Raw genomic sequence first — 129,597 nt, 5'->3', positions numbered from 1 at the left:
AGAGAGAAAGCAAGGGTTACTTGAAGTTAGAGAAGTCAATATTCATACCGCTGGGGTGTAAGCTGCCAAGCGAAATATGAGGTGCTGTTCCTCCAATTTGCGCTGGGCCTCACTCTGACAATAGAGGAGGCCCAGGACAGAAAGGTCAGTGTGGGAATTGGAGGGGGAGTTAAAGTGTTTAGCAACTGGGTGATCAGGTAGGTTTAGGCTGACTGAGCGGAAGTGTTCAGCAAAACGATCACCGAGCCTGCGCTTGGGCTCACCGATATACAGGAGTCCACACCTAGAAAAGCAGATACAGTGGATGAGGTTGGAGGAGGTGCAAGTGAACCTCTGCCTCACCTGAAAAGACTGTCAGGATCCTTGGACGGAGTCGAGGAAGGAGGTATAGGAACAGGTGTTACATCTCTTGCTGTTGCAGGGTTAAACCAGTGTTATCCAGGGTTATCTTTGGTTTAAACCAGCATCTGCAGTTCCTTCCTACACATAAGAAAGTAGCCTGCCTTGCCATTCAATATGATTACGGCTGATCTGCTTTCGGATTCACTTCTCAATTCCCTCATCTATCAAAACATAACCTTCTTTCCCAACGATCTAGCGTTCATTCACAAAATGCTGGAGTAACTCAGCAGGTCAGGCAGCATCTCGGAGAGAAGGAATGGTGACATTTCGGGTCGAGACCCTTCTTCAGACTGAAGAAGGGTCTCGTCCCGAAACGTCACCCATTCCTTCTCTCCCGAGATGCTGCCTGACCTGCTGAGTTACTCCAGCATTTTGTGAATAAATCGATTTGTACCAGCATCTGCAGTTATTTTCTTATACATATGATCTAGCGTTCATAGTCCTCTGGGTTAGAAAATCCCAGTGTAGAAGGGTCCCAATCTGAAACGTCAGCCATCCATTTCTTCCAGAGATGTTGCCTGACCCGCTGAGTTACTCCAGCAATTTGTGTTTGTTTCACAAAAATTATTATTTGAAATATTTATCGGAGGGAACTATAATCCACAATCAAAACTAGTTTTGGAAGGCCAAATAATTAGGTTGGACAGTTGAGCTAGGCACTACTGCTTAGTTAGACACTCCTATTTTGTTAGGCAGTACTGCACTGTCAATTTTAAAAACAATGACACTTAATGAGAGTGAGCAGGGGATGGGAAGAAGGGTCTCGATCCGAAACGTCACCTATTCCTTTTTTCCCCAGAGGTGTTGTCTGACCCGCTGAGTTACTCCGGCATTTTGCGTCTATGATAGGAATTTCAATGTCTTTTGTATCACAAAGTTTTCAGGTACCTGGTTTTCATTATTTTGCTGATTTACCAAACTTACTTTCAGTGAGAAGGCTGCAGAATATCTCATGGAGGAGCCCGGCGTTTCTGGCAGCAATTTCTGAATTTCCCCAGTTAGCTTAACGTGCATTCACAAGAGTTGCTGACAGCTTTGCTGCCATTATAATCATAATGTCTCAGCCACTTAGTTTCAAGGGGCTACCTTCAACTAGCAGTCTCCAGAATAGTACAGAAGTTATCCCGCCACCCTGTTTTCCTCAAACCAAAATGTTCTCATTCAACCAAAAGAATATGTTCAGGATACCAGTCTAATTTACTAGATTCGGGTTAGTTTGTTGTCATACACTGGAGTGGGAAGAAGGGTCTTGATCACATGAAGCTCACAGAGTAAACGACATTCACACAGCAATGTAGGAAAATAACCAGTTGCTGGTACAAATCGAAGGTATCACAAAATGCTGGAGTAACTCAGCAGGTCAGGGTGATACCTTCCACACAGTAATGATAATTACAACAAGTGTAAAACAGCAGAATGGTGCAAGATTGTAGTGTAATCTCAAGTAGTATTAAATACTGCTCAGTAGTATTAATACTACTCAAAGTAGTATTAAATTACAATGTGTAGGAAGAAACTGCGGATGCTGGTTTAAACCGAAGGTAGACACAAAATGCTGGAGTAACTCAGCAGGACATGCAGCATCTCTGGAAAGAATGGGTGACGTTTCGGGTCGAGACCCTTCTTCAGACCGAGCATAACTCCCAAATAACCGAATGAGGGAGAGAAAAGAGGAAGAGTACATAGCAGCACCTCGGGGAAGGTGGTGTGAAAGAGGCGATGGGTTCAGGTGTCTGATAAGAGTAAAGAAGCGGTGCTCCTAAAATCCAGCCTTTCAAGCACTGTCAGAATCTCTCACGTCTCAGTGAGATCTCCTCTCATTCATCCAAACTCCAGAGCCAAACTCAGTGAAGACAGGTGTCAAATAAAGCTGCGTCATTGCTCCAACATGTTTCTCAGTCTTTCTTATTGCATTTCATCTCCAACAAACTTTTTGCAGGAGGAGAGCCAATTTCCAGAAGTAATAGGAAACCATTCAAGCTGCAGCGACCACACTCAAGAATTATTGGCACCTGAATCTCAGTAATCAAGTTGCAGAATGCAGACAACGCTTGCAGTTACAGGTACTCACACAGGCCAAGTTCTTAGCCACTGTTTGTTCATTTCCAGCAGTATAGGAGGACAGCCCTTATATTCAGTGTCTGCTGGATGAAGGTGCTCTATGAACCTGTCTCTGCTGTACCTCATTGATCTCCAACAATAAAGGTCCACGTTGATACCCTGGAAATGATGAACCATTCCCATATCGCGGGAGCCATCTGTCTGCAAAGACCAACATTAAGAATGTAATGTCAGAGGCTGGACAAACTTGGATTGTTTTCTCAGGAGCGGCAGAGTCTGAGGAGACCGTCTGTTTTCAAATACTCAGGCTACATTGGCATTTCCAATTCCCCAACGGCAGTAACTATTTCACAATGTATAGAATTTTGAAGGACAAACACAATGCATCTGGTATTTCCAGGCAACTGCTTGTAGTAATCTAGGATGCAGATTATCAAAATCTGGGGATTTCCTATTTTTTAATCCCATAATTTTTTCCTGCATTGTTTAGTTTTACAAATATCAAGGTCCTTTAATTCCACCTCGGTATTAGTGCAGTTTACTTTCGTTTAGAGATACAGCGCAGAAACAGGCCCTTTGGCCCACTAAGTCAGAGCTGGCCAGTGCTCCCCACATATTAACATTATCCTATCCACACTACGGACAGTTTTTACATTTACCAAGCCAATCAACCTACAAACCTGTGCGTCTTTGGAGTAGGGGGGGAAAAACCCGAAGATCTTGGAGAAAACCCATGCGGTCACAGGGAGAACGTAGAAACTCCGTACAGACAACACCCGTAGTCGGGATTGAACCCGGGTCAAGTCAAGTCAAGTTTATTTGTCACATACACATACACGACGTGCAGTGAAATGAAAGTGGCAATGCCTGCGGATTGTGCACAAAAAAGAATTAGTTATAGCATATAAATAAAGTTAATAAGTTACTATAGTGTAGACAAAAATTTAGTCTCTGGAGTTATAAAAGTTGACAGTCCTGATGGCCTGTGGGAAGAAACTCCGTCTCATCCTCTCCATTTTCACAGCGTGACAGCGGAGGCGTTTGCCTGATCGTAGCATCTGGAACAGTCCGTTACTGGGGTGGCAGGGGTCCCTCATGATCTTGCTTGCTCTGGATCTGCACCACCTGATGTATAGGTCCTGCAGGGGGACGAGTGTAGTTCCCATGGTGCGTTCTGCCGAACGCACTACTCTCTGCAGGGCCATCCTGTCCTGGGCAGAGCTGTTCCCAAACCAGACTGTAATGTTGCCGGACAGGATGCTCTCTACAGCCCCAGAGTAAAAGCAATGAAGGATCCTCAGAGACACTCTGAATTTCCTCAGCTGTCTAAGGTGGTAACGGCGCTGCTTTGCCTTACCCACCAGTGCGGCAATCTGCAGTGCTGCAAATGCTGTAAGGCAGCAACTCTACCGCTGCGCCAGTCTTCATTTGCTAGCCTTTCTGTGAAATCATAATTAAAGAACCATATTATTTGTTTAATTACTCTGCTATCTTCTCACTCCTATTATTAACTCTCCCAACGCTGCGTGTCCGAGACCTACATTTGTCTTCACTAAAATTTTTCTTTATCTCCAACTGAATGAGGTTTACAGTCTGTTATTATGTCCTTTGCAAGTTTATTCTCATGGTCCAGTTTGCTAAGACATACATCCATATGGATATTTTCCATATGGATTATTCCTGTCATTCCTCCTCCTTCCAAAGTGTGGTTTACATGCAGTAAAAATGCAGATTACTATTGCATAATCTCTCCTAGACAATCTCCTCCAGTGTTTCTTTGAATTATTTTTAAATAATAGGAATACCTCGATTTAAAGACGATGAATTTTTAGGTTTCAACCCAGTAGAACTCGGCTGCCGCCTCTTTTTTTTTGTGTGTGTGTTTGAGAATTGGCGTCAGTGTCCCTTTAAGTACGAGTTTACAAAGGAAGTTTATTTATGAAACAGAATGTTCAAGACAAATTGGTGGAGATCACTGTGAACGTGCTGGAGTCAGCAGTTAGGCCTGACGGCTCTATGTGGGTGGTCTGCCAGGCCAACCACCCAGATCTTCCTGTGCACAGTGAATGACCCTGTCATATTAATCTCCATATCCTTACGACTTGTCTATTTGGTGCAGTTCCTGCCCTAGCCCGCCCCCCCGCCCCCACCCTCTCCCAAAACATACAGACATACGGACAAGACCCACAAACACACGCACCTCCCAACACAGTTCCTTTAATTTTCAATTGTGTCGCTTTTGGCTTCACTGACCACCAGGATAACACAGAAAACACACTTTGTTCATTCTTTCACATTTCTCTGGGCAGATTCCAGCGGAGTCACATCAAAACAAATACATCAAAACATGAAGGGAAATTAAAGGGAAACGGTAGTTCTTTAAGTCACTCACGATCCCAACGCTTATTAAATTGAATAAATTGATGCACAAAGCTTTTCAGTGATCGTTTTTACAAAAATATTTCTCGACAATTAAGTTGCTGGTTTAAGGCAGATTGAGAAAAGGCGTTTACGTGGAACTCCTTATCACAGTGATGCCAAGGCATGGATTTTCCTTTGTGGAGGAGTCTGCGTTGGGATTTCTGTTGCTGCTATAACTTTGGCCTATTATTCAGGGCTGATATTATTCCAATATTTAAGGTGGGTTCCTAGTATTGGAGTCCCATTCAGATTTCATTGGCCAGATCAATTTTAGAAAAGGTGGTAATACGTCTTCTTTAATACTTAACTTTGCGCTGGTGCCTGGATTCTGAAACACACAGTATTTGAGAGCCAAGTGATCCCAACACTATTTGTAGGAAGGAACTGCAGATGCTAGTTTACACTGAAGAGAGACACATGGAGTTACAGCAGGTCAAACAGCTCTCAGCTCTCCAGAGATGCTGCCTGCCTTGCTGAGTTACTCCAGCATTTTGTGTCTATCTTTGGTGCTCCCAACACTACTTTAACCGTTGCCATGGGGCTGCAGAGAGATACCACAAAACAGCTCTCAGGTTCTGCACTAACTCAGAATCATAGAGCCATACAGCACAAAATTAGGCCCTTCAGCCCAACCTATCCATGCCGACTAAGTTTCTGAACCGAGCTAGTCCTACTTTCCTACACCTGGCCTATATCCCTCCAAACATTTCCATACACCTGTCAAAGGGTCTTTTAAATATGTCTTTCATAATTGTACCTGCCTTCGCCAGTTCTTCTGGCAGCACGTTCTATATACCCACCACCCTCACTTTGAAAAAGTTACAATTTAGGTGGTTTTAAAATATTCTCCCTCTCACTTTAAACCTATGCCGCCTAGTTTTGACACTACTACCCTAAAGAAAAAACTGTGGCTGTTTTACTTTATCTATTCCCCGCATGATTATATACCTCTGTAAGGTCACCACTCAACCTCCTGCGTTCCACAGAAAAACATACCCTGCCTCACCTTTGGCTCAAATACAATAGACCTAATAATATCATAGTAAACCTTTTTTGCACCATTTCTAGTTAATACCTGTAGCACAGTGACCAGAGTTGTACACAGTACTCCAAATGTGGCCTCTCCAAAGCTGTAACATAATATCCAATTCCTGTACTCAGGACCCTGGCCAATCAATGCAAGCGTGCCAAACACCTTCTTCACCATCTTTGCATTTATCTGAATTAAATTCCATCTACCATTCCTCAGGCAATTGGCACGGTTGATCAAGATCTTCTTGCAATTATAGAAAACCTCTTTCACTGTCAACAATACCGCTGATTTTGGTGTTATCTGCAAACTTACTAACCACTTCACCTGCATTCGCATCCAATTGGTTAATATAAATAACAAACCATACTGGACCCAGCACTGATACCTGTAATCCTCTACCATCTACTTCCATTTCTTACATTCAAGCCAATTTAGTTTCCAATTGACTAACCTTCCAGACTATCGTACCATGCAGTACCAAGTCAAAGGCCTTGCTAAAGCCTATTTAGACCACGTCTACCATACTGCCCTCATCAATTTTCTTGTTCATCTCTTCAAAACAGTCAATCAAATTGGCAAGACACGATCTCACATGTGGCCATGCTAACTATCCCTAATCAGTCATCTTTCCACATGCCCGTAGAGATAATCGGTACATTGTAACAATAGTAGCATAGACTTCCCCTTTCAGTTCTCTTCTATGCTAATCATTTTACATTCAATTTTAATTTCATTTCTCAATTCAACCTATTTTGGCATCTCCTGAAAATGGACAATTTTTTCCCTCCAAATTCTTTCACATTTATTTATTTAAACTAAAACTAGGAAGAGTTCTAGATCAAACCCAAAAATAGGGAGATTCCTACTGTCTATCATAAGATTTCGGGTAAAGATAACTTGTCTGCATCTCTAGGGAACCTTGGCCTTTTTGGCTGCAATTACAAATACACATAACTGGCCAGACTTAGTTAGCGCAGCCAATGTGAAATAATTCTCATGGCTTAGTTTGCTTTGTATCATGCTTTTGTTGAGAAATTAAGCATAGTCAGGATTTTGCATCTGGCATCTTATCTACTTGTGATAAGAAAGTCGACATTTTGATGGCTTGATCATGAAGCAGGAAGCGTTTGATGATCCAAAAGGAAGAAATACAAACAACTTCAAAAATTGAAAATCCAAAACAAATAAAAGAGCACTCTGAAAACTTCTAACACATCAATTGGCAAATACAAACACTATAAATCATCACAGATTTTACATATTATCTTGCAATTTTACTCACCCATCAATTTTGCCAAAAGCGTGCCCAGTTCCATGATTTGGCAGCTATCTCTAAACTAAAATGGGATAAAGACAATTAAAATGCTTGAAGAGAAGAAATCCTCAATAAAGGTTAATGCAACTCTATTAATTATTTCAGTCTGCTACACAACCTATGTGTATCTGCCTGTGAAGTCTTTAAAGGTCACCTCAACCAAGAATCCATCTTTGACATAGCATCATTGACAGAATCCCACAACACACTATCAACTATAACCTTGGTGGTACTCCAGTCCAGCAAGAAATAGGAAAGCCTCCCAACAGATGGAAACCAAGACCTCTGGAGCAGAAGTACAAAAACATGGTGAAGTATTTCTGGCACCAATTCATGACCTCATCTCCCCTCTTTGGAGAAGTGAAGAACATGCTGCCAACCTCACAATTTTAATCATCTGCAAGGAAGGAGAAATTCACTTGGAGTATGTACAGAGGAGGCTCCCTATAGTCTGCCACATGGAAAGTCCTTGGAAGCATCATCCTCAACTGCCCACTCCAGGGATTGAAGATCTCCCTTCAGAATCAATGGACAATTCACCTGTCAAGAGATGCAATGGTCTTGAGCTTCAGTGCATTGGAAATTGAAGAACAATGTACGACGCTGCACAAACCACCGGATCTGTTGTTACTTGTCTACACAAATAGCTTTCTACTCCCTTGTCGAAGACAATGAAGAATCCATCTCAAAGTTGGCCGTTTTCAAAACCTGTTAGCATTCTATACTGCAATGACATGCAAGCCATGATCCTGATCAACGTGTTCAAGGCCGATCCAATCCAAATGACTCTTGAGATTAAGGAGGGCTGTGTCATTGCATCAACCCTCATCCCAGTGTAATACTGCTTCCTTATATCCATCCGTGTCCCCGTTGAGTGGAGCTACTCTAGGGGATGAATGGTGGAGGCAAGAGGGGAAAATATATAAAAGGCACACGAGGTGCACCTTTTTCCAAACAGTGCATATAGGGGACAAACTACCAGAGGTCCCTAAGCAATTGGGCCCTCGATTTCCTCAATGGCAGACCACAATCAGTACAAATTGGCAACAATATTTCCCCCATAGTAATTATCAGCACAGGAGCACAACAGGGCCACGTACTCAGTTCCCTGCTCCACTCACTCTATACCCATGACTATTTATTCACAAACTGCTGGAGTAACTCAGCAGGTCAGGCAGCATCTCAGGAGAGAAGGAATGGGTGACGTTTCGGGTCGAGACCCTTCTTCCGACTGATGTTAGGGGGGCAGGACAAGGGAAGGATATAGGTGGAGACAGGAAGACAGTGGGAGATCTGGGAAGGGGGAGGGGAAGAGAGGGACAGAGGAACTATCTAAAGTTGGAGAAGTCAATGTTTATACCGCTGGGCTGCAAGCTGCCCAGGCGAAATGAGGTGCTGTTCCTCCAATTTCCGGTGGGACTCACTATGGCACTGGAGGAGGTGCCATAGTGACTTCTCCAACTTTAGATAGTTCCTCTGTCCCTCTTCCTCTCCCCCTTCCTAGATCTCCCACTGTCTTCCTGTCTCCACCTATATCCTTCCTTTGTCCCGCCCCCCTGACATCAGTCTGAAGAAGGGTCTCGACCCGAAACGTCGCCCATTCCTTCTCTCCTGAGATGCTGCCTGACCTGCTGAATTACTCCAGCAGGAGTAATTATGTGAATAAATACCTTCGATTTGTACCAGCATCTGCAGTTATTTTCTTACTATACCCATGACTATGTAGCTACACAGTTATGCAATCTATAAATGATGTCACAATATAGAAGGGAGATTGAAAATCTTATTGAATGGTCGAACGACAATCATTCTCTCAACATTGACAAGAACAAAGAGCTGATTGTTAACTTTAGAAGGGGAAAGTCGAAGGGAAGAAAAACATGTCTTCATCGATGGGTTGGCGGTGGAGAAAGTCAGCCAGTTCCTTGGTGTGCACATCTCTGAAGATCTGTTTGTGCTCAGCACTTTGATGCAATCATAAAGAAAGCACATCACTGCTTCTACTTCCTTAGAAGAACGAGGAGATTCTATATGTTGACAAATACTCTTGAACTTCTACAGGTGTACAATAGAGAGCATGTTGACTGGTTGCATCACAAATTTGTCAACTCGAATGCCCAGGCAGGAAGATTACAAAAAGTGGTGGACAATGCCCAGACAATCATGGGCACTGCCCTTCCCACTATAATAGAGATCTGTAGAAGGCACTGCTTTAAACAGTCAGCATAAAAACCCTACACCACCCTGGCCCGCTCTCATTTCACTCCTAGCATCAGGAAGAAGTCTGAAAACCGTGACCACCAGGTTCAAGAATAGCTTCTTCCCAACAACCATCAGGATCTTGAATATCACACATTGCTACCTATGAACTATTTTTGGTTGCTCTAAGGGCAATGAGCTTTTTTGCACTGGTGTTGTGGCTAATAATATCTTCAATTTTTATTATATTTTATTTACGTATATTATATGTTGCACTGCTGCAAATAAGAATTTCATTGTTCCACTGTCAGTACATATGAAAATTAAACACTCTTGACACTTGAGAAAATAGTAGAGGTGGGTACATTTAAAAGATGCTTGGACAGGTACATGGAGAGGAAAGATTTAGAGGGACGAGCACTGACAAGCGGGACTAGCTCGGGTGGGCAACGTGGTTAGCATGGACGAGTTGGACTGTTTCCGTGCTGTACAACTCTATGACTCTCAGCACCAAAATCTCAAGCCCTGCAACAAATTCAGTTACTACTGAGTGGCAGCATCCCATTCATCCGGTTATGCTTTGAGACATGATCGAAGGTTGGCATTGATAAAGTACCATCAATGCTGCATCAGCATAACTTTCCAAATCCAATGATTGTATAAGTGAACTAATGTCAGTACCAAGTCAACATCCCCACCTTCAAGGCTCTGATCACATTCAATCATCTCCAGCATGTAGGTTATCATCTGACTCCTGAAACAAGCACATCTCATGGAGCTCTGTTGTAGCAAAGGAAGATGTAGAAAATGCTTCAAGGAGTTCTCAAAGCAGCCATGAAAAAAATGTCCCTTTCCAATTCATTAGTATCTTTGTCCCTTGGTTACTCAATATTTATCCTGTGCTTTTTATTTAATGAAAACAAAATTATATGCGAACAATTTTCTTCAGTACATCTTATTGCATCTTAGTTAATCTATGCAACAACAAAGAGGAATAATGATGAGGCAATAAGGTGTTAAGCCTATAGGAAACTGAAGCAGTACCATGGAATTTACTCAAGTACATATTCCCAATAATACAAGGAATGCAGGAGGTGACAAAAAACCCACGCACAATCCCAAGAGCAAACGTTTGAATGCTACTTTTAAGTCTGCTTTTATTCACATTGGTTAAACTGAATATGTAACCGTTATCAAATCCTCAATGCTGTAAGATGTGTCAGGTACATGTTTCCCAGCTTTGTATCCTCAGGATCATGGATCCACCAATCGTCATTGTTAATTATATATCATGTTATTCAATACGCAAATCAAAATCAACGTTAAAGTTAAAGTGAAAATATTACAGTGGCACATTAGCTGAAGTTCTTCCAAATTCAAACTGCAAGGTGGATGTTTCTATTTCTCTAGTTAATAACACCAATAAAATTATGGGAGAGTTTGCTGCTGCCAATGGGTACTAAAGAATAAAATATTAATTCATTAACCATTGCATTTCCGACGATGCAGAAAATTCATCCTCAATTTTCAATGGTACGTATGTTGGTTTATGTTTGCAATCCCTTATGGATTACCTACAATATCAAAACTCATACACGCACTTATAATAGACACCTGGTTAAACTGCCATTCTAACATTGAAGCTTTTCTTTCAAACAGCATCCTCATAAATCTAAGACTGAAGACGGGTCTCAACCCGTAACGTCACCCATTCCTTCTCTCCAGAGATGCTGCATGTCCCACTAGTTACTCCAGCATTTTGTGTCTATCTTCAGTTTAAACCAACATCTGCAGTTCCTTCCTGCACAATGTTCCAACACTTATTGTGTACTTTATCCGACACTTTATAAATGCACTATTACATTTATTAGTACATAATCTGAATCCTTTGATTAGATAATTATTGGTCACTCATGCGTGCAAAATACAAAACCATGAGATTCTTTCAGCCTTGAGGAATATAATGGTAATCAAGCTTTGTAAAGTTTTGATATACACATTCTCAGTAAATTATATTGGTGTGTGACCTAGTGTCTTCAACTCCTGTAACTGAATTCTACCCTCACCAGACCAACATAAATGTTTTTGCAATGATTCTGTAAATATGTTAAAAATAAAAGCAAACACAAAGATGTTAACAGATCTTTCTTTTATTGGGTTAAATACGGACATTTTGAGGCAACCCTATGGGTTCCTTGAAGAACCTGCACTGCTGGCTTTTGGAATGAGCAATAGGTTGGGATCTTGGAGGCTTCTTTAAGAGGAAGATGTTTACTGCAACACCAGCCTATTTAAATAAATATCACATCTGAATCCATATGGCTGTCTGCACGAGATTAAACAAATTATAACATGGATAAATATACGCCAGATATAGAAACTCCATCACAGAATCATCACTCACTTTCACACCTGAAATGTTAAAAAAATACTTGACAGAGTTAACAGTTAGGTCTCTGTGTTGGACTGTCCAAGCTCATATGGTGGCTTTTTCTAATGTTCAAAGTTTAATGCTACTCAGTAAACATGGCCCACTGACTCTTGATTGGGAATTAAGAAATTGGAAAATATATAGCAGTAGAGAAATATAACTTTGGCATTGGGAAGAGAAAGTCCCTGTACAACTGCTGTACAAAATATATCCCTCTTTGTTCAGTACAGACCAACAAAGTTTGTAGAGATTGTGGAGACGTCTAAAGCTCAAATGCCCCTAAATTTAGCAATTCCGTTCAGTTGAGTACTCTGAAAAGTCTCTCAATTTGCTTCCTAACGATTTTTATAGAGTCAACATTTTTGTTGTTGTTCATGGCAGCATTTTCTAGTTAAAGTTAGATTACTAATTTCCCCTTCAACTTTTATCAATGCCAAATGGCATTTTGAAATTGTCACCCAATAGATCAGATAATACAAAGGTTGATTTTCTTCTTCTCAGTATTTGGTTTGCTTCTGTCCAGTGCCTTCTTGGGTTAGACCAGCTGAAAACCTTGTCTCATAATTTGCCATCAAATTACATTATATATGACCGGTCACTTCATTTCTAATGATGTTCCTTCAGGACCAATTTATATTCATCAGAAATATATGAATCAAAAAACACAATTATTACTTAAGTCTGAGAACCTCCTACGTGCCAACCATCTTAGTAAAAATTTAAATAAGTGAAGTCTCAAATATTTTTTTACTCTAAGTGTGCTGAGTTGTTATGTGAAGTTATATGACTTTTTAACTCTGGTCACCTAGAATATAAATTAACATTTTGAACAGTAATTAGCTTGCGTAGGAGCAGAGCCAATTCAAACCCAATGCTCATTCCTTTGTAAGATTTAACTTGTCTTCCAACAGTCCATGTCCAATGTCCAGATGAACAGCAAATTGAAGGGGTCCAGAATACCAGCAGTATCATATCTCCATCAAGCGATCATTGCCCACAATTATTGCATTCACATGTTTGGCTGCAAGAACAGAAAAACAAAGTATGAAATGAAAAGTTAAAGAAGTATATTTGCAGTGCTTACAATAAAACTACTACAAAATTAAATATACTTGAAATTTCACCTTTGCAGTTACAAGTTGAAAACATGGAATGAAAGAATGTGCTTTTAATTCCAAGTCTTTCCAAAGTAAGCAATGCGTTTACTAAGCATGATTTACATCAAATCATACTACGTTGCTGAAAGCTGGCAAATGCAATAAACTGTTAAGTGAAGATTAATTACTAATGGGTGATGAACGTTGCACATCATGGATCAGAAGACTGAAGGTCGCCTTTAAAGGCTGCACACCTTTCCTTTTCGAGATGTGACATTTGATCGGGGACTTCCTTTGGGAAAGATTTGTTATAATTCTACTTCAGAAATGTGCTTTCAGCCATTTGGATTTTGATTCTATCCTCAGCACCATTTTCTTGATAGTCATTTGCACAGTATCACTGTTATTGATTATTCAACTCATTTCATGTCAAATCCACAAGTTACTATATTTCTATATATTTACAAAGGTACCATTCAAAGTAAAATAATTGGTCGATAAAACAATGATTTTCTTACGTTAGGTTTTAAGCTCGATGAAAGAAGTTCCAGACACAACAATTAGGTACAGAATTAACACTCATATGGATAAGTGTGGATTGATCTGAAAAAGCCAGCATGAATTTGTTAAAGCTAAAATGTGTTTAACCGGCTTGAGTTTCCTTTTTAATGTAGTAACTGTAAGATTAGGTGTCTTTTAACGAAGATAGCGCTGCCATATTTTTCATGTGGTCTTTCAATAACTAGCTTCATTCCAGGGATCTTAGGTCGATGCTGTTGCTGGCCTCTGTGGGTCTCTTGTAGACATAAGACATCACAGTCATTCTCGTTGCAGAGCTTTCCAATCAGTTGTTGTTTTGCAGATGAAAGCCCCTCGGCATTGATGGACATCATTGTCATTGTCCGTCCTGAAAAGGATGCAAGCTTCCGGCGACAATCAGTGGGAACCATCACTTGTTAAGACTTGGCAGGCTGGTTGGTGGTTGTAGCTTTGCAGGAGTTGGTACAATACTGTAGATACAGCGGTGCCTACGACACTGTGAACCACCGGCTGCTCCTCAACAAGCTCCATGACATGACAGAGGACTTCCACTTGAACAAACTGATTCAACTGTTATTGGAAAACAGACGCTTCTATGTTGAGCTAAATGGTAAACGCAGCAGATGGAGAAAACAAAAGAATGGCCTGCCTCAGGTTAGCCTGTTGCACCTTCGTAATCGCGAAGCTGGGAGGAAGCTGCCCTTAACATGGAATGGTGTCCCTTTGAGACACTGTGACTACCCTGTTTATCTTGGGGTCACTCTGGACCGAACCCTTTCCTTCAAGCCACACATTGAAAAGGTGAAGGGCAAAGTGAAGACGAGGAACAGGCTCCTACGCAAGCTGGCGGCAAACTCGTCGTGGGGTACCAATGCATCCACACTGTGGTCAACTGCTCTTGCATTGTGCTACTCTGCTGCAGAGTATGCTTGTCATGTTTGGGAGAGATCATCTCATGCAAAGAAAGTTGATGCCGCTCTTAATGACAACTGCAGATGCATCACTGGCTGCCTAAAGTCAACGGTTGTGGATAGCTTGCATGCCTTGGCCGGTATTGCTCTACCAGGAATCTGCAGATCAGTTGCCGGTAGAACTGAACGTAGTAGGCAAGTTGGGGACACCCGCCATCCCTGTCACTCCCATCACCCAGCCCCAAACCGCCTGAAGTCGAGGAAGAGCTTCCTTCACACAGTCCAGCCACTGTCACAGTCTCCTCAAGCAACCAGACTATCCTTGTGGGAAAAGAAACGCAGTGAAAACCACCATCACGAAAAACTACCAATCCCAACCAAGGAACAGCTACCACCTGGTCACAGGTGTGACTGGAAGATCTAGAAGTCCCTCAATAGGCTTCGTACAGGGATGGGCCGATGCAAGATCAATAGGAAGAAATGGGGATATGCAGATGCGGCAGACACAGAATGTGAATGTGAATCATCTGTACAATCCATGCCACACCTACTACAATGCCCACTTCTTGGTGAACAATGCTGCCTGGAAGATCTAGCCATGGCAAACGAGAAGGCTGTCCACTGTGCAAAAGCCTGGCCGAACATTTGAAACATAGATGATGGACATGAAAGAAGAAAGTAACTGTAAGGAGCAATTAAGAGAATGCAGTTGACTTAGTTTATATGGACTTTGATAAGCTGACACATAATTAAGCTCATCAATAAGATGCATGTTTATGGAATAAAAGGGGCCATGGCTGCATGGAGAGAAATCTGACTAAAATAACAGGAAACTGTAGTAGTGTAAGGTGCTTATCAAACTGGAGGGTAGCATACGGCAAAATGTCCACAGTACTAGGGCCATTATATTTATTATGTATCACTGACTCGGATTTAGATACAACAGGCATAACTTCCAAACTTGGAAGAATATCCTAAGTATCAAGGAAATACAGGTAGATTGGATGGTTAGAGATTGTTGGAAGGTGAAATTTAACGCTGTAAATTGTTACATTTTGGTAGGAAGTATGAGGATAGGCAATAGAGGGAAGATTCTAGCAGCTATCTCCCCTCTACTCCATCAGTTTGAAGAATGGTCCTGACCAGAAACATCATCTGCCCATTGCCCTCCACAGATGCTGCCTGGCTTGCTGAGTTATCCTTTGCTGTTAGCTCAATATTTCAGCATCTGCAGTCTCTTGTTCTCCTCTTACCATCTCGTTTGCACTCTCCTTACTTCCCTCACTGGTTTCCACAGAGTGGTGACTAGAATTGGGTACCATATTTCAGCTGTAGCCTAACTGATGTTTCTATGGGGATCTTATAGAGACATATAAAATTATGAAAGGACTGGACAAGCAAGATGCAGATAAAATGTTCCCAATGTTGGGGGAGTCCAGAACCAGGGGCCACAGTAAAAGAATAAAGGGGAGGCCATTTAAAACTAAGGTGAGAAAAAACTTTTTCACTCAGAGAGTTGTGAATTTGTATAATTCTCTATCGCAGAAGGCTGTGGAGGCCAATTCACTGGATGAATTTAAAAGAAAGTTAGATAGAGCTCTAGGGGCTAGTAGAATCAAGGGAAGAAGGCAGGCACAGGTTACTGATTGTGGATGATCAGCCATGATCACAATGAATGGCGGTGCGGGCTCGAAGGGCCAAATGGCCTCCTGCTGCACCTATTTTCTATGTTTCTATGTAATAAGGTTCAGCTTAATCTGCCTGCTTTACACAATAATGCCTCTATTTAAGAAACCCAGGAACCTTAAACTGCTCTCTCAATGCTTCCTGACACTTTGAAAGCCATAAATTTATAGAATGTGTGACTCTCTTCTAGCACACCCTTCAGAACCGTGCCATTTAATGTACAGTGCACCTTTTCCCCAAAATACATACCTCACCACCTCTGCATTAAATTCTGTGTTCTTTGTCTGCCTGTTCAATCAGTCTATGTCCTCTTGCAGTCTGGTTCTATCCTCACTGCTTAGCACACCTCCAACTTTTGAGTTATCTCCAAATTTGCAAACTTAATTCTGCAGACTCGAGCCTTTAATACAACTCAATATCCTAATCAATACTTTATATCAATTACAATATTTTAATTCATTGGTTATTCTACTAAAACATAGACAAGAAAATGAAATTAAGGGACAAAGCAGTAAAAAGGCTCATGTCCAGTCATGGGAAACCATGGTCCTGAACTTGAATCCTGTTTCAGGATTTCACTATACATCAATCTTCATAAACTGTTAAAATAGATAACAAAAATACTTCATTTGTCATTTTCAAAAAGAAATTATTTAAAAATCCAGTGAACTTACTGAGCTGTTGAAAGATAGGTTAAATCACCTCTACTTGCTAGTAATTAGTCATTCCAACTTAAAAACGATAATAAACACTTCCAGTCAAGAAACTCTGTCACCCTCTAGCAACATCTTACAAAAGATGTTCCCTGATTGATTATGCGTGAGGCAATGTACATAAATTATGTCTTAAAGTGCAAATTAGTCGTTAGTTATTGGAGGAACTATACGTGAAATCCACGAGTAATTCCAACCCAGTTCAATCCCTTAGTAACTTTAGTTAAGAATAGTTATGGGTTAACTGGAGGAGGAAGTGTTAATGTTCTAATTGTTTATGGTGTGCAGTGGCTTAATCGTTAAAGAATTTAAAATTTCACCTACATATTGACACCTTCGGCTTTAAAATATTTGGCAGAATTTAGCGCGTGGGACTGAATATTTTTGTTGGCCTGCAGAGATCTGTTCTTCCTGAACGTACAAGCACTTGAACAATAAACGGTCTTTGCAAGGGGAAGAAAAATTGCACATGTATATATATATATATATTTTAAAAGTGATAAAATTACTTCCCTCAAGAAATTCTATTTATGCAGACTTACTTTCCCACTGCCCAATGTATCGTAAATCATTAATAAAAAGAAAGAATACATTGCCTTACAAGAAAATCCCCGTGTAAAAGTCACTAAGTCAGCCTGAAATCCTGTTGTTTGAATCAGCAGAGGATAAAGGCCTTGGAGCTTTTTGCCAGAGAGGACACTGTTCCTGACAGATGTTAAGCTCATCTCATGATGGATCATGCTGGCTCAGGACAATGACCCTTTTGTACGAGATTCAAATGTCAGGACAACAGAGAGCTTACTGTAAAGCCAACTTCCCTTTATTTGGGGAGGAGAGGAAGCAAAATCTGCTTGTTAGCTCAAGGATAGATTGCTGCTGACTGTGATAACTTTTAGTGTAAAAGGTTAGTTCCTAGGCCAGGACCACCAGGAAGCATTGCCTTGGGGACCAAGGGCTATGGGTTATCTTACAAGATTAAACATATTGATTGTTGATAAAGGAATAAAATTAAAATGTTAATTTATCCATGCATGTTTTTCAAGTGGAAAAATAGAATCAGTAATACCATACAATATTGCGTTTAGCAAGAAGATTTATTAAGGATGAAATACAGTATTATTCTGTTATATACTTCTAGTTTTGAAAAGAAAAACCTTTCATTAGTCTACTAGATATCCTCAGTGTTTACTTTGTTCTAAGGAAGGAAAGCAATCTGTTCCTGGCTTTTCAAATACTGTTGCTGTGCAATCTTCTACCCAAGTTAGTTGGATTCACATTCCAAAGTCATATAAGCTCTTGAAAGAATATCAGATTTTATAGAACTTTAAAAAAATGTTCGAACTCTCATTGTCATGATTTAGATTTTAGATTTAGATTTAGAGATATAGCGCGGAAACAGGCCCTTCGGCCCACCGAGTCTGCGCCGCCCAGCGATCCCCGCACATTAACACTATCCTACTACACACACTAGGGACAATTTTTACATTTACCCAGTCAATTAACCTACATACCTGTACGTCTTTGGAGTGTGGGAGGAAACCGAAGATCTCGGAGAAAACCCACGCAGGTCACAGGGAGAACGTACAAACTCCGTACAGACGGCGCCCGTAGTCAGGATTGAACCCGAGTCTCCGGCGCTGCATTCGCTGTAAGGCAGCAACTCTACCGCTGCGCCACTGTGCCGCATAGTGTCTTGCAGCATTGAAATAAGCCCTTCAGCCCAACTTGCCCACGCCGACCAATATGCCCTATCTACACTAGTCCTATCTGCTTTGCGAGTGCTTGGCCCACGACCCTCTAAACCTACCTTATTCACCACAAAACTTTGAGACTTTAAACGTGATGATTTTATAATGGTCAAGAATGAGAGAGAGAAAGAGACACTTTTTTATTTCCACCCATTGCAACCTGGTATCTCTTCTCTCCGATTTCTCTCCTTTTCCTAAAGTTGAGAATAAAGATCAATGCAAGATGGAGCACAGCCAAATCAATTACATTTAATATTTGAACACAGTTGGCAAAGTCATTCAAAAATGTATATACTCAGTTCACACTAAGTTAGTTGCTACTTTTCAAAATAACCACGGAATCAGTTTCTCTGATGCTGATTTTGAGATGGATGCTGTTCAGATTAAGGAAAATAACCCAGCAATTCATTTTTACCAATATTGACCCCACGAAGCAGCACAGTGACACTGCTGGCAGAGTTACTGCCTCACAGCGTCAGAGATGGTGGGATTTACCAACCAAAGGGATTTACCAGAAACGTTGCCTCAAAAATTCAGCCAGTATAAACAGAGACCCACACCACCCTGGCCACACGCTCATTTCACCCCTGCCATCGAGAAGAAGATACAGGAGCCTGAAAACTGTAATGCCCAAGTTCAGGAACAGCTTCTTCCCCACAGCCATTCGGCTACTAAACACTACAACCTCAAATAAGCTCTGAACTACATCGACTATTATTGCGCTATTATTTTTTTTGTGTGTACGTATGTGTATTTGTGAGTATCTGTATATACACACACACACACTGAACTTTATTTTTTTGTTTCTGTCTCCTTTATTATAATTGTTTACAGTGTACATTGTTTACATATTCTTTGTGCTGCTGCAAGTAAGAATTTCATTGTTCTATCTGGGAGATATGACAATAAAACACTCGACTCTTGAGACCCGGGTTCACACCTAACCTCAGGGGATGCCTCTTTGGAGTTTGCACATTCACCCCGTGGTCGCGTGGGTTTCCTCTGGGTGCTCCGGTTTCCCCCCACATAGAGTCATAGAATGATACAGTGTGGAAACAGGCCTTTTGGCACAACTTGCCCACACCAGCCAACATGTCCCACCTGCCTACGTTTGGTCCACATCCCTCCAAACCTGTCCTATCCATATACCTGTTTAACTGCTTCTTAAACATTGGGATAGTCCCAGCCTCAACTACCTCCTCTGGCAGCTTGTTCCATACACCCACCATCTTTTGTGTGAAAAAGTTACCCCTCAGAATCCTATTAAATCTTTTCCCCTTCACCTTAAACCTATATCCTCTGGTCCTTGATTCACCTACTCTGGGCAAGAGACTCTGTGCATCTACCCAATCTATTCCTCACAATTTTATACACCTCTATAAGATCCCCCCATCATTCTCCTGTGTGCAAGGGAATAAAGTCCCAGCCTCCTCAACCTCTCCCTTTAGTTCAGACCCTCTAGTCCTGGCAACATCCTTGTAAATCGGAAGTAAGGAAGGCAAATTAATGCTAGCATTTATTTGATACAGGACTGGAATACAAAAACAGAGATGTAGTGCTGAGGCTCTATAAGGCGCCGGCCGGTCAGGCCACATATGGAGTACTGTGAACAGATCTGGGCCCCATATCTGAGGAAGGATGTGCTGGCTCTGGAGAGGAGGTTTACCAGAATGATTCCAGGAATGAGTGGGTTAACATATGATAAGCGTTTGAGAGCACGGCCTCTACTCACTGGAGTTTAGAAGGTTGAGGTGGGAACTTTGAACTTGCATTGAAACTTACAGAATAATGAAAGGCATAGATAGAGTGGATGAGGAAAGGACATTTCCACTGGTGGGAGAGTCTAGGACCACAGGTCATAGCCTCAGAATTAAAGGACGCTCTTTTAAAAAAGGTGAGGAGGAACTTCTTTAGTTAGGTAATCTGTGGAACTCATTGCCACAGAGGGCTATGGATGCCGTCAGTGGATATTTTTAAGGTAGAGATAGACAAGTTCTTGATTAGAACGGGTGTCAAGGGTTATGGGGAGAAGGCAGGAAAATGGGATTAGATGGCAGAGATCAGCCATGATTGGATGGCGGAGTAGACTCGATGGGCCGATGGCCTAATTCCACTCCTTTAACTTGTGAAATCTTTTCTCTACCCTTTCCAGCTGACAACATCTTTCCCATAACTAAACACATACTCTAAATGGGGTCTCATCAATGTTTTATACAACTGCAACATGATCTTCCAACATCTATACTCAATACTCTGACTGATGAAGGACAATGTACCAAAAGCCTTTTTGACCACCTTATCTACCTGCAACTCGACCTTCAAGGAACCACACACCTGCACCCCTAGATAACCTCTGCTCTGCAACACTCCCCAGAGCGCTACCATTCACTGTGTAGGTCCTGTCCATGTTAGACTTCCCAAAATGCAACACCTCACATTTCTCTGTACTAAATTCCAAGCCTACCTGGCCAATCGATCAAGATCCTGCTGCAAACATCTCAAAGACGTATGGGTTTGCAGGTTAATTGACCTCCATAAAATTGCCCCTACTGTGTGGGGAGCAGATGAGAGAATAGAATAATATAGATTTAGTGTGAACGGGCGAGCGATGGTCGGGATGGATTCGGTGAGCCGAAGGGCTTGTGGCCATGCTGTATCTCTACGCTAAATTCATCTATGGCTCATTACTTGTTCTAACCTGGGGAAAGGACACTGTAAAAGATAGCTTCCATGTTGAAAAAATCATTGATTGGCTGCAAACGGGCGGCACAGTGGTGCAGCAGTAGAGTTGCTGCCTTAGCGCCAGAGACCTGGGCTCCATCCTGACTACGGCTGTTGTCAGTATGGTGTTTGTACCTTCTCCCTGTGATCATGTGGGTTTTCTCCGGGTGCTCCAGTTTCCTCCCACATTCCAAAGGCGCACAGGTTTGTCGGTTAATTGGCTTCTGTAAATTGTAGATTGTCCCTAGTGTGTAGGATAGTGCCAGTGTAAGGGGTGGTCAGCACGGACTCGGTGGGTCGAAGGGTCTGTTTCCGAACTGTATCTCTAAAGTCTATTTCTAATGTCTAAAGGCTGACCAGTATTCATTTTGGCTCGTGTAGAGGCACTCGCACTTCTGAATCAGAAGGTTGTTGGTTCAAGAACCTCACCATAGATATAAAGATGAAAAGGTTGCCATTGCAGCACAATACCATATATGACACAGAGAGCAATAAATGCTGTTTTTGCTCAAAGCGAATCAGCCTGCCCCTAATCCTTTCTTCAAAAAACATCCACTGTAATATACAAATGCGTACGGGTTGCCTCAAACTTCAACTCTACATATACTATGAACAATAGCAGATCTTGAGAAATTTTGTTCAAGAAATTGGGAGAAGCAGTTAGCAGTGGTATTTGAATGATTAAAACACGAAAGGCAGGTGTTTGGCTTAGAAATGAATGTACGCTTATTATTGCAATTGCCATTCGATTGAAAGTCATAGCAACTTCCAAGACAGCATTATCCGTATATCATTCATACTGCATGGCTTTAATGCTCTTGTAAGGGCTAATTAAGTATTTCAGCACAGTGGCACAGCTTGTAGAGCTGCTGCCTCACAGCTCCAGTGACCCAGGTTTGATACTGACCTCTGGTGATGTCTTGGCGCAGTTTTCTTCTTGTGGGTTTTCTCTGTCTAATAGGAATGTGGGGAGTTTACAGGGGAAAAATATAAGGACTGGGCTTCCTCTGAGGTGGCAAGACTCAGTGAGCTGAAACGACCAGCTTGCCTCTAATAAGGAAATATATAAATACAAGCAAAGAGACAACTCGGACAGCTAATGTCGAGTAATTTTGTGCAACCTTTCAGGGTAATGGAATGGGCAGATCAGCAGAGTTCATGGGCTATCAACTGATGCATGATGTTTCTGTCTGTAAAGCTAGTTGATCCATCTTGCGCTACTTCTTTCACCCCAGTCAACCTCCTGTTGTCCTAACTCCTCCAACTGCAGTCCTTCCTGTAATTATTAATCTGGCTGGAGTTGCAGAAAACGTGGAAAGAATAAAATAATGGATTCCTGCAGAAATTGTGCAAAATGGTACTTGACAGTGTAGTCTTGTTGTCCAAAGGACCTGTTGCGTGTGTGTGTGTGTGTGTGTGCGCACGTGCTTGCATGCGTGTCTATGTGGTGGCACATATAGCACATTACAAGGATGCAGGAGAAATTTCTGCAGCTAACTGTAATCATTCCTGAAGCCTATTCTGATCCTTATGATCCTTATTAAGAGCCAAATAATGTGGTCCAAAGGAGATTCGAATAGCTCAAATGGACATTAAAGGGAATGATCTTCTTCTAGAATGATTTTCTATGTTTCTATCTATACTCCTTGAAAACTGATTTTCATCTCTAGGAAACAATTCCTCTAAGCTTTAACTTATAAGTAGAAAATGCTGGAAACAGTCAGCAGGCCAGTGTGCATCATGTGAAGAGAAACTATTGGTTTCAGGCCGAATACTCTTAATCACAACTGCAAAGTAGACAAAAGAAGCTTGTTACGTTGCAGGAGGGGAAGGGGAGGGAATGCTTCTGAGAGTAAAAGCAGGGTGACCTTGAGCATAAGGTGAACACAAGGTTACCTGGTCAAATAACCTTCAACCTGAAACATTAACCCAGTTTCTCTCCCCACAGATGCTGATTGAGCTGCTGATTATTTCCAACATTTTCTGTTTCTATTTTAGATTCCTAGCATCTGCAGTTTTATTGATTTTCACCTCCAAGGATTTACTCAGGTGGTTAGAACACAGCAGGCCCTGCTGCAGGTGCAGCATGCAGTGAAGAAAGCGAATGGTATGTTGGCATTCATAGCAAGAGGATTTGAGTTTAGGAGCAGGGAGGTTCTGCTGCAGTTGTACAGGGCCTTGGTGAGACCGCACCTGGAGTATTGTGTGCAGTTTTGGTCTCCTAACCTGAGGAAAGACGTTCTTGCCTTAGAGGGAGTACAGAGAAGGTTCACCAGATTGATCCCTGGGATGGCAGGACTTACATATGAGGAAAGACTAGATAGACTGGGCTTGTACTCGCTGGAATTTAGAAGACTGAGGGGGGATCTTATAGAAACATATAAAATTCTTAAGGGGTTGGAGAGGCTAGATGCGGGAAGATTGTTCCCGATGTTGGGGGAGTCCAGAACCAGGGGTCACAGCTTAAGGATAAGGGGGAAGTCTTTTAGGACCGAGATGAGAAAACATTTCTTCACACAGAGAGTGGTGAGTCTGTGGAATTCTCTGCCACAGAAGGTAGTTGAGGCCAGTTCATTGGCTATATTTAAGAGGGAGTTAGATGTGGCCCTTTTTGCTAGAGGGATCAGGGGGTATGGAGAGAAGGCAGGTACAGGCTACTGAGCTGAATGATCAGCCATGATCATATTGAATGGCGGTGCAGGCTCGAAGGGCCGAATGGCCTACTCCTGCACCTATTTTCTATGTCTATGTTTCTATGTTTCACCCACGATGTCTGTGCTGAGCATGAAGCAAATGTAATCTGCACATCTGCCTGCATGTGGTCTATATCCCTCCATTCCCCCATCTGTTGATGTGTCTGGCTAAAAGCATATTAAACAATGCTATCCACCACTTCCCCTGGCAGCACATTCCAGCCACCCACCCACCACTCTTTGTTTAGTTTAGTTAAGAGATACAGCGCTGATACGGGCTCTTCAGCCCACCGAGTCCGCATCGACCAGCTATCACGCATTCACTCGTGCTACCCTACACACTAGGGTCAATTTACAGATGCCAATTAACCTACAAACGTGTATGTCTTTGGAACCGCTGTGTAAAAAAATAGCTTGCCACTTTCCCCCTCTCATCTTAAACCTATGCTGTCATGTATTTGACATTTCCACCCTGGGGAAAAAGACTACCTATCTACCCTGTCAATACTTCTCATGATTTTATACATTTCTCTCAAGTCGCCTCTCAGCCTCCGGCGTTCCAGAGGAGATAATCCAAGTGTGCACAATTTCTCCTTGCACTCTAATCCAGGAACATTTTGTTCAACCTCTTCTGCACCCTCTCCAATGCCTCCACATCTTTCCCATAATGCGGTAACTGGAACTACACACGATACTCCAAATGTGGCTTCACCGGAGTTATATATAGCTGCAACATAACGTCCTGGTATTTATACTCCACACGCTGATGGATGAAGGTAAGCATGCCGTGCAACTTCTTTACCATGCCATTACTTGTATTGCCACTTTCAGGGAGCTATGGACTTGCACCCCAAAATCCCTCTCTACACCAGTGCTCATGATGTACTTTAATTTTTAGAATCAGAGTGCCATGAGGGATCTTATCAAAAGCTTTACTGCCCAACCCGCATCAATCATCTTTGTCTCTTCCTTAAAATGCTCCATCAAGTTTGTAATACATGATCTTCGCCCTCCGTGCAATGCTGACTTTCCCTGACAAGTCTATACTTGAAGAAGGCTCCTGACCCAAAATGTCAGATGTCCATTGCTTTCCTGAAAATTGCTGACTGACCCAAAGTTCCTCCAGCAGTTTATTTTCTTGGTTCATGATTGCAGCATCTGCAGTCTCGTGTCTCCAAGTCTCTGCTTTTTCTGGTGCAAGTAGATCCTGTCCCTAAGATTCGTCTCCAGTAATTTGCCTACCACTGATGTAATGCTCACCATCCTATAAGTTTTGGGTTGTCTCCAGTGGCTTCCTTAAACAGAGGAACTATGTTGACTATTTTCCAGTCCTCTGGGACTTCACCCGTAGCTAACCACAATACAAAGATCTCTGGCCCTGCAGGACCCAGCAATTCCCTCTCTTGCCTCGCTCAATAATCTGATTGAGTGTCAACGGGAATTCCCATTAAAAATGCTACGGCCCCAAAATATTAATCTGCATGCATTTTTGTCATCAAAACCGTAACTAATAACACAAAATACTAATCAGTTTTATTATCCTTTCTACTATTTCTAGCTTGTGATCTCCAATTGGGAAACTACTAAGAGAACAGCAAGACCCCAAAGACTTTCCTTCAGACCTAGAAGTGTGCAAAAGCAACATGTAACTTGGAGTTTCTGTCCTCTCACCTTGTCTTGCTCTGAAATCCAACTATAGCACAAAGCCTGCCTATTGTTATTTTTAGATTTCCACCCGATTACATTAAAGCTTTAGATGTTTGGGCCCTAATGTGCAAGCTACATGAAAATATTCTGTTTAAATAGTGGACAATTTCTTGAGATAATAATGCTCCCATTTTAATAGGAAATATGCTGTCCTGAAGAGAAATTAATAAATTAATATTTCGGCTTCTGAATGATGTATGCCACTCACAGTCAATACCAGACTGCAGAACCAATGATCATGGTAATTTTACAGCCACATTTTCAGTTCCAGTCATGACAGTCGTTTATTTTTCTACAGACTACAAGGTTTCTTTTCTCTTTCAATCCCTCCCCAAAAAGCAAAGAGTATGCTACTCAAAGCGTGAAAATATTCTGTGGTTTTGTTGGAGTTTCAGTTATGCTGGGCCATAACATACCGAGAGAAGGGAAACGATTAATATGGCGTCAGTGTACGAGGTTGGTCAAGGTTTTCTGGTTAGGTTAGTTTCGGGGGTCTGTACAAATTCCATAGAACTTGTACATGTCGGCAAATTGATCTAGGATTACTCATCTTTCTCAGTATCTTAGACTGAAAACCACAGTCAGCCAAATTGATCTGGGGAATGATCTGGGGCTTGACAATTCTTTTCTCCGGTGACCCCTCAGCCAGCAAGTGTGTCATTTGCATCGGCTTCAAATCATTCTCTAACATTTTAATAAGGTTTTCACAAACAATTCTTTGAACACACACCTTAATGACCAGGGAATTTCACCTGCTAAAATTTCTGGTTCGTTTCCCAGAGTAGAGACATTCTCTTTCTCTTTGGAGTACTATGCAGAGAAACCACGAACAAGACGCACACGAAAAAGAAAAGTTTGTCTTCCAGGACCGCTAAGAAAAAGTGCTAGTGCTCATTCTGCCAGCTGTCAAATATATGTACTGTAAAACAAATGTTTAATTGTTGCGTGAAAAGTTAAATTTCCCGAAAGCCTTTGGTTATACTGCAATGTTTAACTCAAAAATTATGTTTGTAACAATCCAGCTCTAAATATTGATCCTGAATTATAATTATTTGTATAATAATTGCAACATTTTTCAATTAAAGGAAACAGTGTTTGTGCCATTTGCACCAATAATATACTTCATATAAATATATAGTAAAAGAGTCAATATTTTTGTTGTACTATTAAACAATGAATTGCGTGTATATATATTTGGCAATTGGTAGAATGACAAATCCCATTTTCTGCCAACTAAATCTGGGATAGAATGCATCATTAAAACATGTATTTTTGGTATTTAATTGACATGAAAGAAACAAATTGGCAAGTATCTGAGTTCAATAAAGACAGTGCGTGGACACTGCAGACAGGTTCCATGCTTGTAAGCAAGATGAGCAAGTCAAGCCTCACCACATTAATATTAGTTTAAAACCTGATTAAAAGGCAGCCCAGACAGCTGCTAGGTAACAAGTGTTCATATATGTCGAATCTATTTGTATAGATGACAAATCTGAGCAAGGCCATTTGAAATTAAAAATATTGCAAATGCCAACACTGCATATTTCATAGGGGGTCCATTCTACATGGTATTTTAATTTCCAGATTAACACTCAAATTATTAATTAATAAAAACAAACTCAAATTATGGATGAATTAAATCAGTCTGAAGAAGGGTTTCGACCCGAAACGTTCAGTCTGAAGAAGGGTCTCGTCCCAAAACGTCACCCATCCCTTCTCTCCTCAGATGCTGCCTGACCCGCTGGGTTACTCCAGCATTTTGTCTACCTTAAATTATGGATTACAGTAACTTGATCGCAACAGTTAATGACTGCTTTAACTCAAGAACAAAACAATACCACAAAAACCTAAATGGAAGTAGAACGTAGAATTTTAAGGAAACACGCGCAAAAGAGAGGTCTGTGTGCCATAATGAGTTATAATGGTATAACGCTACGATAGTTACATAATGAGTTATAATGCGACTACAAATGAAGATTATGAAACCACAACTGTGCAATCCTTGCAGCTAGTTCATTGGAGCATTGGGGGAGCTAGGAAATGCATCATCGGGTTGTTGCTTTGTTCAGGGAATGGCAGAGTGGTGAAAAATAATTTAAATACATCAACAATGGGTTTTCAGTTAATGCTTCATCAATGTAATTCTATACATTTTCTACTCAGAAGTAATTAGTGAATATTAATAAAATTTCTTACACTTAGCTTCAACACGCTGTCCACTTCCCAAGAGACAATCCTTGAGATCGGCCCCTTTCTCAATGACTGCTTTACTGCAAATAACACTGCCTTGTATGCAGCACCTGGAAAATATAACACATTGCCATCAATTTTCACTTTTGTACATTTGCATACAATTGCAATCCAATATACTGTGTTTTCCATATTAAACCATTTGGAAAAGTGCTGACCAAGGCACAATAAGAGAAACAGATGCTTTAAACTGGCAGAAAGAATCCTGCCATTTTCATGCACCCTCAGTTTGGATTGTGTCCTTGTTAGGAGTTGTTAGGCATGGGATATCTTTCAGGAGTTAGGGAATGGGGTAGCAGCACGTTAATACAAATGAGATACAGTCTTCAATCTACAAGGATAGCTGCATGAATATACAGCATTGTCTGCAGAGAGCCATCTCTCAGTGCAGAGGTAAAAGGCTGGTTTGGGTGTCTGGATTTCCAACAAAGGTGTTTCAATATGCAGAGGTTCTGCTGTCAGTTGAGATGTGCTTCCATTATAAATATGCTATTTCTACAGCCATTATGTCTAATCACAGAACATTGCAGTAAACAGGATTTGCGAGTTTTGAAACTGCATTTAATCACTTGCTGTTATCATTGTCAAAAACAAATATAAAACCTCAGCATGCATTTAAGTTCAGAAAGAGTTTAAGTCCAGAGGTTCTTCACGGAATAGATTCTCCAGAATGCCTGCTTGTTGTGTTGAATAAAGATATTTTACATCCAGCAGCTTCAGTCAGTCCCTATCCAAAATGAATCATTATTTTTCTCTTTCATAATGGTTTAAGTTTCTATTTCAGCTATCATATTTTCATTGAACATTTACTCAAAATTGAAGAATCCAGCCAGAAATACACATACTTTGTACTTTCATTACAGATTCTGTCCGATTTGCTGAGTACTGGCTGTATTTTTTGATTATTGTATCTATCACGAATGACTCATTTAAAAAAAGTATAATAATATATTGTCATTATTCTATTGAATTAATTTCCTTCCATTGACTAATCTATAAACTGTCATATATGTGTCATAGTCTATGAATAAAATGCACATATGGCACTAAATGAGCTTAATAAAATCCTTAACAAACCTTAATTTAAAGTAATTGCTTCCATACCAAGTATTTTATCGTGTATATATAGATATAAAATGTAGAGTTGGGTACATCTTTAAACTATTTAAAGTAGGGAGTGCCACCATTTCCCCATTACGTTCGTCTAAAATCGTAATGCTCCTTTATGAAGCAACCATGCTACCACAATCCAAAAAGGGTGAGTCTTTCATAATGAGATTAAGGTTGGCTTTTGTGAAATTAGGCACGAGTTAAAATGGGTGCCAGCACACCAACCTTGCTCTCAACATCAGTAAGACCAACAGGTATGTGAGTGAGGTAAAAAAGAGGAAAAGAGCCTAGCGCATACACGAGGCGTACAACGGGGGTCAAAAAACGGGATTTTGGGGGGGAAATTTACACCCAAAATTATCGGTTTCAAGCCTCTTTTAGTGGATTTCAAAGTAAAAACAGACATTAGAAAATAATGTGAATATGTCACTGTATACTAACAATTTTTTGAAGTAAATTCAAACATTAATTGATAATCAGCCCAAAAAGGTGGTAATTAGCTTTTCTGCTGTGTTTTATATTTTAACCCTGTCTTAATTAATTTAGTTACATAATCTTGCACTTAAATTTAACATTTACTCATTACAGTTCCACCACTGATTTTCTGGTACTCTTGGTTCCAGAGCTTTGCTGGTTTATCCAGCTGGCCAAGGAAGTCGGCTATGGGGATAGATGTGCTGGCTCCAGCTGGGCTGGAGTTCCAAAGCCCCAGCCGCAGGTTGCAAATTCAACCCACCGGTTGGCCGTGGAAGTCCCGATGAGGTTGAGATTGGCTGCCTTGTCCAGCCTAGGTGCCACATCTTCAAACAAGATCCAGAAGAAATGTGCGAGTGGCTCAAGGCGGCATTTAACTAAAAGCAGATCCAGGAGCACTGATAAAAGCAATGTCTATGAGGATAAAGGGAAGTCATTTGATATAATTCACCATCAGCCTTAATTTCTTATTTGGCAGCTACTCTTAAACCGCCTCCCAAACCTAATACCTCCACTACATTAGACACACGGAAACACCTGCACTTCCAGCTCCCTTCTAAAACGCACATGTCTCCGATATGGAAATTTATTGCTTGTACATCTTTGTTGAAGGATCTAAATTCTGGAACTTCCTATCCCACTGCTCAGTGTAGTATGTTTACCAGAAGAACTGCAGTAGTTCAAGGTTGCAACTTACCACCAACCTCTCTACAAATATGGTTGGGTAATAAATATTAGCCATAGACCATAAGACATAGGAGCAGAATTAGGCCATTCGATCCATTGAGTCTGCTCCACCATTTATCATGGTTGATCTATTTTTCCTTCTCAAACCCATTCTCCTGTCATCTCCCTGGAACCTTTGATGCCTTGGCAGTTGAACCCAGATTTTTTTTTTTTAAAGTGAATAATTTAAAAAATCAATGAACATCTGAATGTCAAGTTAAGACAGTGCAGATTACCGAGATTTACGACAGGATCTTGGCCAGCTGGGTATGTGGGCCAAGGAATGGCAAATGTAGTTTAATTCAAATAAGTACGAGGTGTAGCTTTTTGGGAAGTCAAACCAAGGTAAGACTCTCACAGAGGGCCACGAGGAGTGTTGTAGAACAGAGTTCCAGTGCAGTTCTCTGAAAATGGTGCCACGGGTGGACAGGGTGGTGAAGGCTGCTTTTGGCAAGTTGGCCTTCATTGTATAAGGGCAGTGAGCCTAGCAGTTAGGACGTTGTGTTGCAGGTGTAACAAGACATTTGCGAGGCTGCACTTGGAATCTTGTGTTCCATTTTGGTTATACAGCTGTAGGAAAAATGCCATTAAACTGGAAGAGTGCAGAAAAGATTTACGAGGATGATGCAGAATTCGAGTTAAAGAGAGTGGTTGGACAGGCTAGGACTTTTCTCCTTTGAGCGTAGGAGACCGAGGGGTAATGTTACATAGGTGCATAAATTCATGACGGGCATAGGTAGTGAATGGACAGTTTTTTTCCTTGGGGCATCAAGAATTAGAGGGCATTGGTTTAAGGTGAGAGGTGAAACATATAATGGGAACCAGAGGGGCAGCCTCTTCGCATGAATGATATTACATGTTGGGAACTAGCTGCCAGAGGAAATGATAGAGGTAGCTACAATTACAACATTTAAAGGACATTTGGAGAGGTACATTGAACAGAAAGGTTTAGAGGGTGTGGGTCAAACAGTGTCAAAAGGTGCTAGCGTAGATAGGCATCTTGGTTGCCATGGACAGGATGGACCAAAGGGTCTGTTTCCATGCTGTATGCTTCTGTGAATCAAATAGAATTTATTGGCATATGCACAAGTACGGTGAGGTTCAGGTACAATGAAAATCTTGCTTACAGCAGCATCACAGGCACATAGACCCAGACAAACACACCACCACACAAATTATACATAAATCATATATAAATTACACATAAATGCTTCTCGAATGTAATGAACAATGAATATGGAGATCAGAAACCTTTAGTTCCTGTATGAAAACCAGTATTCCAAAACTGGACGTACTTCCAATTGTCACAAGATAATGTGACACGGTTAAATTCATTGTTGCATCTAATGTGCCTGCGAAGATGCAGCAAGAAAGAATTTAATTGTTCCAATTCATATCCGGAGCATATGACAAATAAACACTCGGAGTCTTGAATTAATCAAGCATGGCACATCCATTATTTAAAAAACCCAGAGCAAAAGCAACAACGTATTATCACCCAACAGTGTGATAATATACAGCATATTAGTGATGAAGATACTGCTGACAATGATGTTGAGGAGCATTAACCAGTGACCCATTTACAATTGTGCCTTCTGGATTCCACCAAATACTCTCACCTCCAGAATGCTTTAAAATATTGGTTTAGGTGATCTTATAGAGGAGTATAAAATCATGAGAGGCATAGATTGGGAGGACGCACAGTGTCTCTTGCCCAGAGTCAGGGAATCGAGAACCAGAGGGCATAGGTTTAAGGAGCAGGGGGAATCTAAGGGTTAACTTTTTCACAGAATGCGTGGTGGGTTTATGGAACGAGTTGCCACAGGTGGAAGTTGAGGCAGGGACTATTGCAACATTTAAGAAGCATTTAGACAGGTGCATGCATAGGACAAGTTTAGAGGGATGTGGGCCAAACGCAGGCAAGTGGGACTAGTGTTTATGGGACATGTTGGTCAGTGTGGGCAAGTTGGGCCGAAAGGCCTGTTTCCACACTGTATGACTCTAGGTATGGATATAAAAACCCATATTCGAAAGGTGGAATGGAAGCAATTGTCCTCGCCATCAAGACATTGTTTAATCGTTTAAGACTGTATTGTCCTCACAAAACTGATGATTGGGTAGTAAAGGGTAGTATAAGAAAATAACTGCAGATGCTGGTACAAATCGAAGGTATTTATTCACAAAATGCTGGAGTAACTCAGCAGGTCAGGCAGCATCTCAGGAGAGAAGGAATGGGTGATGTTTCGGGTCGAGACCCTTCTTCAGACTGAAGAAGGGTCTCGACCCGAAACGTCACCCATTCCTTCTATCCTGAGATGCTGCCTGAGCTGCTGAGTTACTCCAGCATTTTGTGAATAAATACCTTCGGGTAGTAAAGGGTTATTGCTTCAGTGATTACCATAAATAAATGTTATTGTGGTTTATAGGACACTAAATAGTTCAGCCCGTGGACACAACACAGCAGTTGACAGAACAATAAGCAAAGTAGGAGGTTTTTCTCAGCACATCATGCATACCCTAGCTGTTTGAAAGAGCTTTCCAAGAGAGAAGAAGCTGTGGTTGTTTTCCTAGGAACAAAGGCGAGAGGTGACTTAATCGAGGCACACAGGACAATGGCTAGTTTTGATAGGATTGAGGAAAGCTGTTCCCATTACCAGATTGCTCTAAGGCAAATATTTAAAATTTTGCACAAAGGACCCATGGAGAATGGGGATTTTAAAAAAAACCAGGGGATAGGTAGATCTGGACGCCGATGATTGATTCAATTTCCACCACCATTATAACTTGGGTTTTTAAGAGAGAAACTGATTAGACACGAAGGGTTTATAGTATTAGAATGGAGGAATGAATGGGCTGGGATTGGTTACCTTGGTGCCAACAGAGGATTTGGGGGTTTTATCTTGTGTTGTAATATTTTTATAATTCCATAATTAGTCACGCTTTCCCATTAACCATCTAAATGGTACATTTCCAATCCTGCATGGTTTAATTTTCTTTGTCTCTACTGTATTATTTCGCATTTTCCATAAATTTCACCTACCATCTATTAGTCAGGGAAGGGGAACCTCTTCCTGACTTTATCACTTTGTCATTTAAGCATGAAGTCATAAACAATCCAAGACAGCTGGCAGGTAAGTTTTAGGTTTGCTCATTAAAGCTGGCAAGAGTTTTTTTAAATTTAGTGGTTAGCTGAACACAAAGATGAGGAGTATAATGATAGTTTGTTTATACAGTAATTACCCCTTGTGCAGAATGGTTAGGTGCAATATGATCATATTCAACATTAAAGGATTTTTAAAAAATCCTGTAGATACGAGAAATGTGAAATAAAAACAGAACATTCTAGAAAAACTCAGCAAGTCAGACAGCATCAGGAGGATCAATGCTTTGGATCCAAGACACTGTTTTTCCAGCATTTTCTGATTTTATTCTGTTTACACCATGCTGTCAGGATAAAGATGGGAAAGGCAGCCAGATAACTTATTGTGGTCTCTTTAAGCGGAAGGCTGTCCAACAAGAAGAGAGGACAGTTAATCTGCTGGATGGAAGGAATTGGGTATGTAGGGCGATGGAACACATCTTACCGCACAAGGCAAGGTTGTCTGGAGTAGGGAGCACTGGATGATGAGATATTAGGTCTCTGGAGACATATGTCGGGTATGGGCAGCTGGGAACAACAATATCCCTTGAGGAAAAGAGGGATTATAAAGGTATCCAAGAGGAAAATCAGGAGGGCAAAAATAGAGGACATGAGAAAGCCTTAGCAGATAAGCTAAAGGAGAGTTGAGAGAAATCCTTCAAGGATGTTAAGGGCAAAAGAACAATGAGGGAGAGTATAGGACCCCATATAGATCAATAAGGTCATCTATGTATGGAGCCACAGGAGAAAGGCGAGGTCCAAAACAAATATTTCTTGTTTGTCTTCACTGTGGAGAAAGACACAAATGCTACGGGACTTGGGAATGTAAAGAGCAGCTGCATGAAAAAAGTCCACACTACAGAAGCTGGAAGTCTTAAAATGCATTAAGATAAATAAATCCCTGTGGCTCAATCAAGTGTGTCCTAAGACATAGTGGGACGCTAAGGAACGAATTGTGTGACCCTGGCAGAGATATTTGCAGCATGAACAACAGCAGGTGAACTACTGAAAGTCTAGAGCTGGGAAATGTTATGCCTCTATTTATGAATGGCTGCAAGGGTAAACCTGGGAATTACTGGCTGGTGAGCCATACATGATTATTGAAGGGGTACAGCAGGCAGTGAAGAAAGCTAATGGCATGCTGGCCTTTATGACAAGAGGAGTTGAGTATAGGAGCAAAGAGGTCCTTCTGCAGTAGTACAGGGCACTAGTGAGACCACACCTGGAGTATTGTGTGCAGTTTTGGTCTCCAAATTTGAGGAAGGACATTCTTGCTATTGAGGGAGTGCAGCGTAGGTTCACGAGGTTAATTCCCGGAATGGCGGGATTGTCGTATGTTAAAAGACTGGAGCGACTAGGCTTGTATACACTGGAATTTAGAAGGATGAGAAGGGATCTTATTGAAACATATAAGATTATTAAGGGATTGGACACGCTAGAGGCAGGAAACATGTTCCCAATGTTGGGGGTGTCCAGAACCAGGGGCCACAGTTTAAGAATATTAAGTAGGCCATTTAGAACAGAGATAGGGAAAAGCTTTTTCACTCAGATAGTTGTAAATCTGTGGAATTCTCTGCCTCAGAAGGCAGTGGGGGCCGATTTTCTGGATGCTTTCAAGAGTTAGATAGAGCTCTTAATGATAGCGGAGTCAGGGGGTATGGGGAGAGGGCAGGAACGGGGTACTGATTGTGAATGATGGCCGTGATCACATTGAATGGCGGTGCTGGCTAGAAGGGCCGAATGGCCTACTCCTGCACCTATTGTCTATTAGGTCCCCACATGATAAACTTGCATTTGAAAGGACATGAACTAATTAGGGATAGTCAGTATGGCTTTATGCATGGAAATTATGTCTCACAAATTTGATTGTGTTTTTTTTAAAGAGATGACCAAGAGTTTAATGCAGATAAATGAGAGTTGTTGCACTTTAGGACAGGGCAGGACCCTCACAGTAAATGGCAGGGCTCTGGGGAGCGGGAATTACAGTCTTTTATTTTTATGATGTTATTAAAAGTTCCTATTTTCTCCGATCCTGCAGCGAAACATTGGCCCTCACTGGCATAAAACTCCATAGATTTGTGTCCTCCGAAAACTCGTTCAAGTAGCTCTAATATGAATTGAACCGTAGAGCATTAAAGTGATAATTCAGCAATGGGGCTGTTCCATCAGGAATTCATACTATTCTTGGTTAATGTCCTGCAGAAAACTCCAATGAGGATTGAACAGATAGGAATCACAAAAAAGAATCATGTTGTGTTTATTAGGAGTATCGAACACAACTAAAGTGCCACAGATGCAACAAAACTAATGTTGACCTGGAATTGAACCAAGGGCTTTTAACATCCTCATAATTTAGATGCCCACTTGATTCTTGAGGAAGCTGTATTTTGAAGTTTACTTTTAAAACCCTATCTGGAATGGTCTAACATTTCAGATTTAATTTAATCAGATTAAATTTATTTGACTTGGCCCAAATCACCTGTTTTTAAATAGTGTAGTCACTGGATTTTTCTTTTATTTAAACAGATTGTTTTAAAAAGCGACATATATTTAAAATATTCAAGATGTTTGTTCTTAAAACTTGAAAAATTGTTATTTTTTTCTTTGCTCTTCAACAAGAACCTAGAAGATAAATAATGAGTAGATGATAAGCCTTCAGTGTGAAGGAGCGGGGCATGTGTAATGTGATGGTCTGTAATGTAATGTCAGTGTTCTGCTAGAATTGTTTGTTTACATGGAAGGCAAGGGAGCATATACTAGTAGTAATTAAGAGTTTTTTGCCTATTTAACTCACTTGGTGGTCCACTATTCAGAGGTCAATCATTTGTGATCTCATATCAGAAGCTGGCACCTAAATGGCTGAGTCTTCCAATGAGCAATACTGCCAAAACAAACTCTTAAACTGTTGCTGCTGCGGCAATGAGTTGATCAGTCTGTCCGTGACAGAGATGGGATAAATAATGACAGCGTCTGTATACACAGATATTCTTACTCATCATTTTATGAGTGAGCTGTTTACAGGATGCTAGCTGGAAGTTTAATGCTGTTTTAAAACAACGTAAACCAAGTTTAGTGTTTATTTCAGGAAATTTGTAATCAATTACTAGCGAGGTTTCTAAATGATAGAGCAATGCTCAATTTTCCAATCTGAAGAAAATCTAAAATTTTGGTAAGAAACGCTCTTAACCTGTGAATTTGCCATTTAGTGCCATTATTTGTTTGCTACTATTGTTTCTTAATGTTAATTTCAATGATTTCCTTTTCTGACTCTTTCCCTGGGATGTCTTCACTTTAAGGACACAAAGTGCTGGAGTAACTCAGTGGTGGTGCATCTCTGGTGAACATGGATGGAATGCTTTTCAGGTTGGGACCCTTCTTCAGATTCAGGTAGAAGAGAGCAGAGGCAGGACAAAGAATGGCAGGTGAACACAGGCAAGGGACGTATTTTATAGGCAGATGGTTGGAACAAAGGCCAGAAATAAATGCAGGAAGTACGAGACGGATGAATTGAAGAGTCGCAAATTGTGATGTGAGGTGAAGGAATGCATGAGGGTGAGGAGAGGAAAAGCTGCAAGTCCAGCTGGGGCACAGGGGTGTGCGGTGGAGAAGGCGGGGTGGGGGAGAATGGGAAGGGGGAGAAGCGTAAATGTTAGAAGTTACCTAAAATTGGAGAATTCAATGTTCATACCGTTGAGCTGTATAACTTCCTTAGTCGTCTGAGGAAATAGAGGTGCTGGCATGCTTCCTTGGCAGTAGCTTCAATGTGGTTAGTCCAGGACAAATTGTTGGTGATGTCTACGCCTAGAAACTTGGAAGTTCTCGATCATGGGGGATGTTATGTCACCTATCTTCACTGAATGTGGTTTATGGTCGGGAAGTTAAGGATCCAATGGCAGAGACCTTTAGGTTCAGGAGTTCTGAAGATAATTTTAGTTGGGATTATGCTGTTGAAAGTGGAGCTATCGTCAACAATTAGTTCCTAGGGGAGGAAAGCGATGTTGCCAGCGATACTGCCCGAATACTTTGCAGCCCGTTATAGCAAGCATGCCATGCCATAATCGACGGGTTTCCATGTGGTTATCCCGGGACTCTAGCCTGCTCTGGAATTCACTCTTGGCATCCTCGATGGCTTTGTAAAGGTCATATACGGCTCAGGATAGTTGGAATTGAACGCCACAGACTTGGACTTCACCTGGGAATGAACCACACAGTTCATGCATGTTGGATGAACATTCCTATTGTCTTCTTTGCCACTAATTCTTCTACACACTTACTGTTGAAATTGGTGATGGCAGCGGCCTACTCTTTTAAATTGGCCGCAGTTTACTTTAGTTTAGAGGTACGGCATGGAAACAGGCCCTTTGGTCCACTGAGTCCGCACCGACCAGTGAACCCTGCTCACTAACTATCCTATACACACACCAGGGACAATCTACAATTTTTTTACCAAGCCAATTAGCTCCCGGAGAAAAGCAATGGGGGAATGTACAACTTTCGTGCAGACCACACCCATGCTCAGGATCAAACCCGGGCCACTGGCGCCAGCGTGCCATACTTGCACCATACTTGCCTCAGTCCACTGCATGATGTTCCTGTAGTTTTATAATGCAGATTCAACAAATTTTTTGCACCTCATTTTTAGATTAAAATGTTCCTGGCCATGCCTTGATACATGATTCATCAAACCAGGGTTTATTACCTTGTTTGATCTTAATGGTCAAGTAAAAGATGAAGTTAGACAGAATGGTTCTGATGGTTCACAGAATTTCATGGACGCATTGATTTATTCTGAGTCTATCCTTTTCAGAGCAACTGCAGTGCCACAAGATACTGCCACTGACAGCATTGACCTTTTATGAACTTTTATGAACTTTCACTCGAGTAGTGAAAATACTTTCAGAAAAATAAAAATTATTGAAATGAAAATTAAATCTACATCTCTTAAGTTAACAAAAGTACATAATTTTTTTAAAAACTGCATGTTAATTACAACCATACAAAATGTAATTTTTCTTTTATATGAAAATAATCTGAATTGATTACAGACCTGAGCATTTTTTTTTAAAACATGCTAGTTCAAAGCTACAGCATACCTCCATGATCAAACACAGCCACCACGAAGATTACTAAGAATATCGTTAAGCAGACATCTAGGACTCTGAAAGTTGCGCATTGTTTATTGATCTTCCTTCTAAACAGTAATTATGACTGTGGGTGGGCTGGGGCAAAAGATGTAATTATGATACTGAACTTCAGGAAACTTATTTGTGTAGTTTTGGCACTCACAGTGCAAAGTACTGTTTGGATAACAAATACTAATAACATCAATGTCTGAACAACGTACATTAGCTTAGAAAACAATTTTAAAAAGTGAAACATTTCCTCTAAATTATTGAGTGATACGTCCGGATAAAAATCAGGATAGATACCACAAATAAGAAGTGTTTTTTTATTGATATAGGCAAACTGTTAATTTCCTCACAACATTCAATCCAATTGAATTTGGGATTCCTCTCTTTAAGTGCATTCTTGGGAGATGTGGGAGAAGCTGATTTCATTGCCCACCCCAGATTTTACTGATATGGTGTTGAGAGTTTACATCTTGAATCACTGTAGTCAGACAAGTAAAAATGCTAGACAATAGTGTTAGACAATAGACAATAGGTGCAGGAGTAGGCCATATGGCCCTTCGATCCAGCACCACCATTCAATGTGATCATGGCTGATCATTCTCAATCAGTACCCTGTTCCTGCCTTCTCCCCATACCCCCTGACTCCGCTATCCATAAAAGCTCTATCTAGCTCTCTCTTGAAAGCATTCAGATAATTAGCATCCACTGCCTTCTGAGGCAGAGAATTCCACAGATTTACAACTCTCTGATTGAAAAAGTTTTTCCTCATCTCTGTTCTAAATGGACTACCCCTTATTCTTAAACTGTGGCCCCTGATTCTGGACTCCCCCAACATTGGGAATATGTTTCCTGCCTCTAACGTGTCCAACCCCTTAATAATCTTATATGTTTCAATAAGATCCCCTCTCATCCTTCTAAATTCCAGTGTATACAAGCCTAGTCGCTCCAGTCTTTCAACATATGACAGCCCCGCCATTCCGGGAATTAACCTAGTAAACCTACTCCGCACGCCCTCAAAAGCAAGAATATCCTTCCTCAAATTTGGAGACCAAAACTGCACACAGTACTCCAGGTGCAGTCTCACTAGGGCTCTGTACAACTGCAGAAGGACCTCTTTGCTCCTATACTCAACTCCTCTTGTTATGAAGGCCAACATTCCATTGACTTTCTTCACTGCCTGCTGTACGTGCATGCTTCCTTTCAGTGACTGATGCACTAGGACACCCAGATCTCGTTGTACATCCCCTTTTCCGAACTTGACACCATTCAAATAATAATCTGTTTTCCTGTTCTTACCATCAAAGTGGATAACCTCACACTTATCCACATTAAATTGCATCTGCCATGCATCCGCCCACTCACACAACCTGTCCAAGTCACCCTGCAACGTCATAGCATCTTCCTCACAGTTCACACTGCCACCCAGCTTTGTATCATCTGCAAATTTGCTAATGTTAATACTACGAGTTCCAGAATTTTGGATAACAAAGGTATGGCAATATACATTCATGTCAGGATGGCAGGTAATTTGGAGGGGATTTTATTAATTGATTAAAAGATACAGCATAGAAACCAACACTTTGGTCCACCCAATTCATGGCGACCAACGATCATCTAGTTCTACATTATTCTACTTTTTCATCCACTCCCTTCGCACTTAAGGGTAATTTATAGAGGCCAATTAACCTACAAACCTCACACACTCTCACCCACACACGTGGGCGGGCGCACATACACACAATATTCACAAAACTAGCAAATAATTGCCTAGCCACATAGGTACACTGTAGGGAAATTGAGAACAGAATAAGAAAGCCAGAATATGATATGGCAGAAAATTATTACATCCATCTCTTCAGATGTATAGATTTTTTATATTTTATTTTCATCTGCAAAGGGACATTCACTTGCTCAATTTTACTGAAAATAATTTTGGATAATGCTATTTTGGAACTTCTCAATCTTTTTTTACACTTTAAATCTCTTTCCCAGACACACATAACCTTCCATAATGAGTTTAATCAAAACGGGTCACACTTCTTTTCAAAGTAAAAGATGCAATTTGGTTTGCAACAGTACAAGTAAGGGCCATTAATATAAAGAAATGGGAGATGGAAAAGCAAGCGCTATGTCAGAAGCTGATTTTTTTCCAGCCCCACTAGTATTGCGCTGGGCAAGTATACAGGATCTTCATTGCTGGTGGCCACATTACAACAGAAGCTTTTTACATGAGCAAGATCCGTTGTTTATCCGTTAGATGGCCAGAGCAACTGAAACAGAATGAATGTTTGAATAATTTCAAGCAATATTTTGAGAAGCACTGTGTTCCTGATAACAGGCTTAAACCACAACATTTTTGAAAGCAACATTTCAACATATTAGTCACTCACCCCTCTTCAATTGTAACATTGTCCATGATCACTGAATTGGCGATTTTAACTTTCTCTTTGATTGTGCATGAGGCGCCAATGATTGACCGCTTGATAGAGGACTTCTCTGCTACTTCAGTCAAACTGCCAATCATGCAGTCAGCTCCAACCTTTGTGGAGGAAATATATATAATGTTAAAGTGAAAATGCATGGCAGGGTTGCTACATAATACCAGGTTTTATAAAATAAATATTTAAGCATTTAGAGTCATAGAGCCGTACAGTAAGGAAATAGACTCAGGCCCAACTTGCCCATGCCGACCAAGGTGCTCCAATTGGGGGGTGGCTAGGGGGGGGATGGAGTGGGTTAGTAGGGGGAGGAGGGGTGGATAAGGGGTGATTGAGTGGGGGGTTGAGGGTGCTACAATACAAGAGAGGCTTTGGGTCCAGGCCTCACTCAATCATACCCTCTCCCCTTCCCTGTCCCCCCTCTACGAGGAATGGGCCCAACGGGTCCACTTGGTCTAGTATATTATTAAAACTCTGTCCGTGTGTATGTGTGTTTGTGCACACCATAATTTGCTGCTTCACACAGCCAAAACAGTACACCATAGCACCACAATGTTTGCACCACGTTACTCACCATTATCCTGGGCATAATGTCTAACAACTCTCATTCAAATTGAAGCTACATTTTTAAAGCTACAGACATTTTAAAGTTTAAAAATTCACTTTCTAACCCATTTCCTAAAACTCCCCAGCGTAGGACGTCACAATGCTCCACGTTCGACTTCATTTGCTCCTCACTCGCCAAAACAAGATGGCCGCCGTTAGCTCCGCCGCCCGCCCGCGCTCAGCTGTCCCTCTCTCCTCTCCGCTCGCCTCTCCCCTCGCCCGGCCCTGGCAGAGACTCGCACGTCGGCAGTCAGCGTTGAACGCACAGGCACTGGTAAGTGCCTTTCGCAGTCAACGGCTCCAAGGAGGGGGAGTAGGCATGGCGGCCGAGTGGGTGGAGGGGAGGGTAGGGGGGGAGTGGGGGTAGGGGGGAGGAGGGGGAGAGTGGGGGGGGAGAGGAGAGTGGGGAGCAGGGGAGAGTGGGGGTGGGGGGAGGGGGTCAGGGAGAGTGGGGGTGGGGGGAGTGGGGGAAGGTGGAAGAGGGGGAGGGTGGAGGAGGGGGCAGTTGGGAACAGTGGGGGTGGGGGGATGGGGGACAGGAGAGAGTGGGGGTGGGGAGGAGGGGAGATGGGGAGAGTGGGGGTGGGGGGGGAGGGAGGTAGGGGTCAGGAGAGGGAAATAGGGGTGGGAGGGAGGGAATGGGGGTGGGGAGGGGGGAATGGGGGTGGGGCAGGGGAGGGGCAAGTGGGGGTGCGTAGGGGAGATGGAGTGGGTCAGTGGAGGGAGGAGGGGGGCGGATAAGGGGGATTGAGTGGGGGGGGGGGGGGTTGAGGGTGCCACACCAATACAGGAGAGGCTTTGAGTCCAGGGCTCACTCAGTGACGATACCCTCTCCCCTCCCCTGTCCCCCTTCTACGTTGGAATGGGCCCAACGGGTCCACTTGGTCTAGTATCTCTCTAAACCTTTCCTATCCGCGTCCCTGTCCAAATGTTTTTTAAACGTTGTTATACTTTCTGCCTCAACTACCTCCTCTGACAGCTCATTCCATACACCCACCACCCACTGTGTGGAAAAAGTTGTCCCTCAGATGAAAATTTTCCCCTCTCATCTTAAACGCATGTCCTCCAGTTCTTGATTCCCCTACTTTGGGTAAAAGACTCTGAACATCTTACCCAATCCGTTCCCCTCATGATTTTATACACCTCTATAGGATCACCTCTCATCCAAGGAATGCAGACCTAACCTGCCCAACCTCTTCCTAGAGCTCGGGCCTTCAAGTCCTGACAAGATCCCCATGCCTTTTCTGCACATTTTCCAGCTTAACAATATCTCTTCTGCAGCAAAACTGAAAGCAATACTCCAACTGTGGCTTCATCAGAGCTTGTACAGCAGCAACTTAACTTCTCGACCCAAAACGTCACCTATTCCTTTTCTCCAGCGATGCTGTCTGACCCGCTGTTAGTCTAGCTTTTTGTGTCTATCTTCGGTTTAAAGCAGCATCTGCAGTTCCTTCCTGCACATCCCACCTTCTATACTCATTATCCTGACTGATGACAATCAATGTGCCGAAAACATTCTTGACCACCCTATCTACCTCTGACGCCACTTTCAAGGAACTATGTATCTGCACTCCTAGATCCCTCTGCTCTACAACACTTCTCAGAGCCCTGCCAATTACTGGGAAAGTCCCGTCCTGGTATTCTTCCTAAAATGCAACACCTCACATTTCCGAATCATGCCTTATACATTCTCAGCCAAATCATTGATATAAACCACAAAGAGCAATGGGCCTAACATCGATCCCTGAGGCATACCACTAGTCACAGGCTTCCAATCTACAAAACAACCCTCCAACATCATTCTCTGTTTCCTTCTATGACGCCTATTTTCTATCTAGTTGTCTAGTTCTCCCTGGATCCCATGCGATCTAACCTTCCAGAGCAGCCTACCATGCCGAACCTTATCAAATGCAACTGATTACTTATCTGGCCTTGTTTGCAGCTGAAGTTTTAAAACTTATTCACATGCGGCTTACGAGCAAATAGGCCAACTCAAGCCTATTTGTAATTGACATTGAAAATTAAGACCTGAATATGAAAGGTGCCAAGTAAAATTATACAAAATGTACAGAAGCTAAAAGCAGGGAGGAAAACTTCCCAAATTGGCAATAGTTAAAGTCGGTTTAAATGTGTCTGTGCATAAGTGTGAGAGAAAGAGCAAGAGAGAGGGAGAGAAAGAGAGAGGGACAGCATACAAGATTTGTTTCTAAACATTTGGACAATGAAGTTAACAAAACCGTTTCTGCTCAATTGCAAATATATAGATGAGTATGTACGCCCCCTCCGTTAAACAAATTCAAAATACTAATATTAACAATATTAACTATTAGATGAATGTTCTTCTTGACAAGTAACATATGAAATATCGTAAAATACTACTGCACAATAATATTTATGTTTCTTTCAAGTTCTTTCAAATGTTGAAAATACTATGAAATATTTAATTGAAATAATTTAAAGGAACAAATGGAGTAGTTGCCTTACAATGAAAGAGGAGGTCTACCCGTAATTATAACCCACTGTACTCTGTGTATCCCCTGCTGCTTCACTCTGTGTGTGGGCTGATGGGTTACTTACTTCAGTCAATGTTTGTTTTGTCCAGCTGAGCAATGCTTCTGGTGTTAAAGATACACAAAGCCCACCCAGGGTTTTGAAAAGCAGCCCACCCTCTCCATCTTATGTGGGATTGATGTAACGAGAACAGGAAGTTCCTGTTATAAGTCTAGCTCCAAGTATTTTCCACACTTCAACATAATCATGCAAACAAATAAAATTTAAAAAAAAGTCACTGATGGAAAATGATTAGACGGGAAATGCTTCATAGATTAGTCATAGAGTGAAGCAGCACAGAAATAAGACATCTGGCCTACCATGTCCATATCAAGAATCCATCCATGCTAATCCCATATACTAGCACTTGGACGTAGCTGTTTATGCCTTTGTGATTCAAACGCACGTCTTAATAATTACTAAATGTATTGTGAATTTTCTGCCCAGACCACCTCCCCAGGCAATGCCTGGATTCCAACCACCCTCTGGGCAAAAACATTCTTCCTCAGACCTCTTCTGAACCTCCTACAACTTTGCCCTCTGGTTGAAGTAACGTCTGCTCGGTGGAGTTTGTTACTATTGACCCTATCTATGTCCTTCAATCCTGTGTGCTTAGGTTAGATCCCCACTTAGCCTCCTAAGGTCCAAGGAAAACAACTCTGGCCTATTCAATCACTCCTCTTTACTGAAACTCTCCACCCCAGGTAACACCCTGTAACCCTGCTTTGCACCCTCTCCAGTGCAACCAAATCCTTCTATTGTGATGGCCAGAACAGTACACAGTACTCCAGCTGTGGCTTAACCAATGTCTTATAAAGTTGTACCTAACATCCCTGCACTCCTATCATTTGTACCAGCTATTGGAAAGTAAGTATCCCATATACTTTCTTAATCACATTATCTATCTGTTTCTTGGGCTTGTACACTGAGGTCACTCTATTTCTCTATTTGCCCTTGTGCTCTGCCATTTATTGTGCATATATACTAGAATTTAATCCTGGTAATATGAGGTGATGCATTTTAGTTCTCTTAAAATGCATCACCTTTCACTTCTCAGGATCAAATACCATTTGCCATTGCTCTCCACATGTTAACAACTTATCAACATTGTCATGTTAGAGAGGAAAACAAAACAAGACACAAAGTGTTGGAGTAACTCAGAGGGTCAGACAACCTCACTGCGGAACATGGATAGGTGACGTTTCAGGTCCCAACCGAAACGTCACCTATCCATGTTCCCCAGAGCTGCTGCCTGACCCGCAGTTACTCCAGCACTTTGTGTCTTGTTTTGTAAACCAGCATCTGCAGTTCCATGTTTCTACAAAATAAAATAAGAATGGTTTTAGAAAATCTTCAATCCTCTATCCTTAGTTTCCTGCTTTTGCATTACTACTAACTGAATAGAATGCATTCTTGCTATTTTGACATAAATTTTGGTAGAAACTATCTTCATGATTTTCCATTCATGAATTTTAATTGTTGGAAAATAATGGAAAGCATTAATTCTCATTTTTGAGGTCCTTAGCTGAATGGCTCTTTGTACATTTGCTTTGCTTTTTCAGATTAGATAATAATTGTGTTAAACGCAAAGAATTATGCTTCTAAGGAGCAACCTAGAGATAGCATTTTTTTCTGTCTACAATATCATGAATCAAACAGAGGCAAGTATAGGCTTGCTACAGTCAGAGCCCTGCTAATCAATGGATTTTGAATGAGTTGGGTCTGTGTTTAGTTAAAAGTCTCAAGATTTTCTGCCACATGCATTCGGCTTCTCACTACTCACCATATCCGTATCAGTAATTTGTGCCCTAGGGTGGATTAGTGATTCTTCTTGGGATAAAGTAGATAAGAACTTAGGAGCCTGGAAGATAAAAAAAAAAACAAGAGCAGACTATTCACCACAGTGTCTGGAAGGGGATAAAATAAATGAAGTGCATACATCATGTTTTCGGAGAATGATATGGAAAGATTCCCCCCCCCCCTCCCCAAATGATATAGATACTAAACTCTATACAATAACAAACTGAAAAAACCTATTTCAATAAAGAGTGGATTCAATGTGTTAATGACTAAATAGACTGTGGGTTGTAATGCCAGTGCAGAAAATTATTAGCCATGATACCAAAGATAATTAATTTTTATCATGAACTGTTTTTCATATTGCCTCCTCATATTGCCTCATTTGAGTATTTGCAGCACATTTTTTTTTAAATTACAGATTTCCTGCGGTTGCAGTTTTTTTTATTTCTCTGATACCAAACAGAAGCCCTCTGCTTTTTTGAAAGAGAGCAACATATTTTTTATATCCATGAAATGTAGATTATAAAATCAAGAGAACATACGGAAGGTCCAGCAATCATTGTGGGCAAATTTAATCAACATGTGGATTTGACAATGCAAATTGGAATGGTAGCCATGGGGATGAGTTCACAGAGTACATTTGGGATGGTTTTTGAGAGCAAAACATTTAAGTGATAACCAGGTTAGCCATCTTTGTTAGATCTGGTATTGTGCAATAAGACAGGACCAATAATAATCTCATAGTGTTGAATTCCCAGGAAAGAATGATCATGGAATGTTAAAACTTTAAATTCAATGGTTCAATGGTCCTTTATTGTCACGTGTACTGAGGTACAGTGAAATTTGATTTACCATAGTCATACTATACCAAAAAAAAGCAACAAGATACATAACTACATAAAGATTAAACATAGACTTAATTCATTTAGAGTGTGAGAAACCCACCCCCAAACAAACTGGAAAAACACAGCAGGGCAGACAGCATCTGTGAAAAGAGAAACAGGGTTAATGTTTCAGGTTAAAAGTCGTCGACTTGAATTATTAACTCTGTTTATCTTTCCAGAGATGTTGCCTGGCCTATTGAATGTTTCCAGTATTTTTCATATTTATTTCAGATTTCCAGCATCTGTAGCTCTTTGATTTTCTCTGAGGATCTGAAACTAGTGTCCTAAACTGGATCAAAAAGGCAATAACAATGAGATGAGGCTAATGTAGTCTGGCCAAATTGATTAAAGGATAGGTCAGCAGTGGCAGTCATTTAAAGAAATATTTCATAAATCTCAGAAATGGTGGATTCCAGTGAGAAAAGGAAGCACTATGAGTAGGGTGTACCATGTGGGGATAACTAACTATCTTATGGATAGTATCAAATCTAGGAGAAATATATAGTATTTTGTGAAGATGAGAGGTAGGCCAGAGGAATGAACTTTCCAAATGATCACTGTGGGGATAACTAACTATGTGTGGATAATAGACAATAGGTGCAGGAGGAGGCCATTCGGCCCTTCGAGCCAGCACCGCCATTCAATGGCTGATCATTCTCAATCAGTACCCCGTTCCTGCCTTCTCCCCATACCCCATGACTCCACTACCCTTAAGAGCTCTATCCAGCTCTCTCTTGAATGCATTCAGAGAATTGGCCTCCACTGCCTTCTGAGGCAGAGAATTCCACAGATTCACAACTCTCTGACTGAAAAAGTTTTTCCTCATCTCAGTTCTAAATGGCCTACCCCTTATTCTTAAACTGTGGCCCCTTGTTCTGGACTCCCCCAACATTGGGAACATGTTTCCTGCCTCTAACGTGTCCAACCCCTTAATAATCTTATACGTTTCGATAAGATCTCCTCTCATCCTTCTAAATTCCAGTGTATACAAGCCTAGTCGCTCCAGTCTTTCAACATATGATAGTCCCGCCATTCCGGGAATTAACCTAGTAAACCTACGCTGCACGCCCTCTTATGGATAGTATCAAATATAGGGGAAAATACACTATTTTGTGAAGATGAGAGGTAGGCCAGAGGAATGAACTTTCCAAATGATCACTAATCCATTCGCTCAGAACCTTTCCCAACAACTTTGCTACATAATGATCTCTATAAACTGAGTCAGTTGCTGGGGTTAAATGAGGGCTAATCATCTACCTTCTGCAAACCATGAATTTATACACTTATGTTACTTTGTTTGGCAGTGTCAAGGGATAAATTAGTGGATATGTGGTTTAAAACATAAAATCGATGAACTTTGTTTGCTAATATGGTAAATCTTCAAAGTAAATCTAGTTTGCTCATTGTCATATTTGGTCATGCTCAAATTCTTGTTCAAACTCAACGTTTATGCTAATTTTTTGGCAACCCGAAAAACCATCAGCAAAAAGTACTGATTAAAAAAAGGATCTTAATCTAAACGAACTTTCAACAAATCCATTCTTATCTTCACGATGACAACCCATTTCTAAAAATTGACTCCTGCCTCTGTTTGCAGTTCCCAACATAAGAAACATAGGAAAAAGTAGAAACTTTGTTAAGCACGGCACACTTCTTACCTGTCGGTTGGCTTCAATATAAGAAGGTAGAGTGTTTACACGGTAACACATCCCCTCTTTCATAATATGTACGTAACAGCGAAGTTTGGTTCCATGATATGGTTCACTCATATCTCCATGATGATCGTTCCAAAAAGATTTTTCTCTGGCTAAATTCAGAAGATCATCCTCTTTGGCATAACTGAATATATCTTCAATAAACAAAGAAAACAAATCTGTGAGCACAATAGGTACCAAGCAGAATTACTGCAGTTAAGTAAACAGAGAATCAAATAGCATGCACAGTACAAAACGTAAAAGCAGGCTAAAATAAACATAAAATGCTGGAAAATCTCTGCAAGTCAGACATTATCTGTGGAAAGAGAAACATTTCACACCTGGGACTCTTCACCACAATTGAGAAAGAGAAAAACAGATAACGTTCACAAGTTATAAGAGTGGATTTAGGCCATTCGGCCCATCGAGTCTACTCCGCCATTCAATCATGGCTAATCTCTGCCTCCTAATCCCATTTTCCTGCCTTCTCCCCATAACCCTTGACACCCATTCTAATCAAGAATTCGTCTCTGCCTTATAAATATCAATTGACTTGGCGTCCACAGTCCTCTGTGGCAATGAAATCCATGGATTAACTACCCTCTGACGAAAGAAGTTCCTCCTCACTTTTTTAAAAGAGCACCCTTTATTCTGAGGCTTTGACCTCTGGTCCTAGACTCTCCCACCAGTCGAAACATCCTTTCCACATCCACTATCTATGCCTTTCATTATTCTGTAAGTTTCAATGAGGTCCCCCCTCAACCTTCTAAACTCCAGCGAGTACAAGCCCAGTGCTGTCAAACGCTCATCATATATGCTAACCCACTCAATCCTAGAATCATTCTTGTAAACCTCCTCTGGACCCTCTCCAGAGCCAGCACATCCTTTCTCAGATATGGGGCCCAAATTTGCTCACAGTAGTCCAAATGTGGCCTGACCAGCGCCCTGTAGAGCCCCAGCATTACATCTTAGTTTTTGTATTAGTACAGGCGACAGGTAAGATGAGGAAGGGTTGCGGTTACAACAAAGGGAAAGTCTCTGAAAGAGTGAAATTATGTAGTGATTAAGATCACAGATTAGCAATACATAACATACACAAAAGAGTTTAGCTCATTCTTAATGGCCACATTATTTCACTCAGAGAAATCCCCTTTGTATCACGTTCTATAAAAAAATGTCAAATACCTCACCATTTTCCAATACAGCCCTTCTTCTGTTTTCTGATCTGTTTTTTTTAAACAATTATTCTTAAAATGACTCTTTTCCCCTACAGATGTGTAGGTTCCAAGATTATTTATGGCATCCACAAACTTTTCCCTGGTAGAGGAAAGTGTCCTCTCAGGGGCGAGTGGTGTGTTTGGGATGTTGTGTGCTCCTTTCGCGGTTTATACTTTACCTAGTCATACAGCATGGAAATATGCCCTTCCGCCCAACTTGCCCATGCCAACTAAGATGTCCCATCTACACTAGTCCCACAAATGAAGAGACTGTGCCTTCCTCAATGTGTACGAAGGAACTGCAGATGCTGGTTTAAACCAAAGATAAACACAAAATGCTGGAGTAACTCAGCGGGACAGGCAGCATCTCTGGAGAGATGCTCCATTGTCAGAGAGTGAGGCCCAGTGCTAATTGGAGGAACAGCTCTTCATATTTCACTTGAGCAGCTTACACCAGCTTACAGTATGAACATTGACTTCTCTAACTTTAAGTAACCCTTGCTTTCCCTCTCTCTCTCCATCCTTCCCCCTTCCCAATTCTCCCACCAGTCTTACTGTCTCAGACTACATTTTATGTTTGCGTTGTTGTTACTTTCTCCCAGCTAACAATGATCTATTCTACATTTTCCTTGAGCTTCATTCCCTTTGTCCTGTTTTCACACCTTACATTTCCTTATCTATGTATCTCACTCTCCCCTGACATCAGTCTGAAGGGCCTCGACATGAAACGTCATCCATTCCTTCTCTCCAGAGATGCTACCTGTCCCGCTGAGTTACTCCAGCATTTTGTGCACTCCTGAATGCTGTTTCTCTATTTTGAACAGGCTAGAAATTTCCATGAATATATGATATTATATGTATATTACCTTCAATAATATGCTTTATTCGCCATTAATGTTTAGTTTGTACTTGTGTTTTTATTTAAAAAGAGGATTACTTTTTTGAACCACATGTAATCTCTGAAGGGTTTTCTCACAATGCATTAACGATCGTTAAAATGAATAAAACCCTGCAGTGTTATTTATTATTTATCTTATTTGCGATGAACAAAAGCTAAAATAAATGATACAACATGATTCTATTTCACATTTTGATGCACGCAAGGAATGCAGTCCTGTACTGTTACATAGAAACACTTACACAACCTACCTATAGGTTTGGGGGTTTGCATCTGATCTTCACTTATATCATCTTTAGAAAGTTGAGCAGAATTGGGAGAAGTGAACTGTTTTCGGACTAGATATGGAATCAATTCGCCTCGGATTGACGTGAAAGATCTTTGAAGAGAAAACATTTGTATTACAAATAAATAAAAAATGTCTTCAGTTAGTGTGTTTCCTCACGGTACTGAAATTACATGCAAGGAATTAAAATGTAGTCCGCTCCATGTAGAAGTCCTTGCGAGAACATGCCCTCTTTGGGCAGACTCATGTAAAGCAAAAGGATAATGGAAGAGGCAGTCCAAGCCATTCTCTCATATCTGGCAGTGGTATTCTGTCTGAAATTAAGTCACCGGTATCCTCCTAGCGGTTAATAAATGGTTTTGGTTGGGTTTATTATTGTCACATGCACTGGTGTACAGTGAAAAACTTTGTTTGCATGCCATCAATAAAATCAGATAATACCATACATAAATACAATCAAGTTAAACTCAAGGTAGAGCAAAGAGGAAGATACAGAGCACAGAATATAGTTCTCAGCATTGTAGCGCACCAGTTCCAAAGAGAAAGTCCAATGTCCGCAATGCGTTAGAGGTGAATCGAACAGTATCCTAGCTTATGGAAGGACCATTCAGAAGCCTGATAACAGAGAAGAAGAAGCTGTTCCTGAGCCTGGTGGTGCGCACTTTCAAGCTTCTGTATCTTCTGCCTAGCATGAGCGGGGAGAAGGAGGAATGACCAGGTAGGACGTCTTTGATAATATTGGCTGCTTTTCTGAGGTAGCGTAGTGTAGATGGAGTCGATCGTGGGGTGTCTGTTCTGTATGATAGACTGGGCCACATCCACAACTCTGCAATTTCTTGCGGTCTTGAGCGGAGTTGTTCCCAAACCAAATAGTGATGCAGCCCAACAATGTGCTTTCTATGGGCATCTGTACAAGCTTATAGGTGTCATTGGAGACTTGCTAATTTTCCTGTCTTCTAAGGAAGTCGAGGCATTGGCTGTCATTTCAATGTGGTTGGTTCACAACAGATCTTGTAGTATTAATGCCAAGGAACTTGAAGCTCTCAACCATTTCCACTTTGGCACCATTGGTGCTGATTGGGCACTGTACTCCACCACACTTCCTGAAGTCGATAACTAGCTCCTTTGTCTTGCTGACATAGAGGAGTGGTCATTGCCCTGATACCATGTTACTAAGTTCTATCTCCTTCCTGCTCTCCGTCTCATCATTATTTGTGATCCATCCCACTACAGTGGCATAATTTACAAATTTATAGATGGAGTCTGGGCCAAATTTGGCCGCACAGTTGTGAGTATATAGGGAGTATAATACTGTACATATACATAATACAGTATGTAATGTTACCGAGAACGCAATTTTGTGGAGGAGGTGTTGTCACTTATCCTCACTGATTGTGGTCTGCGAGTCAGAAAGTCGAGGATCCAGTGGCAGAGGGGGGTGCCGATTCTTAGGTCCATGGGTTTGGAGAGGAGTTTGGTCGGGATTATGGTGCAGAAGGTAGATTTATAGTGTATAAATAAGAGTCTAACATAGGAGTCTTTGTTATCTAGGTGTTCCAGATCATTTTAGGGCCAGGGAAATGGTGAGGTGAGATGAACATAACCCTGTCCTCGCCAATGGAGTTGATGTAGAAATAAGAGATTAAGAGTTCCTTGCCATCCATATTAACATAACTTGATCCCCTAACACGGTTGCGGTAATCAGAAAGTGCATCAGTGTATTTAGTTTCTGAGTAGTCTGAGAAGATTCAGAATGTCATCGGGGATTCAATTAAACTTCTACAGATATGTTATAGAAAGTATTCTGACGGGATGCACCTCAGCCTGGAATTGCAACAGCTCTGCTGTTGACCGCATGAACCGCGGAGTGGTGAACACGGCCCAATGCATCACAGGCTGGTCATTTTCATCCTGTTCATCTTCATGGTACTGTGCATGAGGAAGGCTGAAAATATCTTCAAGGAAGTCTGCCACCTTGACTATACCTTTTTCTCTCTTCCACCTCCTGGAAGATTCAGAAGCTTGAAAGCCAGGACATCTAGACTCAAGAACAGTTCTTCCCCACCAATATCAGACTCCTGAACCAATCACCTTTCACACCCCCTTCCCAGAGGCATTGCCACATGCTCTTACTCTTAACTCGACTTCATTCGGTTACCTGTTATTGCACCGTAGTATTTTTTTGAACGACTTCAGATTACATTACAATCTTGCACCATTCTGCGGTTTTGCATTTATTGTTGTATTTATCATTACATCCATTATTGTCATGTATACTTTGCATTCTATGGGTTTCATGCAAACAAGGAATTTCACTGCACCCAAGAGTATATGACAATAAACTAATCAGATTCTGAAGGAGTAGACTAAATTGTTTGTTCATATCCTGGAGACAAACTCACAAGAGAGTCCTGCAAACATAATCAATCATTGTTCAAGATGCAAACTTGGATACAAGTAATGCACATTAGTAGAAGAAACAGTAACAATGTGACATTGGTAGAAAATAAGGAATACAGTCAAGGAAAACCATTTGCAAAAATTATGTTACAGCTTTCGAGAAAATTCAAAATATACGCCAATCTTTCCCAAGATTGGAGGGCATAAAATCCTAGAGGTAACTCAAACATGGGAAATAGAAACTTAAACTGCAGGACCTATTTTAGGAGAAAACAAGGAAAATTGCCCCGTTTGTGACTAAAAGTTGAAGACTACAACTACTCATTTATTTTTTCCAATCAGTAGATGTAGAAGCACCAGTATGTAAACAAACTTCACGGCACAACCTATCGTATTTAAATTAATTCATAGGTCTGGTATTCATCAATCCATGTGGGGAAAGTACAAACACATTTTTGTGCAATAAAAAGGAACTGCAGATGCTGGTTTGTACCAAAAGTAGAAACAAAATGCTGGAATAACTCAACGGGTCAGGCAGCATCTTTGGAGAAAATGGACAGGTGGTATTTCAGGCCGGGACCCTTTTTCAACCTGATTGGCAGTACTGGGTCATATACACTCCAGTTTGTGCAAAGGCACATGTGCTCCTTCCTGGGAGTTCCTGCTAGATTTATTTTACGATAAGGTTCCAGACTAAACTTCTTGGTTTTCCTTGAGTGACTCTATCAGAACTGTCACTTGTGTTCATCGGCTTGCCCCTTAAGCCCGGAAGAGCCTGGCAAAATCAGATACTGTTCCAGGTGGTCCAAATACAGCTGCCTAAAAGATGCATTTCAAGAAATAATAAATTTGAAAGAGGGGTTGGAGTTTAGACCGTGAATACCAACTGGCCATCTGCATACCGTATGTTTGGTCTTATTAAAGAGATATTTCATTCTGACTGCTTTTATTGTTAGTAAAATCTTAAAATTTATATAAATATTTGAATAGTTAAGTTTATTTCTGTACAATTTTACATTAACAGCAAAAAGAAAGCTTGGATAGATACCCTACTGCATAGTTTCAAAGAGACAGAAACCCTTCTGTAGGCATGAGTAAACTTGTTTCAGAAAATCATATACATGTAAAAAAAAATGACACAATATTCTCTTGTATTCTTTCTCAAAACTTTACAGTTCTGGTGGTAATGTTATTCCCTTTTCATTATGTTTATTTGGGAAAGGTTACTGGGAGTCAAATTTTCATCTTACAAACAGTTTGAGACTGGCAAAATCTTAATTCCATAATCTAGATAAGACACAAAGGTACAATCCAGAAGAGTAACTCAAAGAATTTATGGGGAAGGAAGAGATTGAAGAATCTAGGAGCAGGTAAAGTATCTAGATCATTCAAGAAAAGATAGATCCATTGACCAAAGCAGGTTTTCTCTGTTCTTAAGACTTCCTAAAGTGACTAGCTCATTATAAACAACATACAAGATCTTAGGGCAAGAGTATCACATCACATAATACACAGCCCTGATGCAAATGGAAAGCTCACAGCAACCCTTTCATTTCAAGCTGTACGGAAGTAGCAAATCTAAGATTCAACATCAATCGTGCTTTTCTTCGGTTGTAGGAATGCTTCCATGCAGACAGCAGGAAATCATTTTCAACAATCAACACTCTGCACACATCTGGAATTTTAGAGTATACGGATACCCTAGCATGGAAACAGGCACTTCAGCCCACCGAGTGCGCATTGACCATCGATCACCAATGCACAGTAGTCCTGTGCTATCCCACTATCTCATCCACTCCCTACACACGAGGGGCAAGCTTTACAGAGGCCAATTAAACCTACAAACACGCACGACTTTGGGATGTAGGGGGAAACCGGAACACCCAGAAGAAACACATGTGGTCACAGGGAGAACTTGCAAACTACACACTGACAGCACCCGAGTTCAGGATCAAATCCAGGACTCTGGCTGAGGCAGTGTTTCTACCAGCCGCGCCACTGTGCTGTCTAAATCTGAAGTTACAAACGGAGAATGCAACATTCACTCAGTCTTTGTGGAAAGCGAAAGAGTTCACATACAAGGATGTTGACCCCATATTAGACCTTTCCGACAAAAGAGTCTTCAAAACAAATTGTGACCTGTTCCTCATTCCACAGATGTTGCCTGACCTTTCGTTTTCTCTCTCGTTTTCTTGCAAACTCCAAAAATGTGAGTGTCGCAATGTGAAATGGACATACCTCAAATCTGAAATGTGCATAGATTATTCCATCAAATGCTGAATATTTCACTTAATGTAACTGAGTTTCAAAGAGGATTGTAAAAATTTCCAACACAGTGCAGAGAAAAGTGCCAGATAATGCCAACCCCAGCCAGCAACTCATGGACACGGCCTGCACGGGCCCTGTTAAACACAATTTAGTTTGTCACGTTTGGTAGCAAGTAGCGGGAACCATCACTCCCTCTCCTTTCTGTCAAAAGGCAGTTTCAAAGTTTCCAAATGCTGAGCAGAGACTTTTGGAAAAAGTTGGAAAAAATTAAAAATTAAAGCAGTAAGTATATATTCAAAAAAACATGAACACAGTGTTAATTAAGACAAATAAACTGTTAAGTAAATAAAAAGAATAAAGAAATATAGCTGATCTTGCTTTTGAAATCAATTATGGAAACACCATTCAAATAAATGGAGCTGCATTCATGAGAGGAATAGATCAGGTAAACAGAGTCTCTTGCCCAGAGTAGGTGAATCGAGGACCAGAGGACATATAATGAAAAGGGGAAAAGGTTTCATCGGAATCTGAGGGGTAACTTTTTCACACAAAGGGCGTATGGAACAAGCTGTCAGAGGATGTTGTTGAGGCAGGGACTATCCCGACATTTAAGAAAGGTACACAGGTACATGGATAGGGCAGGTTTAGAGGGATATGGACGAAATGCGGGCAGGTGAGACTAATGTAGCTGGGGCATGTTGGCCGGTGTGGGCAAGTTGGGCTGAAGGGCCTGTTTCCACACTGTATCAGTCTATGACTATGATTCAATGACACTAAATATTTAACACAAAGTGGAGGGGCCAGACACTAAATCATTTCAGCCCCCAAGCTCAACAACTTGCAGAATGCCTCAGACTTGCCAGGAGTCATAAATTCATTGGGGGTGGAACATTCTCCAAGACAGACGTAAAGCCCACCGTTTGACCTGTTTTTACAAAATGTTAAATGGTCAGCTCGACAAAGATTACCACATCTACACCAAACCCAAACCTATCAGGAGTAGACGAGGGCATTCGATTCCATTTGAGATACCAGCTATCAAGACAGATGTGTATAGCAATTCATTCTTCCCTCACACAATTAAAACATGGAATAGTCTTCACTCTACTATAGTTACTCAACCAGACGCAACTAAATTTAAGGTAGCTCTTCTTCTCCAAGAAGCCCTTCTTGCTTAATTCCATACTCCGCCACCTCCAGTTTAAATTCCATTTGGAATATTTTGGAGGGCCAAGAACCAAGGAGTCCAGGGATGGAAGGATGGATCAGCTGCATCTGATTTCCAGCAAATTCCCGATTTATGCAGAGCAGTACACAAGCAAGCAAGGCTGCAAAAAAACTAGCAATTGCATTACAGCAATATGCTCTCGGCGCACTACATTTAAACAGTGGCTGCACTTCAGCAGTACTTTACAGTTAGTTTAGTTTTTTGTCACGTGTACCGACGTACAATGAAAAGCTTTTGTTGCATGCTATCCAGTCAGCAGAAAGACAATACATGATAACAATCGAGCCATTTAAGTGTGTGTATATACATAAGGGAATAACGTTTGCAGGGTAAAGTTGGCAAAGTCTGATCAAGGATAGTCCAAGGGTCACCAGTTCAGCACTACTCTCCGTAGTAGTTCAGCACTACTCTCTGGTTGTGGTTGAGCTGTGAAACATTTTAGAATTGACCGAGATAATGTACGGCAACATCAAAACGCTTTCCCTTTCCTTAAATCCAAGAGACTTTTGCCATCTGCATCAATATTGATCTGTCCCAGCCAATCAAACAAAGGTTTTCAAATGGGTTTCATATGCTGTAAAGTGGGAATGGGACATCTTTCATTTTTTCTACCCGAGATTCTCCTTGGATCAGCATTACTGATTGCTCTCTGCAAGTGCACATCTCGTACACCACTTTCAACAACTTTTATTACAACAATAAGTTATACAATATAATGGCAAAGTCATCATCTATTCCGATTTCGATATGCACTACGCTTGGCAGAACTAAAACAATTACCAAGAGTACCGATCATAAACTAATAGATATGACAGATGTACAGAATCATCTGATTAACATTTCATTAGCGAAATTTTACTATACAACTTTAATCTAAAAATAAAGGCATAATAATGCTTCCAGTCAGAGAAGAGGCCTCAGAATGAGTTCACACTCAGATCTATGGATAATCAACATTATGACCTTGCTTAATTAAAACATTTCTCATTTTCAGCAGTGACCAAGAGCAATCTTCATTCATAGCCGAAGATGCTGGTCAAAGACAGGCACTATAACTGGACTTCCAGAGGCCTTTAGCCAATTAAAATTAATTTGCCTTAATAAATAAAACAGATACCAATATATGTTGGCTGTTAATTTTGAAAATCTGTTACATCTACTGAGATAGACTGTCAGGTGGTTGGTGTAAGTTGGGCAACATTTCGGAATTCAGCAAACCCTCAGTACTCTTCAGAATCATCACCTTTAATTTAACATTTTTGTCTGCAAACGTCAAACTGAAGATGATGTAGCTGTTATTGAACTACACCAATTAATTTTAGAGTCAATATTTTAAAAAGTCAAACCAGTTGATGACACCATTAATGTAATGTAGACACAAAATGCTGGAGTAACTCAGCGGGTCAGGCAGCATCTCAGGAGAGAAGGCGTGGGTGACGTTTCGGGTCGAGACCCTTCTTCAGTCTGAAGAAGGGTCTCGACCCGAAACATCGCCCATTCCTTCTCCCCTGAGATGCTGCCTGACCCGCTGAGTTACTCCAGCATTTTGTGTCTACCTTCAATTTGAACCAGCATCTGCAGTTATTTTCCTACACCATTAATGTAATGCTACGTTGAAAATATTCTCGATCTGTCAATTAACGCGATGTCTTAGAAATGCTGAACATGAACATTTCCTCTGCAGAATAAAAGCCCATGCAAGGGATTCAAAGTTTGGGCAATAGTTTTAAACTGCAACACTCACCAGCAAGATCAGAGTTTCCTGTTATGAGTGCCGTTGAACACTAGGGAAATTTATAACTATTTATACGCAAGAGCTATTCATGAAATAATGGCATGATAATTTCTTACTTGTTTTCCCAAAGGAAATCCACAATCCATTTTTTCATGCAATACAGATGGGCATCCACGAGTGAAGTTTTTATGTGCATCCTAGGATATCTGGAAAAAAACAGCCCAAAAATTAAACATTTGATCCTGCTGCTTAATATTACCGAATCCTATATTCGTCCTCACTAACAGAAACCATTTAAACAGAGGCTGCAATATGTAAAATTGCAGTAGTAGTTTCATATAATGCTACAATAAATGATAATGAATGTTCTTTATTAAAACATACATTTAATCATCATGCAATATGGAAGTACCACCTAGTCATAGGATATAGAATTATGCTTCACCATCGATGGTTTCTTACCCGAACACCTAGTTTAATGAAGCTACATTATGATATAAAGTGCTTAGAAGACTGCAAATGTTCAGATACACTCAGTGTTTTTGTTGTTCTCTCCCTGTCAATAACATTTCCAAACTTTGTTTCATTTCACTCTCAAATTTGGAAATTTTACCCAGCACACCCACATCCAAGTTTTTAATATAATTTAAAAAACCCTACAAACCCAGCAAGTGGCAACAGTGGGTGATAGGGGTGTGATGAAACTTGCCATCATAGGTCAAGAGTTGGGACGTGATGTTACAGTTTAATAAAACACTAATACTTTGACTATTCTGTACAGTCTTATCTTCGTTGCGAATCGGGTCATTGCGCTCAAGAGAGTGCAGAGCAGATCTTGACCGAATTAGAGGACTCTAGTCATGGGGAAAGATTGGATAGGGATTGTGTTTTCCCTGGAATGAATAATGCTGAGGGGATGACCTGATACAAGTATATTAGATAATGTGAGATATACAGAGTGGGTAGATAGTCAAAATCTTTTCCCCGGGGCAGGAATAGCAAAAACAAGGGAGCATAGATTTTGGATGAGAGGAAGGAGTTTAGAAAGAGTTCCGATTCGGTTTTTGTTAAAAACACTCAGAGAGTGGTTGATGTCTGGAACGGGCTGCCAGAAGAGGTTCCAATTACTACATGTAACAGGCATTTAATTAGGCAAGGCATAAAAGGATATGGTCTCACCCAGGCAAATGGGATTAATGTACATGGGAAAAAATGTTAGCATTGACGTGGTGGTTTGATGTTACGTTATATTAACTTAACTCTGGGGACCAGAAATCCAAAAGTAAATCTGAAATGCATATGAATGCTATTGAAGGGACAAAGGATTAGTTTCCCCAGGCTGTTGAAAGAACTCCAATCTTTAAGCACATTGTTTAACGCAGTGCTTATTTTTGTTCTATTAAACATTTTCACCTGATATTTTATTCTATTCAGCAAGGTCCCACATTCTGGCAGTGATATTATTTACTTTGGATTTGTAAAGTGCAAAACTGAAATTGGATGTTTATAGAGTGATACAGGATAGAAACAGGCCCTTTGGGCCAACTCATCCATGCCATGTGCTTGTATTCCTATGTTCCTCTGTTCTACAATACCCCTCAGAGCCCTAACGTCCACTCCGAAGGCCCTGCCCTTGTTTTACTTCCCAAAATGCAATACCTCACAATTTATCAGAATTGAACTCCATTTGCCACTCCTTGGCCCACATACCCAGCCAATGACGACCCTGCTGTAATTCTTGATAACTTTCTTCACTGCCTATGATGCCACCTACTTTAATGTCATCTGCAAACTTACTAACCTTGCCTGGTATATTCTCATCCAGATTGTCGATATAAATGACATGTTGATAATTGTTGATATAAATGACAAACAATGGGCCCAGCACCAGCACTATTTGTCATGGGCCTCCTGTCTGAAAAGCAATCTTCCTTTATCACCTTCTGCATCCCACTGTCAAAACAATCATGTATTTAATTAACTGGCCCATCCTGAATCCTATGTGAACTAACCTTCCAGAGCAGCCTACCATGTGCAACCTTATCAAAGGCTTTGCTTAAACCCTCATAGATTGTCTATCAACTCTATGTTTATCTTGACTTATTGGTCACTTTTTCATATTTATGTCGTGATTTATTTAGCCAGAAGGTGGTGAATTTGGTGGAATTCATTGCTACAGACAGCTGTGGAAGCCAAGTCATTAGGTATTTTTAAAGCGGAGATTGGTAAAGGTGTCAAAGGTTTCAGGGAGAATGCAGGAGAATGGGGTTGAGAGGGAAAGATAGATCAGCGGAGTGAGGGGGTATGGGGAGAAGGCAGGAACGGGGTACTGATTGATAGTGATCAGCCATGATCGCATTGAATGGCGGTGCTGGCTCGAAGGGCTGAATGGCCTACTCCTGCACCTATTGTCTATTGTCTATTGTCTATCAGCTATGATGAAATGGCAGAGTAGATTCGATGGGCCAAAGGGCCTAATTCTGCTCCTATGACTTGTGAACTTATTTCCCATCCAAACTGCCCTGGTCTTTCTTTACAGCCTTTCTTAAATAACAACACAACAGTAGCAATGCTTCAATCTTCTGGAACCCCACCCATGGCCAACGGTAATGCATATTTCTCCAGCAGGGCTCCCGTAATTTCTTCTCTAGCTTCCCAGAGATTTATCTACCTTCATCTGTTTTAAGATGTCCAGCACCTCCTCTATTGTACTGCTGTCTACCTCCAAGACATTCCCATTAACTTTTCCTAAGTTCCCTGGTCTTAATGTCTTTTTCCACAGTAAAAACAGGAGAAATATTCATTGAGGATCTCACCTATCTCATGCGATTCTACTTGTGTCTTTAGCCTAACCTATTTGATGCCCTCTTTTTTCCCTCCTGACTTTCTTCATTTATTCTTTATTTACATTCCCTTATTTAAACCTTTACATCAAAATGACTTTAAATGACTTTAATGATTAAAGTTTAGTAGTGGTTAATGGTGTTGTGCTTTGGAGACAATTGATTGACTCTGCATAATTCCCACATGGAAAGCTCTTAGACCTCTACCAAGTTGTCTGGGCAGGGGGAAATGAGCAGAAGTAATCAATTACCTAGCATGAAAAGTAACATAAAACCCCCCAGCTGTCAATGTTGGCAGGTCTGGAAGCACGTTTTTGCTTGTAATTTTATTGAGGAATTTGTGTTTTACAGGTGCAAAGTGAAGGTGATGCATGGAAGCTACGAAAATAGCTGAAAAATTAAAATAACCAAACGTAATCTGAGACTGACCATCAACCAAGACATTCAAGGGACTTTAACTCTTAACTTTAGTTTGAAAGTATTCTTTGTTCCAAACTTTTCCAAAAAAACAATAATTTACTTTTGTTCTTTTCTGAGTGTTTGTCTGAAAGAAGAACACATATTTCCAACAATGGATATGCGACCACAACTCTTAAAACTCAAGTTACGGGTTGAAGCCCTCAAGTGACATGTGGAAAAACATTTTACTTACTGGAGGAGCAAACTCTACATTCCTTTAAAGATTGCATCACTTTATACGTACTCTGATGAATAACATGTGGACAATCAGGCATGTGATATCCATGTTTCTCACAAACACTGATAAACCATTTCTGCAAAACACATGTCCTTTGATCAAGGTAGACTTTGTGACCACTGTTTCTATTGTTCTGTGGGGTGCAGAGAAACCCGACTTCGTTGGGCAACGGTTTGCATTTTTAAATAATTAAGACATACCCAAAAACAAAAGATTAGATATTGTCAAATTTAATTTTCTTTCTCATTTCTTGGTGCTTTGGAGACAATTGATTGACTCTGCATAATTCCCACATGGAAAGCTCTTAGACCTCTACCATGATATGTTTACAGTGTTATGAAGCGTTTATAGGACACAATCCATAGCTGAGCTTCAATTAAGAAAGAGCTCTGTGAGATAAACAAAGTTGCTGCCTTATTATGAAATAATTCGTTTTGAAGGTGATCGTACTATTAAATCGAAATTATGCACACAATTAAGAAAGGCAATAAGCCAGAATTAATTGGAGTCGGCAAACAAATGCACCATCCATTTAATTTCCATTAGTTTTGCCACAGCAAGGTGCAGTAAAATGGGTGAATGGGAAAAGATCAGCATTAACTGTGCAAGAATGTGTATACTTTCTTGACCAATCACACTGAAGTATTATTAAGGAAGACTAAAATGCTTGAACTGGGAAATGCAAAGTAGAATAATGAATTCAATGTCAGAACAAGTATAGAATAAACAGAAGGAAGAAAAATTAGATGCAGGAAGACAAAAATAAAACATGAAACTCATTTTATATTTTCAGCAAAAATTAAAGGCTGAAATAATAATCAGATTAATTAAGATACACAGGATAATAGAAGTAAATGGATATACCTTTCTTTCACAAAGTCAGAGTTATACAGCATGGGAACAAACCATGCAGTCCAATTCCATCCATGCTAATCAAGGTGCCTTCCTGAGCTAGTCCTGGCACAGTGGTGCAGCTGGTAGAGCTGCTGCCTCACAGTGCCAGTGTCCTGGGTTCATTCCTGACCTCAGGTGCTGGGTGTAATGGTTCTCACATCCCAAAGACATGTAGGTTTGTCGGTTAATTGGCCTCTGTAAATTGCCCACTAGTGTGGAGGGAGTGGATGAGAAAGTGGGATATCATGGAACTAGTGTGGATGGATGATCAATGGTCGGTGCACTCATTGGGCTAAATGACCAGCTTTCATGCTGTATTTCTAAATTTAACCACTCCCATTTGCCTGCATTTGTTCCACATCCCTCTAAACTTTTCCCATCAATGGACCTGTCCCAATGTCTTTTAAAAATTGTAATTGTATCTGCCTCTGCTACTTCCTCTGGCAGCTCATTCCCTATACATACCACTTTCTGCGTGAAAAACCTGCTTCCAGGTCCCCTTTAAATCTTTCCTTTTTCGCCTTAAACCTATGCACTCTAGTTTTAGACTCCTCTGCCTTGGGAGACTAAGACTGTGATGATCCATCTTATTTGTGGCCCTCATGATTTTATACACTTCTATTAGGTCAGCCCTCAGACTCCTTCGTTCCAGGGAAAACAGTCTCTCCTTATAACTCAAACCCACCAGTCCTGGCAAAGTCCTTGTGATTCTTTTCAGCCTATCTTCCTATAGTTAGGTGACCAGACCTTTGAGCAGAATCTGGAACTAGAAATCACAGTTTAAAAATAAGGAGTCACCCAGTTAAGGCAGAGGTGATGGGCTCTGAATCTTTGGAACTCTCTTCCTCAAAGTATGTTGACAGTAGAGACTTTGAATATTTTAAAGATAGAGGCAGGCAAATTTTCTATAAGCAAGGATGTCAAAGGATACCATGGAGAGATACAAATGTGAGGTTGAAGTTACAATCAGATCTTATTAAATGGCAAAGCAGGCACAAGGAACCAAGTGGCCTTTTCTTGCTGCTAATTTGTATGTCGCATATATCTGCCAAGATTAATAAAAGTGTTAAGTGATAGGTCACATGATGGTTACACTATTTGACCAATTTTGGACTAATCACCAGAAAACTCAAGCTCACGTTTTGAAAATATGAATTTACTTCAAAACAGCTTGATTTTTTTTTTTAAGCTGGTTTCAGTGTAAAACCTACAAAGCTGTCAAATCGTCATTAAACCAACTAGTTTACTAAGGGACCTCGAGGAAGAAAGACCACCATTCATACGTGACATCAATTAAATTCCAACATGTTGACTAATAAATGTCCTGGCTCTTGGTTACTTAGCTGAATCACCCATTTGCCTCTTTTAATAACAGCACTGAATAATAAACAGTTACTTGCTCGGCATTCTTGAATGGTACCTCAGGCGATAGCGGATCAGAACTATAAAGCTAAAATTTAAACCAGCGAACAGGATTTTTTTTTTAAATCACCTAAATAATTTATGTTCTATTTGTGGCACAGCAGGATGTGAATTCTCTATTTGCTACTTTAATAAAAATAATAAATGACCAATATTATTCCATCCGAAAAGCAAACATTTAGGTTTAAAACTTCAAATCAGCGGGATTTTTTTGTTCTTTACAATCTGTGAATAAGCTGGTTTATAAAAGGATTATAAAAATAGGGAAGGTATTGCATGGATTTAGGAGAACTAAGTTGTACTCAAGCTGGCATTACTTTGCCAATGGTACTTGTGTATAAATACCCCTCTCCATTCACAAAATATCCATTCTGCCAATGTGTATTACCCAGCAATGGCAGAAACAGACAAACAGAAAATGCTACTAATACTCAGTAGGTCAGGCAGTATCTGTGGAAACAGAAACACAGTAACCATTTCAGCTCATTTGATCAACCATTTGATCAAACTTGCTTTTAGTATAATTCCAATTGAAAGTCCTATGAAAACCCATTGATTTGAATCATTTTCTACTGATGCTGACTGACCCGTTAAGTTTTTCCAGAATGTTCTGTTTTTATTTCAGCCTTCCAGCATCTACAATTTTGTGCTTTTCATCTAGTTAGGAAATATTAGGAACAGATGCAGCACCAGGCAAGTTAGACCCTCAGGCTTGCTCTGCCAAACAATAAGAATACGTCTGTTTCAACCTCTGCCTCAGCACCATTGGGCTCTCTTACTCCATCCCCTTCATCAGATGAATGTCTGTCAGACTTTACCTTGGACACAACAGTTCTCCAGAGTAAAGAATTCCAAAGATTCTTCTCCTAGAGAAGAAATGGTACCTCAACTTTGCCGTAAAAGCTCAAACCCCAAATGCTGAAATGATATCTACCAATACTAGATATTCCCAGTAAAGAAAAGATCCTCTCAGCTATCATTTTGCCAACCCCTCAGGATTTTCTATGTATTGAGATTACAATTCTATGTATTGATAATTATAGATGAGAGTACCTCTCATCCCTATGAACTTTCATGATGAGAGGGCCAGCATTCTCAACTTTTCTTCATATATCAACGCATTCATTCCAGAATCAACCGAATTAACCTTCAAGCACACCCTTCAATGTGGAGACCAAAATTTGTATACAATCTCATAAGCATGCGGCAAAGTTGCCTCAGAACCTTAATCTAGATTAAAGGTCATAACCCGAACTGTTCATTCCCCTCTGCCTGACCTGTTGAGTTTCTCTAGATGCTCTCAAACATCCCTACTTTTATATTCCAAATCCATTTATTACAAAGGGTTTGGAACTCTCCATCCATCTTTCTGATTACTTGCTGTGTGCGCAAATATGTGCGCTTCATATACTAGGACTCCCAGATTCCTTTGTACTCTAAATTTATTTCAATTGTATGGGACCTTTACAACTCCCAGATCCCTTTACTCCTCCTTCTATAATGAATAATCCCATTTTCTCCCTCTTTATTCTCTATGTCATTTTCTTGCCTCTCCGTTTAATTTGTCTCTATCCTTTTATGGCTCGTATCCTGCTTTCAGTTTTACACTTACTTGAACCCAACATAAGTATGCGATTTGTTGAAACAAATTATGCCTTAAAAATTTGTGCTTTATTTACTTACTTCTGCATCATGGACTTCCTTATGACAAGCTCGTCGTCCAAATCAGCTTCATTGGCCATGAAAAGTAGACGCTTGAATGTGTCATCAACTCCAACAAAGTCCCTTTGTTCCGCTGCACACAACCAAAAGTATAAAAATAAAACCTATCATTTCAGCCATGACAATAAAGACGTCTGGGAGATATATATAGTGTTTGGAAAAGGATCAGAGGAAGGCTAGAAAAATGAATCGTAGTCTAAAGAAACTTTTGTCACTCAGTTAGACTTAAGCCGGTATATTCTGTCTCAAGCGTGTGAGAACAAGAACTCACTCCATGTTGCGACTTTTACACTCCTTTTGGTTTAATATTTTAGCAATTTTTGTTTAAAAGACATTGCTTAAATTGAACATCACTACAAGTACATGTAAAACTGGCAACACTCCTCATTGCCAGGATTTGTCACACCCCCCTCCTCTCTTCCAGCTACCCCCGCCACAATCAGTCTGAAGAAGAGACCCCACCCAAAACGTCATCTATCCATGTTCTATCCACTTTATCCAGAGTTGCTGCCGAGGTTGATACCAGCTTTATATAGTACACAAAACCACAAAATACTGCTCTGTTCTATAAAACCTGTTGTGTTTGTACATTGAAATTCTTTCACACGAATAAATGAATACAAAAGGAACTTTTTAGTATTTTAAATATTTCACATGCAAACTTTATAATGCGTTTCATCCAGCTTTTAATCACAGAAAGGTCACTGTGCCTTTTCCTTCCTGGTGTGCTGCCTGAGAACATGTGATAATGTAACTGACTATTGAGCCAACTGAATGGCATGATTCTGGGTCTGAGGAAGGGTCTCGACCCAAAATGTCACCCATTCCTTCTCTGCAGACATGCTGCTTGTCACGCGCAAGTACGCCAGCATTTTGTGTCTATCTGTGAATGGCATGATGACAGCTTGACACCGCTCTAAAATGATGCCTGGAAAATCAGTATCAAAAAAGGGGAGCTAGGTGGTTAGATATTCATAGACATCAACATCATTTTGCTCCAAATATTTTATAGGAGCATTAAAGTACACGAGGGGGAGCATAGAAAATGAATGCTTAGGATGGTGGATGGGCTGCAAAACAAACAGGCTACTTTGTTTCTGATGGGATTGGATCTGCACTCATGCAAACATGTGGGGAGTATTCCATCACATTCCCGACTTATGTCCTACAAATGGCAGCCAGGCTTTTATCTGTCAAGAGGCGAATCACTCCTTGCATGATACCTAGCCATTGACCTGATCTTTTAAACAAAGCAATTATTTGGCTGCTTCAGTTAAATGTCTGATCAATGGTTGACTCCCACTATGCTGATGGTTGGGGATAAATACCACTGAACATCAAGGATAGGTTCTGTTGTTGTAGATGGTCACTGCTTGGCAGTTTTGGGGCAGTTTATTGCTGCTGAATGGTGCGCAAGCCTGGACTGCTTCATTTGCTGAGAAGCTGTGCAATGTTTAATTCCATTCACAATCTGGTTTTCTCCTGTTACAGACAGTAATCTGATCTGTTGAGTAGTTCCAGCATTCTGCTTTTCCAGATTTCTAGCAAATGTTATGCTCTGTATCTCACAGTTCCAGTATTTTTTCTCTCTACTGCCATCAATATTCTCACCCCCTATTAACACACCTCCAGATAAATCAACCCTCTCTTAATTATCATAAACACTTTTTGTGTAATCCGAATAATCTTGTACTTCAAACCCCAGCAGACATTCCCTTTCTCAGAGTCCGAAGAAGGGTCCCGACCCGAAACATCAACTATCCATGTCCTCCTGAGATGCTGCCTGACCCCCTGTGTTACTCCAGCACTTTGTGTTCCTTTTTTTAAACTGATCCACTTCTGATAAATGATCATCAACCCGAAACATTAACTCTCTCCCTGACCGCTCCCCTGACCTGCTGAATATTTTCCTGTTTTCTGTTTTTAAATTCAGATTTCCAACATGTGCAGCTTTTTTAATTTTCTGTTTTACTTGGTCACCTTACTGCCATACCCAGTCAGATGCTGCCTTGACTTAAAAGATAGACACTGTCAATTCTCCACTGGAATTTAGCTCTTTGGTGCAAAGGCATAACATGGTCTGAACTGTGGTCCGTCTCTGATTTTGATGCAACGTCTTTTGACTATTTATCAAATATTGATCAGACACTGATCCCATTCAGTTTGTGAAAACATGCACTCAACCTACACAGTACGAGTCAAAATGTATATGCTTGTATTAGGACCCAACTATGATCTAAGATAATAATCAAATCAGGACCACTACCACAGGTAGGAACCTTGTGCAATTTTTATGTTCTGTGTCATTAGAGAAGCAATGAGCAACTAAACAAGCAGCTCATAGAGGGGCTGGGGTCGACATCTCCAAAAGCAGCAACACGAGTCTTCTGCAGCAATGATTTTTCTTGAGTTGCAAGAAGTGTCTTGATGATGGCAATACTTTATTGTCACTTTTTACTTAGCTAGGTGCAGTCAAATTCTTTGTTTTAGCGTACAAAGTACACAAGAGTCGCCCCAAGGCTACTGACAAAGTTACAAAAAGTACTCATCCCTTCTTTGTCTCCCCCAATGGGTCCCTCGTAGTTCTTGGTGCTGCCCCCACCAGGTCCCCCCTTAGTTCTTGACGGCCCTCCCACGATGGGCCCTTAAAGCATTTGTGAATAGACTTTTACATTTAAAAATTCTCAGCGGAACCCCTCACCTGGTCCCCATAAGTTCTCGGCAGCCTCCCTTGTCGGGTCCCCCTTAGTTCTCAGCAGTTCCCCCCATGCAGGGTCCTTAAAGTATTTGTGATTATAGTTACATTTTCTAATTACTTTTTCAAAAAAATAAACATTTTGTTGCTTTCTCTCTTGGCAAAGGTTCACCTGCTTTATTCTTCCCTTTTTGGCCTGGCACAGGTTCAGTGCAGTCATGCATCTTGCACATCAACATCGACATTGTGGCATCATGTGCGCGGAACAAGTCAATCACCTCATGCAGAGCTGCATCAGTAATGAGGTCACAACTGACCACCAGTATATCTGTCTGCAAAAAGAAAAAAAAATATTTTTTAAGTATTAGAATGTTCAATACCTAGACAAAAGAGAAAAGACATTCTGGCCTTCCATCACAGTGAGGAGGTGACTGGAGATGACTCACTGTGATGGATGTTTCTTTTTTTTGTTTTGTGTTGGTTTGTGATTGTGTGTGTTATTGCTTATTTTCATTGCTCTTATTGTTGGACTGTGGGTAACGGAATTTCATCCAAAAGACTTGTTTTTTTTGGATGACAATAAAGGTTATTCTGATTCTGATGGAATGAGCCAAATTGTGTCACAAATCCTAAAGCCAAAAGCGTTCCTTTTGTAATCATAGCACATAGCTCACAAGTCAGCAAAGTCCTATAAAGAGCAAACGCATAGGCATTTTGTATTTGATTATGCTGGTTAAAGGATGCAAGTTAGCTAGAAAACGTAGAAATGAGGAACCACAGGTGCTGGTTTACAAAAGAAGACACAAGTAGCTCAGCAGCTCAGGCAACAGCCTCTCACAACATAGATTGGTGATATGCTCTGCTCATATCTTCGATCTGTCTATATCCTGCTGGATCTTTTGACACCCTTCTTCACTATTCACAACTCCAACATTTTACTGTTGTCAGTAAATCGACTAATTAGTCCATCTGCGTTTCTGTCCAAATCAATCATATATATATTTCAAACACAGAGGTTCCAGCACTGATCCTTGTAGAACACCATTGGTCAGCGATCTCCAGTCCGCATGACACACTCCACCTGTCTTCTTTCGCCAAGCCAATCAACCAAACCCCATGTGCCTTAATCTTCTGGTTCAGCTTATCGCGAAGGACATTGTCGAAAGCCAAAGTCCATCTACTGCCCTACACCCATCAATTATCTTCGTCACCACCTCAGAAAAAGATTGTAAGAAATGACTTTCCCTGAATAAACCGATAACCCTAATAAGTCTATGCTTTCCCAGAAGAGAGTAGATCCTATCTCAAAGAATTTTCTCCAGTGATTTCCCAACCACTGATATGCAGCTCACTGGCCTATAATTTCCTGGTTTGTCTTAAGCATTGACTATTCTTCAGTCCTCAGGGACTTTGCCTGTGGCTGTAGATTATACAAAGATATCTGTCATGGCCCCAGTACTCTCCTATTTTGCCTTTCTCAATAACTTGGGAAAGGTCCGACCAGGCCTTGGGGATATCCACTGTTATGTTCTTCAACACATCCAACATCTCCTCCTAAGATAGACACAAAATGCTGGAGTAAATCAGCAGGTCAGACAGCATCTCTGGAGATAATAAATAGATGACGATTCGGGTCGAGACCCTTCTTCAGTTTCATTATTCCAGAGATGCTGCCTGACCCGCTGTTACTCCAGCAATTTGTGTCTATCTTTGGTGTAAACCGGCATCTGCACTTCCTTCCTACACACAAAATCTCCTCCTTCTTGATATCAACACACCCTACAATATCATTTTACATCTCCCCGATCTCACCATTTTCCATGTTCTTCTCCTTGGTGATACAGATGAGAAGTACTCCTTTAGTACATTGCCCACATCCTCTGGCACCAGGCATGTTCCCTCTCAGTCCCGAACAAAGGCAATTGGCATAACTGGGTTGGTTATTCTGGGCGGCAGGGCATTGTTGGTTGTTCCCCTGCTTTCCAGAGTCACTGCCAGGCATTTGAGCACGATTATGCCTCCAGGTGTACCGTCCTTGGGAGAGGCTTGCTTTACACCCAGTGAGGATGTGCTTAAGCATGGCTGGTGTTGAACACAGGAGGCATGATGGATCTTCGCCCAGCCATTGGTTGAGATTTTTTGGGCTAGGAAAGACATCATAGGTTGCCCGAATGAGGAAACTTATCCTGCTCGCCTCCATCTCCCACATGTCCTTCCAGCTGATCTTCCGCTTTTCCACACTCTCGCATCTCATCCACTGGCCCTGTTTAGCTTGCGACACAGCCTTGGCACAACTACTCGACTCCTCCTGTCGGTGGACTTCGCGACCAACTTCCGGCGCTCCAGTGAGGATGCCTTGTTCTAGCATGGTTGCTTTCCACCAAGCCCCAAGCCACTTCTTCCATGTTGGACTTGCCCAATCATGTCGCCTTGGTGGAGAGCAGATTTTGCCTGCTGTGTCGCATTCTTAGCCGTCCACTTCTTTCCTGTTGCCAGGGTTGGGGCAGCAGCTCGGATGACAGTGTCCCTCGATTCTGCCAGGGTCATCTCTTGTCTGACGTTGGTGCACTTGAACTCCTGTGAGGCTAGAGAGAGGCAGCTGAAGTACCCCTTGACCGTACAAACCTACGCTGCTCAGGCATCGAGGAACACCTAACCACTTTCTCACAAAAGAGCTGATTGATCTTTCCATCTTCTCGACTCTTGTGAGGGTGATGTCATACTTGGTTAGTGGCCACATAAGGTGAGGTAGTAATCCAAATTGCAGGCACCAGATTTTCAGCTTTCCAGGCAGCATGGATCGGTCGATGTTCGCCAGACCTTTGATGATTTCTTGCCTAAGCTCGTTTGCCTGATCAGTGTCCTTCAGTTTAGAGTCATACCATCTTCCCAGACTTTTAATTGGCTTCTCTTACACAGTTGGGATTGGTTCTTGATCAATGAAAAACCTTTGATCTGTCAGTTTGCCTTTGATTCTTGATTTGGATGGCTTGAATTTCATTCCAACCTGTGATGTTCTCTTGAAGCTTCCCTAAAAGGCGCCTGGTGCAAGGTGCTGTTGTTGTTATCATTGTCATGTCATCCATGTAGGCCCTGATGGGTGGTAGACGGACACCAGACTTCAATCGCTCGCCACCCACTACCCACTTGGAGGCCCTTATGATGACTTCCATAGCCATTGTAAAAATCATAGAACTGAAATGTATTTTACATCACCACTCATAACACATTACTACACAATTTTAAAATTGCATCTACTGAAATATTATGTAATTTGATGCATTATCAAAGATTTTAAAAATGTATGACGCAATCAAATTAACTATCCAAAAACAAATGGATCAGTAATAATCAATCAGATAATGAGAGAACCAAATGAATCAAAGAGCAGACTTTCTAAATATATAATTTGAGCGTCTGTAATATGGATCTGAAAGTAGCGTCTTAAACCTGAACAAAACCAGATTTGGCAATGAGGGCTGCGAACATAGATTAAAAGACAGTAGATAAGCAGTGGTAGACATATAAGGAAGTATTTTATAATTCCAACAAAGACATATTGAATTGAGAAATAAGTTCTCCAGATGGATAATTCATCTGTGGCTAAGGAAATTAAGGACAGCAACATTGCATGTCTTTTCTTTCCATTTGATATAAAGATTAGCGGTTGGCCAGATCATTGGAAATATTTTAAGAGCAAAGAAAGGATGACTAAGGAATGAATGAGAAAATAGATAATGAGAATACGATAACATGAAATATAAAAACAGACAGCAAGATCACCCATAAGCATATTTTTAAAAACTCGTTAAATTAAATATTAGCTCCTTAAGAGGATAAGACTGGGAAATTAATAATGGCAAATCAGTAAATAGTAAATAAATATTTTTATGGTTGTTTTAATGGTAAGATACACTAAAAGCATTTTAATAAGAGAAGAAGGGATGGGAGAACATAAAATAATCACTTTCACTTTTGTGAAGATACTAAGATACAAAAGGAATGAGGTTGACAAGCTGTCTGGTGTCAAAGGGCTGCTTCTTGGATTAAAAATGACTTGATACCTATCTGATGTACTGGTTGTGATCTTACAAACTCCCCGGGTTCTGGCTGTGTTAGTCAGAAATCAGTGCATGGACCTGAAATATTTACAATTAGGGCAGCCTAGTGGCACAGCTGGTGCCTCACAGTGCCAGAGACCTGGGGTTCGCTCCTGACTTTGGGTGCTATATCTGTGTGTTTACATGTTTTCCATGTGACTGTGTGGGCTTTCTCTGGGCGTTCCAGTTTCATCTCACATCTTAAGGATATGCAGACTTGTAAGTCTCTGTAAAATTGCCCCTAATATGTCGGGAGTGGATGGGAAAGTGGGGTAATATAGAACTAGTATGAACGGGTGATCGACGGACAGAATGGACATGGTAGACCAAAGGGTCAGATTCCATGTAGTATGTCTGAAATTTAGAAAAGTCTGTATTAATGACTGAGATGGATAGTACCATAGGTGAGAAAGCAAGTTGTGCAGCAGCAAAGAGTCATCAAAGGAATATAGGCAAATAGGTAAGGAGGCAAACTTTTCTTATTCCTGAGTTCCACCCACACTGTCTTGCTGATCGGGCCCTTCAAGATGTCCAGTCTTAGTGCAGCAGTGGCATTCCCCCTCATCAGAAATGCAACTGCCACAGCTCTTTTACACACCTTTCCATCACATCAAAATCATCTGTACTCTGGAATGTTGAGCTACCAGTCCTGCCCCTCTCTCAGACAACTTTCTGCAATGGCCACAATACTGCAGTTCCATGTACTAATCCAGGCTCTAAATTCTGTAGTTTAAGCTACAAGCCCTGTGGCCTTCTCTACATCAAGAAATCAAACATGGATTAAGCAACGGCTTTACTAAGCACCTGCTTACTGTCCTCTGTGCCCATTGTTGTGTATTTCAGGTTTCCCCTCTTTCGGGAAGGCATTATTACACTGGAGTGGGTACAGAGGATATTTACCAGTGTGTTTACCTGGGATGGAGCATTTCAGCTTTGAGGTGACTGGAGAGACTGGGTTTGCTTTTCTTGAAACAGAAAAGGTTGAGGTAGACCTAATTGGGTTTAACCAAATTACGAGAAGCATAGCTAAGCTTTGGTCATAACCTTGATGAAATTTGAATACCCCTTCTACACCCAACCTCCACTCAAACACTGTGTAAGAAGGAACTGCAGATGCTGGTTTAAATTTAAGATAGGCACAAAATGCTGGAGTAACTCAGCAGGACAGGCAGCATCTCTGGAGAGAAGGAATGGGTGACGTTTCGGGTCAAGACCCTTCTTCACTGGTCTTATTGTGTATTATAAGTTATATCCTAACCCACAGGAATTCTCCCACTTCTACAAACTTTATTAAAAAACTAAAATCTTGATGCATTCTGATATTACTGGTAAATACACTGCAATTTACTAGATTGTTGAAATTACAAGTCATTCAACAAATTATACAGACCGCTAACAGCGTGGAATGTGGGGTACAAACAGGACAAAAATTGCAGTTTCTGCAGAATCAAGAATAAACAGTGAAAATTAGTTAAACAGGAGTGACGACACAGGATGTAGATATCATCAAGTTTTCCTTTTTCCAATTTCCATACATTTAACAGAAATATTTGCTTATCAACTATTTAAGTGGATTTAAATAAAGAAGTTTTGGCTTTGGGGAAAAAAAGGCAAATCACCTTTAATTGAAAATGCAGCACTGATTCTTGCATTCAGCTTGTATTGCAAATCTATTATTGTCAAGATTACCATCATTATCTGAAATGAGTCATTCAATTTTTGTCTTTCATATCAGGCAAGGTTTGATTGACTAGCTGTAGTTTTGTTAAACACAATCTCTATCCATTTCAGTTTTTTGAGTTGGAATTAATGCCATTAGCCCAATATGTGTGGCCAAAGATTCTACATCCTTCTAAAGTCAAAGGCAACGTGAAAGACTACCACGACCCAGATGCTATCCTCAAGAATCCAAAACTCACCTTCTTGATTAGTAAGGGTGTCAGGGCTTATGGGGAGAAGGCAGGTAGAATGGGGCTGAGAGGGAAAGATAGATCAGCCATGATTGAATGGCGCAATAGTCTTAATAGGCTGAATGACCTACAATTTTATGAACTTGTGTATTTCTGGAATGAAACTGAATTCAACGAACTGGAAAGGGTTTTGTAATTGATGATTATGACCCTGCTCTTAAATTTCTTGGATAAGCTTCAGCCCTAGAAATCCAGCTCTAATTTAAACATAGATGAGCTGGCCAATTATGATTCCTAACAGTCCCAGAAATCCACACCACCCTAAAGAGGCTGCATACCGTAGGACAGCATGATCCAAGTTTGAAAAATCAAGAGGAGTCAAATACAAACCATAACATTTACAGAGAGGCATCTACAACAATGACACAAACTTGGAAACACCTGACTGATAAAGAAAGCAGCCCAAAGCAAGCGCAGAAAGGACACAATGTGCTGCAATGACTCAGCGGGTTAGGCAGCATTTCTGGAGAACATGGATAAGTGACGTTTCGGGGGCAAGGCCCTTTTTCAGACAACCTGAACTCACTCACAATTCCAGTCAGTTAAGTTGTTCAAGCACACTGCTATTTGATTCCTCGTGGAGTCCAAAGATAGAGCATGAACTTTGAGATGTTCAAACTCAATGGCCTAGGGATTTGCCACAAATCCATTCATTTTATGAAGGTTTTGCACATTTGGGAGCCATATAACAAGGTTTGTGTTTTTCCGTCATTTTTCCGTCATTTCTAATTAACTAAAAGTATTTGTGTAATTTTATTTAAGGTCAATTTTTGTCGAAAAGTGTAGTATTATAATTTTCTAATTACTTATTTTCATGGTTTTCCAATGTTTCCAATTGTCAGGGACATTTAGAAGCATTCCATAAGCTTGACATCTACGACAAAGGGCAAACTTGGGAGCACAACCCTGCCATGCGTCAATGGTTTCTCTGCAGTTGAGAGCACAGGGTTTAATTTGCTCAACCCAATCAAGTCTCGTAAAACCATAGTGCCACACAATACCTAGCCAAGCAAATTGAGGATGCTTCAGGTTCATAAATTCTGATCTGTGGACGGCTCGATTGTAATCACATATAGTCTTTCCGCGGACTGGACAGCACACAACATAAAGCTTCTCACTGTACCTCGTACATGTGACATTAAACTAACCCACCATAATAAGCAATTGAACCGATAATCTATCTACAGCACAATTAGCCCCAATGTTATTTATTTCAGCCGATGGCTGAAAAAACACACAGTAAAACCTGCATTCAGATGGTGCAAAAAATTATTCGACTTGGTCACTAGAAACTCACAGTTTTTATAAATTTCTGAATTTATTTGCATTTAAGCAACAAAATAGGAAAGAGAAAGTTTGAATGGCAGAAAGTTACAAAGATTGAGAAAGTGAGAAAATGCAAGGTTGAAATACAGATTCAATGGGAAGATTCAACATTATCTGAAGGATTAGAAAAATAAAAATAAATCTGCAAACTGGGAAACAGAAAATATACGCCTGAAATATACAGACTGAACAAAATTTAAACTCACAGATTATACCTTGTAAAAATATTATTCTTTATACAAAGAAAGGTAGAAAACAGGTCCATTATTCTCCCAATATACCTAAAAATGAGAATAACTGATTGACTCTTACTACAGTAATAGCTTAATTCCAAAATAATGTGCTACCTTAATTTTTCCATGTATCTCTCGTAAGGAGTCTGCCGTTCCCATGTCAGTGTCTTCAGGAATATACACCATATCCAATTTCATTTTTGTGTCGAATTGTTGCTGTTTATGGACTTCTTTTGTGGTAATCACAATTACTTCTGGAAAGGAAAGTAAACAAGGATTCCCAATCAAAATGTACATGCAGAGCAAAGCACTTGGAAGTGATCAAATGTTTAACCTTTCAGATGTTAAAGGTGCTCATCTACAATTAAACAAATGAGTTTATGAAAATAATTTTGCAGGATATTTCAGGTTGTTGTTTCTTTGTTGATTTTTGTCATTTAAAACTCAACACACATCTTCACACAGGTGAACTGACATGGTGTATAGTTGATGGTGTCTGACAACTAGATGGGCCATGCATGGGTAATCCTCAGTAATCTAGACCTTAGAGGTGCTCAATACATGCAGAAAAGTTTCAATATAGACTTTACAATTATTCTACCAATAAGTCAGAAGCAAGTTGTCATCATGTTTTTATTAATAATTTGTTAATAATCTGCACAACTAAACTTTAAAAGGTTAAGAAAGAAATACAAATACAAACTATCAAGGACTTTTCTTTGTAGAAAAGAGAAGGGTCTCGACCCGAAACGTGACCCATTCCTTCTCTCCAGAGATGCTGCCTGAGTTACTCCAGCTTTTTGCGTCTATCTTTCTTAGTACCATAGCAGCTTGCATTAACCCAGGAAATATGCACTTTAATGGAAATACCAAAAGATGAAGTAACATCTTCCCCATCTGAGGTATCACAACAATAATTTGAATTTTTATCGTATTTAAATTACATTATCTCAGGCAAAATATAATCTTAATATCAGACAGTAAGATTTAAGAGTGTTCAGAAAAGGGTAACCAATAATCCCTCGATTTAGAGTCATAGAGTGACAGTGTGGAAACAGGCCCTTCGGCCCAACTTGCCCACACCGGCCAACAATGTCCCATCTACACTAGTCCCACTTGCCTGCGCTTGGTCCATATCCCTCCACACCTGTCCTATCCATGTACCTGTCTAATTGTTTCTTAAACGATGGGATAGTCCCAGCCTCAACTACCTCCTCTGGTAGCTTGTTCCATACACTCACCACCCTTTGCGTGAAAAAGTGACCCCTCAGATTCCTATTAAATCTTTTCCCCTTCACCTTGAACCTATGTCCTCTAGTCCTCGATTCCCCTACTCTGGGCAAAAGACTCTGTGCATCTACCCAATCTATTCCTCTCATGATTTTGTATACCTCTGTAAGATCTCCCCTCATCCTCCTGCGCTCCATGGAATAAAGACCCAGCCTACTCAACCTCTTCCTATAGCTCACTCTCTAGTCCTGGCAACATCCTTTCTTCTTTCACTAAGCATCGAAAGTTACAATAGATGAAAGATAAAGAAGCATTTTTGGTTTCAATGGCAGAAGACGTCAAGCAGCAGTGGATTAGAACAGTATGCTAGAATATGTAAAGGTTCTCTGCAAATTTTCATTGCCCAGATGTAGTTATAAGATCATGGTATTTAGTTATCTAGTTGCAGTGATTTTGAAAAGAACAAAGAGACATAATACTTCTAAAACCCCTCGCTGACATCATTGTTCCCAGGAGAAAGCATTAACCCGATTCCAAATTCCAGGAACGGGGTTACGTTAATATTAACAGCAGATGGCTGGTGTCTGTCGAATACCTTAAATAATCTGGTTAGGAAGGATTGCCAGAAAATCAGTGCAGTGCTCTATCATTCCATCAGAGAATGGATAATGGAACGTCTCTGCAGGAAACCCAGCTTCCTCATCCATGTATATTTTAATCTCCTCCGTTTAATTAAGGACATGGCATTGTAGTAGAATACATTGCTTACACCAACACATGCCAATCAGGAATTTGAGATGCAGCACAAGGGAAAAATAAATCTGGAAGACCAAGTTCTATGAGAAGCCCCAGTATCCCATAAAATGAAAATTATTATCCAGGTCCCAATGTTAAAAACGTTGTTCCAGTTGGTGCTCTCACACACTTCTTCAAATTATTTTATTTAATCGGTGCACAGTGATCCACAGTTTCCTACGACAGCATTTCCTCACTTTCTGTCCTCTCCTCAACTCACAAGAATGTAAATGAGTAGATCCTCCATAACCATGCTGCTCCTTCCCCATGCTGTTTCTCCCATTGGGTCTACGGTGGGACTTGTGTTGAGACTCGCCGTCGTAAGTAAAGAGCTGCAGCAATGAGAATGGTATTGCAGGGATGAAGACCGATGCTCCAGCTGTCAACTATGTTTAAATTGAATTTTTGCATCATCTTGCTTTCAGAATTTAACTCCATGAAGCCTTTGGTTAGCCTTTGCTTACAGAACATGAACAGAGCTGAAAAGTGCTAGTCACCAAGGGTAAACACCTGGCAGTAACAGACCTATCAGGAAGCTGCCTTCTGAATCACGCAGAAACTTAGACATTTGTCTCACCATTAGAAAACCATTCATCCCACTGCATTCATAATATTTTATATCCGCTGGATAGAAATCTATTCTTTCCATCACAGCAAAGGATAACTCCCAAACAGTCACCACAGAGAACTAATTTACAAACACAAATCACAGGATTTATCAGGAATTTATTAAAAATATGTAATATAGAAATCCTTGAGGTCTGAATCAGCACAAATCCCTGATCTGCCACAAAGATTAATCACATCCATCACTTGCTCTGGGATGGGTTTTGGGTTTGTGACAAATGGAGCACGAGGTATGAATAGATAGCAGGTGGAGTTCAGACTGTCCACTGGGAAAATCTGAGGATTGATACCAGTATGGAGTCTAACAGATTGGGCCAAGAGATTTCCAGAAGGCATGGGTCATCAGAGCAAAATCCTTTGGAGAGCCAATAGACAATAGGTACAGGAGTAGGCCATTCAGCCCTTCGAGCCAGCACCGCCATTCAATGCGATCATGGCTGATCACTCTCAATCAGTACCCCGTTCCTGCCTTCTCCCCATACCCCCTCACTCCGCTATCCTTAAGAGCTCTATCCAGCTCTCTCTTGAAAGCATCCAACGAACTGGCCTCCACTGCCTTCTGAGGCAGAGAATTCCACACCTTCACCACTCTCTGACTGAAAAAGTTCTTCCTCATCTCCGTTCTAAATGGCCTACCCCTTATTCTTAAACTTTGGCCCCTTGTTCTGGACTCCCCCAACATTGGGAACATGTTTCCTGCCTCTAATGTGTCCAATCCCCTAATTATCTTGTATGTTTCAATAAGATCCCCCCTCATCCTTCTAAATTCCAGTGTAATACAAGCCTAATTGCTCCAGCCTTTCAACATACGACAGTCCTGCCATTCCGGGAATTAACCTAGTGAACCTACGCTGCACGCCCTCAATAGCAAGAATATCCTTCCTCAAATTTGGAGACCAAAACTGCACACAGTACTCCAGGTGCGGTCTCACCAGGGCCCGGTACAACTGTAGAAGGACCTCTTTGCTCCTATACTCAACTCCTCTTGTTATGAAGGCCAACATTCCATTGGCTTTCTTCACTGCCTGCTGTACCTGCATGCTTCCTTTCAGTGACTGATGCACTAGGACACCCAGATCTCGTTGAACATCCCCCTCTTCCTAACTTGACACCATTCAGATAATAATCTGCCTTTCTATTCTTACTTTCAAAGTGAATAACCTCACACTTATCTACATTAAACTGCATCTGCCATGTATCCGCCCACTCACACAACCTGTCCAAGTCACCCTGCAGCCTTATTGCATCTTCCTCACAATTCACACTACCCCCCCAGCTTAGTATCATCTGCAAATTTGCAACATTTCAATTTTGAAAACAAGTTAAAAGTAAACTGAATTAGCATTTTTGCACTAATAGCAGAAACAAAGCAAATCAATTATTAATGTTTACCAAAAATACCATTAGCCATACCATATTGTGTGCACTATTTATTACCTTCTCCCTCATGACTAGTCCAATTATAAAGGGTGTGGGCAGGAAACAGCAAGCTTGATTTGTGTACTTTCACATTCTCAGAATGTCATTCAGTACTTTGGAAGCATAAATCACCATGATTCTGTTCTCAAATATCGGAGCTAGGTATAAAAATCCAGCCAGTGTTTAAGAACTCAAACCAACCTTTATACTTTATAGTATGTCCACACACACGGTCATATTGCCTTACTCGTCTTCAAAACCAACCACCGTTCTTAAAGACAAGAACAAGTTCCGGAACCATGTGCTATTATTTAACAGATTGTGCTAAAAGATAAGAAAACGTCTTCTACACTGCATAGTAAATGCAGTATTTTCTTATATGCAGAACATGGAAATGTTCTTCACTGGTCTTCCAGAACATAAAACAAACTGGATGGAAATGGACAGACAACTTTTCTTCAGACTGATGGAGTAGAGAGGAGATAGCTGACAGGTGATGGTGAGGGGATGGAGACAAACATCATCTGCCCATTTCCTTTCAGAGACACTCCCTGATCCGCTGAGCTCCTCCAGCAGTTTGCTTTTTGCTCAAAATTTCAGCATCTGCAGTCCCTTATGTTTTCACTAATTTTAGAAACAAAGGCAAGGCAAGTTTATTTATATAGCACATTTCGGCAACAAGGCAATTCAAAGTGCTTTACATAACACATTAAAGAGCAGTTAAAAGCAAATAAAAACAGTCATTAAAGAGAATAGAAAATAAAAACAAGCTAAAATAGAATAAGACAGGTATAAAATACAAAATTAAAAGTTAGTGCAGCGTAAGAAATTAATAATTATTTAATTTAATAAAAGGCAGCGTCAAACAGAATAGTTTTCAGCCTCGATATAAAAGAACTGAGAGTTGCAGCGGACCTGCAGTTTTCTGGGAATTTGTTCCATATATGTGGTGCATAAAAACTAAACGTTGCTTCTCCATGTTTAGTTCTGACTCTGGGGACAGAAAGCAGACCTGTCCCAGACGCCCCGAGAGGTCTGGATGGTTCATAATGTGCAGAAGATCAGAAATGTATTTTGGCCCTAAACCGTTCAGTGCTTTATAAACCAACAGTAGTATTTTGAAATCAATTATTTGACAGACTGGAAGCCAGTGTAAAGACCTCAGAACTGGAGTGATGTGATCCACTTTCTTGGTTTTAGTGAGGACTCTAGCAGCAGCGTTCAGAATCAGCTGCAGCTGTCTAATCAATTTCTTAGGGAGACCTGTAAAGACAGCATTACAGTAGTCAAGTCTACTGAAGATAAATGCATGGACAAGTTTTTCCAAATCCTGCTGAGCCATAAGTCCTTTAACCCTTGATATATTCTTAACGTGATAGTAGGCTGACTTTGTAATTGTCTTAATGTGGCTGTTGAAATTCAGGTCCGAGTCCATGACTACACCAAGATTTTAACATTGCCGATTGAAGCTGAGCGCTGACTTTTAATTGTTCCTCTTTGGCTCCAAAAACAACTACCTCAGTTTTGTCTTCGTTTAACTGAAGAATGTTTTGGCACATCCAATCGTTGATTTGTTCGATGTTTGTATTGGACCAGTCCCCTGGTGATATGGTTATGTAAATTTGTGTGTCGTCTGCATAATTATGGTAAGTTATTTTGTTGTTTTCCATAATCTGAGCCAGTGGAAGCATGGAGATGTTAAACAGAAGAGGCCCCAGAATGGAGCCCTGGGGAACTCTGCATGTCATATTTGTCCACTCTGATGTGTAATTACCTATAGACACAAAATAGTCCCTGTTTTTTAAGTAGGATTCAAACCAGTTTAGTACTGTGCCAGAAAATCCAACTCAGTTTTCCAATCGGTCTAATGATATGGTGTGGTCGACTGTGTCAAATACAGTACTGAGACTAAGACTGAAATTTTGCCACTGTCTGTATTTAAGTGGATGTCATTGAAGACCTTAACAAGAGCAGTCTCAGTGCTGTGGTGTGGTCAAAAACCTGACTGGAAGACATCAAAACAGTTGTTTAGTGACAAGAAGTTGTTAAGCTGTTGAAAAACAGCTTTTTCAATAATTTTACTTAAAAATGGAAGGTTTGATGTGGGCCTATAATTGCTCATTAGTGACGTGTCTGGATTGTTCTTTTTCAAGACTGGCTTGACGAGTGCAGTTTTCAGGGCCTGTGGGAAGACACCCGAGAGAAGAGACGTGTTTACAATTTGTAGAAGATCTGAGGCCAAATAATTTGAAACATTTTTGAAAAAGCCTGTTGGCAGAATATCAAGGCAGCAGGAGGAGGATTTCAGATGTTGTATAATGTCCTCCAGGTTTTTATGGCTGATCACACAAAATTGTGTCATGGCATTTGAATTGGTTTTACGTGGACACAAGGACGACACGCATCCTGAAGCTGATATGGAGGCACTGACTGTCTAATTTTCTGAATTTTGTCAGAAACCAGTCAAAATACTTTGAAAAGCATCATTAGCCTTGAGAGTGATCTGCTTGTAAATATTTTTTAAAAGCTTTCGTTCTCCAAAAGAAAATTGGTTCACTATAAAAATGAATAATGCTCCTGTATTCCAAGCCCAGAGCAGAGAAATTTCATGGAGATTTATGATGCTGAAATGAAGAGATCATCCTCTCAAAGGAAATTTTGTGAAAGGATGTATTAAATCAGACCTAACCCAGTTCTTTCGTGAAGGTCATTTTGACCTTCCAAAAAAATGCAATTCTAGACAAAATTTGTTTTTTTGGAAAATATTTGTCACAAACATGTGAAATGTTACATGTGACTTTGATAAAGAGGAATGTCTTCAGTTTGAAAATAGCCTCAGTCGAAAATCACTTACAAATAGCATGTAGTACTATTCAGTTAATCAATCTCATTATTATTATTAACATTTTTTCAGCAACATTTTGCAGTGTTGTCCAAGTTCTAACATCTATATACTAAAACTTTCGTTTGTTTGTTTATTTGTGACTGAACTACAGCCAAAACGGTACACGATAGCTTGACAATTTTAGGCCCACCTTACTCACCGTCGTCGATTTAATGGCAATGCAAGTAGTTTCATTGAAATTGGTGTTATATTTCTAATGTTATTCACATTTTAAAGTTTAACTATCTCCTAGGGAGGGAGGAGGGAGGGAGGGAGGTGGGGGGGGGGGGGGGGGGGAGTGGGGATGGGAGAGGGTGCTGCACCAATGCAGGAGAGATTTGGGCCCAACAGGTCCACTTGGTCCAGTATATATTAAAATTCAGTGTTAGCAAAATCTACAAAGATTTATAAGATCATTCCCCACCCCCCACCACAGACACACTCCATGATATTCAGTTTCTCCCAGCAACAACAAATATAACTTGTTTCTTAAAAATGAAACCCATGTCATCATGAACTCCTGGCTTACAAGATTACAAAAAGTACTGGTAAATTTCTGATCTAGATGTCCTCAGGGGTGTCTTCCTCTTCATAAATAGGAATGCACTAATATTTAAAGGCCATCTCAAATGATTGATGTACAATTTTTTTAATTTCCAAAATTTATTTCTGCAGTTTTATCAAAGGATCAAAGAAAAATTAAAGTGCATTACCATGATTTTGCCTGAATTTATTACATCTCTTTGATTGTTAGAATCCTGTTTCCCAGTGCTTAAAGGTTACTTTTCTTTTTGACCAACAAGAATTTACCTGTTGCTCTTTACTTTTTGCTAGTTATACCCATCAAAATACCGCTCATAAAAATAACACCTGGTGAGAGTTATACAAGATGCAGCGCCATCTCATGGCAGTGTAGGAACTGTAATAATTAAGCCTTTCCAGGTCAGCAAATGCTGTCAAGATGGAGGACAACTTAGCTGTGGGCTTGTGAGTAGCGTGCAAATAATATCACAACGTGACTCACACAAAACCCAATAGAATGTCACAAAGAAACAACTACTACTGGAAACTTTCTTTCAAGCTAAGCCATTGCTGGATGGCTCCAACCTCCAAGATGGAGGTTTTAATGGTAAAGATAACCTCTGCTATAAAATCTTTAATCCGAAAGCGTAGCATTTTATACCAGATTGCAGTCCTCGGCCAATGGAAGTATGTCCTTGTACAATTTAAACTCCCCAAAATTTACGCTATGACGGAATTTATGGTTAAAAAGGTTAATTACTAAAAACATTTTCCTAAGCCTGGTATTTTTGACCACATGTGCAGATGTGCTTCGTGTTATGGAAGATCATGATAGGACCGATTCATAGGAAAGCAATCCTCCCCTCCTTCCCCGTCGTAATGTAGGAGTCACCTATATATTATGGATGGGAATCTTGACACTGAAAGTAGACACAAAAAGCTGGAGTAACTCAGCAGGTCAGGCTGGTCAGCACCTCTGGATCCAGACTCTTCTTCGGGTCTCAACCCGAAACGCCACCTATTCCTTTTTTCCAGAGATGCTGCCTGACCCGTTGAGTTACTCCAGCTTTTTGTGTCTATCTAAGGAAGCTGATATTCCAGGTATAAAATTGTCATTTTCAGGAAAGGAGTAATACTTGGCTATTTTAGCCATTAAAAATCCAGTCCCAACGTTACCGGTCTGCTTCATAGAAACATCAACACACCAAAATCCAAGGGAAGTCTCAGAAAATCTGTTATTGCCAGCTTTAAGACAACTTCAATTAATATTTGTTAACATATCGTTGGCCAATCTCCACAATTCTTTTGCTGCAGCAATCCTACCTTCAAACCCAAGTCGTTCCAAAAGGTTTAGAGGATACCATATCAGTGGTTTGTTTCCAACTGGGAGAATGGGCTTTGAGATACTGGAGGTGAGGTCCATCATGCGGGAGCCCCCAGCAGCAGCCATCAACACAGCCTGGAACTCCATCTTATGGTTTTCTATAAAACATAAAAGATATATTTGGACAATGCATACATTAGCATTTGATGAACTATGCATGTCAACTATCAACGTACAGGCCCATTCCATCTGATATTAGGAGTCATCTTAACGATGCAAATGAGGATGTTTCTGACAATCCAATTCCTGCAGCAAATCACACACACTTAATCAATCTTTAAAACAACCTTGATAGTCTGTTCAACCTATTGCTGAGCTTTAAAACATAAATTAACCTTTGCTAAAATAGCTTACTCCCACCTCAAAAAATGATTCAGATTAATTTACTGTCATAAATACTTGGGTGCAATGAAATTCCTTGTTCACATGAAGTGAATTGGATGCCCATATACATGATGATAGATACTGGATAGAGCTCTTAAGGATAGCGGAGTGAGGGGGTATGGGGAGAAGGCAGGAACGGGGTACTGATTGATAGTGATCAGCCATGATCGCATTGAATGGCGGTGCTGGCTCGAAGGGCTGAATGGCCTACTCCTGCACCTATTGTCTATTGTCTATTGTCTATTGTAATACATATTTTGACAAATGTAAACAGAATGGTACACAGATTGCAAATTGAAAGAGTGCAAAAGACAATACTAAAGCTCAATAACAGTAACTAAAGTGTAATAATGGAGTAAGCAAGTGACTTTGATCATGTGCCAAATAAGGTAGCCATTGCCAAAATACCTTCCTTCCATCTCACACATTCTCTACCCTCAAATCACAATCTTGCCCAAACTCATTCAAGTCCCACGTTAACCTTCGAACATGCTAAAACTTCCTCTGCACTTCTCCACTTCTGCTCTTTTTCCATCTCATTACAATTGTTATTTTCTAATGCAAATGTGACTTTGCCATGCCCCCAATAATGCAACTTTCCCCCATATTACATTTCTATTTTAATTCCAGTGACCAGTCCTGCCAAATCAGGCCTTTCATGTGTCCATTTGTTCCTTTAGATTCCAATTATGCCTCAGTCAATGCTACCTTGAATTCTCCCTGACAATCCTCATTCTTTGCCTTTTCTGTTTATGAAGATTTAACATCATGTTGTTGTTATTTTTGCCCCAGCAAAGCTTCTCGGGAATTATTTCTTTGTGAAAAGTATGTGAAAGTTATGAAAATTATTGCTGGTGTTCATGATCCACAACAGAAATTTGAACTCCAAATTCAAAATAATTCTCCAGCAATAGCACTTTGTCCAGTATCACACAGAATAAAATGTGACAAATTGACAGAAGCTGCAAGAGCTTCCATTATACCAAAGGTTCTTTGTACATCAAAATTTCTTGCCCTATTTTATTGGAAATGTTTGCTCAACAATCGATGCTCTGATCAGACCAGGTACAGGGACACGAGAGACAGCAAATGCTGGAATCTGGAACAAAAAATGCAGGCTGCTGGAGGAACTCTGGGTACAGCAGCAAATGTGCGAGGTAAGGAATGGTCGGCATCTTGGGCAGGGACTCTTCATCTGTCCCTTAAAGCTTCCCATTATTACCTTCTCTAGGTATCAGAATCCCACAACATTAGCCTCCACATCCTCACCAAATCACCGCCAGCAGCTGTTTACACATTCATCGCACTACCCACTTGAATACATCTGCTTTTTTAATTGTTAATTGGTTCACTCGTCCCTTCCCACCCAAACCACTCTCTCCCCAGATATTGTGCCCTGCAACCGCAGGAGATGTCCCTGTTCCACCTCCCTGATATCTATGCGGGGTCCACAGCAGCCCTTTCAAATGAAACAGAGGTTCACATCCACCTCCTCTATTTTATTTGGTTCTTATTTAAAGAGACCAAGCATACACTAGGAAACTGTTTCGTCAAACACTCGCGCTCAGTCCGCCAAGGCCTGCTGGATCTCCCAGTTGCTAATCATTTTCACTCCCCTTCCTATTCCCCGACTGACCTAACTCTCCTGGGCTTCACGCGAGGCAACACGCAAACTGGACAAACAGTGCCTGATATTCCACTTGGATAACTTGGAACTCAAAGGCATGAACATTAAATTCTTCAATTTTCATGCTTCTTCCAGACACTTTTTGTCTTTTCATCTCTGCCCTTTGTCCATCCATTTGCCAAATCCAAACTCCATGCAGCCAAGTACAAATCCAATTCAATTAAAAAATTTGCAGATGACAACACCATTGTGGGTCGAACATCAAATAATGATGAGATGGAGTACAGGAGATTGAGAAACTCGTGACCTGGTGTCGAGACACCAACCTTTCTCTCAATGTCAGCAAGGCAAAGGAGATAGTGATAGACTTCAGGAAGTGAAGTCCTACACATAGCCCAATTTGTATTCACGGTGCTGAAGATGTGATGGTTGAAAGCTTCAAATTCCTTGGAGTAAATATCACCAACAACTTGTCCTGGACCACCCATATTGAAGCAATGGTCAAGAAAGCACACTAACGCCATTACTTCCTTAGAAGGACATTGAAAGTTCAGCATGTCCCCAACAATTCTCACCAATTTCTACAGATGCACCAGAGAAAGCATTTTATTGGAAGTCATAGTGATAAAGTGTGGAAACAGACCCTTCAGCCCAACTTGCCCACACTGGCCAACAATGTCCCAGCCACACTAGTCCCACTTGCCTGCGCTTGGTCCATATCTCTCCAAACCTGTCCGATCCATGCACTTGTCTAACTGTTTCTTAAACGATGGGATAGTCCCAGCCTCAACTACCTCCTCTGGCAGCTTGTTCCATACACCCACCACCCTCTGTGTGAAAAAGTTACCCCTCGGATTCCCATTAAATCTTTTCCACCTTGAACCTATGTCCTCTGGTCCTCGATTCCCCTACTCTGGGTAAGAGACTCTGTGCATCTACCCAATCTATTCCTCTCACAATTTTGTACACCTCTATAAGATCATCCCTCATCCTGCGCTCCAAGGAATAGAGACCCAGCCTACTCAACCTCTCCCTACAGCTCACACCCTCTAGACCTGGCAACATCCTCGTAAATCGTTTCTGAACCCTTTCAAGCTTGACAATATCTTTCCTATAACATGGTGCCCAGAACTGAACACAATATTCTAAATACAGTCTCACCAACGTCTTATACAACTGCAACATGACTTCACAATTTCTCTACTCAATATTCTCACTGATGAAGGCCAATGTGCCAAAAGCCTTTTGGACCACCTTATCTACCTGCAACTCGACCTTCAAGGAACCATGCACCTGCACTCCTAGATCACTCTGCTCTACAACAGTCCCCAGAGACCTATCATTTACTGTTTAGGTCCTGCCCTTGTTAGACGTCTCAAAATGCAACACCTCACACTTTTCTGTATTAAATTCCATCAACCATTCCTCAGCCCACCTGGCCAATCGATCCAGATCCTGCTGCAATCTTTCACAACCATCTTCACTATCTGCAAAACCACTCACTTTTGTATCATCAGCAAACTTGCTAATCTTGTCCTGTATATTCTCATCCAAATCAATGATGTAGATGACAACAGTAACGGGCCCAGCACTGAACCCTGAAGCTCACCAGGCCTCCAGTCTGAGAAGCAACCTTCCACCATCACCCTTTGCTTCCTTCCATGGAGACAATTTGCTATCCATTCAGCTATCTCTCCTTGGAACTCATGCGATCTAACCTTCCAGAGCAGCCTACGATGCGGAACCTTGTCAAATGCCTTACTGAAATCCATGTATACAACATCTACAGGTCTGCCCGCATCGACCTTTTTGGTCACGTCTTTAAAAAAATCAATCAGATTTGTGAGACACGTCCTCCCACGTACAAAACCATGCTGACTATCCCTAATCAGCCCTTGCCCATCCAAATGCCTGTATAACCTATCCCTCAGAATACTCTCTAGTAACTTTCCAACTACAGATGATAAGCTCACCGCCCTATAGTTCCCAGCATTTTCCCTGCAGCCCTTCTTGAAAAGAGGCACAACATTTGCCACCCTCCAGTCTTCCGGCACCTCTCCTTTAAGGACGACTCGTAAATTTCAACCAGGGCTCCCGCAATTTCCTCTCGTTTCCCACAATGTCCTCAGATATATCTGATCAGGCCCTGGAGATTTGTCTACGTTGAATACACGATAGCACTTTCAGTACTTCTTCGACAGTAACCCTGACTGCACTCAAGACACTTCCATTGACTGCCCCAAGTTCCTCCGTCCTACTGCCTTTCTCCTCGGTAAATACAGAGGAGAAATACTAATTGAGGATCTTGCCGATCTCCTATGGCTCCACACAGAGATGACAGCTTTGATTAGAGACTCCCACAGTCTCTCTAGTTACCCTTTTCCCCCTTGTGTATTTATAAAATCTTTTTGGATTGTCCTTAATACTACCCACCAGAGCTATCTCCTGGCCCCTTTTTGCCCTTCTGATCTCCTTTTTCAGTTTACTCAGTTCCCGAAACTGCTCCAGGGATGCACTTGATCCCAGCTGCCTATACCTGTCCCATGCGTCCTTCTTGTTTTTGACCAATGCCTCAATTTCCCTCGTCAGCCTAGCTTCCTTACATTTGCCTGCTTTGCCCTTCACTCCAAATGGGGACGTACATATCCTGAGCTTTTGTCAGCACACTTTTAAAAACATTTTACTTGGCTGATGTTCCTATCCAATCAAATAACCTGCTCCAGTCAACTTGAGCGAGACATTCTCTCATACTCTCAAAGTTGGCCTTAGCCCAGTTGAGCATTTTAACACGTGGACCCTCTCCGACCCTATCCATAACTATCTTAAACCTAATCGAACTGTGGTCACTGGTCCCAAAGGGCTCCTCCACAAACACTTCATTAACTTGCCCTTCCCAATTTCCCAATACTAGAGTTGCCCTCTCACATGTGGGGGCCTCTACATACTGCTTAAGAAAACGCTCCTGAACACTTTTGAGGAATTGCACCCCATTTTAAACCCTTCTCACTATGATTTTCCCCAGTCAATATTGGGAAAGTCAAAATCCCCTACTACAACAACCTTATTTGACCTGCAGATGTCTACAATCTCCTGGCATATTTGTTCTTCTAATTCCCGTTCACTATTCGGGGGTCTGTAGTACACCCCCAACAAGGTGATTATCCCTTTCTTGTTCCTCAGCTCCACCCATATAGTCTCACTAGACGAATCGTCCGTAATGTCATCTCTAACCATTGCCGTGACATACTCCTTAACCAACAATGCAACCCCCCCCCCCTCCTCTTTTTCCCTTACCCCCCGTCTCTCCTGAAACTCCCATTCTCCAGAACATTGAGCTGCCACCCCTGCCCCTCCCTTAGCCAGGTTTCAGTCATGGCTACGTCCCAGTCGCTCGTACCTATCCATGCCTTAAGCTCATATGCCTTACCCTTCAGGCCCCTTGCATTAAAATACGCGTAGTTTAAACCAACCTGCCTTCCTCGCTCTTCGCCTTTCACCTGCCTATTCTGTCCACTAACCTTCCCCTCACCACCCACTATACCGAGTTCTAGCCTCTCATGTGCCAGTCCTGTACGAGATCCCACCCCCCTGCCAATCTAGTCTAAACCCTCCCGTGTAGGATTAGCATGGTATCGCAGCATGGTTTGAGAACAGCTCCATCCAAGACCGCAAGAAATTGCAAAGAAATGTGGACGCAGCCCAGACCATCACACAAACCAACGTCCCTTCCTTTAACTCTATTTGCACCTCACGCTGCCTCAGCAAGACCCGCAACATAATCAACGATGATATATAAGAAAATAACTGCAAGTGCTGGTACAAATCGATTTATTCACAAAATGCTGGAGTAACTCAGCAGGTCAGGCAGCATCTCAGGAGAGAAGGAATGGGTGACGTTTCGGGTCGAGACCCTTCTTCAGACTGAAGGGTCTCGACCCGAAACGTCACCCATTCCTTCTCTCCCGAGACGCTGCCTGACCTGCTGAGTTACTCCAGCATTTTGTGAATAAAATAATCAAGGATGAGTCGCACCCCAGCCACTCCCACCTCCCCTCTCCCATGGGCAAATGGTATAGAAGTGTGAAAAAGCACACCTCCAGATTCAGGGATAGTTTCTTCCCAGCTGTTAACAGGCAACTGAACCATCCAACCAACAACAAGAGAGCAGCCCTGAGGTACTATCTACCCCATTGGAGACCCTTGGACCGTCTTTGATCAAACTTTACCTTGCACTAAACGTCTCACGTTATTCTCTTTATCATGTATCTGTACACTGGGGACAGCTCAATTGTAATCATGTATTCTCTTTTCGCTGACTGGTTAGTGCGCAGCAAAAGCTTTTCACTTTACCACAGTACACGTGACAATAAGCTAAACTCAAACCTTGATCAATCTATCACTTGTCAGACTTTATCAGAATCAGAATCAGAATAACCTTTATTGTCATCCAAAAAAACAAGTCTTTTGGACGAAATTCCGTTACCCAGTCACACCCACCCTCACCTCTCTTCCAGCTTTCTCCCCCCTACTACAATTAGTGAAGAAGGATCCTGACCCATAATGTCACCTATCCATGTTCCCCAGAGATGCTGTCTGACCCACTGATATACTCTTTGTCTGATATACTCTCCAGCACTTTTTTTTTTTTTTGGTAAACCAGCATCTGCAGTCCCTCGTGTCTAGATTTGAGTTTGTTGTTTTGCTCAAAATACCAGCATTTGCAAATCCATGCACCTTCCCCTTATTACCCAGTTGCCTGTGTCTCAACTGCAACCTCCTCCCAGCTCCACCTGCCTGTCATCCTTCACCTCTCATAGACACAAAATGCTGGAGTAACTCAGTGGGTCAGACAGCATCTCTGGAGACGTTTTGGGTGAAGACTTTTCTTCAGACTGAGATTCAGGGGAGAGGGAAACTAAAAGAATGAAAAGGTACAAAACAAATCAGAGCCGACACCGATGCAAACCCAGTACCTTCTCCCCTGGGCCTCAATGTCTTTCTCCCCTGGACCCCAGTCCTCTCTCCCCTGGACCCCAGTCCCCTCTCCCCTGGACCCCAGTCCCCTCTCCCCTGGACCCTAGTCCCCTCTCCCCTGGACCCCAGTCCTCTCTCCCCTGGACCCCAGTCCCCTCTCCCCTGGACCCCAGTCCCCTCTCCCCTGGACCCCAGTCCTCTCTCCCCTGGACCCCAGTCCCCTCTCCCCTGGACCCGGGTTCCCACTCCCCTGGACCCCAGTCCTCTCTCCCCTGGGCCTCAATGTCTTTCTCCCCTGGACCCAGTCCCCTCTCCCCTGGACTCCAGTCCCCTCTCCCCTGGACCCCAGTCCTCTCTCCCCTGGACCCCAGTCCCCTCTCCCCTGGACCCCAGTCCTCTCTCCCCTGGACCCCAGTCCCCTCTCCCCTGGTCCCCAGTCCTCTCTCCCCTGGTCCCCAGTCCTCTCTCCCCTGGACCCCAGTCCTCTCTCCCCTGGTCCCCTCTCCCCTGGACCCCAGTCCTCTCTCCCCTGGTCCCCTCTCCCCTGGACCCCAGTCCCCTGGTCCCCTCTGCCCTGGACCCCAGTCCTCTCTCCCCTGGTCTCCTTTCCCCTGGACCCCAGTCCCCTCTCCCCTGGACCCTGGTTCCCACTCCCCTGGAGCCCATTCCCCTGGACCCTGGTCCCCTCTCCTCTGGGCCCCTCTCCCCCAGTCCCCTGGTCTCCTCTCCACCCAGTCCCTTCTCCCCTGGACCCCTCTCCTGCACCCCAATCCCCTCGACCCCTCTCCCCTGGACCCCTCTCTCCTCTCCCCTGGACCCCCGGCTCCCTGTCCCCCGGTCTGGACACAGTCCTGGGCTCACGCTCCCCGGCTTCAGGCCCAGGCCGCTCTCCTCTCGTTTACCTTTTTATCGCGGGCTCAGCCGGCGGAGCACAGCAGCCTCCGCCGATGTTGTTAAAGAAAAAAGCAGGGTGGACTTGGTGCATAAAGTTCAACGCCGGCAGCAGGCTGGACAGTTTCTCTGTTTGACTGGACCCGGGGAGTTAATAGAGGCGCGGACACAACATGTGCGCTTGGTGTCCGGATGAATCGGGTCCGTTGCGCCTTCGGTCTACAGTTCCGGGTCTCCAACGGCCCTGTTGCAACTGATCAGGGCAGCTGGAGGACAATGTGCTCACTTTCACAACCTGAAAACAGTTCGCACAACAAACGCAATGATCAGGGCACTGCCACTAGGTAAATAGGTTAAATATATAACATGAGTTAAGGATGTCCGTGGATCCTTTAGACTCATTTTATTTGAAAGACCCTCAGAAACAGGAGCAGCAGTGGGCTAATTGCCGCCCTCAAGCATGTTCCATCATTCGAGAAGACCATGGATGATCCAATCTTGACCGTAACGCCACTTTTTTTACACACTATTCACATTCCTTGACTCTCTTGGTGTTTAAATGTCTGCCACTCTCCACCTTGCATGGGCTCTTCAGTTCTCCAGGGGAAAGAATTTCAGAGTCATGGCCCTCTGACAGAAGATAGTCCTCCTCATTTCCATGTAAAGTGGACAATCTGGTAATCTAAAACTATGCTTCTCAGTTCTAGATACCACCACTGAGAGAAAATCATCTCTGCATCTATCCTGTTAATCCCCCTTCAGAATCTGATATGCTTCAATAAAGTTACTTCTCATTCATTTACACCTCTAGTAATTAAGGCCAAAATTCAATTTGTCACCCTAACATTTGCGATAGCTGCGTGCAACATTTTTATATTTCAATCTGCGCCTAGCCAACAACTGAAGAATGCAGCTCCAGTGGTAAACATTGCACAGAGCTGGTCAGGGAATTGGAGGAGTTTGGACAGTTTGGAGTTGGTAGACTGGATGGTGTTCGAGGACTCGGCAAATGGACACAGTTGTTACTTCATAAGGAAATGTGTGGCTGTGTGTGTTCCCACCAATGTCCTAACCAGGAGCCTTGGATGAATCAGGAGGTCCCCAATCTATTGAGGACCAGATCTTGGGGGTTCAAATCTGGTGATACAGAGTCATATTCAAAGTATAATCTCAATAAGGCCATCGAGAAAGCGTAAAGACGCTCTCAGTCTAAACTGGAGGATCAGCCAGACATTTGACAGCTGTGACAAGGCTTGTAAGCCGTTACATCATTTAAGGAGAAACCAAGTAGTGGCTCAAACGACAGCGAGGCAATACTGGACGTTCAAAGCTTTCTGTGCTCACAGAAAGGGAGAACATTGATGTAAATTCTCGGGTCCTCACAGCTGCCGATGACATTATAATCTCAGTCACTGAGGCCAACATCAGAAGATCCTTCAGGAAGGTTAACCTTCAGTAAATGTCCAGCCCCACTAGTGTACCTGGCTGCATTCTTAATACCTTTGTGGATTATCTGGCTGGAATATGTGCGGACATCTTCACCATCTCACTACTGCTTGAGGTCCCCACCTGCTTTAAAAGGACATCCACAGTGTACACAAAGAATAAGTTAACATGCCTCACTGACCATCGACCAGTGGCACTGACGTCTGTGGTGATCAAGTACTGTGAGAGATTAGTTATGACGCATATCAACTCCTGCCTTAGTAAGGACCTGAACTCATAATTCACTACCATCATAACAGATCAACAGGGGCTGCTGTCTCACTGCGTCTCCACTCTGAATTGGACTACTTGGACAATAAGACCACTGACATCAGGTGGTTGTTCATCGACAACAACACCATCAACCCCTCAAAATCGATCATTCAACTTAGAGAGTTGGGTCTTTGCTTGTCCCTATGCAACTGGATTCTTGTCTTGCTCATTGGCAGACTACAATCAGTACGAATTGGCAACAATGCTTCCTCCTCAATAACAATCAATACAGGAGCGCCTCAAGGCTGTGGGCTCAGTCCCCTGCTCAACTCTCTCTCATACCTATGACTGTGTAGCCAGACACAGTTCCTATGCCACCTTTAAATTTACACAATACCACCATTGTTGGAAGAATAACAGAGTCGGAGTACAGGAGGGAGATTGATAATCTGAACAAATTGTGCCAGAATAACAATTGTGCTCTCAACAGTCGCAAGATCAAAGAGCAGATTATTCACTTTCCTGTTCTACAGATTACATTGATCCCGAAAATATACCAGGTCTTCAATACATGCAATGGATAGGGGTAGATACACTCCTTTTTTTAAAATTTAATGCAGATACCTGTGAGGCCCTGGCAGTGACACTAAGGCAGCAACCACATGCAGTGATCAATCCCACCAATGATATTACAATTTCTATGCATTTCACCTTGTAAATTGCAGCTTGTCAAAGCAGTTTGCTTTTGATTTACTGCAGCCTTATACTGTAAGGAAGAAACTAACTAGCGTCAGTCTTTGCCCACTATCCACAACAGAAGGTAGTTAGTGTAGGAAGGAACAGCAGATGTTAGTTTACCCCGAAGATAGACACAAAATGCTGAAGTAGCTCAGTGGGACAGGCAGCATCTCTGGAGAGAAGGAATGGGTGACCAGCCCACTCTCCAGTCATTGGCTCCATACTAACCATTGATGTGAGTTGTCAGACAAACAGGATTCACATTCACAAGAAGAGAGGACTCTTGAAGAGGTGTTGTACTGGGAATGTTTACTACGAAAAAAACCTCAATTGCCCCACTTGGATCAGCAAACAGTCCGCAGATAACGAGGACCCGGTGTGGTTCAATCTAAAACTAGAGTCTTAACTCTAAATCGAGGAAACTAGGATATCTCTGTGTCACAACTCAGAGTGGCTGCCTCACATCTCAGGCAACACAGATGCAACTTTGACCTCCAGCACTAGTCTGTGTGGAATTTGTACATTCCCTTTGTAACCAAATGGATTATGCAAGGGTGTTCTATTTGCCTTCCACATCCCAAAGGCATGTGGGTGAGTAGAAATTGTTCCAAAGTATGGCTAACTGTAGAATCTGGGGAGAGTCGGCAAAATTGTTGGAAAGATGGGTAACAGGGAAAATTAGCAGGGAATGGAATTGCTCTGAGAGTTGGCGATGACTCAGTTGTCCAAAATGACTTCAAACTAAGGAAATATGAAGGCATGAAAACAGACTAATGGTTCATCGGGGTAATAATTTGAAAGGTATGCTGATGGACGTATTTAAAGAAATTATCATTACATCGCAGAACAAATACATTCCTCTGGGCACAAAAACTTATGAGAAAAAATGGTTCATCCAAGACTCCCAAAAGGACACAGTGCTGGAGTGACTCAGCATTACTGGAGAACATATTTCCAGGTCTGAAGAAGGGTCTGGACCTGAAACATCACCCATTCCTTCTATCCAAAGATGCTGCCTGTCCCACTAAGTTACTCCAGGCATTTTGTGTCTATATCCAGAGATGCAGCTTGACCTGCTGAATTATTCCAGAACTTTGTGTCCTTTTGTGTATTAACCAGCATCCACAGTTCTTTGTTTCTTCATCGAAGGCTGACAGGCAAAAAATGAAAGATGCATTGAATTTAAAGAAGAGCCTATGGCGAGTCTGGAGGCTCGTTCTTTGTTGAAGAAGTTTATTGCGACAGCAATATTCGATCACAAAGTTTACATAATGAGATTACAGACAACCATTAAAACTAACTGTTCACTTCGAAGAAGTCTCCCAACCGACTCTTTTGGGCGCCAAAACCGCACGTGATGACGCTGTCCAATCAGCGGTCTCACTCCCTGGACCAATCCTTGCGGTCGCACCCACACGTGACCTTGCTGGCCAATCTGAGGGTTCGACACCTAGGACCACTCTCTATGGTTGCTACATGACCCCCCCCAGAACCCGAGGTACGGAACCTAGCAGGGAGCCGGATTTCACGACCAGACCGAGTAAGGAGAGGGGCAGCCGGAACCACAGGAGCGGGGGGTCCTGGACCGGGTGGAACTGCAGGAGCGGGGGGTCCTGGACTGGGTGGAACTGCAGGAGGACGGCCTCGCCGAGGCGGTTGGCCGACCAGGACAGGGCTGTCCGGATCCAAGTGCGCAGGTTTAAGCCGGGACACCGAGACGAGCTCACTCCTGCCGCCCACGTCTAAGGTGAAGGTGACCGTCCCTTTACGCAAAACCCGGAACGGCCCTTCATAGACCCTCTGCAACGGGGAACGATGGGCATTCCTACGCAGAAATACAAACTCACAGTCCTTCAAGGCAGGCGGTTCATGCACCATGAGACACCCATGACGCGAAGTCGGAACCGGAGCCAGGGAACCCACGCGTGCCCGGAGAGCTGCTAAAACTGACGGAACTGGAGGCAGTTGACCAGAGGACTCCGGAAGCAAATCTCCGGGTACTCGAAGTGGCGAGCCATATACTAGTTCCGCGGACGAAGCACCGAGATCATGCTTAGGAGCGGACCGGATGCCCAAAAGGACCCAGGGAAGTTGGTCTACCCAGTCCGGGCCCTCCAGCCTCGCACTGAGGGCCGCCTTGAGTTGTCTGTGGAACCTCTCCATGAGCCCATTAGCCTGAGAGTGGTACGCCATGGTGTGTTGCAACCAGGAGTTGTACAGCTCTGCTAGCGTGGCCCAGAGGGTAGAGGTGAACTGTGGCCCCCTGTCGGTGGTAATAACAGACGGGACCCCGAAACGGGCCACCCAATGGAGGGCCAGGGCCCTGGCACAAGAGGCAGCGGAGGTATCTGACAATGGGAAAGCCTCCGGCCACCGGGTGAACCGATCCACCACCGTGAGCAGATGGGTGTAGCCCCGGGAGGAAGGCAAAGGTCCGACTAAATCCACGTGAATATGGAAAAAATGGACTGCTGGGACCGCAAACTCTTGTACCGGGGGCTGGACATGGCATTGGACTTTAGCGGTCTGGCAGGGAACGCAGGAACGGGCCCAAGCAGCTACCTGCTTTCGCAGGCCATGCCACACAAACCTAGCGGCTACTAAGGCAGAGGTGGAGCGGATGGACGGGTGCGCCAGCCCGTGAATGGCATCAAACACCCGGCGCTGAAGGGAGGGCGGCACCGCCGGCCTGGGACGGGGAAGGGAAACATCACACCAGACTTTTGTGCCCGCCGGCCCGTAGGCCACCTGGGCCAACTTCAACCCTGAAGTGGCGGACTGGTATGCCGAGGCGGTGTCCGCCAGGAGCTGTGCCTTCCCAAGCTCCTGGGGATCCACCTCGCAGTCTACCACTGAAATGGGGGAAACAGCAGGCCGAGACAGGGCGTCAGCAACGGCATTAAGCTTACCCGCGACCTGACGGACATCGGTGGTAAACTCAGAGATGGCAGTCAGGTGCCGCTGCTGGCGGGCCGACCATGGGTCGGACAATTTGGAAAACGCAAAAGTTAACGGTTTATGGTCCGTAAAGGCCACAAATGGGCGGCCTTCTAGGAAATACCGAAAGTGACGGACAGCTAAGTAGAGAGCCAGAAGCTCTCGGTCAAAGGCGCTATATTTCAGCTCAGCCGAACTCAGTTGCCGGATGAAAAACGCCAAGGGCTGCCAAAGGCCACCGACCTGCTGTTCCAAAACCCCTCCCACCGCCACGTCAAACGCGTCAACCGTCAGGGCCGTGGGGGCGGAGGCGCTCGGGTGGACCAGCATGGTGGCGTCTGCCAAAGCCTCCTTAGCTGCTGCAAAGGCCGACTCTGCGGCCGAGGACCATACCAACTGTACAGGTTTACCCGCGAGGCACTGGAAGAGCGGGCGCATGACCCGCGCTGCTGCTGGGACGAACCGATGGTAGAAGTTCACCATGCCCACGAACTTGCAGACCCTTCACTGTGGTGGGCCGCGGGAATGCACGGATAGCCTCCACCTTCTCAGGCAAAGGGGTGGCGCCGGCAGGGGTGATTCTGTGCCCTAAGAAATCGAGAGAAGGGAGGCCAAATTGACACTTGGAGGGTGGGATGATGAGCCCGTGTTCTTGGAGCCGCTGGAATACAGTCCGCAAGTGGGCCAGGTGTTCCTGCTCCGAGGGGCTGGCGAGCAGGATATCATCTAAATAAATGAACACAAAAGGCAAATCTCGATCAACACAGTCCATGAGTCGCTGGAAGGCCTGTGCCGCGTTCTTTAAACCGAAAGGCATGCGCAACCATTCGAACAACCCGAACGGAGTGATCGTGGCAGTTTTTGGTATGTCCTCCGGATGCACAGGGATCTGGTGGTAGCCCCGCACCAAATCGATCTTGGAGAACACCACGGCACCTTCCAGTCCAGATGAGAAGTCCTGGAGGTACTGTATGGGGTAGCGGTCAGCCGTGGTGACGGCATTGAGGCGTCGGTAATCGCCGCATGGTCTCCACCCCCCAGATGCTTTGGAGACCATATGCAACGGCGAGGCCCAGGGGCTGTCGGACTGACGGCCTGGACAGTCGGGCTGGGCGGGGTGGCGGCCGGCGGAGCGGCGGGCTCATCGCTGCTGGCGGAGGGTCGAAGGTCGTTACCGCGGACATCGGGGACTAGTGAAAAGGCCCAGAGGAAATCTGCGCCTAGGATCGCCTGGCTGACATCCGTGATAATGAATGGCCATTCGTACGTGCGGATGCCTAAAGTCAGGGACATTGTCCGCGTACCATACGTGTGGATGGGGCTGCCGTTAACCGCGATGAGGGTAGGACCTGTCTTACCCGATCTGGTCTCGAGGGCGGTCGGCGGTACGATACTGACTATGGCTCCCGTGTCAACCAAAAATTCTGTGTCCGTGAATCGATCTCGGACGTAGAGGCGTCGGTTCTGGCCAATTGCAACCGCCTCTATGTACGATCGGCCGAGGCATTTCCCGAGAAGGTACAAGATGAGCGGCAGTTGCGGGATTCTCCACCCCATCGTAGATGGTAATAGCACCAGCCGCGCTTGTGCGGATCCTTTTGGTGGGCTTTTGGAGAATTGGCGGGAGACGCGGTGCCATCTTGATGCCGCTGTGGCGTGGCCGCTGATGTCGAGACCTTGTCGATCGAACCGCTTCTTTTTGATTTGGACGCCATGAGCGCATCGGCTTTTTCTGCATATGCCACGGGGTCCTTAAAAGAACAATCCGTGAGCATAAGTTTGACATCTTCGGGAAGCTTGACGATGAACCGCATCACCCATGCGGTCGTCTCCGGCGGTAGAGCGCTGACGAGGTAGTAGTACTTTGTCGCGTCTGCCGAGATGTTTCTTAAGTGAAACTGGGCTTCGCTATGGACAAACCAAGATTGTGGTTGATGTGCCGAAAACGACGGAAGGTGAACGCTGACCGCGCTTAGCTCCGGTGTGCCGGGCGTAGAAGCCAAAAACGAGGCGTCTTGTTCACTCATGGTAGGTGATTGGCTGGATCACGTCGGGGTCACCAATATGGCGAGTCTGGAGGCTCGTTCTTTGTTGAAGAAGTTTATTGCGACAGCAATATTCGATCACAAAGTTTACATAACGAGATTACAGACAACCATTAAAACTAACTGTTCACTTCGAAGAAGTCTCCCAACTGACTCTTTTGGGCGTCAAAATCGCACGTGACGACGCTGTCCAATCAGCGGTCTCACTCCCTGGACCAATCCTTGCGGTCGCACCCACACGTGACCTTGCTGGCCAATCTGAGGGTTCGACACTTAGGACCACTCTCTGTGGTCGCTACAAGCCCCTATATTTCAACAGGTCTAAGAATTCGAAGCATTATAGACCTCGGCAAAGATGTTGCTAGGACCCGAGGGCCTGAGCTCTAGGAAGAGGCTAGGATATTATTCCTTGGAGCGCAGGAGAGTGAGGGATCATCTTATAGAAATGTACAAAATCTTGAGAGGAATCGATCAAGTAAATACACAGAGTCTTTTGCCCAGAGTAAGGGAATGGAGAACCAGAGGACATAGGTTTAAGACAAGGGGGAGAAGGTTTAATACGAACTTGAGGGGTAACTTTTTGTACACAAAGATGATGGGTGTATGGAATGAGCTGTTGAAGGAGGTAGTTGAGGCAGGTACCAGCGCAACGTTTAAGAAACATTTGGATAGAATAGGTTTAGAGGGATATGTGCCAAAAGCAGGCAGGTGGGACTAGTGTAGATCAGGCACATTGGTCGGTGTGGGCAAGACGGGCCGAAGGGGCCTGTTTCCACTTTGTTTGACTCTTTGACTAAAAACCAAGATAATGATTAAGAAAGACGTGGAATGTAAAAATGGATGTATGAGTTTCTATAGTTATCTAAAAATAACAATACTGGCAATGCCAATTGTAGTTCCCAGTAGATAGAAACAGAAGACTTTTTAGCAAGGAATAAGAAAATAACCAGATGAATTAAGCATTACTGTGTGGCAGTCTTCAAGGAATAAGAAAGAAATCTGCCAAGTGGGAATACATAGATACGTGGAACAATAGGTGCATTACTCCAGGTGTGGTCTCATCAGGGCCCTGTACAACTGCAGTAGGACCTCTTTGCTCCTATACTCAATTCCTTTCGTGATGAAGGCCAACATGCCATCAGCTTCCTTCACTGCCTGCTGTACCTGCACGCTTACTTTCAGTGACTGATGTACAAGGACACCCAGGTCTCGTTGTACTTCCCCTTTTCCTAACCTGACACCATTCAGCCCTTAGAGCCAGCACCGCCATTCAATGTGATCATGGCTGATCATCCACAATCAGTACCCCGTTCCTGCCTTCTCCCCATATCTCTTGATTCCACTAGCCCTAAGAGCTCTATCCAACTCTCTTTTGAATGCATCCAGTGAATTGGCTTCCACTGCCTTCTGAGGCAGAGAATTCCACAAATTTGCAACTCTCTGTGTGAAAATGTTTTTCCTCATCTCAGTTTTAAATAGCCTACCCCTTATTCTTAAACTGGGACTCCTGATTCCGGACTCCCCCAACATCGGGAACATGTTTCCTGCATCAAGCGTGACCAATCTCCTAATAATTTCATATGTTTCTATAAGATCCCCTCTCATTCTAAATTCCAGTGAATCGAAACCCAATCGCTCCATTCTTTCATCATCCCGCCATCCCGGGAATTAACCTCGTGAACCTACGCTGCACTCCCTCAATAGCAAGAATGTCCTTCCTCAAATTAAAAGACCAAAACTGCACACATTACTCCAGGTTCGGTCTCATAGAAACATAGAAACATAGAAAATAGGTGCAGGAGTAGGCCATTAGGCCCTTCGTTCATCAGGGCCCTGTACAACTGCAGTAGGACCTCTTTGCTCCTATACTCAATTCCTTTCGTGATGAAGGCGAACATGCCATCAGCTTCCTTCACTGCCTGCTGTACCTGCATGCTTACTTTCAGTGACTGATGTACAAGGACACCCAGGTCTCGTTGTACTTCCCCTTTTACTAACCCGACACCATTCAGATAACAATCTGCCTTCCCGTTCTTGCCACCAAAGTGGATAACCTCACATTTATCCACTTTATACTGCATCTGCCACGCATCCACCCACTCACCCAACCTGTCCAAGTTACCCTGCATCCTCATAGCATCCTCTTCACAGTTCACACTGCCACCCAGTTTTGTGTCATCTGCAAATTTGCTTTTAATTCCTAATATTGCCTCGACTTAAGCCACTTTTCCTCTGTTGGAAGGGCTCAACCAGTCATTTTTGTGTTTGAGGAGGGGTGCGTTTGCAGTGCTCGGAGGGACAGTCAGGCAGCTTGCTGGTGTTGAGAAGGTGGGAAAGATTTGTTCATTTTCCTGCATTGAGGTGAAGGAGTGGTGTGAGATTTAGACTTTTTAGACTTTGGAGATACAGCGTGGAAACAGGCCCTTCAGCCCCTCGAGTCCACCCTGACCAGCAATCACCCCATACACTAGCACTATCCTACACATTAGGGACTTACTGAACAACTTACTGAAGCCAATTAACATACAAACCTGCACATCTTTGGAGTGTGGGAGGAAGCTGGAGCACCCAGAGAAAACCCATGCGGTCACAGCGAGAATGTACAAACTCCGTACAGACAGCACCCATGGTCAGGATCAAACCTGGGACCCTGGTGCTGTAAGGCAGCAGCTCTACCACAGTACCACTGTGCCACCCTCTATAGAAGGCATTAGTTGGTCTTCTTGCTTACAGAGGGAAGGATCAGACAACCGGGGCTAGATTAGATCAGGGGCCGCTCCAGGTGGCCTGCAGTGGCACGAAGCAGCAGAGTGGTGGAGGACACCAACAGCATGGACTGACCAAGCCGACCTTGCAACTCCAACCCAGCGCCGCCGCCAGGACAAATTGCCCTCCTGGCAACGTTAAGACTTTACATTTTGAATGGACTTGAATCATACAAAAATGGTGCCAGAAATGCAGCGACTCTTGTGTACTGCCTCAGTATTTACTATTCTTATATTCTTCAATTTGAGTATGATTGTACCTATGGATGGTGAGATTTTTCCTGAACTCTATGCAATTAAGGAATTACTCTTTACCTTGGTACATGTGACAATAAAGTATCATTGAACCATTGGAACATGGGACGGGTTGACTGGTCTTCTTGAGTTTGGGCAGAGAAGGGATCGGACATTCTTCTTGATTTTAGGGATGGCTAGAATCAGTCGTTCATATATTTCCCATATTGTTTATGATGTAGAATGCCATTCAGCCCACCAAGTCTCTGCTGGATCTCAAAGCTGTCCCATCAATCCTATTTCCCCACTTATTTCCCTGTAGCCTATTGGCTTCATGCACATTAACACTCTTTACAATTCCCCTGCCATCCACCTACAATAGGGATAATTTACAGGGGCCAATTCACCTGTGTCTTAACAGTGAGGAAGCAAAAGGAATTACTACTTTTCTATTGTTGGCAGTATGAGGGGGATCAGTCAGTCTTCTTGCTTTGGCAGCCAAGGACATGATTCGAGTCAATCTTCTCGCATGGATGAGTTGGGAATCAGGTTTGCACATAAGTGATGGGGAGGTTTAGTTTAGTTTAGTTTAGAGATGCAGCGCGGAAACAGGCCCTTCGGTCCACCGAGTCCGACTCGATCAGCGAACCCCGCAAATATCCTGCGCACACACACTAGGGGCAATTTTACATTTATACTAAGCCAATTAACCTACAAACCTGCATATATTTGGGGTGTGGGAAGAAACAGTAGATCTTGGAGAAAACCGAAGTTCTCGGAGAAAAGCCCGAGAACTTTGGGGGAAGAACGTTCAAACTCCATGCAAACAACACCTGTAGTCAGGATTGAACCCAGGTCTCTGGCGCTGTAAGGCAGCAACTCTACTGCAGCACCACCGTGCCTTGGTTGGGAATTGGCTAGACTCGTTCAATGGTCCCATGGAATGTTGAATTAGTGAGATCATCAAAAAGAGAGTGGCCAGTCAGGGAGATATTTAATTAGTGATGAAGGAGGCAATTGGGAATAACATGGAGACAGTTATGGTGTTGGGTGGGGTATGGTTAGCACAGGAACTGATTCTAAAGCTTCAACCCTCTTATTACGATTTGCTTTGGTTTTGAGGTACATTGTTCGTGAAATCACAATTTCTGGGGCTTTGTTGTTGAGCCCAAAACCACAACATCCCTCTTCAATGCCATGAATTTAATGCTGCCAGTGGCTCTGTTTTTGCCTTCAAACTCTTTGCTGAATTATAAATTCTCTTTTCCCCTTAATTGCTAGTATATCTTGGTCCTTTGCAATAACTTGTGCTTACACCGATTTCATTTACCATGCCACGTGCATATTTTTACATTTTTCTGCAATCTCATCTTGGACTGTGAGGATTGTCCTGTTCCAAAAAACTGAAAAGCAAAACCCTAAGCTAATACTTTGGTTGAAAGATCGCTGCATTTTTGGAATTTCGATCCTTTAAGATGTGAAGTTAAATTGAAGTTCACACACAAATGATCCCAAGAACGCAAAGTGCTGGAGTAGCTCAGTGGGTCAGGCAGCATCTCTGGAGAACATGGATACTGTATGACAATAAAACACTCTTGACTCTTGCCTCTTGGTATGCAAGCACATTTGCTAATGTTACTTTTAATCCCTTCATCCAAGTCATTAATATATATCGTAAATAGCTGCGAGCCTTGCGGTACCCCACTAGTCACTGCCTGCCTAGTCATTGGAGGCTGAAGCTGGTTGATATAAAAGTCATTGTTTATCCAAGAGAAACAGATGTTCTGTTGGAGACCCTCTCGACAAAAATTACAAACTCAATCTACATCGAGCTTATGGATCGGATGGAACTGCAGATGGTGGTTTAAACCGAAGGTAGACACAAAAAGCTGATGTAACTCACCGGGACAGGCAGCACATCTGGAGAGAAGGAATGGGTGATGTTTCGGGTCGAGACCCTTCTTTATCTTCGAGCTTATGTACGTTTTAGACACAAAGGCAACAATAGAAGGGCCTCGACCCAAAACATCACCTATTCCTTTTCTCCAGAGATGCTGCCTGGCCCACTGAGTTACTCCAGTATTTTGTGTCTATCTTCGGTGTAAACCAGCCTCTGCAGTTCCTTCCTACACAATAAATGATTAACTACAGTTTCAACGGTGACAGTTAACTACTAGGCTTTAAGATTTTTATCAAAGACAAGAAACCTTGCAGAATTACATATTTACAATTGGAGCATATTGTAGCTGCCAAGGCTCCTCTGAGTACTGCTGGGACAAAATAATTCATAGTGATGAGCTAACAGTATCTGGAGGCAGAGAATCCAGCAATTGGCATCGCGATGGCTGACTTTCTTGACTACATAAATATTCCAATTGCTGTTAGACAGACAAATATGCCTATAGCAGACGCAAAAAACTGGAGTAACTCAGCCGGACAGGCAGCATCTCTGGAGAGAAGGAATGGGTGAGGTTTCGGGTCGAGACCCTTCTTCAGACTTCATGCTTCTGATGATCATGCTTGATGTGCCAAGTGACAAATACGTCTGGTCTGGAAGCTTCCGTCATTTCAATCGCAATGGTGTGAAATAACAAGATGAAGATTCCTGGTTTGCTGTCGGCCAATTATTATACCCCATTATGTTACACTTTGGCTGATTCACACACGAATGAACGAGTCATGGGCATATGAGTAGCCAGCCTGATTGTTTGCAAAACTGTCCCTTTAATGTCAAACTGATTACTGCGTTCAATACACATTCGAACAGATATTCTGAAGATATTTTGGCTCTTGTTTTGAATTAATGGGTGCTCCCTCCACGTCATTTTATAACCCCCAAATAATCCTTTAACAATCCCAGTATCCAAAACTCTTCCAAATCAGTCTGAAGCAGATTTGGGTCATGTATTTTCATTGGAAGTTACAAGGATAAGTTCACAGGAAGGGTTCGGAATGAGGTTCATTTGAAAGAGAGAACAGGAAACAGATAACTGAAGTTTGGTGCACCATATTCCCACAGAGAATAATAATGAGGTACTTAATGAAATAACTATTCATGTCACTTTATTATCCTGCCTGATCTACATTCCCTCCCATGGAAAGTCAGTGTTTACAGTCCATTTATAGTGAATTAGTGCCAATGTATCTGATTTGCAGACTGCCAAATAAGTGAAGTGCAATTATGGGGAGTAGAGATTGGAAGAGAGGATTAAATGTAAAATGTTTTGAGGCTAATTCTTTATAATGGTTCTGAAATTGTTGCCATCCTCAGAAAGACAAATGACTGGGAACAATGTGGTAATGAACAAGGCAGGGAAAAGGTCATGTGCTGGTGCAATTTATTGTTAGAGTAAAATCAGCTCCTGTCCAGATCCCCCGCATCTGTGATTTCCTGACCTTTTAACACACACAGTTGGGGGAAACAAGTAAATAGTTCCTCTTTTATGATTATCCTGTTTGCCAGGAAGATATCTGAGGCAGAGACACAATGGAATTGGCAGATGCTGGAATCTTGAGTAAGACACTGGAATCACTCAGCGGGTCAGGCAGCATCTCCGGTAGAAGGTTCGTCAGACTGATTGTAGTAGAGGCTGGAAAAGAGATGGAAGCAGGACAAAATCTGGCAAATAGTAGGTGGATACTGGTGAATGGGATTTGATGGCAGATGGATGGACAAAGGCTGGAAATTAAAAAGGAAACAAAAGGTGTCAGATAAACAGATGAGTGAAATGTACAGCCATAGTTAGGGATGTAGGTAGGGGTGAGGGGGGGGTGCAGCACAATGGGAGAAATAGGCATGCAATGGTGTGGGAGAGGCACAGGAAAGAGATGGAGGAGAGAAAAGAAGTGGGGTGTTACCTGAAATTGGAGAATTCATTGATAAAGTGGATCATAAGCTACCCAAGTGGAATTCAAGATGCTGTTTCTCCAGTTTGCATGTGGTCTCACTCTGGCATTGGACGAGGCCTAGGACAGAAAAGTTGGTATTGGAATGGGAAGATTAGTTAAAATGGTTAGCAACTGGGAGATCCAGAAGAGATCCTTGGCGGACCGATTGCAAGTGTTTGTTGCTAGTCCACGCTTGGTCTCGCAAATGTAAAGGAGGCCACATTGGGAGCACTGAATGCAGTAGATGAGGTTAGAGGAAGTGCATGTAAAGCTTTGACTCACTTGGAAGGGCTGCTGGCGTCCATGGATGGAAGAGATGAGGGAGATGAAGGAGGAGGTGTTGGGATAGATGTTACATCTCCAGCTGCTGCAGGGGGAAGTACCTGGGGAGGGGGAGCAGTTTGGATGGGAAGGGGTCTCGCTGGAAAGCTGGAAGGGAAGGATGGAAAGATGTGACTGGTGGTGGGATCACTTTGCAGGTCGCAGAAAGTTGGAGGATGATGTGTTGCATGCCGTAGATGGTGGGGGTGAAAAGTAAGGACCAGGTAAACTCTATCCTTGTTCCATCTAGGGGATGGGGGGAGGGGGGGGGGAGAAAGAGAGCAGAACTGCAGGACACGGGGAAGGCATAAATGAGGAATCCATTCAAAACAGCAGGGGAGAAAACCATTTTTACTAAAGAAAGAAAACATAGAATCATAGAGTCATACACCATGGAAGAAGGCCCTTGTGCCCAACTTTCTCACACCGACCAACAGGTCCCATTTACACTAGTTCCACCTGCTTGCGTTTGGCCCATATCCCTCTAAACCTGTCCTATCCACGTACCTGTCTAATTGTTTCTTAAATGTTGCATAGTTCCTGCCTTAACATAGTCAATGTAGAGTATGTATATACATAGTCAATGTATAGCAATGTCTAGTCATATATAGCAACAATAGCATTGCTTTTATTGTTGAAATAAGCTAGAGTTAAAAGTGGTGCAAGAGAGATGGTGTTCTTCATATATCTATTTTTTGTGTACATGAATTGCATGGGGTCGAAATTGTCCGGATAATTGGAGCAAATGTGAGCCATTACCAAGCACTTCATCATGGTTCAACAACAGTTCAACAGAGCTTTATTTGTCATTCGGTACCAAGGTACCGAACGAAACTACATAGCAGTCACACACAAAAAAGAACACAAGACACATGACCCCAACACATAACGTCCATCACAGTGACTCCAAACACCCCCTCACTGTGATGGAGGCAACAAAACTTCCACTCTCTTCCCCACGCCCATGGACAGACAGCTCGTCCCCGACCGACCCGCACAGTCCCCGCGGCCGAGTCGCACCGGGCGCTGAGACGTCTCGCGGCCGAACCGGGCAGTGGAAGGCCCCGCGACCGAGCCGTGCGCAGCTAAGTCCCACGGCCGAGCCGCACCGGGCGATGTTAAGTCCAGCGGCCGAGCCGCACCGGGCACTGTTAAGTCCCGCGGCCAAGCCGCACCGGGCACTGTTAAGTCCCGCGGCCGAGCCGCACTGGGCGATGTTAAGTCCAGCGGCCGAGCCGCACCGGACGATGGAAGGCCCCGCGGCCGAGCTGCGCGGGGCGATGTTAGGCCCCGCGGCCCGGGCACTGTTAAGTCCAGCGGCCGAGCCGCACCAGCGATGTTAGGCCCCGCGGCCGAGCCGCACCGGGCGATGGAAGACCCCGCGGCCAAGCCGCACCGGGCACTGTTAAGTCCAGCGGCCGAGCAGCGCCGGGCGATGTTAAGTCCAGCGGCCGAGCCGCGCTGGGCGATGGAAGGCCCCGCGGCCGAGCCGCACCCCGCGCCGTGAGGAAGAGACCTAAAAGAAAAGGTTTCACCCACTCCCCACCCGCACCACCACCACCCCCCACACATACACAACCAAAAAAAAACAAAAAACATCCCAACACCGACACACAACAAAAAAAAAAGGAAAAAAGACAAACAGACTGCTAGCGAGCCGCAGCCGTTAGGCGCCGCCACTTCCGCCACTTCCGACGGTAGAGCTACTGGACGGGTGTGATTGAGTGAAATAATGGAGGTTTCTTTGAAGCAGATGGGAACAGGAGACTATTGGTAATGGGATTGGTTTATAGTGCACTCAGAAAGTATTCAGACCCCTTCACCTTTTCCACATTTTGTTACGTTACAACCTTATTTTACAATGGATTAAATTCATTTTTTTAATCATCAATCTACACACAATACCCCAGAATGAAGAAGCAAAAACAGGTGTTTAGAAATTTTTGCAAAGTAATTAAAAAGAAATAAGTGAAATATCACATTTACATAAGTATTCAGACCCTTTGCTATGATACTCAAATTTGAGCTTAGGTTCATCCTGTTTCCATTGATTATCCTTGAGATGTTTCTACAACTTGATTGGTGTCCACCAGTGGTAAATTAAATTGATTGGACATGATTTGGAAAGGCACATACCTGTCTATATAAGGTCCCTCTGTTGACAGTGCATGTCAGAGCAAAAACCAAGCCATGAAGATGAAGGAATTGTCCGTATATCTCCGAGACAGGATTGTGTCGAGACACAGATCTGGGGAAGGGTATAAAACAATTTCTGCAGCATTGCAGGTCCCGAAGTGCACAGTGGCCTCCGTCATTCTCAAATGGAAGAACTTTGGAACCACCAGGACTCTTCATAGAGCTGACCGCCCGACCAAACTGAGCAATCGGGGGAGAAGGGCCTTGGTCAGGGAGGTGACCAAGAACCCGATGGTCACTCCGACAGAGCTCCAGAGTTCCTCTGTGAAGATGGGAGAACCTTCCAGAAGAACTATATCTGCAGCACACCACCAACCAGGCCTTTATGGTAGCGTGGGCAGACGGAAGCCACTGCTCAGTAAAAGGCACATGACAGCCCACTTGGAGTTTGCCCAAAGGCACCTAAAGGACTCTCAGATGATAAGAAACAAGATTCATTGGTCTGATGAAACCAAGATTGAATTCTTTGGCCTGAATGCCAAGTGTCACGTCTGGAGGAAACCAGGCACTGCTCATCACCTGGCCAACACCATACCTACTGTGAAGCATGGTGGTGGCAGCATCATGCTGTGGGGATGTTTTTCAGCTGCAGGAACTAAGACTAGTCAGAATTGAGGGAAAGATGAACGGAGCAAAGTACAGAAAGATCCTTGATGAAAACCTGTTCCAGAGCATTCTGGACCTCAGACTGGGGCAGAGGTTAACCTTCCAACAGGACAACGACCCAAAGCACACAGCTAAGACAATGCAGGAGTGGCTTCGTGACAAGTCTGTGAATGTCCTTGAGTGGCCCAGTCAGAGCCTGGACTTGAACTCGATCGAACATCTCTGGAGGGGCCTGAAAATAGCTGTGCATCGACGCTCCCCATCCAACCTGACAGAGCTTGAGAGGATCTGCAGAGAAGAATGGGAGTAATGACCCAAATACAGGTGTGCAAAGCTTGTACCATCATACCCAAGAAGACTAGAGGCTGTAATCGCTGCCAAATGTGCCTCAACAAAGGACTGAGTAAAGGGTCTGAATACTTATGTGATATTTCAGTTATTTCTTTTAAATTATTTGCAAAAATTTCTAAACACCCGTTTTCACTTTTTTATTATGGGGTATTGTGTGTAGATTGATGATTAAAAAAAAGAATTTAATCCATTTTAAAATAAGGCTGTAACGTAACAAAAAGTGAAGGGGTCTGAATACTTTCTGAATGCACTGTACTATTGTCATGTATACAGAGATACAATGAAATACTTTATTTTTCCTGCCATTATGGCTAATTGCACAATGTCCCATCATTTTGTTTGGCGATTTCCAGCAGAATCATTTTACACCTTGCAATATATGGAAGAACTCCCTGGATAGAGCAGAGGACATAGCCCACGACGTCCCAGCTATAGTCCATATGGCCTGCATCACGACTTAGTCTATGTATCTTGGAACATGTGACAGTAATAAGCAAATGCCAATTCCAATTGCAGCAGCCATGGTATTGCACCAGTATCTAGACAATAGACAATAGACAATAGGTGCAGGAGTAGGCCATTCAGCCCTTCGAGCCAGCACCGCCATTCAATGCGATCATGGCTGATCACTCTCAATCAGTACCCCGTTCCTGCCTTCTCCCCATACCCCCTCACTCCGCTACCCTTAAGAGCTCTATCCAGCTCTCTCTTGAAAGCATCCAACGAACTGGCCCCCACTGCCTTCTGAGGCAGAGAATTCCACACCTTCACCACTCTCTGACTGAAAAAGATCTTCCTCATCTCCGTTCTAAATGGCCTACCCCTTATCCTTAAACTGTGGCCCCTTGTTCTGGACTCCCCCAACATTGGGAACATGTTTCCTGCCTCTAATGTGTCCAATCCCCTAATTATCTTATATGTTTCAATAAGATATATCTACATGGCATTGTGGAAGTTTGCCCAGTTGCATTTTATACACACAAAACACACATCTAACCGAGCCAAACACTGTCTTAAAGTGATGCAAGAACAATTAGGAGATACCAATTCATAGCAATGTGCTCACCAAGATCCATTTACTATCGTTTCGCCGAACACCTTCACTCAGTCCGCCTGAACCTACCTGATCTCCCGGTTGCTAAACACTTTAATTCTCCTTCTCATTCCCACACTGACCTTTCTGTCCTAGGCCTCCTCTATTGTCAGAGTGCAGGTAAACGCAAATTGGGGGAACAACATCTCATATTTCGCTTGGGCAGCTTTACTTCAAGTAACCCTGGCATTCCCTCTCTCTTTATCTCTCCCCCACCCAAGTCACTCCAGCTTCTTGTTTTCACCCAACAAACAGCTAACAATGGCCTGTTTCCTTTATCATCGTTATGTTTTTTGCAAATCTTTCATTCAATTGGTCTTTATCTCTCTACATCATTGTCTCTATCTCTCATTTCCCTTTTCCCTAACTAGTCTGAAGAACGTCAACCATTCCTACTCTCCAGAGATGCTGCCTGTCCCGCTGAGTTACTCCAGCTTTGTGTGTCTATCTACTTTCAGCTTGATTCAGTAATGCATGAAATAACTGGAGGCAGAGGAGAGGCGAAAGTAATTATCCACAGCATTGAGACACCATTACAATATATGCATAGTACCATGGAATCTTCAAAAGGCTATGCGTGTCAAATGGAAAACTCTCCAGTAGTTGAAATTACAATTGTTGCAAAGAAAGGTGGTTGCAATTATCTAAGCACTCAATACACTCCCCTGCTTTTATTTAACAGATTCCTTACAGAAGAAAAGATGATCAGACCATTTCCAATTGCTTCATCAATGATCTTCTCTTCATTAGAAAAGTGGAGCTGTTCACTTATGATTCCACTGTGTTCATCTTTATTCAAATTCACCCATTAATAAAAGATATAATAGCAATTTAAAGCAGGACTTCATATAATATCCAGGCTTACGGTATCGAGTTCTGGGTAATGTCCAAGGGCTAATTTGAAGAAGAGAAACACCAGACTTCTCACCTTGACCTTCAAAGTCATCAGCATAGCCAAAATCTCACTACAACATCACCATTTATCAGAAGCTTAACTGGTAACCAATCATTCAATGATTCAACTATACTTTATTGTCACATGCACCTAGGCACAGTGAAATGCTTTGTTTCGCAAACAACCCCGTAATATCATTTAGCAGACCTCACCTAGGCAGTACAAAAGAGTCACAATTTTTCTGGCAATCTCAAAGTCACAAAAATCCATTGAACCATCCAATCTTCTGCCTGCCACCACACGTGGCAGCAGGCAGCACCCCGAGGATCCATCCGTCGTTCTTGACGGGCCCCCGCCAGGTCCCCCCTTTGTTCTCTGCGGTCCGCCCCACCCCACCCCAAGAGGAGTTTGAATAGATTTTGTTGCACCGAATTTTAAAGAAACGATACAATTTTCTACTTGGACAATTATTTTCAACAACCAAAATACTGAGCAATAGTCGCCGACAGATAATTTATTGCATCCATCGATATGAACAGCAATTTACAAAACTTTGGCTGGTATAGCTAAATTAACAATAATGGGTGGAGACTTTTAGAAAGTCACATATTTTCAAAGAGTAATAAACCAAGAGAGGTAATGGGTTGCAGTTTTTCCTTCGGGTTTCTACCTCCTTTAATAGTAACTCTTATGGGCTTTATCAACAACAGCATAAGAATGTACTAATCGTAATGAGATGTTGATGTTATCAGAACAGTTTACAGAAAGGAAATGAGAATTTTACATTTATTAAAGTGAGGGGTGGCTGTGCAGTTGTATTTGGAAAGTCAAAGTACAAGTCCTCCTTGTACTATATATTTATCTACAGCACAGTGATGCAAGTTTTTTTTTGTTGTTTTCTTCTCCTACCTCAAGCGCAGCTCAGCTTTCGCCCTCAAGCACTTGGGTAATTCCACTTTCTGCAGCAGCATGCTTGTGCTTTACAAGGATTAGACAGATGTAATGGGAACCTTTTGTAACATGGATTCTTATTTTGAGGAAAGAACTGCAGATGCTGGTTTAAATCGAAGGTAGACACAAAATGCTGGAGTAACTCAGCGGGACAGGCAGCATCTCTGGAGAGAAGGAATGGATGATGTTTTGGGTCGCGACCCTTCTTCAGACCTGAAGGAGTCTGAAGAAGGGTCTCGACCCGAAACGTCACCCATTCCTTCTCTCCGGAGATGCTGCCTGTTCTGCAGCATTTTGTGTCTATCTTCGATTCTTATTTGGAACTCGGCTGAAAGAATCCAACATTCTGCTTTTGCTTAGAATCATTGCTGTTATGGGAGATGAGAAAATACAAAAGGACACAAAGTGCTGGAGTAACCTGGCAGGTCAGGCAGCATCGGTGGCGCAGCGGTAGAGTTGCTGCCTTACAGCGATTGCAGCGCCAGAGATTCAGGTTCGATCCTGACTACGGGTGCAGTACTGTACGGAGTTTGTACGTTCTCCCCGTGATCTGCGTGGGTTTTCTCCGAGATCTTCGGTTTCCTCCCACACTCCAAAGACGTACAGGTTTGTAGGTTAATTGGCTAGGCAAATGTAAAAATTGTCCCTAGTGGGTGTAGGATAGTGTTAGTGTGCGGGGATCGCTGGGCGGCGCGGACCTGGAGGGCCGAAGGGCCTGTTTCTGCGCTGTATCTCTAAATCTAAAAGAAATCTAAAAATCTAAAAAAATCTTTGGAGAGCATGGATAGGCAAAGTTTCCGATCGAGACCCACTCAACCCAAAAGGTCACCTATTCATATTTTCTGCAGAGATACTGCCTGACCTGCTGAGTTACTCCAGTACTTTGCATCCTTTTTTGTATTAGCCAGCATCAGCAGTTCTTTGTTTCTAGACTTTCTTTTTTTTTTTTTTTCTTTTTTTTTTTTTTTTGAAAAGCATATGTACAAATAGAAATAAAAGACACATTTGTTACAGAGTTCTTACATAGCTTCAATTAAAAAAAATTTAAAGAGAGAAAATAAAAAAATAAAGAAGAAAGGAAAAAAAAAAAAACAAGAGAAAAACTATAAACTATTGGGAAGAGAGAATAAGAGGATTAAAAAATATATATAACTATAAAATTAAAGGGAGTAGATCCGGGAGACAATAACCACAGTTGTACATCCAACCCTTAACTCAAGTTTCAACTTTTAATTTTAAATTTTTATTTTAGTCCTGTGCCAAACCCATTTACTTTTCTAAAAATTCAATAAATGGAGACCATATTTTAAAAAATAACTCAGGTTTGTCAATTAAGGCAAATCTTATTTTTTCCAAATGCAGGGTCTCGTTTCTAGACTTTCAATCAATCCGCAGGTGTTTCAAGTAATGCACCACAATTACATTCTGGGAGGTTTTGCAATCAAATAGAAGTGAAAATATTTTCTGGCATAATTCTATAAGTTTCCCTCAAACGATTGACAGCACCTTACCCCATTCTAAATTATAATTCCAACATCAGAGCTCTACCATGGTCAAATGTTCCCTCATTCAGGGAGATTACATTTACAATAAGGGAAATCTGCAAAGGAAAAGGGGGGAAATAAAATAATTAATGGGGAGAAATTAGTGATATGAATGTTGTCAAAGGAGCTCCATGTTCGTACAAAATGAATGTCAGATTCTGTGTGTTGTATGCATGATGTGATGTATGGGATGATTCAGGGAATATCATAATGAAAATAGTACATTTTTTCAGGCTTTGCTCCTTATCCAAATAAAAGTAAAATAAATAATCACAAAGAGAATGCCACTTTAAACGTACCATGGGAGGTGGGTGTGGAGGGGAGGGAGAAATCAGAATGACCAGATCCAATTCATATGGGTCGCGAAATTCAACAGTTTTTGGTAATAAACAATGGAAAAGTAAATCTTGGAATCAATGAGCATACGGTCGTATTCTTCACTTCGAAGTTCATGCCAGCATTGCATTTCAATTTTGATTTTTAATTCAAATTTATTTGCATCAGGTTATAAATCTCATTATACGCATAAGACAATAATTCATAATTCCAGTAGGGGTCAGTGCTAAGCAAAACGGTTCCTTATGTTCTGAGACTTTGTGACTTCAATGAATGATATATGAAGAACATACATTTGGGTGATCAGTTACATGAGTTACTGTGCTAGTCAGCATAATCATTTACATGCTTTAGATACTGTCTGGGAAGGAACTTAGCAAAGCCTGGCCCGTGACCTTTTAAATGCCTGAGTCTGTTTAAAGTGACAGAGAAAAATTAGAAGCATGCAAACCGGTTGCTTGGGACATTGTCGATTGATGATTAAGTAATCTACATCCGTTGCCTGCAGCCACTTTGCCACCCACAACTACTCACTTGTACTACTCTCTAGGGCAGCCTAGTAGCACTTGTACTGGACCCTGTGTCTCCGGAGCATGAAGGGAGCAGCTGAGGCCAATCGGCAGCGTAGATTCAAACTAGGGAGCCACTTCAGAAAGCTATTTTTGGTTCTGATTTGTAAAAATATCACTCAAACAGACAAGTATGAGGAACGTGGTGCTTCTTCTACAGCTAGCGTAGTAATGTGGTGAAACGTTCCAAGGAACGTCATCAAACAATGTTTGACACTGAACCTCAAGACGATGATCGCTTGGTCTCAGAACAATATTTCAAGGAGCATCGTAATGCTGTTGAGATCGTTAGCGGTGTGGGTTATTCTAAGGAGAATTTTCTATTGCTTATGCTGAAGGCAGCTGTAGCGTAGGCAATAATGTTTGGAGGGAATAAAATCGTGGATGTGCAGCAGTCCCAGTGGAGGAAATGAGGGTCACAGATCAGGAAACATAAAAAGAAAGACAAGGGGGAGGTGTGAAAATTATGTATGAAAACAGGGATGGGAATTTTAAAGTTGAGATGATACCAGAATATGTTAGTGAATATGGGAATGGTTTATAGTGTAGGAAAATAACTGCAGATGCTGGTACAAATCGAAGGTATCACAAAATGCTGGAGTAACTCAGCAGGTCAGGCAGCATCTCAGGAGAGAAGGGTCTCGATCCGAAACATCGCCCATTCCTTCTCTCCTGAGATGCTGCCTGACCTGCTGAGTTACTCCAGCATTTTGTGATACTGGAGTATGCAAGTATACTCTTGTGTACTGGTGTATGCACCAGTACATGCATACTGGTGCATTCACCAGTACACAAGAGTATACTGGTGTACTTGCATACCAGCACACCATGGTATACTGGTGATGGTATACCAGTATACCATCTGGTAATGGTGTATGAACAGTAATTTCTTTGAGTTAGCGTATAGGCTTCAGAGTTTGGGTGCTCCAAAGTTTATGGAGGTTGCTGGCCTGTAGGATCCATTGCAATAGTCCAAATTCTTGTGGAAAATTGTGAAAATGGGGGAGAACTGCGGAGGATTGTATCCCAGCATTCCAAGCTGAGCAAGGTTCATAGTGAATGAAGGGCCATCGGCTAACTTGTTGGGAATTTTGAAGGTGCCAGTATTGAGTGAGCAGATGGTTCTTTGACCGGAATATTAGGAAGACTGGGGCAGTTCTCCAGTAGGCCCAGGCTGTGGTTTTCCTTGATGACCCTAGCTCCAAGTACACCAGCAAGGAGCAGAGGAATGTGATGGATCTCTCAATGCAAGAGGCTGACTGTAGTGACAAGGATGTTAAACTAAACACACACACACACACACACACACACACACACACACACACACTCACTCACTCACTCACTCACTCACTCACTCACTCACTCACTCACTCACTCACTCACTCACTCACTCACTCACTCACTCACTCACTCACTCACTCACTCACTCACTCACTCACACACACACACTGTTAAACATTTAAACTAGCTTTGTCAAACCAAACAAAGACCTTTTCATACTGTTCTCCCAGCGACTCTTCTCAGTAATTGAAATTGGCCCATTCTACTTGTGTTGAGGTAACCTGGTGCAGGCTCTTTGGGTTACTCCTCGGGATATCTGCACAAGTTCCCATTCGGCTCTGTGAGGTGTCCAACTGTGCAGTGGAGAAGTCCTGCAGCAGCTGCTTTGGTGGGCAGAAGGCTGCACTATAGCCTCCACCCATTCTAATCAAGAATCTACCAATCTCCACCATTAAAAATATCCATTGATTTGGCCTCCACAGCATTCTGTGGCAATGAATTCCACAGATTCACCACGCTCTGACTAAATAAATTTCTCCTCCTTTCTAAAGGTATGTCTTTTACTCTCCCACTAATGGAAACATCCTCCCTACATCCACTCTATTCAGGCTCTGTTCAAATGTATGACCTCCCAGGCATTTCCAGCATTTGCTACCTTTTCAGCATTTTCTGTTTTCATTTCAGACTTCCAGCTTCTGCAGTTTTTGATTACTTCACCCCCTCCTCCACTAGTCTCTTCTGACAAGTACGATGGGGGTAAACTGCCCGCTCTTCCATTTCATTCCTCCCACCATCCTGTACCAGCCCATCAACATATATTTTTTTACCTCTAAGCTTTACACTTTCAGTTTACACCTGAGGAAATTCCCTCAATTTACTCTCTGCATTTTTGTGGAGTTTCACATCTACATTGTCAAGACCCTATTACATATCAAATTCCATTGGCCCATCACCTTGTGCTTGTAGTAATCCAGGCTCCTGCTTAAATAATGCCTTGATTTTAATGTGTAGGAAGGAACTGCAGATGCTGCTTAAACCGAAGATAGATACAAAGTGCTGGAGTATCTCAGCGGGACAAGCAACATCTCTGGAGAGAAGGAATGGGTGGTGTTTCGGGTTGAGACCCTTCTTCAGACTGATGTCAGGAGAGAGGGACATACAGACATAAGGAAGTGTAAGGTGTGAAAATAGGACAATGGGCATGGAGATCAAGGAAAATGTAGAATAGATTGTTAGCTGGGAGTTAACTGCTTTTTAAAAATCTCTGTTCAAAGCAAACAGAGATAAAATGCAGTGGGAGACAGTAAAACTGGTCGGAGAACTGGGAAGGGGGAGGGATGGAGAGAGATGGAAAGCAAGGGTTACTTGAAGTTGGAGAAGGCAATGTACTTCAAATAACCCTAGCTTTCCCTCTTCCACTGAGTTACTCCAGCATTTTGTGTCTATCCCTGATTTTAATTTTTTTTCTCTCTTGATTTGAATTATCTTTGTGATTTTTTCCCCCATGTCTGCTAGGGTATAAAATGAAAACCCAACCCAATCACCTTCAACATAATCCCAATTTAGGCATAAGTACTTACCGTTTTATCAAACCTAATCTCAATCATTGACATAAGTATAACAATTTAAACAGACTATTCACTTGTGGGTCACATTAAGCAAATCTTAACCTGGATAAAGCACAGCAAAGAACAACCTGACCCTTGCTGAGCCATACAATCAGGTCAAGTCCAACTCAGGTCAGATAGATAGGGTCTGTTCTCTATCTCAGTAATGTACTCCAGGTCTATATCTGCACTTGTGGCATTCTCTTGATTATCCCAAAATGTAATCACTTCATCAGCCTGCTGAGTCTCAGACCTCTAGAATTCCTTCCCTACACCACTTTACCTTCATTTAAAATCTTGCTTAACGCCTATCTTTTATTACACAGTTTTTTAGGTATTTCCTTGGGCACCTTCTTAGGCAGTTCAGACAATAGACAATAGGTGCAGGAGTAGGCCATTCGGCCCTCGAGCCAGCACCGCCATTCAATGTGATCATGGCTGATCATTCTCAATCAGTATCCCGTTCCTGCCTTCTCCCCATACCCCCTGACTCCGCTATCCTTAAGAGCTCTATCTAGAGTCTATTCAGAGTCAATGATTCTTTGATAACATCCTTTGTGTAACACCTTGGGACATTTTACTACTTTGAAAGCACAATACAATGGAAGTTATGTGTTGGGAGGAACTGCAGATGCTGGTTTAAACCGAAGATAGACACAAAAAGCTGGAGTAACTCAGCGGGTCAGGCAGCATCAGTGGAGAAAAGGAATAGGTGACGTTTCAGGTTGAGACCCTTCTTCAGACTGAGAGACAGGGGAAAGGGAAACAAGAGATGTTGACAGTCATTATAGAGAGATGCAGAACAAATAAATGAAAGATATGCAAAAAAATAATGATGATCAAGGAAGAGTGGAGGCCACAATGTTCAACCATTATTGTTATTGTTATTACTGCCTGGAAAACTGCAGCTCAGAGGACACTGGCTTATTAAAAAGAAAATTATAAATCCATATCACTTGCATGAAGTGTTAAATTACAAAATTGTCCTTTTAATATATCTTCTTCAGTCACAAAAGCGTCGTTGCTTTCCTGAAAGGGTTAAAGGCTCAATCTGTGTGCTCCGTCCGATGTGACAAAGGGAAGAGATACAGTTTCATTCGTATGCAGCTCAATCACTTTAAATTGGCTAATTTAAGTAAAATGTGGAGCTCGGGGGGGGGGGGGGGGGGGTGAGCTGAACGCCTCCAGAAATCCCAGATTTGCAGCTTGATTTCCCATAATGGCCTAAAGCACTTGTAAATCAGATTCAATCCCCAGCACAAGCATGGCTATCTCATAGGCTGGGAGCATAAACACAGCTGAATGGACCACCCAAGCTGCATGCTGTGACAGCTGCCTTTCCCCCGGGGTCCCTGTTGCTAACACACAATTTGCTCAGTGTGTGCCGCTGTTATTATCCTGGTTTATGTGATACTCATACACATAAACTTTGGACTGCGTTGAACAGAAATCAAAGCCTGATTACAGAAAGAAAAGGAACGAGCAGGCCTTGGTGTTGATGTCAGAGTCATCAATAGACATTTTTTTTTGTTGCATACGCAAACATCTGGTTCTTCTATTTATGTTGTCGGGTCATGAACAGAAAGACTGATAAATTAGTGCAGTGAGTATTTCAATAGGATGTGAATTTGTGAGTAAAGCGCTCCTTAAAACATATATATATATATATATATATGAGAGAGAGTGAGAGAGGGGGAGAAATGTTAGAATGCTGTTAAGTTCCATCCAGTAGAATAACATAAGTTCACATTTATTTCTGCAGTTCTGTTTCTGTGCATTAATCTCTAAATGAGAATGTGGGGCAGGTGATAAGCATTCTGTCTTCTGTCGCTTGGTAACTCCTCTCAGTTTGACGAGGCTAAACATGAATGGGGTTGTCCTTCCCTTACGACTTTAGCCTCTTTTGTGGAAAGAACCTTGCCATAATGTAGTACCACCGCTATTGATTTGACTGGGATTTTAAAATCCTAATAAACATAGCACAAAAAGTAAGGAAATTTGTGTTTGGTAGATTATTTCTTTGTTGTAACAATGCTTCTTGGCAATAAATCTTATACCGTTGGAAAGCCTGTTTATTTCCCTTTTAAATGGTGCCACATTTGTAAGGAACATGCATTTGTGGGATGAGCAGCAGAGCTGAGTATGTGGGTTGCGCCCATGAAAAATCTGCCAAATCTTCTCTGCCAATGCCAAACAGCTTATTCTGCCATTGACTCTTGTTCGGTGTTGTTTGGTGGATTGGATGATTGAAGTCTGAAGAAACAAGACATATTGGCAATTTAACAATTTATTAATTTAATAAACAGGAGCCTCAGTAGCGTGTGGAAGAACCATACACAGCCACAACAGCCTGGCACCTCCTCCTCATGCTGGTCACCAGCCTGGTCACACACTGTTGTGGGATGGCATCCCATTCTTCAACCAGCATTTGTCGCAAGTCAGCCAACGTGGTTGTGTTGGTCACTCTGGCACGAACAGCACGCCCAAGCTGATCCCACAAGTGTTCAATGGGGTTGAGGTCAGGACTGCTGGCAGGCCATTCCATCCTCTCCACTCCCAAATTCTGGAGGTAGTCTCTGAGAAACCCTGCTCTGTGGGGGCGAGCATTGTCATCTTGGAGGATAGAGTTCGGTCCCAGACTGTGGAGATATGGGATTGCCACTGGTTGCAGAATCTCATCTCGATATCTCTCTGCATTGAGTTTGCCTCCAATGATGACAAGCCTCGTTTTTCCAGTGAGGGAGATGCCGCCCCACACCATCACACTGCCTCCACCAAAAGATGTTACTCTATCGGTGCAGCAATCAGTATAGCGTTCTCTGCGTCTTCTCCACACTTTGACCCTATGATCCAACTGCCGTAGGCAGAATCTGGACTCATTGCTGAACATAACGTTCCTCCACATGTTCAGGTTCCAGTGCACGTGTTGCCGACGCCAGCGCAAACGGGCCTGACGGTGAAGGGCAGTCATGGCAGGCCTCCTGGCAGCCCTATGAGACCGGAGATCGGCTGCGTGCAGTCTGTTCCGAATTGTCTGGGCAGAGAGCCATCGGCCATATCGTCCTGCAAACCTTGGCTGCAAATCTGTAGAAGACAGCCTACGGTTCCTAAGTGCTGACAGGGTGAGGAAACGATCTTCTTCGGGTGTCGTCTTCTTGGGACGCCCACTTCGCGGCCTGTCTCTGACATCCCCCGTTATATGGAACTTGGCCTTCACTTTGGAGATGGTACTAGGGCTCACTCCAAATAATGCCGCAACTTGGTTTTGCGGAACACCAGCTTGAAGTTGCCCTATCGCACGGGCCCTATCCAGATCAGTCAAACGTAGCATGCCGATTCTTGGAGCAGACACCTACTGACCACTGTAGCAGGGCCCATGCTCACAGATGCTGCCAATCAGGCACCTGATTGTCAGCACCTGGGGGTACCAGAAGCTCAAAACAAGAGTCAAAAGCAACAGCAGAATAAGCTGTTTGGCATTGGCAGAGAAGATTTGGCAAATTTTTCATGGGCGCAACCCATATACTCAGCTCTGCTGCTCATCCCACAAATGCATGTTCCTTACAAATGTGGCACCATTTAAAAGGGAAATAAACAGGCTTTCCAACGGTATAAGATTTATTGCCAAGAAGCATTGTTACAACAAAGAAATAATCTACCAAACACAAATTTCCTTACTTTTTGTGCTATGTTTATATACATATGACTGAGGGCAACCACGTGAATTTAGGGCTTGAATTTATATTAAAATTATATTAAAATTATAAATACTTTTTATAGGCAAAAAACCTGCCATTATTAGTTTAGTTTAGTTTAGAGATACAGCGCGTAAACAGGCTCTTCGGCCCACCGAGTCTGCAAGTTTAGAGATACAGCGCGTAAACAGGCCCTTCGGCCCACCGAGTCTGCACCGACCAGCAATCCCCGCACATTAATACTATCCTACACACACTGGGGACAATTTACACGTACACCAAGCCAATTAACCTGCAAACGTGTACGTCTTTGGAGTGTGGGAGGAAACCGAAGATTTCAGAGAAAACCCACGCGGTCACGGGGAGAACATACAAACTCCGCACAGATAGCACCCTTAGTCGGGATCGAACCTGGGTTTCTGGCGCTGCAAGCGCTGTAAGGCAGCAACTCTACCGTGTCACTGGGCTTGAATGAAGTCCACAATGAAAGAATCATTGACAGAGTTAATATGAAAGCAGAATTCAAAAGAAAGTTTAATTTAAAAAGCAGGATGTCATGAAGAATACAGAATAATGGAAGAAATTAGTCCCACTATAAAGTTTCTACAATGCCATGAAAGCATTTTATTTTCAACATTTGTAAAAGTAGTTGGGAATTACACTCCTGGAGATGATTTTAAGAACATGTTTTCAGATCATTCTTTTATATTGTGGCTTGGTACATTACAAGTTTTTTAAAAAATGAAAGTTAAATTCTAGTTCATTTTAAAAAATACCTAGTGGGGATTTTTATATTTCCACAATTCATGGCAACGGATATAAAATGACATTGCTTAAATAATAAATGCTTTCTTAGGATATATACATTTTTGAAAACTCGGTGCTTTGAACGTGATGACACCCAGTGGTGAAAAACAATTTACCTCTGAAAACGACATCGGAGTCACTTGTAAGCACAGGCTCAATGTGACTGTTCACTGCATCAGGCACTGAACTAGGGTTTGTTCAGTCGCACACCCAAATAACATAGTACAGGCAAATAACGTTGCTGGATTCTGGTCAAGACTACTCTTAATATGTGCAGGAAGAAACTGCAGATGCTGATTTACACTGAAGATAGACACAGAATGCTGGAGTAGCTCAACGGGACAGACAGCATCTCTGGAGAGAAGGAATGGGTGACGTTTTGGGCCGAGACCCTTCAGACTGAGAGTCAGGGGAGAGGGGGACAGAGATATGGAAGGGTAAGGTGTGAAAACAGGAGATCAAAGGGGATGACGATCAAGGAAAATGTAGGATGGTTCATTGTCAGCTGAGGGGAAGCTGACAAAGAGGCATACAATCAGTAACATTTAATCAGGAGGACAGTGAAACTAGTCGGAGAACTTGGATGGGGGAGGAATGGAGTGAGAGGGAAAGCAAGGGTTACCACTACTCTTAACAAGTTAGGTCACTCTGTTCTCATGGCAGAATTCAGCCCATCGTACATCTGAAGTGGAGTAGACAAAACATTAGTGTATGGTAGTAAGTCATCCTGCACCTGGTTCGCGAGTGTCTGATGCTGTCCCTCGACACCAAATACTCTTGACGGAAAGTCCTTTCAGATACAGATACAGAGATACAGCGCGGAAACAGGCCCTTCGGCCCACCGGGTCCGCGCCGCCCAGCGATCCCCGCACATTAACACTATCCTACACACACTAGGGACAATTTTTTTAACATTTGCCCAGCCAATTAACCTACATACCTGTACGTCTTTAGAGTGTGGGAGGAAACCGAAGATCTCGGAGAAAACTCACGCAGGTCACGGGGAGAACGTACAAACTCCGTACAGACGGCGCCCGTAGTCAGGATCGAACCCGGGTCTCCGGCGCTGCATTCGCTGTAAGGCAGCAACTCTACCGCTGCGCCACCGTGCCCCCTTTCTTTAACGGGGACAAAAGAAAATTGCTGGGGTACATATGACGAGAATGATAATTTTTCCTGGTAACTTCCATTATCAATGTCACACCACATCAGCAATTTAAAGGGTGAGTTAGAACTGAGGAGATCCATAATGATCCAGCAAAGTCAGGATGAATATGAATCAAGAAAAGTTAGTATTTTCCTTACCTATTCATCAAATTGTTGTTTTAAAATAATGGAAGAGATTTGGCAAACTGGTACCATGTTCAGCACAGATATCGGGACTCGAAAGGCCTGTCCCTGCTCTGCCAGTTCTATGCTCTGTGCATAGAAGGTGGGGCTGGGAAGGGTAGAAGAAATGGAATATCTTTCCTCAGGCAACACCAAATGAGTTAATGCAGCAGCAAGAACAATAGTCTTCTACACTTTCCTCCTGGAATTTTATGCAAAGAGAATAGACAATAGACAATAGGTGCAGGAGGAGGCCATTCGGCCCTTTGAGCCAGCACCGCCATTCAATGTGATCATGGCTGATCATTCTCAATCAGTACCCCGTTCCTGCCTTCTCCCCATACCCCCTGACTCCGCTATCCTTAAGAGCTCTATCTAGCTCTCTCTTGAATGCATTCAGAGAATTGGCCTCCACTGCCTTCTGAGGCAGAAAATTCTGAGGCACAACTCTCTGACTGAAAAAGTTTTTCCTCATCTCAGTTCTAAATGGCCTACCATTATTCTTAAACTGTGGCCCCTTGTTCTGGACTCCCCCAACATTGTTTCCTGCCTCTAACGTGTCCAACCCCTTAATAATCTTATACGTTTCGATAAGATCTCCTCTCATCCTTCTAAGAATAGTTTACTCATGGCAGACAATTAACCTACAAACATGCGTCTTTGGAATGTGGGAGTAAACCGGAGCACCGGGAGTCAACTGGCCTAGTCACAGGGAGAATGTGCAAACTCCACACAGGTAGCACTTGAGGTCAGGATCGATGCTGGGTCTCTGGTGCTGTGAGGCAGCAGCTCTACCACCTGCGCCATTGTGCCAACAATGCAGTTTCTATCAGCTAATGGATTGGGGAACACATTCGGTTTTCTGATGATTCAGTCTGACTCTCCAGGATTGATAAACCAGGCAGCCAATTTGTCCTGCTTTTTCTTCTTGCTTCCAGTCCCCGTTTCCCACCCTCCCCAGTACAATTAGTCAGAAGAAGGGACCGAAATATCACTTATTCATATTCTCCAGTGAGTCTGCCTGACCCGCTGAGTTACTCCAGCATTTTGTGTCTATCTATGGTGAACCAGGCACATCCCTGCAGAAAACAGACACAAATTTCCCATTCTAACTCCACCTGAGGTATTGCTTTTTATCAACCTTAAGCATACAGAGAAACAACTTCTGTGAGGGAATGCGTTGCAAGTCCTTGACGAATTGCACCACATATAAAAGTCAAGCAGCAGTGCCTCGTAAACCTTCATCTGGGGATGTCTAAAATGAAATAATATTGCAGGGAAACACCACAGGTCATTGGGTACAATTCAAATAGCTGTCAATTTTGCATTGCAAACTAGAAAATTTTGCACAAGTTGTGGAAATGGGATGTGTTAATGTAACCCACCCAAAATCACCCGGTCAGGCAGGTATGCACCTTTAGTCTACCTGATAATGAACTGCACCTACTCGTAATCCCACATTAAGTGGACAACAAATAAAAGCCAATATAAAGTTCTGTGATTACAGTGCCAATAACTTCTTTGACAGATATCCCCCAAAGTATTGTTCCAGTCTACTACTTGGGGACACCAAGGACTAGGCAGGACAATTTCCTGCCTGCAACCTTGTGGTCTCATCAGTGGTTTCCAGTGCTAGTCTTTGAAGCCTTTCAGCTATTTGCACAACCACACATGAATCTTTCCTTTGCCTTAAAGAGTACATAAACAGTTATGGGAAAAAAAACGATTAATTTTGATGAAGTTCTTGGTGACCCAGATAATGGTGGTTAGCAGCAAGTACTGGATATAACTGTGCTGGGTTACCTTTTCAATCTGAGGAGGGGTCCCGATCTGAAACATCACCCATCCTTGTTTTCCAGAGATGCTGCCTGACCTGTTGAGTTACTCCAGCATGTTTTGTTTCAATCAGTCTGAAGAAGGGTTCCCGACCCGAATTGTCACCTGCCTGTTCCCTCCCCAGATGCTCCAAGGGAGAATTTGGAGAATTCAATGTTTGGGTTGTAGACTACCCGGGCGGAAAATGTGGTGCTGTTCCCCTAGTTTCCTCTCGCCCAGGCAGCAGAGGAGATCCAGCCCGTTGTGGAAATTGGAAGAGGTATTAAGTTGGCTTGCAACCGAGAGTTTCAGATAGCCTGGAAGACAGAGTGCAGGTGCTTAGCGAAGTCAGCACTTGATCCCACTGATTGGAGGAAAGTGTTATTTTACATAAATCTGATTTTTTTTGCAATAATTAAAAATAGCTAAAATAATTAATCAGGAGATGTGTCATTTTGGAGTTAGACAAAATGAATGAATGATTCGTTTTTGATCGCAATCAACATTTTTGTTGATTAACTAGTTACTAAGATTGATGATTTAACTAGAACTATAGTGAACTGGGCCACACAGAATATGTCCCAACGTCAGTCCCTGATCTGTGTTTTTAGTTTAGTTTAGTTTAGTTTAGTTTAGAAATACAGCGCAGAAACAAGCCCTTCGGCCCATCGAGTCTGCACTGCCCAGCGATCCCCGCACATTAACACTATCCTACACACACTAAGGACAATTCCTACCAAGCCAATTAACCTACAAACCTGTACGTCTTTGGAGTGTGGGAGGAAACCGAAGATCTTGGAGAAAACCTTCACAGTCACGGGGAGAATGTACAAACTACATACAGACAGCACCCATAGTCAGTGTAAGAAAATAACTGCAGATGCTGGTACAAATCGAAGGTATTTATTTCACAAAATGCTGGAGTAACTCAGCAGGTCAGGCAGCATCTCAGGAGAGATGGAATGGGTGAAAAAGGAGGAAGAATGGCACCCATAGTCAGGATCGAACCCGGGTCTAATGCGTTATGTGCTGGAAGGCAGCCGTGCAAAGATAGCTGTATGAATCTCTCTGATCTTAGCATATTACATTGATCAGAAAATCAGGATTTATTATTGCTCTCACCAATCTACCAATGGTCACTGTTTTAAAAGTGAACATGTATGAACATTTTGTTGTATGTATGAACATTCCTTTGTAATGTCTGCTTGTGTTAACAACCAGAAGATCATCCAAAGTACAGTTCTGAAGAGTGACAGCCACCTGTTTCACTGGTGCTCATTCCCATTTTCAATGCCTTGTTAAATGCAATGCCTTGTTAGAGCTGTGCTGAAATTAATACATGTTTAAAGTATTAGAAGCATTATCAGCTAAATGTGCTATAAAGGATAGAACAGCTGAGGAATGTTGTGAATCAGATGAGTTGAAAACAGGCTTGTTGTTTATAGTGGAGAAGGAATGTTTCAAGGAAGGAGCACTCAATCTTTTCGATTTAGTTTTCAAGGCCATACATAGCTTCTGTATCTATAAAAAATAAATTTACAAGAATAATTCTTCATTTTGCATCAATTGCCGTATGAATTGTGTGTTTACATACATACTGTATAGTGAATTATGTGCAGGAAGGAACTGCAGATGCTAGTTTAAACTGGAGATACACACAAAAAGCTGGAATAACTCAGCGGTCAGACAGCATCTCTGGAAAAAGCGATAGGTGACGTTTCGGATCGAGACCCTTCTTCAGCCTGAGAGTTGGGAAAAAAATGTTGTCTATCTTTGGTTTAAACCAGCATCTGCAGTTCCTAGAGGAAGGAACTTCAGATGCTGGTTTAAATCGAAGATAGACACAAATTGCTGGAGTAACTCAGCGGGACGGGCAGCATCTCTGGAGAGAAGGAATGGGTGACTTTTCAGGTTGAGACCCTTCTTCAGACCCGAAACATCACCCATTCCTTCTCTCCAGAGATGCTGCCTGATTACTCCAGCATTTTGTGTCTATCTGCAGTTCTTTCCAACACATAGTGAATTATGGCATTGCTTCAACATTAATGTTCTCGACTGCAATATTGAACTTCGCTTCCCACAAGACACATAATGACCAATGCAAAATTCTGTTCAGAATCGACAGCCTCAAGCTGTTGTATAGAGACATTCCCTAGTTATAGGCGACACTTTAAATCCTCATTAGCTCAGTTCCAGAAATGTACCGAAGAATTGGTCATAAAGTACACATCCGCAAGACAAAAGGTTTTCTATCAACCTGACCTCTGTTTCATAACATCACCAATTACAATAAAGTCCAGCTTGAGATCTTTGGAAAACATGGATCACTTTCCATAATTCGGGAGCCATACCTTATCAAAGTCCAACATTGATACCAAAATTCATCACTGCATCAAAGATTAAGCCCCTCTGAGGCAAAGTTAAAGTTATCACACTCAGCATTCTAATGTTTTATCAGTAGGCCCTGGTCTTTTCTCGACTCCAGCTCTTCAACCCCCCCTCCCTCCCCCCTCCCCCCTCCACTTTAAGTCTGAAGAAGGATCCCAACCCGAAATAGCACCTATCCTTTTGCTTCAGAGATGCTGCCTGGCTCGCTGAATTACTCCAGCAGTTTGCGTCTAGCTCCTGCAATGATGTCCTGGGGTTAGAATGATTGACCTCTAGTATCATTTAGCATTTTGTGTCTATCCTTAACCTCTTGTCTGTTTCAGAACCATTGAATGCAATGCACGGGGAGGTATCAC

At 42.4% G+C, this 129,597-nt stretch overlaps 1 protein-coding gene across 1 annotated transcript; it reads right to left on the bottom strand.

Annotated features, from left to right (window-relative positions):
• Positions 1-11,572: 11,572 nt before the first annotated feature.
• eif2b3 (eukaryotic translation initiation factor 2B, subunit 3 gamma) lies at positions 11,573-93,437 on the bottom strand. Its single transcript, XM_078407943.1, has 12 exons — positions 93,164-93,437; positions 85,216-85,374; positions 76,530-76,669; positions 68,959-69,118; positions 66,053-66,164; positions 58,630-58,719; positions 50,848-50,975; positions 48,446-48,636; positions 45,887-45,964; positions 40,900-41,048; positions 27,875-27,978; positions 11,573-12,883 (listed from the first exon to the last, which is right to left on the bottom strand). Exons 2-12 carry the CDS (start codon positions 85,361-85,363, stop codon positions 12,831-12,833), a joined length of 1,353 nt encoding a protein of 450 aa, XP_078264069.1. The 5' UTR covers positions 85,364-85,374; positions 93,164-93,437; the 3' UTR covers positions 11,573-12,830.
• Positions 93,438-129,597: the final 36,160 nt, after the last annotated feature.

The sequence above is a fragment of the Rhinoraja longicauda genome, chromosome 11, assembly GCF_053455715.1.
Source record: "Rhinoraja longicauda isolate Sanriku21f chromosome 11, sRhiLon1.1, whole genome shotgun sequence".
In the NCBI taxonomy this organism is placed as follows: Eukaryota; Metazoa; Chordata; class Chondrichthyes; order Rajiformes; family Arhynchobatidae; genus Rhinoraja; species Rhinoraja longicauda.
Note: the sequence above shows the minus strand (reverse complement) of the source record. Positions and strands in the feature narration are given on the sequence as shown.

Coding starts and splice junctions, on each gene's coding strand:
- eif2b3 (XM_078407943.1), bottom strand. CDS start 85,363: ATGGAGTTCCAGGCTGTGTTGATGGCTGCTGCTGGGGGCTCCCGCATG. Junction 27,979..40,899: donor AATGTTACAATTGAAGAGGG/GTGAGTGACTAA, acceptor TATATTTTCCAG/GTGCTGCATACAAGGCAGTG. Junction 12,884..27,874: donor ACAGCGTGTTGAAGCTAAGT/GTAAGAAATTTT, acceptor CTGTTCTTGCAG/CCAAACATGTGAATGCAATA.